Source organism: Castor canadensis, chromosome 5, assembly GCF_047511655.1.
Source record: "Castor canadensis chromosome 5, mCasCan1.hap1v2, whole genome shotgun sequence".
NCBI lineage: Eukaryota > Metazoa > Chordata > Mammalia > Rodentia > Castoridae > Castor > Castor canadensis.
In genome coordinates, this window is record NC_133390.1 from 86,606,547 (window position 1) to 86,728,366 (window position 121,820).

General features: G+C 38.3%; 2 protein-coding genes and 1 long non-coding RNA gene across 11 annotated transcripts; 2 read left to right on the plus strand and 1 right to left on the minus strand.

Moving 5' to 3' along the window:
- Positions 1-428: 428 nt before the first annotated feature.
- Positions 429-1,785, minus strand: LOC141423081 (uncharacterized). The gene is made up of 2 exons (XR_012447737.1): positions 1,603-1,785; positions 429-790 (listed from the first exon to the last, which is right to left on the minus strand). It is a non-coding gene; the product is annotated as an uncharacterized lncRNA (long non-coding RNA).
- A 143-nt stretch (positions 1,786-1,928) lies between these two features.
- On the plus strand, positions 1,929-62,484 carry Mccc1 (methylcrotonyl-CoA carboxylase subunit 1). 6 transcript variants are annotated; one of them, XR_012448011.1, is made up of 20 exons: positions 1,929-2,115; positions 6,798-6,844; positions 8,535-8,671; positions 12,755-12,850; positions 27,711-27,832; positions 28,218-28,365; positions 28,454-28,575; positions 33,678-33,789; positions 35,103-35,184; positions 41,768-41,895; positions 45,155-45,338; positions 47,479-47,588; positions 48,981-49,197; positions 50,658-50,744; positions 54,272-54,321; positions 57,308-57,445; positions 58,928-59,035; positions 59,129-59,169; positions 61,165-61,236; positions 62,137-62,178. XR_012448011.1 is itself a non-coding variant. In XM_020169131.2 (19 exons), exons 1-19 carry the CDS (start codon positions 2,027-2,029, stop codon positions 62,263-62,265), a joined length of 2,178 nt encoding a protein of 725 aa, XP_020024720.2. In that variant the 5' UTR covers positions 1,929-2,026; the 3' UTR covers positions 62,266-62,484. The 6 variants fall into 6 exon arrangements, 5 of the variants coding, with proteins under 5 accessions (XP_020024720.2, XP_073929770.1, XP_073929768.1 ...); XM_020169131.2 differs by lacking the exon at positions 59,129-59,169 and having other exon boundaries at positions 62,137-62,484; XM_074073669.1 differs by lacking the exon at positions 61,165-61,236 and having other exon boundaries at positions 62,137-62,260.
- A 28,158-nt stretch (positions 62,485-90,642) lies between these two features.
- Positions 90,643-121,340, plus strand: Dcun1d1 (defective in cullin neddylation 1 domain containing 1). Of its 4 annotated transcripts, none has more exons than XM_020169142.2 (7): positions 90,643-90,799; positions 102,141-102,357; positions 104,239-104,407; positions 107,291-107,421; positions 117,359-117,441; positions 117,671-117,767; positions 119,229-121,340. In XM_020169142.2, the coding sequence occupies exons 1-7, from the start codon at positions 90,797-90,799 to the stop codon at positions 119,306-119,308; spliced, it is 780 nt and encodes a 259-aa protein (XP_020024731.1). In that variant the 5' UTR covers positions 90,643-90,796; the 3' UTR covers positions 119,309-121,340. The 4 variants fall into 4 exon arrangements, with proteins under 4 accessions (XP_020024731.1, XP_073929774.1, XP_020024746.1 ...); XM_020169157.2 differs by lacking the exon at positions 90,643-90,799 and adding an exon at positions 91,128-91,405; XM_074073672.1 differs by lacking the exon at positions 90,643-90,799 and adding an exon at positions 95,927-101,907.
- The last annotated feature ends 480 nt before the right edge of the window (positions 121,341-121,820 follow it).

The window sequence follows — 121,820 nt, forward strand, 5'->3', positions numbered from 1 at the left end:
AGGTACATTGTGACATTTACAGAAGTGCTTACATTGTATCTTAAATTCACCCTGTCTCATTCTTTTTAATGGTTACATAGTAATTTATTGTACAAATGCATGTGTATTTAACCATCTAATCAGCTTGCTGTTTCCAACAATCTGACAATAAATTTCCTTAATTTCACACATCATTTCAAATATCTGTAAGTATACCTCTAGGTGAAGGTCAAGAAATAGTTTTGCTAGTTAAAGATTTTAGGAATTGGAAATTTTGATTAATATTGCCAAAGGACTATGCATACTGATCCTTTCAATTTTTTACTTGAAAGAGTAATACATGTTAATATTGTAACCAAAGGCCTAGGCCAGAGGCCCAACTCCCAGGGTTCCAATAGCTCAGGTTTGGACACTTGCCCCAATATGCGAAATAAAAAGATGAGTAGCAGTTAAGGTCAGAGAAAGGAGGTTTATTACAAAAGGAGAGCTTGCCACAGGAAGGGGCAAGGTAAGTAACTTCAGCCCATCTTCATGGCACCGACATGAGCTTTAGGTTAAAACAGAGGAACAATCGGGCAGAGGGTAAGCAGTATGTATAATTAAGCAGTCCCGAGTGAAGTGTGGCCAGGGTGGTCCTTGTCTCAGTTCTGATTCTGCATGGGGTTCTAGAGAACTTGTTATCACTCGAAGGGGACAATCTGGTTGCCATGAGATGATTGCTCCTGCTCCAGGGTGCAGCCTCATCCTTATAGGTAATTGTCTTCATTTTGTTAGGTTCTGTTGTTCCTTTCCTTGGGGGCCTTTTCAGTTCCTTTAAATAAAGATGTTATTGATCAGTGCTGTCCTTCCTGAAACCCAAGGTGATTATAGGAGAGAAACTCAGAGCAGAGGAGACAGATGTAAACTGGAGGGAGGGGTACCAAGCTTTTATCTTGCCTTTCGTTAACTTATGAGCCCAGGCAAGAAGTCAGTGATTTTAGCAAAAGCACTTTTGGAGGATTTTATTTTGCCTGGGAGCCACACCATCAGTCCTTTATGCTTTAGTTATTTTCCAAATAGGGTTTTGCATTTGTGTTTTTTGCCCAGGTTGGCCTGGATCACAATCCTCCTGTTTTATGCCTCAGGTGTAGCTGGGATGACAGGCATACACCATCGTGCCCAGCTTATTGGTTGAAATGGGAGTCTCACTAGTTTTCTTCCCCTTGGCAGCTTCAAACTACGCCTCTAATTACAGTGTAGTAAATTTTTTTATATTTGCTAATATGACAGCTGAACTAGAATATATCACAATATTGTACTTTTAATTTATATTTCGTTTAGTTTTGAAGTTAATTTTTTTGCATTTATTTACCTTTCCTATTCTGAGAACGTCTCATATTCTTTGACCTTTAACTTTACTAATTTCTTCCTTTTGTTTTCCTCATGTTTATTTTTGTATTTTTTTCTAACCGTTATTTGACGTTTACTATAATTTTTTCATATGAGCCCTGCTTCAGATATTTTAAGTAAGCATCTTCATGTAGTGTTTACATTTATTTTTCTAGCTAGTCGGCAACTTTGGTTTTGACTTCCTCTTTTTCCCGATAGGCCATTTATTTTTAGTGATGGTTTTTAGTTTTTTACCTTACTTATTTCATTCTTGAGAACACTGCAGAATTTTGAGTATAGCTCTTCTACCCCGTGACTTGCAGCTTTCATGAGAAAGGAGTATTCTGCTCCCTGAAGCGAACCAGCGAGCAAACGAACCCCACGGGCCGCGGGGACAAAGCCGGAGGCTGGGGACTGAGCACTCTCCCGGAAGGCGCAGATTCCAGGGCGGAAGAGGAGGCGGCCACGCTCCCCTGTGGGCGGGGGCCGGCCGACCAATCATCGCCATCCAAACTCTACTCTGCTCTTTGATTGGCTTTCGCGGAGACGCCCCCGCCTACGCCAGATCCTACGGTGGCCAGCCGAGGACAGCAGGCTCACCGGGCGGAGGACAGGGTTTGTGTGTGTGGCGCGAGGGACGACGCAGCGTCTTACCAACCAGCACCGCGACTCTCGGGACATGGCGGTGGCCTCGGCCGTGTCAGCGCTGCTGGTGGCGGCGGAGAGGAACCGGTGGCAGCGTCTCCCGGTCCTGCTGCTGCCGCCGAGGTAACGGTGCGGAGAGGGGTGGTGATGTGCGCCCCAGGGCCAGGGCCGGGGGTGCGCGGACCTCGGGAGCTGTGCGGGTGCGGAGGGGCGCGGGGTGCGTGGCCGCAGAGCGCTGAGTAAAATCCCCAGCCCCATTCCCGCGGCTCTGCAGTCGGGAAGGAGACGGCCGCAGCAGCCTTTCCCACATCCACCCTTCAGTCCCGCTTTGGCTTAGTTTTCCATTTAGGAGGATTGGGGGAGAGGCTGAGCTTGGCCTGCCGTCCTCCTGCGCCCTCCCCTCAACGCTGTCTGGCGCTGCTTTCGCAGCAGTGTTTGTGTGGGAACGTTGTGACAATCCCAGGTCTGATGAAGCTCAAGACGACCAAGATTACACAACTAGTAAGAAGTGGGACCAGGACCCCTCAAAGTCTGTTTCAGTTCGCCTATCCCCCATCATGTGTCTAGCACAGAGAAAGACCCCAAGATTCTCTCCCATTGTTGAAATGAATTAAATTAAGAGCAAATTTAACTTCCAGAGGGCTGGAAGCTAAAAGAGTTTTGTCAAAAGCTCTTTTACGTAAATTTGAACTAAGTTATCACATGACTTAAGTCTAGTAACCTGCCTTCAGATCCATTTCAAATTCTGAGCTCTAAGCTTCAGTAACAGTAACTGGCAGTGAAGACAACTTCAGTCTTGCAGATAGCTTGCTTCTTTATCTTCCTTGGCTTCTTTGTTACCATGGCCCTCCATCATTCTGCAGAGACAGTGTAGTTTAGCACCTAAGGACATAGATTGCAGTCAGAAGGCTGGGGTCTAACTTTAGCTACTCACTAGTTGTAGAGCTGAGTTATTTAATATCTCTTACTTGAATTTCCTCACCTAGGAAGAGATGAGGACACTAGTATCTTGAACTAGTTCCCTTAGTTTTGCAAATTAACACATGGAAAGAAGTTTAAATAGAATATGGCCCATATGAGACAATCCATAAGCACAGATACTGCAGACCTAACCGTTGAAATCAACTTCTTGTTTGCTTTCATTGTAGATACTTTGGATTTTCAGTTATAGGACTAGCCTAAAGCAAAATAAACCTTAGTGAAAGTCATATTAGGGTTCTACTCTTTTTTGTTACTTTTCTTAGGTTCTCAGGGCTCTTCAGGATACTATCTCAGAAACACCTTCTCTCTTCTCTCTCAAAGCTTACCTGTTATCCATAGAATAATTCTCAGGTAACTGTCACCCTGGAGAGTGTTAGATCTGTTAGTGGTTTATAGAAGTAAAAAATTTTATCAGTCTGAGGTCTTCATGTTTCTTTTTATACTATGATTCTAATAGCTCAGAGGAAACAGTCTCTAGTGGAGGGATTATAGGCACAAGAATAGAAACTACCTCGAATCAGAATATAACTACCTTATGGAAGCAACTTCTTATTGCCACTTTTCAAGTTGTAGCTTAGATAATTGTGAAAAATGGGTTAGACCGATCAGACATTATTGAGATAGTGAGTTATAGTTAAGTGGGGTGTATGTGTGTGTGTATTTTTTTCTCGCTCTATCTTTACTAGAAAATGATAGAAGAGAGCTTCATGTTAACAAGGGTCACAGAACTAAATAGGAGTTTTAAGCTAACTTTATCAAGAAGTAGCCATTTAAAGACACATCTGTCCCCATATAGGCCTTAAATCTTACCAGAAACTTACCTGAAGAGTACAAAGGGAAGAAGATGCTACAAGCTAGAAAAAAGATTAGAAAAGATGATTTCCCTCTTTGAAGATTAAAGAAGTTAGATCAGCTGATTTGGGAAGGTTGGGAGAGGAGTAGCCTCCTGCGGAAGCCATCTGTTGGAACTCATGTGCCAAAGCTGTGGTTCTTTCTAGTACACTTCATGGATGGCAGAATCTGATTGAGTATATACATCACAGGGCAATGAGAGTACAAACCACTATAGTCACCCTGTCTCCTACTTGTCAGCCCCCAAAAACTAGTCCTGCTCAGTGCATAGTTATATACTATGTATATATATATATACTGCTATACAGTTACACAGTATCTAATATTCACTGTGTGATTTTTATCTTATGTTTTATGATGGATTAAAATTGTCAGTCTTTATAACCATGGTTTTGCCACATCTTCCAGATGGAAAAGTCTAAGGTGAAATTGATTCTGCAATTTGTTGGTTTCCCATTGACACAGATTAGAAGGACCCACTGTTAATTAACTGTTGATATCAATAGCAGTCCTCATTAGAAGCACTCCTTTTAATGTTTATTCTTCCTTTAGATAGCTAAGATGTTGGGAACCAGGGCAATTTGACTCCCTAAATGACAATTAGACCCTTCCCTGGCTGCTTTAGGTGAATTGTCAATGGAGCAGCTCCTTTACTGGCAACTGGGTGGACTGCCCTCATAGTGACTAGCTGTTTTGGACACTATGCAATCACTATGAGGACTGCTATGACCATGGCTGAAGGCATGCTCCAGACAGCCTACACTGGCCTGGGAAAGCAGCACTCTAAGCAAGATAAGCCTCTGAACTCTAGGTGACCCTGCAGCTGTTACCACTCAGGCCAGAAGGGGAGCACTTCCTCTGATGCCCAGCAGATCTGTGCAAATGCAGTCCTTGATTTACATGAGAGACTGTGCCATGATTGGTGCAAACATCCTTGCCACACCCCTCCCTTTCTAGCTGTGTAAGCAAGCTGTGTGCCTCACTTTTCCAGTTGGGAAACACTCTTCTGTTCTGCCCCCTGGTGTTGTAACATTAGACCTAATAAAAGGCTTTTCTCTCTGGTAGTCTTTTTCTTGCCCACTTTTGATCTTTATCATTAGTAAAGTTCCCTGAGCTGTTAACATGAAGAGAAGATGGCAGGAGCAGGAGCAGAGCAGTGATGGCAGCAGTGACAGAGGCAGTGGTGGGCACCAGCAGCAGTGATAATAGCAATGAGAGAGCAACTGAAGAGTTCCAGAGAATAGCTGGGAAGAAATGACAGGGAAGAAAACCCTGGAGCAATGAGGGCAGTAAAGAGCTAAAGACATGAAACTGTTGGCCCTGGTCCTTGGAAGCATTCCAGGGAGCTTCCAAGTCTTAAGGGCCAAGGGTCTCAGATCCTTTAGAACCAAGAGCTATGCTGCTGTCAAGGACTGAGGATCCTGACACCCTAGGCCTGAGAGCTGTAACACTTGTCTCTGTGGGACTGAGGGTACCAGTACCAGAGGCCTGTTCAAAAGTTATAACACTAGCAGCTGCCTGCTGCTACTTGCCACTCACTGTCGCTAGAAGCCGAGGATTACAATAGCTGCCAAGCGCCACAGCCCCTGGTGGATAAAGCCCAGAGCAATAAGCCACCAATCTGTGTGCTTAGATTCATAGGTCTCTGGCTTCTAAGGCCTGGAGCAATAGGCTCCTAGCTCTTAGTAGTTGGAGCTGTAAGCTGCTGGGTCTGCCAGTCCAGCCCTAGGCCTTGGGCACTAAAGGGCCTGGAATTGCCAGGATTGGAAGGGCTTATCCCACAACACCTATGTGGGTAGAGCAAAAGGACCCCAGCCGCTGATTGGCAACACCAGCAAGTCCTTTTTAGCTGAAACCTAATAGATCTTAGACTTTTTTGTTCCCAGAGTACATCTGGCCTGTTTTTTGTCAGCTCTTGGATGGTGTTTCAGTGTTGACTTATTGTATAAATGGGTATCATGCTACTTAAAATTGTTGTAGACCTTCACTGTCTTCCACCTAGTTAAGACACTTCAAACAAGTCATCTACCTTCCCATTTCTTTTAATACAAGAACTTGGAAAAACTGTATACTTTAAAAACTGAGAAGTATCTTCAGGTTCATGTCAGACAGTCTTCTCTCTTGTGTGAGAACACTGGATCTAAGCTGTATCTCCATATATCCCCAGCTGGGATGATACTGCCCCGTAAGGTTCTTGAGGGAGTGAAAAAAAATACTAGATATTATCATGATTTGTAACACTCTAAAGCTCAACGCTAGCTATGAAATCTCTTTCCTTAGTATTTAAGTTTTTTTTATTGGGAGGGAAATAATGAAAGAGAGATTATGAAAGTGATTGATGTAAAGTGACTTGACCTCAGGCAAGCTCATCAATGCAGGGTCTCAGATAAAAACTCAGGTCTTCTGGCCCCACAGCTGGCATTTTTTCTTGCTGCTGCCCCTCCTTTCAGCTTACTTCCCTTTACTTCTCTGTCTTAATATCAAACCTGTCTTATCAAGGGTTGAATTTGATTGGTAGTTTGACTAGCATATTTTATTTAATGAAATAGAGCAGTATCAAAATGCAAGGTGAGTCATCTTTCATGACACTTGTAATTGTCTGTGTACTGGTTCGTTTTTGCTGTAAGGTGTAGTCAAAAAAGTTTGAAAAAATCAGAACCAGATGATCTTGAAGAACCTTGACTGTTTAATTGCCTGGTCAAATGCCAGCCTCAGGTGTTAAACAGGTTAGGTGACTCATTCAAGGCCTTGTAGTGCAGGGGAAAACAGCCATATCTCTTAACTCTTGATTTCTACATTTATTTTCTTTCCACAAAGAAAATCTTGCTAAATCACTTTGTTAGTGGGCTTAAGGTTTACCTTAGGTCATGTCTAGACTTGGTTTCACATTTTTAAAATTTTAGATTCTTTTGAAAGAACAATGATCATGTGTATTCTAATTAATTATAATTCCATTTGGATTTGTTTTATAGGAAATGGACTTGGAGACAAAGAACTATGAAGTATGCGACAACCACAGGTACAACAGACTTCTTTATGCTCTGGCTTTGCTTCAGGTTGTGAACTGAAATAGAGAAATGTTTAGTCCTTAATTTGCACACAACAGAATTAGTTCTAATAAACCTGTGGTGTTTTTTCATAAAAATTTTCTTACTAATTATTAAGTCATGGTTTTCACCCCTTTTATATCAAATCCCTCTAAAATTTAGAGGATAATAATGAAGGATATTTTATATTTATGTTGTTATTTTCGTATGTTTAACTCTTCTAGTATATTGGATTGGAAAAGCCTAACTATGATAGTCTATATCAGTGCTTTTAAAATAATTCTTTTGGAGCTGGTGGAGTGGCTCAAATGGTAGCACCTGGCAGCAAGCACAAGGCCCTGAGTTTAACCCCCAGTGCCATCAAAAAGTAAAAACTAAAAATAAATGAATAAAAGTTCTTTTAAGTAGCAGAATTTTTTGTTTTTGTCAAATAGAATTTTACATGGAATTCCCAACTATAATACTAGAACATATACTTTCCTTAAAAAAAAAAGTATAACTTCTGATTGAATGTAACTCCCTACTTACCCCACCCCCAGACACACACATAAATACTGGATTCCAGCAGCAGCAGCCCCTGTGATAACTCTTGAGCTATATAGCTCACCACTGAAAAACACTCTTTTCAATTGTAGGAAACCTCATATTTTTAGAATAACTTTATTACAAACTGTCAAAGAACCTTGCTTCATATGTGATGATGGATGTCATTATGGCACCAATGGCAGTAGTCATTTGTATTGCAAGAGAACCACATAGCCATGTGTACATCCGGATACAAGCAGTGGGACAAAGTAACTCAGGGCTCAGATTTGGGAGTGAGGAAGACTTCAAAGTCTCCATCAACCACTTCTTTTAGTTATAAATCTGGGGAAGTGATATCTCTTTCTGCCTGAGTTTCTTCATCTTTAAAAACTAAGATAATAATAGCAGTATCAACCACTGGACCCCCATATGTATGAGTTCCAAATCTGTGTGTTCTACATTTGTGGCATTAACAAACAACTGATTTCAGAAAAATAGCATCTGTACTACATGAACAACTAGTTACATAGCATTTCCATTGTGTTATCTTATTTATTAATCTAGATGTGGTTTAGTTTATTTAGATGTGTTAGCTTATTTAGTAATCTAGATGTGGTTTTAAAGTATAACAGAGGATGTATGTAGGTTACACGCAAATACTATGCCATTTTATATAAAGGATTTGATCCAGAGATTTTTGTATCTACAGAGAGTTCTAGAATTAATCCCCAAGATACCTAGGAACAACTATTTCATTAAGATTAATGTAAGAATTGAAGTCCAGATTTAGTCTTTACCTAAGGCATAGAAGGTGCTTATTAATGATTAGTTAGTATTAAGTATGGTGATTTTTAAGCTATTATAATTTTATCTTTGACATAACAAAGCACCTTTTAATCTTATTTTAAGTTGAAAAGTTTAAGAGTAATTGAAGAGTTTATATCAATAGAGGTATCTTGAACCTCAATGAAGAGATAAGAATGTACTATCTAATATTAAATGGTAATTTTAGGCTCCACTATGCTGATTTTGCAAAAAAAAAAAAAAATCCTTGTCAGCTGGCTAATAATACATTCTCATTTTCATTTCTTGCTCCCCAGTAACATTTGTATATGATCTTCATGGTATTTTAAACAGGAAGAAATATTACCAAGGTCCTCATTGCAAACAGAGGAGAAATTGCCTGCAGGGTGATACGAACAGCAAAAAAAATGGGTGTACAGTCTGTGGCTGTTTTCAGTGAGGCTGACAGGAATTCCATGCATGTAGATATGGTAGGTTGTTAAAAGCTGGAAACCAAGTCTTGTAAGTGATCACGTTTATTTGTTTACTTTGTCAGTTTTTGTTCATTCTTTATGATGACAATTGATGTTTGCTATAGCTAACAGGGTTTAAGTATTTAAGTTCAAACTGCTCACTAATTCCCCTTGGGAAAATTTTATAATACCAGTTGAACTGAATAGCATGTTTAGTGGCATAGCTAATTTACAGGCAAAGTGCTTATCTCATCAAGGGTTGGTTAAAACAGTTCACAGAGCACGACTGATCCTTAGATCTTTGAGTAGCACACGTCCAGATCTTTGATATACAAGGAGAGTGATCAAACCCTATTGTAATAATTACCACTTACTGGCAGTGTGATTTCAGACAAGTCATTTCATGTTTCTGAACCTTGATTTATCTGTAAAATTCTAACTAAAAAGGCCCAACTCCCTTTTGATGCTTTAAGTTATTACTAGCTCTTATCTACCAGATAGAACTCCAACCATGGCTGAATCCAACTGTCAGCCTTCATTATGATTGCAGTAAGACTCCAAGCACCAGCATAAATTCCTGGGGACCAGCTTCATTGGCCTGGGCTTTGCTTACTGCACAGTAGGCCAATGCAGCTCTCTAGCTACTTCTCTTTCCAAGTCTGTGCAGTGGCTCTTTCAAACTTGTTTTGCTTCATTCCAACCTCTCATTCTTCCTCTACCCACCTGTCCCTAGCTGATGATCTTGATTTCACAGAGAAAATAGAGTTGTGCTTCCTGCCACAGAATCTGCTGACCTGTATACATCTGCATCCATCCTCTTCCCAACTTGGACATCCACTGTCCAGGCTCTTCTTGTTTTTTAAAGAATTCTCCTGGGCTGGGGGTGTAGGTCAGTAGCAAAGCATGTGACTAGCAGGCACAAGGCCCTGGGTTCAATCCCCAGCACCACACACAAAAAAGAATTTCCCCAAAATAGCTAAGACCATAAATTTCAAATGTCTCACTGTGTAAAAATGATAGTTAAGCTAGGTAAAGAATATGCTTGTTAATTTGATTAATTCTTCCACATTTTATAATACACCAAAACATCACATTGTACTCTATGCTATATAATTATGATTTGTCAATTTGAAATATTAATAAAGAAACAAATAGAAGGATATATTCCTAGCTCAAAAAAAGTCTTCCATTTTCAGTGATATGTCTTTAGTCACTCTCCACTGAATCCTTCCTAAAAGTATTTAAATACAGTATAGTCTCTCCATCTTCGGAACTACTACTTGCCCCACATTCCCCTCCCCCGTTTATCACTTTTTCCCCCCCGTTATTGCTAATTTAAGAGTCATTTTCCCTGTTCTTTTCTCTTTCTTGCCTCCCATTCTCTTCTCAACCTACATCTGTTGAGTTTAGCATTGCTCCATTGACACAGTCTCTGCTAAGGTCATTAATGATGTCTGTATTCCTAAATCTGAAGAATTCTTTTCAGGCCTGAGTTGACTTGACCTCTCAGCATCATGGCATCATTTAAATTCTTCTTGTGGCTTGCAGACCTCTGACCCTTCTGTCCTCTCTCGGTGTCTTTTTTCTGGACCCCATCCCTCTTAATGAACTTCAACCCTTAATGTTGAAGTTCTTCAGGACTTGATCCTTCACCCTCTTTTCTCACTGTATATTCTCATTCTAGCTCATTTCACCTATTCCCATGACTTTGTGAAAAACTCCCAAATTTCTGTTTCTAGTCTAGACTTTTTTTTGAGCATGACACATGGATACCAGCTGTCCACTCCACATCTCTACTTTGATGTGACACAGGTAGCAAACCAATATATCTGATATTGAACTCTTAATGTCTTATCTAGACTAAACCTGGTTTTCTTGCAGATTTCCCTCCCCAGTAGCTGACAAAACCCTTGCTTATAAAAATAGTAATGGCTAGCAATCTGGGTATCTTTGAACATCTCTCTCTATCTTTCTACTCTATATCCTTCACCTTCCTGATCTAGAAAATCATTAAGTGCTGGTAATTCTACTTCCCCAGCACTTCTTCCCAGTTCTTCCTGCCCTCACTAAAGTAGTCGCCCTACTTCCACTCTTGATTCGTCCTGCAATCTATTTCCTGCATTTTGGTAGACTGGTAGTTAAAATTAAAATTTGGTCATATTATTCCTTTGCTTTAAATCTTTATGTGACCTGCTAGATTAGGAATAATTTAAAAGATAGATAACAATCAGTGTTTATGAGGGTGGGTAGAAATTGATATGCTGATACAGATAAATATTGGTGAAGCCATTTCAAGGGCTCATTAACCAGGTGGCTATATCCTTCAGCCCAGCTCTGCACACATTCCTCTAAATCCATGTCTCAGAGTCATGCTCACACACATATGCAAGTAGAGGTATGCAAATAGAGGTACAGATGACAACGTTTGCTTCAGCCTTGTCCATATCCATTTTTTTGCCACTGCAACCTAAGTGCACATGAAGAGGTTAGTGATTAAATAAACTATGGCACCTCCATACTGTGGAGAGTTATGCAACTTAATACAAAGTGAGGTAGGCATATGTATACTAGCAAGGAAGCTGCTCTCAAAGTAAACCATCAATGAGAAAAGCAACTGCAGAAGATAACTGTGCAGCATGATTCTATTTCTGTACATATGTATGGATAAATAGGAATATGTATATGAAAACATATGTCCCAAATTGGTCATAGTAGAAAGTGTGGAAGGTGTGAAAGGAACAGGCAGTGCCAAAGGCTACTACTTTGTCTTTGTATTATTGTTCACATTCTTTTGAATGAGAATGGACTTGTGTTTTCTTTTGAAATTAAGTTAAAAAGAAATTTTTTTTTCAAATCTCATCCTGATGTTCCCTTAAGAGAAAACCCAAAGTTTTTTAACCTCCCCCCCTGACCCTATGAAGTCAGTATCCTATCCTTCAACCTCATCTCTGGGTACTTGACCCCTTGCTCATGTTCTAATCACATAAGTCTCTGGCTTTTGATTAGATGGTCCACATTTTTCCCACCTCAGGACCTTCATATATGTTGTTTTCTCTGGATGGAAAGCTCACCCAATCTCCATTCCTGTCCTCCATCTGTTTGCTTGGTCAAGTTCTGATCATCCTGGAGGAACTGTTCTCTCCTTGCTTGTTCTGACCACCTTCGTTTTTCCTTCAAGGACTTTATCACAGTTGTCAATGAGTGTGGGAATGCTTAATGTCTGTCCCACCCCCTAGACAGGGGCATGAGTCTTGTTTACTGCTATATAGGCAACTCCTACCTCAAAGCATGACACAAGTAGGCCTTCAGTAAGTCTTTGAATGAGTGAATAAATATTTTCTATCTGGTCTACTTCAGGGGATGCTATGATTATGTGAAAGTTTTAAGGGATAATATAAAATAATTTAAAAATGTCTGGAAGGAGCATTATCATCATCCTCTAATAATTGTATATAATCTTAATGAACTTTGTGATTTTTCTTTGTGCTATTTATATCAGTTGTATATTTTGTGTCTGTTTTGAAATTGCAACTTTTTGGCATTAAATACTTTTAAGATTATTGTTGCTAATAATACCATGAAGAATGACTGTTGCTTTTTTTCCACAAACACTTTCACTCTAGTATGTGGCACCCTGCTCATGCAAAATATTTTAAGACTTGGGCTGGGGGCATGGTTCAAGTGGTAGAGTGCCTGCCTAACAAGCACAAGGCCTTGACTTCAGAAACCCCAGTATTGCCAGCTGTGCTAGCACATACTTGTAATCAACGAGATGCAGAGAATAAGGCAAGAGGATCCTGATTTTGAGACTTGCCTGGGTTGCATTTACCCCAGTCCCACCAGAAGCCCCAACATCACCACCAAAAAAAAAAAAAAATAATAAGATTTTAAGACTTGGCTTATTTTTGTAACATAGACATGAGCTGGTACTTCTGCTTTTCAGCGCCTGCATTGTTCTTGCTCATTGCCATTTTTTATTCTGATGCCTCTTGTGTGTAGCATTTTTATTTTTAATGATAAAATGACCCTGAAGCAGTTTGTGTTGTGTGCAAGTGTATACCAGCTGTGTCATCTTTTAAGCACATCATCTTTCTTAAACAGGCAGATGAGGCATATTCCATTGGCCCGGCTCCCTCACAGCAAAGCTACCTGTCTATGGAGAAAATCATTCAAGTGGCCAAGATCTCTTCTGCACAGGTAAGATGTGCAAAGTATTGCAATGCAAAAGGAACATGTTGTGTGCAGTTTATGCAAAATTACTTATTTGAAGAACTTATTTTCTATTTTTTAGCCAAGATTTTTACATTTGATTATTGAATTGTCTTTGTAAACCAGCTACATCCCTTCTCATTCTTCCAGCACTCTGCCTTCTTATTTAGTTCTGTGTACTTTAATTCTTTTTTTTTTTTTTTCTGGTGGTACTAGGGTTTGAACTCAGGGCCTCCTCATGCTTGCTAGGCAGGAGCTCTACCACTTGAGCCACTCCGCCAGCAGTCATATGTACTTTAGATCTTTGGGGAAATAGATTCAGGGAGGATCTAAAGTATAACTTAAAATTAATAGAGAATTCAGGTTTTCTTTCTTCAGAAGCAAGTGCTGGGAACATCAGATGCTTTGGGAGAAATAGATGGTGCTCAAATTACAGTGTGAAATATAATCTAAAGAAATCCTTTCCTCTTGACTTTCCAGTCTCATTCCAGGGCCCCACTGTTTTCCCAATATGCCAGGCTCAAAACTTGAATGTTATTACATCTCTCATTCATCTTCAGAATGAAATAGGAGCCAAATTGTATTGAATCTCTCTTTGAACTATTTCCAGAAATAGTTCTCTTTGATCACATAGTCATATTTTAGGATTTTTAATCTAGATTTCTGAGTCTGGGCTGATGTCCGTACTTCCAAATTTCTTACCAGTCCAATCAGATCTCTGTATTCCTAGATGAACATTTCTTAAACACATTTCATTATTATTTCCTAAACCCCTTTTGTCTTAATATCCTTTCTCCTTCCCCATTCTGCCCTTCAGTTAGTAAATCTTCAGTGATTGCAAGGTAAAGTTCAGCCTAGCATTTACAAGAGTTTCAGATATGGTCCCCTTCTATTTGTCAAGACTTGGTTCATCACCAGTCCTTTGTTATAATGAACCTTTCTTCTCTCTTTTACACACCATGCTTATTTCTTCTTCTGTTCATTTGCTTCTATTGTTCCACCATCTGAAATAGTTTCTTCTCCCTTCCCTTTCACTTGTGCCTTTATTTTCTGAACAAACACCAGTTGGTCTCCTGCTTTGTGTCAGCTTCTCAGTGTGGATACAGCAGAGAATAAGAAAGACACAGTTGTAGCTGGTGAGATGGATAAGAAACATTTAAATAAATAAATAATGCATCAGCAGAGTTAGATGTGGTGGGAAGAAAGCAAAGCAGGATAAGGAAATAAAGACTGGGTAGGATGCACTTTTAAATGTGGTCCAGAGCCGACAAATGAACTGAGATCTAAATGATGAGAAGGAGCCAAGCATGTGAGGAACTTAAGGGAAAAGGTTCAGATGGGATTGCCAAGGCTCTGAGAAGAAAACAGACTTGCCATTCAAGGAACAAAAATGTTCACTGTGACTGGAGTAAAGGCAGTGAGAGACTGCCCACTCAGTATAATCAGTAAAACTAAAATTCAATTAGATGTTCCAAGAGAGGGAACTGAGTTTGGTCATCAGTACCGTCAGTGTCAGAGAGCTCAATGGGGAATAAGGTATGTTGAAGTTACCTACTGATAACGACAGAAATCGACAACCATCCCTTGATCTGGGGAAGAGGCAAGAGGAGGTACCTTCTGCAGCTGTTACTCAGCTATGTGAGGGGCCCTACCTAGCTGCAAGGGTCTTACTGAGGCTGGTTGTGGCAGTTCCAAGAAGCTGAAGGCTGAAATCAAGTGCTTTTGCCCAAGGTGGAGGAGTAGGAAAGTTGTCCCTGTGTCCAGTTTCCTAGAGTGCCCCCTGATGTCAGAGCCCCCACCTGGAAGAGCAGAGGAGCCTCATCCAAAGCACAGCATGGAAGGTTGGGTTTGGAGCTGAGAAAATCAACCAACACAGGAAGAAAATGATAGGAAGCAGAGAGAAGTAGGGGTAGCATCATTGAGGACATTACAGGCCTTGACAGGGAGTTTGCCTTTCTCTCTAAGTAGTCTTTGGAAGATTTTAAGCAGGAGAGTGATTGATCTGATTCATATTTTAATAAGATCATTATGGCTGCTGAGTAGGAAATAGATGAGTAGGGTAGGGGCAAAGGCAGGGATGGGAACAATGAAAGCAAGTGAAACAATTAGGAGTTGTATTAGTGTTGTCCTTCACCCCCACCTGAATTTCTGCCTCTTATAAATTCTTTCTTGCCACGTCCAGTCACATTGGTTTCCTTCTTTTCCTTTGTAGTTGATTTCTTCTTCCATTCATGTTTATACTTAATACCTCCCAGCAGCCCAAAGAGCTAGTACACAGAAGGTCCTTTGAATTAATGAATGTGCGTAGTTGTTTTGCATTTATGTGTTCCTGCCTCAGTATTCCTCTTTGTACAATAAAATTCCTAAACGGAATAATTTAGGCATTAATGATAGACACAGGTGTTTAGTTTAGTTTTAAAGGTTGTTTTTGTTTTGTCAGTAGTAGTGTTGTAGGCTTGTGTAGTCTCTGATCAGAAGATTCTCAAATTCTTTGTGTCCCACATGGAAGCATCCAAGCAGGACACATGGGTGTAGTAAGGGAGGTAATGGAGTTTATTAAAAGTTATGGAAAAAGTTACAAACAGCCATAGTGGGCCAGGAATGAGGCGGAAGCAGAGAGTTTCTTCCTCTTTCCAAGTGCTTTTAAAACCTATGCTAACCTGGAAAAAACCTGGTGATTCCTGACCACCAATAATGGATGTGCTGGGAGGGGAATGGGTGGTCCCTGGGCTGAGGTCGGGGTGGTTTGGGATGTCCTTGGGAAAGGGTGTGAATAATATGCACATATTTGCAATTGAAAAGAAGGCTCAGAGAAAGAGAAGAATGTTCAACCTGAAATATAATATTAAGTCATACATTTTAAGAGTCCTGAAGTTTTCCTATCTTATCCTGCCTCAGGAGGGCTTGAACTCAGGGCCTCATGCTTGCTAGGCAGGCACTCTACCACTTGAGCCACTCTGCCAGCCCTAAAGATCTCTTCCTATTTGGAATAAAAGGCCATTAGGAGAGTAAGGAGATGACAATAACATTGACTTCATATAATAAAAATCCAGACACTTTAACATAAATATCACTTTATGTGTTTATTATGTGTTTGAGCATACATGACATGGTATTATTACTTCCATTTCACAGATATAAAATTTAATGCACAGAAAAGGCTCCCTGATAGTATCCAAAAATCATCCAGTGTCTTGCCATTCAGTGTGGTCCATAGACAGCATGTTAGCACCACGTGGAGCTTGTTAACAATGCAGAGACCATAATCCATTGTAAATTAAATGTTTGTGCAATGTCTGCATTTTTATCAAGATCCCCAGGTGATTTGAAATCATTGAAGGAGAAAAGATTAAACAAGTCTCCTGACTCACCGTCCTATTCCCTGTTCACTAGACTAGACTGAACAGTAAATTTCTTGCCCTGCATTTTGGAAAAAGAGAAGGTTATTTAATCAAAAATTGTAACTAATTAAAAATTCTTATTTTAGTGTTGCTTTTTCCTCTAAGCTGCCTCCTTTTTAGAGTTGAAACTCCATTCCCTTTTATTGCTCATTCTCTATAATCATTTACTTTGAGTAACAACCCTCTAGCAAATGTATATCCTAATTCCACAGAATTAATCAATTCTGTACCTATTTGGATTAGTGTTATTTTAGAGTATATGATAACATAATGAGAAAATAATGACTACTATTGAAGTATTAGAAAGTATTTTAAATATACTTTTTACCTGAATATTCCAGATTTCACATGGTTTGCAAAAATTAGAGAGTGATGTAAACAAACAATAAATGAACAAAATGCCAATAATGTGGATATGTGGGGATTGGAATTAAGTCAGAAAACTTATGTCAAGGAAAGCTACTTTTAACTCTTCCTGGTAGCCCTGATCCTAAGGGAAATTCATTGGGTTACAATTTATAGAGCTCTCCCCTTTAATAAAAGAATACTTGCAATGTGGACAGGAAATCTTGTACTAACTTTGACTTTGAAGAAGAATTTATTGATCATTCTAATAAAGAATACTAAATAATGTATGTGTAGGGATTTGAATAAGGTTTTTCTAAAACTAGAGGTGTTCTTTTTGTGGCCATTTTGCTATGGGCCCTTTCATAGGACCTGGATTAAAATTTACAAATGATCTCAATTTCTGGCAATGCCTAGTGAACTAGCTCTACGGAGAAACTTTAGAAGATGCAGAAATGTAAGGGCAGGTGTGTTTGTTAGCTTTTCCATTGTTACTGCATAACAAACACCTGAGGTAATCAACTTAGAAAAGATTTACGGCAGCTCACACTTTTAGAAATTTGAGTCCATGGTCAGTTAGCCCTGGTATGTTGGGTGAGGTAGCACATTGTGATAGGAGCAGATAGCGAAGCAAAACTGCTCATCTCGTGGCTGGGGAGCAAAAGGCAAAAAGATCAAAGATCAAAAAGGCCATGATCCCACAGTCCCCTTCAGGGACACACCTCCAATGACCTAAAGACCTGCCACTAGACCCTGTCTCTTAAAGTTTCACCATCTCCTAATAATACCGTGGGCTGGAGATCAAGCCCTTGACACCTATCTAAACCATAGCATCAAGAGGTATCAGTTTTCTGTCTTTACTAATAAAGGCATGTTAGTATTATGAAATGAACAGTATCAATGGGCTTGTAGCCAGGGAAATAGCCCACTGGTAGTAGTAGCATGGTTGTGTGGGGCTAAACATGTGATGGTTAATCTTAATTGGATTGAAAAGTGCCTAGGAGATTAATAAATCACACCTCTGGTGTCTGTGAGGGCATTTTCAAAGAGTATTAACTAAAGGGGGAAGACCCTTCCTGAATGTGGGTGGCACCATCCCATAGGCTAGGGTCCCAGAAGGAATAAAAGAGGGAAAAGGAGGAGTTAGCATGGTGGCACATGTCTGTAATTCCAGTTATGCCGGAAGCAGAGATGGGAGGATCATGGTTTGAGACTAGCCCAGGAAAAAAGTTAGCAAGATCCTATCTCAAAAAAAAAAAAACCCCAATGGGGTATGATGGTATATGCCTGAAATCCCAGCAGTGTAGAAGGCAGAGGTAGGAGGATCATAGTCTGAGGCCAGCCCCAGACAAAAGCACAAGACCCTATCTGAAAAATAAACTAAAGCAAGAAAAAGGAATGGTGGTGTTGTTCAAGTGATGGAGTACTTGTGTAACAAGTGTAAGGCTTTGAGTTCAAACCCCAGTACTGTCTGAAAAAGAGGGATGGGGAAGAAGCCTTAAGTATAATGCATTCTCTCTCTGCTTCCTGGCCTCCATGATGTGAGCTGTTCCCATCCCCCCGCCTGCTCCTGCTATGATGAACTGAAACTTCTGAAACCATGAGCCAAAATAATTCCTCCCGCACATAATTTGTTTTTCTCAGATGTTTTATTAAAACAACAAAAAACTAATATGGTAGGTATTTCTGTTGTATTCAAATATTGTATACCTACAATATTTGATTCCTTTGGGTGCTTATCTAGAAGTGTTATTGTTATTAGGTAAGATAGCAGTTTCCAGTTTTTTGAGGAACCTTCTGATTTCCACAGTGGCTGCACTAATTTACATTCCCCCAATAATGTATAAGGGTTCCTTTTTTCCCCATATCCTTACCAGAATTTGTTATTCTTTTCTTTGTTTTTTTAAGTTTTTTTATTCTTCTTATAATGTCAATGTGACATTGACAAAACTTCTTACAATGTGTCATAGTTGAATTCACCCCTCCATCATTCTCCTTTGTTGTTATTTTTCTTGATGATTGCCGTTCTGCCTCAGGTGAGATGGAATCTCGGTGTAGCGTTAACTTGCAGTATACTGTTGGCTAAAGATGTTGAACATTTCTTCATGTATTGACTGGCCATTCATACTTTGTATTTTGAGAACTCTATGTTCAGTTCATTTGCTCATTTATTGATTGGATAATTTGTTCTTTGGGTGGTTAACTATTTCATTTCTTCATATATTCTGGATAGCAGTTTTCTGCCAGATGAATAGCTGGCGAAGATTTTCTCCCATTCTGTAATCTGTCTCTTCACTCTGGTATTTATTTCCTTTTCTATGCAGAAGCTTTTAATTTGATGCAATCCTATTTGTGAATTCTTGCCATGATTTCCTGAGCTGTTGGGATCATATTAAGAAAGTCATTGCCTATATCTATAACTTGAAGTGTTTCCTTATGTTTCCCTGTAGTAGTTTCAAAGTTTTACACCTTACAGTCTTCTATTTGTGGATGCACTTTTCTCAGCACCAGTTTTTAAAGAGACTGTCCTTTCTTCAATGTATTTTTTTGGCACCTTTATCAAGAATAAAATGACTGCAGCTGTGTGGATTTATTTCTGGGTCTTCTATTCTGTTCCATTGATCTTTGTGTCTGTTTTTGTGCCAGTGCAATGCTGTTTTGTTACTTTGGCTCAGTAATATAATTTAAAGTCAGATATTACTATTTCTGTTCAGAATTTGGCATCTTTTGTGCTTCCAAATGAATGTTTCTGCCAGGTTTGTGAAGTATTTCATTGGTCTTTTGATGGGAATTGCGTTGAATCTGTAGATTGCTTTTGGTAATGTGGCCATTTTCATAATTCTCCCAAGCCATGATAGTGTCTTCTTTAATTTCTTTTATTGTTTTTATTATAGAAGTCTTTCACTTATTTTGTTAGGTTTATTTTTAGATATTTTGCTTATTTATTTATTTATTTTTTTTTTTTTTCATTTTTCTTTTATTATTCATATGTGCATACAAGGCTTGGTTTATTTCTCCCCCCTGCCCCCACCCCCTCCCTTACCACCCACTCCACCCCCTCCCGCTCCTCCCCTCAATACCCAGCAGAAACTATTTTGCCCTTATCTCTAATTTTGTTGTAGAGAGAGTATAAGCAATAATAGGAAGGAACAAGGGGTTTTGCTGGTTGAGATAAAGATAGCTATACAGGGCATTGACTCACATTGATTTCCTGTGCGTGGGTGTTACCTTCTAGGTTAATTCTTTTTGATCTAACCTTTTCTCTAGTACCTGGTCCCCTTTTCCTATTGGCCTCAGTTGCTTTAAGGTATCTGCTTTAGTTTCTCTGCATTAAGGGCAACAAATGCTAGCTAGTTTTTTAGGTGTCTTACCTATCCTCACCCCTCCCTTGTGTGCTCTCGCTTTTATCATGTGCTCATAGTCCAATCCCATTGTTGTGTTTGCCCTTGATCTAATGTCCACATATGAGGGAGAACATACGATTTTTGGTTTTTTGAGCCAGGCTAACCTCACTCAGAATGATGTTCTCCAATTCCATCCATTTACCAGCGAATGATAACATTTCGTTCTTCTTCATGGCTGCATAAAATTCCATTGTGTATAGATACCACATTTTCTTAATCCATTCGTCAGTGCTGGGGCATCTTGGCTGTTTCCATAACTTGGCTATTGTGAATAGTGCCGCAATAAACATGGATGTGCAGGTGCCTCTGGAGTAACAGTCTTTTGGGTATATCCCCAAGAGTGGTATTGCTGGATCAAATGGTAGATCGATGTCCAGCTTTTAAGTATTTATTTTTTTTAAAGCTATTCTGAATGGGATTGTTTTCCTGACTTCTTCCTTAGTCTGTTCATTATTTGTATTTAGAAAAGCTACTGATTTTTGTATGTTGATATTGTATTCTGATATTTTGCTGAAAGTGTTCATCAGATCTAAGAGTTCTGGTGGAATCGGTAGGGTCTTTTAAATACAGGATCTGCAAATAATTTGACTTTTTCCTTTCCTATTTATATCCCTTTCATTTCTTTCTCTTGCCTTATTGTTCTTGCTAAGAATTCAAGCACTATATTGAATAAGAGTGGATACCCTTATCTTATTCATAATGTTATTGAAAATGGTTTCAGTCTTTCCCTATTAAGTATGATGGCAGCTATATGTTTGTCATAAATTGCCTTTATTATGTTGAAGTATGATCACTGTATTCCTAGTTTCTTTGGGGATGTCATAAAGCAGGGATGTTGAATTTTGTAAAAGTTTTTCTGCATCTGTTCAGATAATCACATGTATTTTTTCCTTAATTCTATTTATGTTCTATATTATGTTTATTGATTTGCCTATGTTGCTATCCTTGCATCCCTGGATTGAAACCACCTTGATCTTGGTGGATGTTCTTTAATATGTTGTTGAATTCTGTTACCAAGTATTTTGGGGGGGACTTTTGCATCCATATTCATCAAGGATATTGGTCTACAGTATTCTTTTGTTGTGTGTCCTTACCTGGTTTTGGTGTTAGGGTAATTCTGGCTTTGAAAATGAGTTTGAATGTGTTCCTTTTCCTTCTATTTTATGGTATTAGTTCTATTTTATTGGTATTAGTTCTTTAAAGTCTAGTAGGATTCAGCTGTGAATCTGTCTGATCCTGGACTTTTCTTTGTTGGGAGACTTTTAATTACTGCTTCAATCTCATTGCTTGTTACTGATCTATTTAGGTTGTTTATCTCCTCTTGGCTCAATTTTGAATGTGTCTAGAAAATTATTCGTTTCTTCTCAATTTTGCAGTTTCTTAGAATATGTTTTCATATTCAAATTTCATTTTCAAATCCATAGGGACTAGTCATCCTATGGATTTCAGTGGTACCTGTTGTAGTATTCCTTTTTCTTCATTTCTAACTTTATTAATTTGGATCTTTTCTTTCTTTCTTTTGGTTAGTTTGGGTAAGGGTTTGTCAATGTTGTCTAGCTTTTCAAAGAAACAACTCATTCCATTGATCCTTTGTATTGTTCTCTTGATCTTCATTTCATTAATTTCTACCCTGACCTTTATTATGTCTTTCTTTCTGTTAATTTTGGCTTCAGCTTGTTGTTTTTCTAAGAGCTTGAGTTGCATCATTAGGTTATTTATTTGAGATCTGTGATTTTTAAAATGTATGCACTCATAGCTATAAACTTCTGTCTTATAACTGTGTTTGCTATAAATGAAAGTTGTGCTTTCATTTTTATAGGAATTATAGGAATTTTTAATTTTCCCCTTAATTCTTCAGTGACTCACTGTGTTTTGTTCAGTCTCCATGTGTTTGTATAGCTTCTTTTTCTTCTGTTTCTGATTTCTAGTCTTATTCCATTATTAGCTGATAAGATATAATAAATTATTTCAGTTTTTTATTTATTATTTATTTTATTTTTATTTATTAAGACTTTTGTTATGACCTAAAATGTGGCCTATTTTGGAGAAAATCCCATGGGCCACTGAGAAGAATGTGTGTTCCACAACTGTTGAATGAAATATTCTGTAGATGTCTGTTAAGTCCATTTGATCTATGGTGCAGTTTTACTCTGAAATTTCTTTATTGATTTTGTTCATCTGGATCAGATATCATTTAATAAGGTGGGGTGTTGAAGTCACCCACTATTATTATAGCTGAACCAATGTGTCCCTTTATATCAAGCAGTGTTTGTTTCCTGAAATTGGGTGCACTGACATTCAGTACATATATATTCACAATCATTATATTTTGTTGATGTATGGCTCCCTTTATTAATATGTAGTGACCGTTTGTGTCTCTTCTAATTTTGGCTTAAAGTCTGTTTACTCAGTTTGACTAGACCCACTCCTGTTTACTTTTGGATTATGTTTGCTTGGAATATCATTTTCCATCCTTTGAATTTCATTCAGTGTGTGTCTTTGCCAGTGAGTTGAGTGTCTTGCAGACTGCAAGCAATTGGATCTTGTTTTTTTTATTTTGTTTTTTAATCCACTCAGCCAGTCTGTGCCTTTTAATTGGGGAGTTAAGATGGTTTACATTCAGGGTTATTATTGAGTGGTATATACTGATTTCTCCCTTTTTCATTTTAGAGGTTTGCTGGTTTACCAAGTAGATAATGTTTGATTCTTTCCTAATTCTTATTTATCTCTTCTTCTAGTGAGATTTATTCTTTCCTAAGCTCTTGTGATTACCTATAGCTTTCTTCCTCTTCTTTGTGTAGTATCCCTCTAAGTATTTTTTGTAATGCTGGCTTAGTAGTCATGAGTTACTTTAGCTTATGCTCATTATGGAAGGTCTTTATTTCTCCTTCTGTTTTAAAGGATACATTTGCTAGATATAGAAGTCTTTGATATCAGTTATTTTCTTTCAGGACTTGAACTACATCAGTCCATACTTAAGAAAAAATTGATGAAATGGACTTCATCCATATTTCAAATTTTGCTGTTCCCTGAGACCATTAAGAACAGAGAAATAGAACTAGAGGTATGGCTCAAATGGTGGAGTACCTGCCTAGCAAGGGTAAAAGTGAAGCCCTGAGTTCAAACCCCAGTACTGCCAAAAGAGAGAGAGAGAAAGTTTGAGGCCAGCCCAGGAAAAGTTAACAAGATCCTATCTCAAAAACAAACTAAAAAACAGAAGGAATGGGGATGTGGTTCAAGTAGCAGAGCATAAGCACAAGACCCTGGGTTCAATCTGCAGTGCTAAAAAAAAAAAAAAAGGCAAGCCACAGCCTGGGAGAAAATATATGAAAAACATGTATTCAATAAATGAATTGTAAGCACTGTCCACTTACAACTCAATAAGATAAACAACCCAATTTTTAATAGGAAAAATATTTGAATACTTTAGCAAATGTAACAAGCCCATTAAAAGACACTCAAAAAAAAAAAAAAGATTCTCAACATCATTAGGCATTAGGGGAATAAACCACAATGAGATGTCACTTCACACTCATTAGGATGCTATAAGAAAAAAAGACAGGAAGGCTGGAAACATGACTCTAGCAGTAAAGTGCCTGCCATGTAAGTATGAAGCCATGAGTTTCAACCTCAGTACTGCCCCCAAAAAATAAATAAATAAATGAAAAAAGACAGGAACTAGAGTTATAGCTCAATGCTAGAGTGATTGCCTAGCAGGCACAAGCAAGAATCTGAGTTTGATCAGCATTTTATTTATTTATGTAAATAAGTAAATAAGATGGTAACAGTTGTTGTGAGGATGTACAGAAATTGGCACCTTCATACATTACCTATGGAAATGTAAATTGGCACAGCCAGTTTGGAAAACAGTTTGCTATTCCTCAAAAGGTTAAACATAGAATTAGCATATGAAACAGTAACTCTTCTTCTTAGGTGTATATCCAAAAGAAATAGAAACATGTATAGCAGCATAACTCCTAATAGCCAAGAAGTGGAACCAACCTAAATGTCCATCTGTTAATGGATAAAGTGTGGTATTTCCATACAATGGAATATTATCTGACAATATAAAGAAATAAAGCACTGGTATATGATTTAAAAGATGAAGGAAACTTGAAAATATCATGCTCAGTGAAAGGAGCCCATTGCAAAAGACTGCATGTATTGTATGATTCATTTGTATGAAATGTCCTCAATTTAGCAAAACTATAGAGACAGAAGCACAGGAGTATATTGCAAATAGCTATTAAAGGGCATGGGTAGACTGGGGGCTCAAGTAGTGGAGCACCTGCCTAGCAAGCACAAGGCCCTGAGCTCAATCCCCAATGCCATCAAAAACAAAATAAAATAAACAGCCTGGGTTTTCTTTTTAACTTGATAAAAACTTACATAATTAAAATTTAGTCACTGTCTTAGATTATGGTGATAATTGCTCATCTGTGAATATATTCAAAATCATTGGATTGGGGGAATTTTATGGTATATGAATTATATCTCTATGGTGATGTTTTAAAAAGTGTAATGCTACTGTACATCCACAAGAATAGCTAAAATCAAAAGATGCCAAAACGATGTGTTGGCAGGAATGTGGAAAAAGTCAGAACCATTATATGTTGCTGGTGGCAATGAAAAATAGTCCAGCTGCTTAGAAAACAATTTGGCTGTTTCTTGAAAAACTAACCATGTAATTATTCTGTTATGACCCAACAGGTGCATTCATAGATATTTACCCAAGAGAAATGAAAAATGTATGTTCATACAGATTTGTATATTTATTGCTGTTATTCATAACAACCCAAATTGGAAAAATATCTGAGTGAATGGATAAACAAAATGCAATATAGTCATTCAATGGAATCTATGTTATATAAAGAAACAAGCTACTGACACATTTAACAACATGAGTGAACCTCAAAAAATTATGCTGTGTTAAAGAAGCCAGCCACATAAAACTATGTACTATGTGATCCCATTTACTTATTTATTTATTTATTTTTGTTTATTCATATGAGCATACAATCTTTGGGCCATTTCTCCCCCCTACCCCTCTACCGTCTCCCACTTCCCCCACCCCCTCCCTCTCCTCTCCTACCCCCTCACTTCCAGGCAGAAACTGTTCTGCCCTTATCTCTAATTTTGTTGAAGAGAGAGTATAAACAATAAGAAGAAGGACAAAGCATTTTTGCTAGTTGAGATAAGGGTAGCTATACAGGGAGATTCCTAGCGTTTCTTCCATGCACAAATGTGTTGCATTCTAAGTTGATTCTTCTCAAACTGACCCTTTCTGTAGTTCTTGATCCCCTTCTCCTATTGACCTCTGTCGCTTTAAAGTTTCTGTATTAGTTCCTCTGCATTGAGGACATCATGTTTTTGGGTTTCTTACCTATCTCCAAACTTCCTGTGTGTGCTCTCCCTTATCATGTGACCCAAGACCTATCACATTGCTGTATTTGCCCTAGATCTAAAGTCCGCATATGAGGGAGAACATAGGATTTTTGGTCTTCTGAACCTGGCTAACCTCGCTCAGAATGATATTCTCCAGCTCCATCCATTTACTTGCGAATGATAAGATTTCATTCTTCTTCATGGCTGAGTAGAATTCCATTGTGTATAAATACCACATTTTCTTAATCCATTTGTCAGTAGTGGGGCATCTTGGCTGTTTCCATAACATGGCTATTGTGAATAGTGCTGCAATAAACATGGGTGTGCAAGTGCCTCTGGAGTAACCTGTGTCACATTCCTTTGGGTATATCCCCAGGAATGTTGTGATCCCATTTATATCAGCATTTTTAAAAGGCAGAACTACAGAGACAGAAAGCAGGTCAGTGATTGCTTGGATCCCAGAACAAGGACTGACTGCCTGTGTGAACACGGGAAGATTTTCAAGTGATGGAAGTGTTCTAAAACTGGATTGTACTGTAAGCTGCACAGTTGTATGAATTTACTAAATTCATCAATCTATAAATAGGTGTGTGTTATGTATTGTAAATCATACTTCAAAAAAAAAAACCAAAACAAAACAAAAAAACCACCTGAGGATGTAGACCTGTTTGACTTTGCCTAGCATAAATGTTTTACTAAAATTAAACTGAAACTCCAACCCTAGAGCAAAGTAAATGTGACTACTCAGCATTTTTATCTATAGCTAGCATTTTGGTTTTTGTAGTTACTGGGATGTGGGTTTTTCTATTGATATGAGTTTCTCAGGCATCTGAAGCTTACACCTTTAATTTTAAAATGTTCTTTGAACTTAACTGTTTTGAGTAAGGGTTAGCCAAGCTTTTTTCATTTTGCATTCACAAGAATTCACAAGAGTGAATTACAGTTCACTCTTACTGTTTTAGAGGAACAAATGTTCCCCCAGGGCTACTGATGTGAGTTACTTCTCTCTCACTGAAGCATCCATGTTTATTCTGTCTTTGCTCCTTTCTTCTGTTGCATCCCTGTTTCCTATCAATTATTACTTTTGAAAATCTTGCTGTTCTTTGGTTACTGATTTTTCTTCATTTCTGCTGTAAAGCAGATAAGTAAATTTGTTAAAATTCGGTGTAAATTATAAGTGACTAAAGTCTGAGGTGTTCCTCTTTCACTGTAGTATATACAGGCTTTAGTACATGACCTGTTGTCTGCCTCTCAGCTTTTTTTCTGTACAAATAACATTGGCAGGTAGTGATGTCAAGATGAATGAGCTATCATTGTACCCCTGGGCTCTTTCTGGCTTTTAAATACTATGGGTTCAATTCTAGGCCAGTTTTACAGAGTAAACAGATCCCCTTCCAACCCTAAAGCCTTTTGCTCCGTGATATTCTTGATATTTTAAATTAAAATGCAGATGTTTCTACAGATTGCCATGTGATCATTTGATCCCGTAATTCTACTTCTAGGTATATATGTAAAAGAATTTATAGTAGGGACACAAACAGATACTTGTACACCAATGTTCATAGCAGCTTTATTCACAATGGCTAAAAGGTAGAGGTAACTCACATGTCCATCAACAGATGAATGGATAAACAAAATGGAATATACACACAGTGAAATATTATTCAGCCTTAAGAAAGAATGAAATTCTGATACATGCTATAACATGGATGAAATTTGAAGACATGTTAAGTGAAATAAACCAGACCCAGAGGGACAAATGTTATATAATCCCTTTTATATGAGGTACCTAGACTAGGCAAATTCATAAGCAGAAAGTAATATACAGGTTACCAGGGACTAGGGAGAAGGAGGGAATGGAAATTATACTTGGAATGATAAAAACATTCTGGAGATGGATGGGGTGACAGCTGCCCAGCATTTTGAATGGACTAGTGCCACTGAATGCTTAAATGTGGTTAACATGGTAAGTTTTAAGTTATGTATACATTACCACAATAAGAAGAAATTTAGGGGCCAGTAGATTGCTTGCCTAGTATATGCAAGGCCCTGGGTTTATCCCCAGCACCACAAAAAGAGAGAGAGAAAGAGAGAGAGAAGAGAAGGAGAAGAGGAGAAGTAGTACAGGTTCTTCTGATTCAGGTAAGGCTTCAAAACTTCATTGTGCATGTTCCAGTCATCCCTTTATTAGCAGAACTTGCTAGAGACCATGTGTGCCATGGGCAAGTGCAGGGAGGAAGACAGCTTCACCTGTACCACCCATGACACCTGAGAACTAACCAGTAAGTGTGTCATTTTACTTCTCACCCCTAGGCTATCCATCCAGGATATGGCTTTCTTTCAGAAAACATGGAATTTGCTGAGCTTTGTAAACAAGAAGGGATTATTTTTATAGGTCCTCCTTCATCTGCAATTAGAGACATGGGTATAAAGAGGTAGGAGTTTATATCTTTTTCAGTGTAACCACATGAAGCCCACTTGAAATTGTTCCTTACCTATAATTGACATTTTAATTATATATTATCTGTCATGTAAGAAAACTCCATTGAGTTACAGAAAATATTCAGTTAATTATTGATCCTAATGAGTACACTCATTAGTTTTAGAAATAAAAAGGTGGAATGAGTTACCACATGAAATGACATTTTAGTATATATGTTAATATATACTGTCTCAGATGCAAGCCTTTCTCTGCCCATGGGATGCTTTCCTTAAAGAGTTGCATTGTAATACAGTCTGTAATACAGACTGGGCTGTATTTGTATTTCTCTTGTATGGAAGAAGTCACAGACTTGGGCTGTTTCTGTTTTTATTCTAAAGCATGTCCAAGTCCATCATGGCTGCCGCTGGAGTGCCGGTTGTGGAAGGTTACCACGGCGAGGACCAGTCAGACGATTGCCTGAGAGAGCACGCGGGGAGAATCGGCTACCCGGTCATGATTAAGGCCGTCCGCGGCGGAGGAGGGAAAGTAAGCGTATGGGAACTGGCCTTTGTCACCCAGGCTTGTCACCTTTGTCGTGTTTATGGTGTAGTACTGACCGTCCTTTCTCTCTTAGGGCATGAGGATTGTCACATCAGAGAAGGAATTTCAAGAGCAGTTAGAATCAGCACGGAGAGAAGCAAAGAAGTCTTTCAATGATGATGCTATGCTGATCGAGAAGTTTGTGGACACGCCAAGGTGGACTGGGCGTTTCCCCTGACTCAGACTTTAAAACCTAGATTATGAAAGTAATGCATGCACATTGTCTTAAATATAAAATTCTAATACATCTAAGTCCATTATTGATCATAGGATGGTATGCATTGTGGGAAGAAAAACATATATGCATGTACACACAGGAAACAAAATACATACAAAAGAACAGTGAATAGACTCTTCTATTATCTGCTAATATTGTATTATTGCCATCTTTCCATATCAGAGAGCATAGGTTCACCTCATTCTTTTTATTGGTGGCTTAATGCTTCTATGATATTTATAGACCACTAATTCATCCAATGTTTCTTATTGATGTAGGTTTTTTTTAACAATATAAAAATATTCTTGTAATAAAGTACATTTATAGGGCATCAGTTGAGGTATAGAAAAATATAAATAGCCAGACTAAATTATAAGTGACTTTTGTTGTTTTATGAGTGATATAATAAATACTAATGCTAGTAGCCAACACCTACATTGCACTTCCATGTGCCAGTTCTATGCATTTTCCATATACTGAGTCATCTTATTGTCTTTCTAATTTTAACTGCAATCCAATTAGGAAGGTTCTACTATTCTCATTTTGCAAGTGAGAATACTAAGCAACAGAATGGTCATGTTACTGTCTGTGCTCACCTAGCTATGAAATAGTAAAGCTGGGATTTGAACCCATGGAGTTTGACTCCACAGTCCATACTCTTAAGCATTGCACTAAATTGCTTCTCTAGGTACCACTATAGTAAATACTATGGAGCTTTCTAATTTTTTCCTAGATTTGCCATGCCTATTGTTTAAAACAAGACACTGATTGTAAAGTTTCCTGTATCATAGATTTTTGTGGCAATTTTTAAAAATACGTATGTCCTGTAAGTCAGATGAAAAGAATAATTCATTTGGGAACCATAGCCAGAATGGATTTGCCTTGCAGGTAATGAGCTTGAAGCTTTAGGCCCTTTGCTTACTTGCATGAGCCTCTTCTAAGACTCTCTACCTAATTGCGTATTTGTAATTTTGCATTCTTCTCCTTAAAGAGGATCCCAGGTTGTTTTTGTTCAGGACCTATAAAAATGTGGAATTTCACCTGAGCATGACACAGTAAATGAAATTCACTTATAGTTTCATAGTAAAAAAATTTTTTAAATCTATCTCAAAACAGATGAACTGATTAGGAGAGCACAGCATATGCCACCTGTTAGTGGGAAGTAAGGCAAGAATGCAGCAGGTTCTGAGGTAAATTAAAAGTTTCCTTCTGCAGTAGTTTTCAAAAAAAGAATAGGCTAACCATCCAAATTAGTGTGCTCTTGAGTTAGTACTGTGGAAACATCAGATGGCTATTTCAGTGACTATAACTCAATTCCTGCAACATTATTTTGAAGATATTAATTCTTTATTTATGGAATGTTAGCTATGCATTGTTCACATTGTAATTTATTCTCCCAATAGCTTGGAATTCCTGAGAACGAAGGACCTGATGGAATATGTCTTCTTATGTTCCCATATTACTTTCTGTACTACTTTCCTCATAATAGTCATCAGTATTTATTGAAATACAGAAGCAGTATAAATACATTTTTGCAAACTTTTGGAAAATATAGGCAATGAAAAATAATCTCAGTCTCCTAATATTTTTAGCATTTCTATTCTGTAACTCCGAGTAATAACATTTGAATATCAGAATCATATTGTATATACTTTATGTCCTACTAAATAATTACCTGTTGAATTAATTAAGTGCCAGAGATGGTCATGGTGGTGCTAACAACTGAGAAAAGTAGGTATCAAGATGTTTTACAAATCCAATCAGAACTATTACATTTATCTGAAAGACTGGGATTGGCAACCATCATTCAACTGTACTATTTTAGAGGGAAAAAATAGATTACTTCCTTAATTTGTATTCTATACATATTCTAGGTAGATTATAAATATAAATAGGAAAAATTTCAGTGCTCATAGAAAAATATCTAGGCATAGAATCCAGCAACATCTATCCCCCTAACCAGACTCCAGTATTTGGTGAGTTGGAGCCACTGGGATTTGAGGCACCTCCTGGTTCTTACATACTTCTAGACACTGTTCCAGAGCCTCTAAGTTAGATAAAGCAGCACAGAAAAATGCCAGTGAGAAAAAGGGAAATAAGACTGGATGACCAACAAAAATTGTGACTGAGAACCCAGTTCTTCTTAAATCTTTCCCCATGTATTAAGTAGCCAAAGAAAAGGTGTTTCCAGCTTCTGAGGACTCAGAAAAAGACTGTGTGTCCTTGCTATAGCCCCACAAGTTCCCTCACCACCTGCAGTCCCTGCTGTAATGTTTCTTTCCCTAGAGCACATAAAGATGGGGGTGAGACAATGGAAGTGGTAAAATTTTATAGCTGGAATTTGACAAATAAGACATTTCCACTCTAACATGTAAAGAGCTTAGAAGTCATCAGCACACCTAAAAAGCAAGAAAAAGGCTGAAAAACATGAAAAACAGTGACATTTAGACCCATCAGAGAATCGAAGCCACAGAGCAAATCACCACTGTGAAATCTGTACAAGGCTATGAATTTGGCGAATCACCCTTGAGATCAACTTACCTGAAGCAACAGCTGCTGGAGCCTAACACTTAAGGGAGTTTGGACAAGTAGCTGGAGGCTGGGTCCCAGAGAAACTCCTAGGGGCTCAGTCTTAGGGGAATACCCCACTATCATGAGTTTTACTTCCACGTTCTCACAGTGAAAATCCAGTGGAAGGGAAAAGTAGTTATTTTGAAATAGGCCCAGAGCATTTTATTCTCACTAACAAAAGAATCCCTAACTCCAAGGGAAATGTTGCCAAGTCTTTTCAGTCCTGGGAGAAAAACAGGCAGCTTTAACCCCCTGTAGCATTCCTTTTTCACCCAAGGGGAGAAAACAAAAAAAGGTCAGAAACACTTCTGAAGGTCATAGCTCAAGTACAGGCCCACAAAAAGACTTTGATTTAGTCATAACATTGTAAACTTCTTTCCCTCCCCTGCACACTGCTTTCATTGTTGCTATGTTCTCAAAGTTTGTGGCTCTCCGAAAGTCATATGTTGAAACTTAACCCCCAAAGTGATAAGTGATAATATTAAGCTCTGGGGACTTGAACTGAAGGAGTGGCTCAAGAGATTGAGGGCCTGCTTTGCAAGTGTGAGTTCATACCCCAGGACCATCACAAAAAAAAAAAAAAAAAAAGATCTGGAACCAGGTGAAGGATGTAGTTCAGTGATAGAACACTTGCCACATGTGCTCAATCCCCAGCACTGCAAAAAAATCTTTTTAACGATTTGGAGCCTTTGAGCTCCTGAGTGGAGTTAGTACGAGGCTGTTTGTCCCTTCTTTCTTCTGTCACCTGAGGACACAGCAATAAGTCTCCATCTATGGGGAACAAGTCCTCACTAGACTCTGAATCTGGTCACCTTGATTTTGGACTTCCCAGCCTCTAGAACTCTAAGAAAAACATTTCTGATGTCTATACATTTTGCTATAACAGCCACAATAGATTAAGACACATGTCACTATAGTTGCTATATAAACAAAAGTGGATTACAACCAAAGAAACGTAAAACACAGACTCATTTGAGAAGTTCTTAGGAAACCCAAAGGCAATTAGGGACAAACAAAACTGAAACAAGGACACCAGAGGAAACAAGGACACTAGAGGAAACAGATGTTTCTGGCACGTACAGAATGAGAGAAGGAATAAATGAAGATGAAATAAAATCTCTTATTTTTCTTATTCTAAATTCTGTTAACAAGCAATAGTTTGTTTAAAATAATAATAGTAACAGGGCTGGGGTGTGGCACAGTGGTAGAGTACATGCTTAACATGCACCGGGCCCTGGGTTCTAATTCCAGCACCACAAAAAGAAGTAATAGAGAAGCAGTATACTAGGTGATTATAGCTTCTGGATCTATTAAGTGGAGAGGAAAGGGGAAAGGTCATAGAGCAAGAAAGACAGAAGTCCTCTCCAGGTCTTTTGTCAAGACTGTGTTAGATGTGTTGGAAAATTCAAAAGTGGAACATTCAGAAAAGATGATCTAGGAAAACAGTAAATTCCTTAAAGTGGATAAATGAAGTGCTTCATGAAGTAAACAAAAATGAGTCAAAATGACTAATGCCAACACAGTACGTTTACAAGACTTCCTGGCTTTATTTCTCTTGTGTTTGACAGTTTTTAGTTTTAAAAATCAACAAAAAGGATTGGGAGTGTGGCTCAGATGGTAGAGCACCTGCCTGGCAAGTACAAGGCCCTGAGTTCAATCCCCAGTACTCCAAAAAAAAAATCAGAAAAAAAGATTTGCTGGTCGCTTGTTTCTTATTATGGTGGTGAATATGTAAATTTCAGTGAGAACACAGCAAGGTAAACCTGCAGAGAAGAATGCTTTCATGTGCACCACATGGTCTGTTAGCCTTATTTTCATGAGTGTTATGTATAAAAGTCGTTCTTAATATGATTTCTCATAATTTTGTTATTTTATACTCAATATTAAAATGCCTCTTGGGTTTGCTATGATTTAATGTTAGTATATTCTTAAAATACTAATGACCTATATTTGTTTATTTATTATTTCACTTAATTTATTTCCTAGCCCTTTTGTGGATGAGACATCTTGATTGCAGTGTGCCATTGTTGATAAAATCTGACTAGAGCAGTTTCTTTTAAAGTGCTTATAAAGTTATCATTGACTTTTTGAGGTTATATGAAAATGACTACAGTTTATAACTTTTATGCAGTCACATTTACCAGTCTTTTCCTTGACAATTTGTACTTTTTATGACTCACCTGTTTTGAGTCTTCTATATTCTCAATCTTATTTGCCAATCGTTTCATATCTATAATTTTTTCTCTCTAATGTTGATTGTACAAATGAAAGTATTTTCACTGAGATTTTACAAGATTATAGTTCTGTTTCTAAATCCATAGCTTCTCTTTTGAAGTAAAAATATCAGGTCCTATTTAAAGAAAATGAAAATGGTGGAATTCTGGTCACCAGAACCAACAGTTTGACTTAATGAATGTGATATTAATCGCTCTTAACAAAGTATATTAACACATGTTTGCTTTTTAAATAGGCATGTGGAAGTCCAGGTATTTGGTGATCACCATGGCAATGCCGTGTACTTGTTTGAAAGAGACTGCAGCGTGCAGAGGAGACATCAGAAGATCATTGAGGAGGCCCCAGCGGTAAGGACCTTGAAAGGAAATTTTCTGAGATTCTCTTGAATATAAACTTTGTTCACTCTTATTTTCACATAAGAATCTGTGAAGCTGGTCTCTCCCTCCCCTCCAAGTCCTTTTGTACAACAGCTTCCCCATGGTAATGTAATCATAAAACCTTATTGCAGTGGTGAGGATGAGGATGGTGTTGGTGTTCCAAGGCCAGACAAAACAGGGCTGTGTTCCTTCTGGGAAAACCTACTGTGATCCAAGTATCTGACTAAGAGTCTTTAGTGCCCATTTAAAATTGTAATTAACTAGGATTGATTACAGGAATGGAACAGAATTGTCTGGTTAATTGGACATGCATTTTTTTTTAGAAAGAAGACTTTTGTTTTAACAACTGTTTTCAGATGTTATACTAAAATATATTAGTCATCTTCCTGCCTTATGGTTGTGTTATAGAGGAAACGCAATCACTCTTGTTGGGCAACTTTTGCCCCTTAACCCTAATTGTTTACATCTCTTTGAGCCTTCCTCTTAATTGGGTTAGGTTGTTATCTGGGTCAACACCAGAACTATTTTTGGATTTATATTTCTTTCAGACCTACTACTGCCATGGGTTAGATACATGTTTTTTTCAATCTGTCTCTAAAGCATCAGGGGTCCTGAGGCTTGTAGTTAATCAGTCAGTGTGTTATTCTCCACACTGTGTTCAAAATGTAGCTTCTTTTGCAGAAGTACATGTCAACAATAATTTCAGTGTAGCCTTTCAAACAGTGATTGCCCAAATTGTGTCTCTAGAGCACTGTTTTAAAATGCTGAAAACTGTACTTATGTATATATATTTCTTTTTTATGAACCTGCCTATTAACTTGGAATCTCAAGGTGTCCCTTTGTTCCATTAGGCACATACTTTTTATTTTTTTAATCACTTTTATTTTATTGTTTTTACATTTACTCACATGTATATACATTGTTTGAGCCACCTCTCTCCCCACCCTCACCTCCAGGTACATACTTTAGACTATCATCTTAAAGCAAAATGGGAATCATCAAAAGTTTTCATATTGACACTTACCATTTTTCCAATAGTTATAAAAGTTGTTATATAGATAGAAGGGTTAAAGATATATAATATGGTGAGTAGTATCTATAATTCATAGACACTAAAATTTGGCCTATTAACAGTTAAACTGGCATAAAACAGAATTTCTTGATGAAGTATATAACATTATCTTTTTATCCTAATCTTTTTGATGCAATTATTTGATAAGTAAAAATGTAATGTTGCATTTCGATGGAAATTTCTAGATGTATTACAAATCTTTTTTTCATAGCCTGGTATTAAGCCCGAAGTAAGGAAAAAGCTTGGAGAAGCTGCAGTCAGAGCTGCAAAAGCTGTGAATTATGTTGGAGCAGGTATGTTAAGAGTTCATTCTAACAATACAGAGACTAATTTTTTTTCAGAAGGTAAGAGAAATGTGTATCTTTGAAATAAGTGGTTTTTAAGCTTTTGACTATATCCACAGTAAGAAACACATTTTTTATTAAGACCTATTATGTATACATAAGTGATTGTGCTTGTATATACATATATTTGAAACAAACATTTCACTAATCAGTACTTACCCTAATTGATATGATGATGAGGTGTGATATCTTCTATCCCATTTTAAAATAAAATTACTAAGTTGATGGGTTTTACTCTTTTAAAATAAATACACTTTATTTTTTAAAGCAGTTTCTTGTTAGTTTTATGTTGCTGAGGATTGAAGCCAAGGTCTCATGTATGCCAGCCAAGTGCTGTGTCACTGAGGTACCCGCCCTCCCAGCTCTTCAGAACAGTTTTAACCTCACAGCAAAATTGAACAGAAAGTCAGAGTTCTCATATCCCTCCTGTCACCCCTACTCCTCTCAAAACCTCCAACACTAAGGACAGCCCAAACCAGAGTACTAACCTGTTATAATGGATGAACCTACATGGACAAACCATCAGACCCAAGTCCATAGTTTACATTAAGATTCACTCCTGATGTTGTATGCTGTATGAGTTTTGATAGATGTGTAATGATATGTACCCACCATTGTGGTATTAGAAGAGTTTCAGTGCTCTGCCTATTCATTCCTCCCTCCCTACTAAACACTGGCAACCACTAATCCTCAACTGCCTCCAGATTTTGCCTTTTCAAGAATTTTTTGGAATCTTACAGTATGTAGCCTTTTCAGATTAGTTTCTTCCCTTTAGTATTATGTATTTAACTTTCCTTCAGGTCTTTTCACAGCTTGGTAATTCTTTTTTTTGTCCTAAGTAGTACCGCATTGTCTGCACATACCAGAGTTTAATTATCCATTCTAACTGACATCTACTAAGTGACATCTTAGTTGCTTCCAAGTTTGGACAATTATGGATAAAGCTGCTATAAACATCCATGTGCTGGATTTTGTGGGGAAATAATTTTTTAGTTCATTTGAGTAAATACCAAAAAGCATGATGGTAAAAGTATGTTTATTTTCAAAGAAACTGTCAAACTGTCTTCCCAAATGACTGTGTCATTCTGCATTCCTACTAATAATGAAAGTTCCTATTGCTCCAGATCTTCTCCAGCATTTGTTTGGCAGTTTTGGCCATTTGGCATCTCACTGTTTTTTATTCATTTATTTGTCTGTTGGGTTTTTTTGTTTGTTTAATTTAGCAGTGCTGGGCATAATAACTAAGGACTTCAAGCACACTAGGCAAGCTCTATCACTGAGCTGTATCTTTAGCCTTTGTTGTTGTTCTAGTTTGTACTTCCCTAATAAACGTGATGTTGAAACATCTCATATACTTACTTTCCATCTGTGTATCTTTTATGATGAAGCGTTTGTTTGAATCTCTCACCTATTTTTTAATCCGGTTTTTTGTGGAGTTTTGAATAACAGTTCTCTATCACATGTGCCTTTTGCAAGCACTCCTTCTGTCCAAGGCTTGTCATCTCATTCTCTTGATACTGTTTTTCATAGAGCAAACTTTTTTAAAATTTTAATAAAGTCTAACTTACTGGTTCTTTCATGTATCATGTTTAGTGTTGTATGCTTCAAGTCATTACCATACTCAAGGTTATTTAGGCATTCTCCTATATTATTTTCTAGGAGTTTTGTAGTTTTTGCATTTTATATTTAGGCATATGATCCATTTTGAGTTAATTTTTGAAAAAGGTATAAGTTCTGTACTAAATTCTTTTTTTTTTCCTGTGACTTTCCAGTTGTTCCAGAACCATTTGTTGAAAAGATTTTGTTCATGCCATCACATTGCCTTTGCTCCTTTGTCAAAGATCAGTTCAGTATATTTATATGGCTTTCTTTTCTGGCTGTCTTTTCTGTACTGTTGATCTGTTCATATGTTCTTTTGGCAATACCATACTGTTTTGATTATTGTAGCCTTTATAATAAATCTTGAAGTTGGCCTGTGTTATTCCTCCAGCTTTGTTATTCTCCTTTATTATTGAGTTGGCTATTTGGGGCCTTTTGCCTCTCCATATAAACTTTAGAATCACCTTGTTAGTATTCACAAAAGAACTTGCTGGGATTCTGAATTGGAGTGCACTGAATCTATAGACCAAATTGGAACAAACTGTCATCTTAACACTATTGAGTCCTATCATGAACATGGAGTATTTCTCCATTTATCTTCTTGTATTTCACTCATCAGAATTTTGTAGTTTTGTTTATATAAGTCTTGTATGTATCTTATTAGAACTATTTCATTTTAGGGGTACTAATATAAATGATATTGTGTTTTTAATCTTAAATTCTACTTGGTCAGCTGGTATGGTGGTGCACATCTGTAATTCCAGCACTTGAGACGTTGAGGCAGGAGGATTAGGATTTGGACAGTCTGGGCTACATAGTGAGACCCTATCTCAAAAAAAAAAAAATGCCACTTGTTCATTTATGACTGGATAGGAAATAAATTGATTTTTGTATATTTGTCTTGGATCATGCAACTTTAATTGTTATTTGCTTCTTTTTATCGTATTTGTTTGAATTTTCTACATAGACAATTGTGTCATCTGTAAGCAAAAGCACTTACATTTCTTCCTTTCCAGTCTGTGCTCATTTTGCTTCTGTTCTTGTCTTCTTAGAACGTCCTGTTCAATATCGGAAAGGAGTGGTAAGAGAAAACATCTTGCCTTGCTCCTGTTCTTAGCAGAATAGCTTCTAGTTTTTCACTATTAATTATGGTGTTAGATGCAGGGTTTTATAGATGCTCTTTATCAAGTTGAGGAGCATCCGCTTTATTTCTGGTTTGTTGAGAGTTTTTCTCATGAATGAGTATTGAATTTTTCAAATGCTTTTTCTGGACTTATCAAAATGATCATGTGATGTTTCTTAGCCTGTTGATGTGATGGATTACATTAATTGATTTTCAAATGTTGAGCCAACCTTGCCTACCTAGGATAAATCCCATTTAGTCATCCCATTTAGTTATAAAATTATTCTTATACATTTTTTGATTCAATTTCCTAATTATTTAAAGGATTTTTTTCATCTATGTTTATGATAAGTGTTGGTGTATATTTTTCTTTTGTGTGTCTATGTATTGAACCCAGGGCCTCCCTCATGCATGGTGCTAAAACACACATTCTACCACTGAACTATTCCAAAACCAGCCTCAGTTTTCTTTTTTTATAATGTCTTTGTCTTGTTTGGGTATTAAAGTGATGCTAGCTATAGAGATGAGTTAAGAAATGTTCTGTCTGCTTCTGTCTTCTGGAAGAGATTCTGGACAGTTGGTATAATTCTTTTTCTTTAAACATTTGTTAGAATTCACCAATAAGCTCACCTGGGTCTGATACTTTCTGTTTTGGAAGATTATTTATTGGTTCTATTTCTTTAGTAGATATAGCCTGCTCAGATCGTTTCTTGTCTGAACCTTGGCAGAGTGTGTCTTTTAAAAGCATCAGTTTGAATTCATGGGCATATGGTTGTTGACAATATTCCTATAGATGTGGGAGTGTAGCTTAGTGGTAGAGTGTGTGTTTAGCATTAGCAGGAACCTGGGTTCAATCCTCAGCACCAAAAATAAAAAATAAATTTAAAAAATCCTTATAATAGATAATGTAAACATTATCCTTTTAGTGTTCATGGGATCTGTAGTGCTTTCCTCTTTCATTTCTGACATTAATAATTTGTGTCCTCTTTTTTTCCTTAGTTAGCATGGCTAGATGCTGTTGATTTTATTGCTCTTTTTTGAAGAACCATTTTGGTTTAATTGATTTTCTCTACTAATTTCATATTCTCAGCTTCATTGGTTTCTGCTTTTTTATTTTCATTTGTTTATATTTTGCTTACTTCAGATTTAATTTGCTATTATTTTTCTAGTTTTCTAGAAGGTTGACTTAATGATTTTAAGTCTTTTCTTTTTTCTAATGTGTGAATTTAGTGCTTTAAATTTCCCTCTAAGCAGTGCTTTTGCTTTAAAAATATAAATTTTTGAATTTGCATTTTCATTTAGTTTAAAACATTTAAAATTTTATCTTGAAATTTATTTTATAGCTATCTTACTGTTTTTGGTTTCTAATTTAGTACCCTGTGTTCTAAGACCAGATGTCATATTCTTTTTTAAATTATTATAAATTATTGAAGCATATTACTTGTACAAATTAGAGGCTTTCACAGTGACATAAATAAATAAGAATTAAAAATTTAAAAATAGAAATAGTAAAAAGGAAAATATATATATAATAATTTTCAAAGGAGTTAAATAAGAGAGAAAATAAAAAGGTTGAAGATCACATTAAAGATTAAAAAAGTAGAGAGAGGGCTGGAGATGTAATCCAGTGGCAGTATACTTTCCTAGCATGCACAAGGGTTCTATCCCTAGCACAAGGGTTTTACCATCAAAAAAAAAGCAAAGAAAATTACAATGAGGGAAAAATGAGAAAGAAGAGGAGAAAAAATCCATATAAAAATTTTTTAAAGGAAGGACTGGAGGCATGGTTCAAGTGGTACAGCACATGCCTTGCAAGGATGAAGTCCTGAGTTCAAGCCCCAGTACTGCCAAAATGTATGTAAATTTAAAGAGAGAGGGAGGAACAAGAAAAGAAAATTAAAAATTAATATTAAAAGGATAAAGAAAAAGAAAATTGAGGCTGCACAGGTCCCAACCTGTCTGTGGTTTGGGGTTGTTATCTTCCTCATAAAGCAATGTGGAGGTTTTAACTTCGTTTTAGCTTCAGGGAAGGCAAAGTCATCGTCTTCTCTGCAGTGTTCGCCTACGTAGTTGCTTTGGCATTTCCAGAAATAGAAGGGCAGGGAGAGAGGCCTCATGAGTCTAGGGTTTCAAATGAGGAGTATCAACGCTGACTGTGACCAGAAAATCCAGAGTGGAGCATAGTTAACTTCAAGAGCCTGAATTTCTTAACAGCCATGTAATTGGATTCCTTAATAATAATAAGTATATTAATATTATTAAGTATATAAGTATAGCATCCCCCCAAAAAAGAAAAAGAGAAACAGGTATAACAAAAACATCTTAACAAAAAGCTCAAGAGTTTCTTTTCTGTCAAGTCAAATCTTCCTTCCGTGACTTTTTTGGCTCTGCACCCTCCGCTCTGAAGTCGGCTCTGTGTGAAATCAATATAGCTGTTCCTGCTTTCTTTAGTGTTAACATGGTATATCTTCTTTTACACTTATATTTAAAGTGAGTTTGTTATAGACAATATATAGTTGGGTCTTGTATTTTGATTTCACACAATCTCTTTTATTTGGTGTAAACCATCAATATATAAAATGATTGCTGATATTGTTCAAATAATATCTGTCATATTTGCAACTGTTTTTTGTTCTCCTTGTTCTTATTTCTATCTTCCACTCTTTGTTTGCTTTTCATGGTTTGTCTCCAGCTTCGTTACCTTTCGTGGTTTTAACTGAGCATTTTATATGATCCCATTTTCTTTCCTTCTTAGCATATCAGTTACATTTCTTTTTTTTAGTTTTCTCATTGGTAGCCTTAGAATTTGCAGTGTGCATTTACAACTGAGTACACTTTCAAAAAGCAGCGTATCTTTCACTTCACAAGTGCGAGTACCTATAAGAAAATGCCTCAGACTCCTTGTCCCTTCTGTTATTTGTTTCATTTACACATATGTGTGTGTGTGTGGAAGCACACATAATTAAATTCATTGTTGCTATTATTTTGAATAAACTATTGTCTGCTAATCAGATAAGAATAAGAAAATAAACTAATATTTTCTTTTACCTTCACCCATTCATTTTCCAATGTTCTTCCTTTATTTATGTAGATGCAAATTTCTGACCTATATCATTCTCCTTCTCTCTGAAGACTTTAAGATTTCTTGCAAGGCAGGTACACTGGTTGTATTCAGTTAACAAAATCAACACATGTACACTTAAAATAATTAAAGTTCATTGTTTAAAAAAAAAAAACTTAACAAAGCAAGGGGACATGAGGCCCTCAATTCCACTCCCCAGCAAAGAAAAAGCACGGGGAAATATCACAGGTCTTAATAGACTGCCAATAGACATGACATTAGCATGTGGCTTAGATACTAGTCTTTCAATGTGTCACCAGCAAAAAGACTTTTAAAGAAAACTTCCAAGAGCCACAATCAGGAAAAAACATGTTGTGTCTTTCTCCACTGAGTTCAGATGTGATGGGATGTCATGGTGTGAGGCTGCCTAGGGACCTTGGTGTGCTGGGGCAGTAACGCATGGTCCAACCATGTTCTCACCACTACAGCAGCTGAAACTGATTCATAATTTGGGCTTACCATCTGCTCACAAGTCCAAATATACTTTTCTATTGCTAAATTTCATGCAGCTCTCTATTTTAAACTGAGACTCATTTGCTGCTGCAAATGTGAGATGTTTTCTTAAATGAAATGCAAAATGTTTACCATTAAATGAACTCAGCACTAAAACTCCACGCTCTGCATCATGGAAGAGCTTGATTGGCTACTGATTGAAATTGAAAATGTGGCCATTGTACTTTATCTTTTAGGAACTGTGGAGTTTATTATGGACTCAAAGCACAATTTCTACTTCATGGAGATGAATACAAGGCTACAAGTGGAACATCCTGTTACCGAGATGATCACAGGAACTGACTTGGTGGAGTGGCAGCTTAGGGTGAGAATATTTTTTCTATTAAAGATTAGTCTTAAGAGATGCTGTGACAGCACTGGCATGATAGGGATCCAGATTCCTAGTTTGTCACTTCTTCCATCTCTCCTTAGGCAATGGGCACCCATTTCCAAGGCTTATTGTGAACACATGGTCTCAAGAGCAAAGCCTATGGTCTACCTGAGACTGCAGCACTCTGGACCAGGCCATTATTAGATTTCAGAGGCAGGACAGATGTAGCCAAGATGAAATGAACTAAAGCAGGGTTGGGAATGAAGAGCCAAAGGAATGGTCTATACCAATAGAATGATGCATGTAAAGTGCTCATTTAATTTATAAACTGCTGCAGCCCATGAGTAAATGTTCATTCATGCAGAGTAAATGTTTAGAAATTGTCAAATTTTGACATTGCTATGAAGTGTATACTATCTCTTATAAAAAAATACTTAACTGTTCTTTTACTGTGGATAGTTTGAGAAGCATTGATATAAACCAGCGTTCCATAAAGCATATTCTTTCAAATACTAAAAAATAACAGTCTGTTTTTGTTCTCTTTATTGAAAAACAATTAATTAATTGCTGGGTGCTGGTGGCTCATACCTGTAATCCTAGCTACTTGGGAGGCTGAGATCAGGAGGACCACGGTTTGAGGCCCACCTGGGCAAGTAGTTCTTAAGACCTCATCTCCAAAATAACCACAGCAAAATGAACTGGAGGCATGGCTCAACTGATAGGGCACCTGCTTTGCAAGTACAAAGCCCTGAGTTCAAATCCTAATGCCACAAAAAAAACCCAAACAATTTTACCTCATTCTTTTTTAATATGAAAGAAATGTTAAGTAGTATCAATATTCTTGATTCTTGTAGGATTCCTTGCTCTTCATAATCTAAATTTTTCCCTGGCTATGATGCTGAAGTCTTGACTATTTTGATAGTTTTCTGTTTTCAGAACTTCTGTGGACAATAATATATTGATATTCCTTTGGTGGATGATTGTTGGTTTTAATTGACCCAAAAAATTCTCTGTAGCCTTGTGAGCTAATGAAAACCAGGCACATCAGACTAGGAAGTGTTAGTGAGTATCAGAGAAAGCTGTCATGGATATGGAAACTTCTGACAAGAATGCTTATGTTTCCATTATTCAAGAAAAAGGAGGATGTGTGGTTTTTTTTGAAGCCATAACCAAGAGACTCTAGACCTTTGAAATCATGGGAGATAAAAGATTTCTAAGGACTAAGAAACACAGAAACTTTTGGACATTAAGAAAACCAGCATTTAAACTCAAGAAATTACAATAGCCTATCCAAAAGAAAATCAAGTTTTTATCATCTATGAAGAGATTCTAGAAGTTAAGGAAATTGCTAGAATTAGCTTACAGAGCTCAAGGCACTTTGGAGTCTGGCTTCTAGGCAGTGATAAAACCAGGGACCTTGTCATTTGATGAGTCAAGAGTTTGAGCTCCAGGACCTGCCTCTTAGAGAGAGGGTTCAATGATGTCAGCATCTGGATTCAGGCTGCAGGTACAGATGGTTAGAGTGCTGAGGGGAAGCTGGTGAAAGTGTTCAAGGTTAAGGGTTCCAATGAGCCAATGCCTAACCTAAGAGAACCCAGTGGCATAAAATTCCAAACACCTGGAGACGTGGTTGGGCCAATCTCTTCTGGGCTCAGGTGGAAGCCAATCTCAGAGGAAAATAGGCAATGACAAGTAGTTTGAAATGGGTCTGTATAGTTAGAAATAATATCACATCTTATGTGGATTCATGGTCAGTTTGTAATTTGTTTTTGTGGTAATAGTGTTGAACTCAAAGCCTCGTGCTTGCTAGGTGGATGCTCTACCACTTGAGCTGCACCACCAGCCCTGTACTGCAAGCCTCCTATTTATGCTTCCTGTGTAGCTGGGGATGACAGGAATGCTCCACCATGCCCAGCTTTTATTGGTTGAGATTGGGTCTTGTGAACTTTTGCCTAGGCTGGCAATCTTCCCAATCTCTGCCTCCCAAGTAGCTAGGATTACAGTCTTGAGTTACCATGCTTGGCCTTTTTAAATATTAAAACAAATAGAACTCTTTATTAAAACATCAAAGAGAATTTCATTATGGAAGATAAGAATGAAATGATACTAGCTAACACTTCCATAGTGCTGGTTGTATGCCATACACTTTTCTCTGAAGCATGGAAAGCTCAAGAAGTTTGCCCAGGTCAAAGTAAATATAGAGATAAAATCTGAACCCAGGCAATATGGCTGCAGAGTCAATGGTTTGAAATACCATGCTGTAGACATTTAATTTAGGGCTGAAAATGAGGCTCAAACAGTATAGCACATGCCTAGGAAGAGCAAAGCCCTAAGTTCAAACCCCAGTACCACCTTCCCCACAAAAAAAAAGACATTTATAATTCCTTTTCCTTGTGTTTTTAACTATTGTGGTTTCTGACCTTTCCTATTTACAGGTTCAAAGAGATGTGAGCTTTGTCTTTGTCATAGACTTCCCTGTTTAGTTCAGGATCATGTCAAATTACTTAGAGCCCTTTGTTCTGTGTCTATGTTGCTTTCTCAGGTTGTTATTTTCTGATTGTGGGGAAAAACTTGAAGAGGAGTGACCACATATGCTCCAATAGCCTTTTCCAAGTAATCCTAGTTGAAGAGAGAAATCTAGTTGTATCAATACAGAAAAGCTCAAATAGTAACAATTACAGTAGCTGTGAACAATAATAATTATCCTGTTTGTAATCTGGTATTACACATGAACAGTATGAAATTGAAAAACTATCACATTCCCCTTTCCCTTTTGCTTTATCTCACTGGTGAAGATTATAATGTAGGGTGACTCGACAGACACACTGTTTCCCTGACTGCAAAACTAGTCCTGAACACCAGCTAATAATTTACTATTCAAACAATTGAGATGAGAACTGAGTTCTAATATTTTAAAGGAAAACTGAGACAACCTTGCCAGTAGGAAAGTTTTGTTTCGGTTATAGTAAACAAACACTGATTTTTCTATTTATAAATTAGCTGTCAATTTGCCTTTTCCCACTTAAAAACTCAAGGAACCCATTGTAATTAATAGATTTATTCCCAAACTGCATGTTTTAAAGTCTTGTTTTTCCTGGTACTCAAGTAAATGGATAAAATCAGATTTTATTTGGCATAGAAAATGCCAAATAAATTTTTCTTTGCATAGAAAAATGCAAGACCATTGACTTACCAAGTCTTGTAGCTGCTGTAAGGTGGATTTTCCTAAGAAGCACTGCTCTTCCATTACCAGATTGCAGCAGGAGAGAAGATCCCTTTGAGCCAGGAAGAAATACCTCTAGTGGGCCATGCCTTTGAGGCTCGAATATATGCTGAAGATCCTGACAATAACTTCATGCCAGGGGCCGGGCCACTGGTGCATGTCTCTACTCCTCCAGCAGATCTTTCCACTAGGATTGAAACTGGAGTTCGGCAAGGTGAAGTGAAATAAAACAAAGTCTCACTCTTACTAAACTTTCTGGTCTCACTGTGTTGCTCAGATCAAGCAATTCTCTTACCTCAGCCTCCTGAGTAGCTGGGATTACAGGAATATTTCACCCCACCCACTTTAGTGCATTATCTATTCTGAAGTAGAATCTTATCTTTGAAGCTTATGGAAATGTCTAACAGGTTTTAAAATAAAGGATTTAATTGATTTCTCATCAAGTTTTACCTTTCAGGCGTATTTTTAAAGCATAACTAGTATTTTAAATAATGCACTTTTGTTTTGAAATATAATATACTTGGTCAAAACTTAACAAGAAGTATTTTGTGTATATTTTTGTTGCCTAAGTCTAAAAGTGATTTAAGGTAACTATGGTATTTGGTTTGCTAAAGCTCTCTGCCTTCAAGGGACTTTTAAAGTTATGTTGGAGAATTAAGATATTAAACCAAATAATAATAAGTAATAAATAATAACAAGATAAATAACATTAAAAATAATAGTGCAAGAGCTATCACAGTTCAGCATATGATTAATAGCAGTGATCATAACAGTTACTTAGTGCTTCCTATGAAAAGGTAGCTATTCTAGGTGATTTTTCTGTATAGGCTTCTTTAACCATGAGAACTATGCTGTGAGTAGGGATTATTATCACCTCCACCTTCTGGATGAGGAAATTTGGGCATAGAGGAGTTAAGTGACTTGCCCAAGGTCATCCTTGGAGCCAAGATTCATTCAGACTCTGGCCCCAGAGTGCTCTGAACCATGCTGTTTGCTGCCATCATAATGTCAGGTGCTAGAGTAAGTCACACCGTGAATGAATGTTGCAGTGTTCAGCAGTAAGAGGTAATGTTGGGCTGATACAATCAACGCCAGATTTTCAGAGGAAGTCTGGAGTGGACGTATATAGACAGATTTAACAGCATACAGAAGAGGAAAGGAAAGAGAAGTTGAAGGTGTTTTAAAGAACAGTAAGAAAATGTGTCCTGAAGAAAAGGGTCAGGAAAGTGGGTGGGTAGTTGGAAATGTGGCTGGAGACATAGGTTGGGGGCAAATTCTATAGCTACTTAAAAGCCAAAATGAGGAATTAGGACTTCTTACTAATAAATTGGCAGCATTTTGAGAGCTCTGGCTAAACCACGGCAAAATTTGATAGTTGGCAAAAATTTTAACTTCTTGACAGATCATGTTGGAAACAAAAGAAAATAGAAAGAAACAACCTGTGTGACAAGCAAGGCCTAATAAAGGTACTCAAAGGTTAGCAGAAAGGTCTTTCTGAGGACTGTCAAGTTCTCATCTTAGGACAATCTTCCCTGGACTTCTGTGATCTTTTCCTCCTTGTCTCATTTCCCCCACTAGATTTTAAGGTACGTAAGGGAAGGACTGTGTTTTCCATATTATATTTGCAGCATGTTGATCAATCCTAAACCTAGTTGATATTCAAAGTATTGATGAGTGACTAGGTGCAGATGAAGAAAGAGTGCATTCCAACTCCTTGATGTTAGCAATGAGGATCCTCAAGTTGAGAGCGATTAAGTGACTGCCACAGTTGTGAAAATGTCCTCCAGCAATCTTCTTTAACCATTTCTAAGCAGTAGAATGTGCCATGGTTCAGATTCTTGTCACCAGAGATATAATGCTAGCAATGATGGCTGCCATTTGTTTATCAAATCTGCCTTGTATGGCACTTGGCACTTTGTTGTCAGTCCTCCCAATCAGGATAAAAGAACTGTCATCTTTATTTTTCTGATGAGGAAACTGAAGGAGTGGAAGGAGGGGAATGGGAAGAGCAGACATGAGTAGAATGTGACAGGGTAGAGTTTGCACTGATTTTGAAAGTGAGAAAGTAAAAGAAGGTTCAAGAAAAGAAAGGATGGGAAAAGCCATGGGTGTCATTGAATCACCCTGTTAGGCCCCGGTGCTCTTTGTTAGCCACGACCTTGTTAGATTTTTGGACAAGTTTGTAAACCCCTGAGCCTCAGTTTTCTTTTGAATAATATTGTGACAGCATTATCTGTCATACAGAAGTTTATGAGGACTAAAAGCGAAATGTGCCTAAAGCAGAATGTCTTGCTTGTCGTATTTTATTCCTTAAGTTTTGACTTTGAGAGGTTACAGTTATTTCTCAATTTCAGGAGATGAAGTTTCAGTGCATTATGACCCCATGATTGCAAAGCTTGTTGTGTGGGCTGCAGATCGGCAGGCAGCCTTGGCGAAACTGAAGTACAGCCTTCATCAGTACAATGTGAGTGATTGGAGGCCGTGTTAATGACCCTGATGCATTTGGTCAGCGTCAAGGTTATCGTTTCTCCTTATCAGAGTCTTGGTGTTATTGTCAGCTCGATTGTCTACATGTCACAAACATAATCATTTCGAAATGGGGAATTTTCCATGGGTCAGAGTAGGCTTTGAGGACTTCTTGACTTCCGTGGAAAAGGAAAGATTGCAGAAGTTAAACTATTACTGTTACATTTTAGTGAAATCCTCAGTCATTCTATAAATAAGGCCAACTAGATTAGTGTTGTCTACAGTCTGATACTTTTTTCTCAAAGAAAAATAATTATGTTCATTTTCATCCATTTGACAGAGTTTGCAATTTTTCTATAGCATGTTAATTTCCTTAGTGTAGAGAGTCATATACCACATTGATTTAGCTTCATAGAAGGATTTATTAATTCTTGACTTTAAAATTACTATACATTATTTAGTTGATCAAACCTCTGATTTGGCCTCCTTGCCATTCCTCAAACACACACAACCTAGGAGCATGTTCCTGTCTTCCCTTCCAGAATGTTCTTTCCCCCATATGATCTCTGCCCTGATCACTTCCTCAGAGTTCTTTTCTGGCCTCTGCATTTAAAATAGGACCCTTTGCTGTTCTCTGTCCTCTTAGCCTGTTTCCTTCATAGACGTGCATTATATTAGATGTTTGCTAATAGATATTGTTCGTCCCATCTCTCTAGAATGCAAGTTTTATGAGGGTAGGGACTTCATCTTTTTTTTTTTTTCCCTCACTGTCCCCAGATGCTAGATGAGAGCCTGATGGCTATAAGTGCTCAGGAAATGACAAACAAATGAAAGAACGGATGAGTCAGTTAATGAATGAACCCAAGGCTCAGATAGCTAGTTTTACCTCTGATTCTATTTATTGGGTGAATTTAAATTAACTTTTTTCCTTTTTAAATTTATATCAATGTGTAAAATTTGGATTTTAGTGTTGAAAGAAGTTCCTTTGAAGCCATTTAATCTGTTCCCTCTCCATTACAGCAATCCTGCCTGCCATTTGCAGTTGTCCTATCTTCTGATAGTGTTCTGAGTATATTCATTATCTTGTAAATGAAATTTACTCTCATTTGTTAACACAACTTTCCTAACCTGAGTCAATTAAATGTCTCCACACTACTTACTGTAACACCATTTCCTACATCCTCTGTCTTATTAAAAGGCAGTTTTAAGTCCAGACATACAGTGATGCATGTGGGTGATAGTGAGTGACCTATCAAACGTGGTACCTTAATAGATTTTTCATTTGTCCTAAGGCTTGTGCACAATAGGAAACACTTAGAAAAAAGAGCAGATGCTTTATGAATGTATGTTTTCCCTACTCAGTAGGAACTGGGGCTTTGTTCTCTTCTAGATCGTTGGCCTGCGCACCAACATTGACTTCCTGCTCCGCCTGTCTGGCCACCCAGAGTTTGAAGCTGGGAATGTGCACACTGATTTCATTCCTCAACACCACAAGGAACTACTGTCCAGTCGGAGTGCTGCAGCCAAAGAGTCTTTATGCCAGGCGGCTCTAGGTCTCATCCTCAAGGAGAAAGCTATGACTGATGCTTTCAAACTTCAGACACAAGGTAGGGAATGCTTTTCTTTTTCCTCTGCCTAGCACACTTTATGAATCACCATTAAATAGGCTTTTCTTTCTGGATACCTCACTTGTCTCTCTTTTCTGCTCTCAGCAACTGACGTTCTTGTCAGCAAATGTATTTTATAGTGTGAAGAAGAACTCTTAGCACATCATGGAAGCACCCATGAACACTTTTAATCCATTGTATGTAGCTTAAGTAATCCCCTAACATTATAGAAATGGGTCTTTTTTCAACCAATCCCTGGTTCTTCCTATATCTCAAGCTATTCCTTGTGACTTCCTGTGTATGACATTCCTTGTGGCCTTTGTTTTATCCTCTACCTACAGCACCTTCATTGGTCCCATAGGCTGAAGACAAAACATTGGAGACTTAATGTTCTCCTGGGTTGCCCATGATTTATTGTTGAGTTTCTTGTTCCTCTCTTTTTCTGTCATGTGACTGCATTTTTGTCTACCTAGAGATTTAGTTACATTGAGGTATCATAAAATCGGAGCCCAGGGAAGACCAGGGCAATGATTCATCCTGGCTGCCACACACACACGCACTCCTTCTTCAGCATTCCCACTGGGTTGTTACCCAGCCTCTTCCTAACACATCAGAAACTAGAAATTCCATACCTATCAGACAGCTTATCATAGCTTCAGTCAGCTCTGCATTAGAAAGTTCTCTCTAAATTGACCCAAAATCCGAGTTCTCTCAAACTTGCTCCATATTTATACTCTGACCTGTGGAGTGAACAGAAGTAAAGAAAAATCTAATCCATTTATCTTCTTCTTATTAGGATTATAATATCGTATTTTCCTGTTTTATAAGATCTTATTAATGGCATATTGCATCTCTAGATTCATTCAGGATGAATGAATTTAAAGCTTAAAATGTATAGTTACATCTTTAGATTTGGGCTCTATCCTCGTTTTGTCCTTTTACATTAAATGAAATATTCCTTATGTGGTATTCCTGAGGATGAACTTAAAATTTTTAGAAAGGTGTATGCTTTTGCTTTCACCTTTCTTTTTTAAATGTATAAGTAGCAAAGTTACGAACTTCAGAATACATGGCTTCAATTCAGTTATGCTATTACTCCTGGATTTTGTCTCATAGAAGTTATACGCTAAGCCTATAGGGTTGGACCAGTAACATACAAGAGTGAAAGGGGCTAGATGAAAGAATAATAGGGAGTGGTAGAGGGGGTGACCACTGTGCAGATTATACCACCAGAGGATGAGATTTAAGATAAAAAATGTTCTGATTCTTCTAGAGAAGCTGGGATGTTTCATATGAAAGTTTCTGAGATATAAATGAAAGAGTTGAAATTTAAAACAAGAACAAAGAAAGCACAGTTGAACTGTCAGTTTAGAACCTGTGATTTATGGTTTCTTTTGTAAGGAATAATTTAGAAGGCTTGATACCTGTAAATTTGTTGTTGAATTTTAAATTTTTTCTAGATCAATTCTCTCCATTTTCATTCAGCAATGGAAGAAGACTGAACATCTGTTACACCAGAAACATGACTCTTAGAGATGGTAAAAACAGTAAGTAAAATTTTGTTCAGAGAGCAATGTGAATCACAGAAATCTATCACATTGAACTGAAAAAGACATTTCAGCCTGCTCCTGACCAGTCAATTACATTTTTTTTAATTCCTAAATTTAAACATTTGAAGGGAATATGCCAAAATTAGAATTGATTGGCTCTGGGTAAGAGAATTAATTCTAATTTTTCCCTTATACTTGTTCTATTTTTGTAAGTATTCTAAAGTGCCATAAAACATACACAGCAAACAACTGAAATGAAATACACCCAGATTTAAGTGAGGTTACCTTCATTCTTTGTACATTTTTTGCTTTGCATTTTTTTCTGCCATGAGAATATAAGAAAATAAGAAAAACAATATCCAAAACGATGTCAGGGATGAAGGATCACTCTGTGCTCGGGCAGGATTATGGATGTTTCAGGTGGAGATGGTCACTGAACAGCTGTAGTTGAGTGTGTGTTTTCACTTTCACAACAACTTAATGAGGACGAGTCACTGCTATATCCACCTACGGGTAATGAAACTGAGGCACGAAAAGCGAAGTACTTAAGACCAGTAGTTTCCAGAGCATACAGACAGACGTGATGCCCACTCTTTGACCTTGACTCCCAGGCTGTTTCCGCTGCTTTTCCAGTGAAACATTTATTTTTTATGATTTATCTTTGCTGGGGTCAAAAAAGACTGACACCTAAGCAAGGTAGTTTGCACTATATCAGAAAGACCAGAATCCTGTGACAGCCAGTGACTATACATCCCTTCCGCTGTAGGACAGTTTGCATGGGAAGCCAGATGGGCACAGTGAGAGCTGAGAGTCCTGGATAACCTTGAATGTGAGGTGTCCAGCTGATGACTGCAACCTCTTCTCTGAGCAGAATAGGATGATCTTTACTTCAGCTCTCTAGACATCTCCTCACTTACTAACAGATTCTCCCTTCACAGAAATTGATTGGGTTACACCTGGAATGGTTGAGGCAGGAAGATCATGGAGGATCTCCTCAGAGCTAGACTGTCAGACCTGGGTCAGGGTAAAGCAATAGGAATGGAAAGGAAAAGATACATAGAGGACAAGTTCTCAAGAACCCATTTTGACATCCTGAGTCTAGATGGTCCTTACCTTAAGTGCAGAGGGTGAATCTCCAAGCCTTCATAAAGAAAGTTTGCGTAGTAGTAGCACTCCACAAATGGTTAACCCATCCATTTTATGCTCATGTGTTTACTTTTTTATTCTAAAAAGCAGCCTCCAAGATATGGGAATATTATTACTTGAGACTCCTATACACTGAATGCAGAAGCATAAGGTTCTTGTTGTAGTTGCCTCTTTAAACTTAAACAGAATAATCACATGTGTGATTATAAAAAGGGTTAATTTTTTTTAAATGCAGAATTGAAAAGCAAACATGATTGCTGTTCACTATACACTTTTGGCAGTATTCTATGAAAACAATCCAGTTCTGAAAGTAATGGCTTTGGGAAATATTACCGTGAGTCTCTGAAAAATGCTAATTAGCAAGGACCATGGTTGAATAAGAAAGAATACCAAACAGGAAGCCTTAAGACATGTATGAGTCTAAAGTAGAACCAACTTTGAGTGATCTTATTGAGAATGACCAAGTATTTTAAGTATTGTATTTAAGACTTGAATTTTTTTTACTTTGTTACCATTGGTCATATTTTATAGAACCCTGCATGACCCTCAATAATAATAATAGCTAAGATTTATTGAGTATGTTCAGATACTGTGTTAAATACTTTCTAAAGACTATTTCATTTGCCTTTTCAGAACAGGTCAATGAGATCAGTGTTATTAGTGTCAATTTTATTATCAGTGCAAACTTTATAAATTACTAATCTCTCTGAGCGAAAGTCAAACCTCAGAGAGATTAGTAATTTTTCAAAAGTCCCAGCAAAAGTATTGGTGGAGTGAGTATTTGAACCTATACTCCAGGGAACACATGCATACCTAATACTGCACCATTCTGAATTACCATATTTTATTAAATGTATAAAAGGATGTTTGAGGTTCTCTAGCAGGTAAAAAGAGATATCTCAGGGAGGGAGTAGCAAGCTCAATTGCCCTATAATACTATAAAAGAATTTAGAGTTTTTCTGGCAGTGTGTTTACTCTGAGTCTACCAGCATTGATGTCAGTTAAATACTTTTCATATTTTATAAATTGAAAGAAAATTTATCTGATGTAATTGGGGGCACTTTTCCCCTAAGAAAAGTTAAAGCATGTTGACAAATTAAAGGATGGAGAGTTTTCATACACAGTACAAAGCTTTTGAAACAAGATATGCTGAGTGATGTTCACAGCATGAGCAAGGTGTTGGGTTTCATTGTAGTAGCTAGGGAGAACAAGGTAGGGAAGGAGTAACCATGAGTAGAAGCACATTTGGGGAATATTAATTGTCCCATTTCCCATTTGGTTGGAGCCTAGGGCCATGTGTGTGTGGGAAAGGTAGGAAGTAAGATTGAGAGTTTGGGACCTTCAATACCAGACCAAGTGTTTTTTGAGACAGTAAACAGGAAGATCTGGAGACCCTTCTCAGAGCCAGCCAGACCTGAGGCAATCGAGCCTGGTCCCTGAGAGCAATGGGAATGGAAAGAAGAGACACAGGGAGCATGTTCTCAAAGGGAAGAATCCGGCAGCTGTGCAGTGACCATAGGATGAGAGGGAGAACAGTGGTGCCAGTCCTGGAGATCCCAAGTCAGGAGGAGACAGTGACTTGCTGGACCTAGCATGTGCATTTCAAGGTGCCAATCCTTATCCAGCTGGGAATGACTAATCAGTTCTAAGGAAGGTCAGGAGAGCATCAAAATGATAACTGACAAATCAGAAGCTGATAAAATGACATTGGCCTATATACTCTGTCCCACAAAACTTTTTTTTTTTTTTTTTTTGGTGCTATTGAGTGAACCCAGGGCCTTTGTATATGTGATACCACTGAGTTACACCCCACACTTCCGTAAACACTTGTTCTCCACCTCCTAGGATAGTGTTCAATTCCATATTCATGTATAACATGAGTAACCTCTTAGGTTTGTACTGTGTTACAGTTTATAAAACACTTTCACTTTTATATAATCATTGTTATATTCCGATACCAATTTAATTAGCTCAGAAAATAAAGATCCATAGATTGAGGAACTTAGTCAAGACCATAGAGGTAATCAGATGGTAGATTTGGTTGTTTAAACCAGAACTTCTCTTTACCAGTTCACTGCATTTTCTGATATAATGGTACAGTCTTCTCATTCAGGGATAAACATTTCCAGTGTTCTGCCACCTTAAAGTATCTAAAATTCCATTAAAAGCTTTGAAAAGTTCACCCTTATTGAAATCTCCTGATGCATTTCTAAGAAAGAAAAAAAAGTCTGTATTACCAGGCAGTTGAAAGACCAGTTGATGCTTCTTTAAATAGCTGATTATTAAGTAAGATTCAAAGTAAGAATTTTAGCATCTTGGTTATTGAATAATTGAAGCTCTTCTAACTTTTCTTCAATTTTTTTCCCTCTTCCATAAAGATGTCACCATAGCTGTAACATATAACCACGATGGGTCGTATACCATGCAGGTGAGCTTTATTGGTTTTGTTCTGTAGTTCAGAAGTAAACATGATCACTCTCTTATACTGAATAGGGTCTTTTTTCACTCTCCAGTTTCTCTTAAGCCTTTGACTATTATAACTATAGTTAGGAGAATGTCATGTGCTTCTATTTCAGATTAGTTTGGAGAAAATTACCCCCTGTATAATTTCTAACTCATTGTTGACTCAGTTTGGCTATGGTTCCCTCAAGAATAAAACGTTTGCAAAACACTAAAAACTTGAATCAGACACCTAAGAAGCCATTAAAGAATATGGATGTATTCCCATCGAAGGCAACATTTAATTTGGGGGGCTTAAGAACACTGTATAGTCTTAAAAATTATTTAGGAAATCCTGCCCTTACCAAGCAGCTATTGGTACTTATATCTATTGACAACATTTAGGAAATTTTATTTTTTTAATTATGGTAAAAATACACATATCATAAAATGGAACCATTTTAATAATGTTTAAGTATGAGGCTGTGTGGCATTAAATACATTTACATTGTTATGTAACCATTACCACCGTCCATCTCCAGAGCTTTTTTCATCTTTCAAAACTGAAATTCTTTGCCCATGAAACAGTGTTGACTCCATTCTCCTTTCCTCTCAGCCTGAGAACTACCAATCTGCTTTCTATCACCATGAATTTGGCTGTTCTAGGTACCTGATATAATATTTGTTCTTTCGTGACTGGCATATTTCACTTAAGGTTCTTCCATGTTGTAGCATGTGTCAGAATTTCCTTCCTTTTTTAAGGCAGATAATATTTCATTCTATGCGTGTACCAGATTTTCTTTATCCATTCATCTGTCAGTGCACATGGGTTATTTCCAGCTTTCAGCTCTTGTGAATAATGCTGCTAGACACAAGTATGCTTCAAAGCACTCTTTTAAATTTTGGGGTCTAGGTACAGATCCAGGAGTGGAATTACGAGATCTCTTTTTAATTTTTTGAGAAACTACCATACTGATTTCCATAACAGCACCACCATTTTTCATTCCCGCCAGCAGTGTACAGGGCTTAAGTTTTTCCACATCCTGGACACTACTTATTTTCTGCTTTGTTTTGTTACTGTTTTAATGATAGCTGTTAATGAGTATGAAGTGATATCACATTGTGACACCGACTTGCAAATGACTAAGGATGTTGAGCATCTTATTATATACTTACTGGCCATTTGTGTATCTTCTTGAGTCAAATATCTGTTCAAGTCCTTTGCAGACTGGCCTGGAACTTACTTTGTAGCCCAGGCTGGCCTCAAACTCACAATCTTCCTGACTCAGCCTTCCTGAATGCTGGGATTACAGGCGTGTGTGACCATCTCCAGTTCTCCTTTGCCTGTTCTTTAACCCAGTTATTTTGTTGTTCCTGTTGAGTTAGAGTATAGGCAGAGACAATTTAAACATCTAAGATTATATAAGTACACATTTCATTAGCCATCAGAATGATGGCATTGCCATGTGTGCAGTAGCTCCTGGAAAATTCCACTCATGGGAGAATGAGGGTTTATAAAGGGAAATAGCATCTTAGTCTTACTGTAAAAACAGTTTGACTTCATGGATCTCCTAAATGGCTGGTGAGATCCCAAGGAATCTCACACTTTAAGAACTTCCAGTGTAAAGTTTATAATAGCCCTCAATTAAAAATGTTCATTACATTGGCAAAACAAAATGCTAAAAAGGTTTTAAAATGTAGGAATTTGACTAAATTCCTATAGTAAGAAACAAATTCAAGGAATGGAATATATCATATTTAATATGAGGTAAGGGATTTCAAATCCTACCAATTAGGCTTGTCAGTGATACATGCTAGACTTTCCCAACATTTTGAGACACAATGGTTTTCTTTCTCTGAGATCCAAAAAAACATGGGAAATCTACCTACTTTAGTATATGAGAGCTCTAATTCATCTTGGTGCCTCTGGTTTGTGGACCTTTTCTTGTCCCGTGGTAACTGGTAAAGTAAATTGCCAGCTTGTTCTGATTGGCTAGATTCACAAATTTAGAATGTGCTTGGTGAATCTTTAGACAAAACTATTTCCAGTCTAACTTTATATCTGAGAATTTCATAAACATTCAAATGCTGTTTCAGTAGATTACAAAGCGAGTAAAACACCATATTTAACTTAGGATAGATGAGAACCAAGGTATAAATATTGCAGTATGATCTAGTTCCCCTTACCTTCATCATATATTTGAAAAGAATAGCCACAAAACTCTTATGCTAACATCATAGGAATTGAAATGAAAAAATATAGAGAAAAGATTTAAATGGCTTTGTATGCAAAGGAAAGTTTCTCTTAAAGCAGAAAAGTTTCATGTGTTTTTATCAGCTTCCTTGGCACATTAAATATGAAATCTATTCTTTAGCACACAGCCTCTTGGAGTAAGAAAATGGTGGTCACTCTCCAGCTAACTTATCTTATTAAGTCATAACTGGAACCCATGAATCAGATATACTCGTTGATGAGATAAAAGAAGTGCAAAACATCTAATTGTGTGGTTCTGAGATTTTTTTCATTGCTGACATTGACACAGGAAAACTCAATTTGACTTAGACACTCAGAAAAGTATAAAATTTGGTTTGTGTTTTTATTTAACATTTTATTGCTTTTCTTTCTGTTCTTAGATGATACTTCATCTATCGCTTATGCTGCTATAGATAGATTTTATAGCTAACTTTCCTGTTTTAATTATCTTACTGGTATTTCTAGCTAATGTATCTGGCTAAGAATCTCAGAGGGAAGTTCCTACATGATTCCTTTTAAAAAATATTTTGTATACCTTTCATAGTGAAGATTGAGGACTAGGTTTGTAGCTCAGTGGTTGAGTGTTTGCCTAACATTCATGAGGCCCTGGGTTTGATCCCCAGTATCCCCAAAAAAACAAAAACATAGTAGAGATTGATTTCGGTTTTATTAATTCTGTAGGACTGTTTTTTTCTTATGAAGCTGTTTTCTGCCTTTTCAGATTGAAAATAAAACCTTCAGAGTCCTTGGTGATCTTCACAGTGAGGGAGACTGCACTCACCTGATGTGTTCTGTCAATGGGGTTTCCAGGAAAGCTAAGCTGATTATTCTGGACAACACTATTTACCTGTTTTCCATGGTGATGCCTGTTCTTAAGATATTGCTTTTGGGGTTTGAGAGGGACTTGCCCACCAGAGGCTTTTCTCTGAAAGAGATTAGGAAAGTTCCGCTGTGCTTGTCTTCCTCTCCACTCCACATCTCCGCCACATTCTTGCCTTCTCTAGTTCTTCATTCATTTCTTTCTTCTTTTTGGTGGGACTGGAGTTTGAGCTCAGGACTTTGCACTTGCAAAACAGGAGCTCTACCTCTTGAGCCACACCTCCAGTCCATTTAGCTCTGGTTATTTTGAAGATGGGTCTCTTGAACTATTTGTCCAGATTGGCCTTGAACTGCAAACCTGCCAATCTCAGCCTCCCAAGTAACTAGAATTACAGACGTGAGCCACTGATGCCCAGCTTCTCTGTTCACCTGTTTTGCTCACACAGATTCTGATTGTAAGATACACAGCCATTTTCTTCTTTGAATTCTGAAGCAAGATTTAACCTCTCCTTGTCAGAGTCTGTCCCCACTCAGTGGTGGTGTTCTCTTGGGGCTCTGATGCCTGAACGCTTTCCCCAGCCACCATCCTCCTGACACTTGGAACCCTGGGAATTTGAAAAGAGGCAACCTCTGGGAGAGGAGTCTGTGGACCAAATATTCCTTGTGGAGAAGTGGACAGTATAAAGGCAGATGAGATTACAGGTGGTCTCTTGGCAGTCAAAGCAAGACAGGCTTTGCATAGCTTTGGTTAGGAGCCTGCTGACCAATGAGTCCTTCTGCCCAGGCAGAAGGAGAATGGATTATACTGTGGCCTCTTCAGAGTCTTCTTATATCTGAGAGTCACCTTACAGATCACAGTGCTTTGTGATGAGATGGCTTTAGTATCCTAGTAATTATCCTCCTATATGTGGCGTCAAGGATGATCCCACTTTACCACTTTACCAGAGATTCCTTCCCGTAGTTGACTATGCTATAACAATATGATGGTTGAGGCAGTGTGTAGAGTGGTAAAGAGCATTTGTTCTAGAATGTGAAGCTGCTTTGGTTGAAAATCTGGCCCTGCCACTTAGCAACTGTGTGACTTTGTACAGTTAAACTATCTGAGCTTCATTTCCCCATATAAATAGGAATAATAACTGTACCTTCTTCATAGAGTTGTCTTGATGACTAATGATAATAACATATATAAATGTTAAATTCCTGGCATTGATTATGCACTCATTAGTGGGGATGCTACTAAAAATTGCTTCCAAATAGTGGGTGTTACCTACAGTCATATGCTTTACTTCTTTCTTCCCCTATGAGGTATATATACTGTTACTCTTTTATAATGGGAGATCAACATTGAGAAGAGTTTAGATTTTGTTCAAGGTCACAAAGCAGATTACAACTCTGGTATCAAAGATAATAGTCAACTGACAACTGAGAAGCTATCAATACCTTGGGTACATTAGTAAATGTACCCAAGTATTCCATTAGTAAATGGGATCTTGATTCCATTTTGTTTATTTTCTTTATATAGGACGGCAGTACCGAGATTGACATTCCAGTACCCAAGTACTTGTCTTCTGTGAGCTCAGATGGAACTCAGGGAGGTACCATCGCTCCTATGACTGGCACCATTGAAAAAGTAATCACGTGATTTCTATAGAGTGATGCCCAATAGGCCTAGTAAATATCTGTTGAACTTTGTCATATACATCCTTTTCCTTTGGAATTACAGACATGAACCACCATACCCAGCTGAAGCTGCTGTTTTTGAAGGTGGGAATTCACCATGACATAAAACTGTGTGAGATATGAGGCTTGAGGCTGTGCTCCCAACTACGAGGATCACTTAAGCCCAGGAGTTCAAGACCAGCCTAAGCAACATAAAGAGATCCTGTTTCCCTCCTCCCCAAAAAATGTACAACTAACCCAAGGTTGGAGTTCTAGTTCAGTGGTAGAGCATGTGTTTTGCGTGCGCAGAGACCTGGGTTCAATCCCCAGCACCCCCCACCCCAAAAAAAAGTAATTCAGGTTTTTATTTATTTATTTATTTATTTTATTTCATTTATTTATTTTGGTGTCTTACGAGGTTTCCCAAGCTGGTCTCAAACTCCTCAACTCAAGTGATCCTCCCACCTTAGACCTCGTAAGTGCTGGAACTACAGGTGCATACCACTGTGCCCAGCTCAAACTGTGTTTTTATGGATTAAAATGAATCACTCACCAAGCATTATCTAAAAATGAAGTTTTTAATTTTAACAGCAGACAGTTTTGTCATGAAATAATGATGCTCTAGTAGTCCTCATTGTATCTGTGTTGAAGTAAAATTTGAAAGACTGGTATTGGTGAAAAATAACGTGGCTTAATGTTGAATCCAGGATTTATTCAGAGTTGAGGCCCATTTGGACTGCTATAACAGAATACCATAGACAGGGTAGCTTATAAATGATAGAATTTTACTCTCTCAGTTCTGGTGGCTGGAAAATCCTGGAGTTTGTGTCTCCTTCCTGGTTTCATAAAAGGGCCATCTTCTCACTGTGTGCTTACATGATAGATGAGGCACGGGACTTCTTTGGGGCCTTTTTTATAAAGGCACTAATTCTATTTGAGAGTGCAGAACCTTCATGACCTAACTGACTACCAGAGACCCAAATACTGCAAACTGTTGTGGTGCAGATTTCAACAGGAATGTTGCGGGGCCACAACATTCAAACCTTAGCATAGACTGATATAACTTCAAATGGTAAGGTACTAGCAGTCTCCTTTATAGTCCTGAATACAGGAGAGTCTTTCATACTTAAGTCATAAAAATTCTTCTGTAGGTCACCAGTAGGGCAGTTTCCTAACATATGTAAGGCTCTGGGTTCAATCCCCAGCACAGCAAAAAAACAAGAATAAAAATTCAGCTGTATATTCTTGCAGCCTACAAAAAAAGAAAGTAATTATTTAAATGACCCACTGTCCACCTTTGGGAATATTTGCCCCAAAAGTGTGTCAGCCTAAAACCTCGGTTTTCCTTTATCTTGTCAGTCTTGGTTTCCTCCAGCCTCTCAGTGTGGCTTCCTTTGGTAGGTGTTAGTCTTACCTAGGCCCAGGCAGTGGCTTTACATGGACTGGGTCATTTGAGGGGCTTTCACAGGTGCCACCTACTTTTCAGTGTGGGCTCTACACAGTCACTTTAGAGCCTAATGCCACTGTGTGTGCCAGAAACTCTTTGGTAACTGGATTAACCAAAAAGACAGTGAGACCATATGAGATATATTAGCTATTTCATGCCTGTAAAAAACAAATAGAAGTATTTTTTCTGGGGTTGGTAATAAGTTTCTCTTATGTGGGGATTGCCTATACACTACACAGGGCCCTACAGATTTGCAACACTGTACTAGGCAATCCTAAAACCAGAAAACCAGTCAGGACCCTTGTCTCTCCATCCTATCTATGAGGAGACATTTAGTTATATTAGTCCTTACCTGTTGGTGATGTTTTTGATTGTTTATTCATGAAAAAAAGGATACAATGTATATAAATACAGTCATCTGATTTAAGTAAAACTTGGTTTGGGAGGTAGGAAGGAAGGGGAATAGGCACCCCCAACAAGGGTGCCAGCGATGCCAGATGACCTGGAGGTCTCCAGTTTGCACTAGTATGTTTGTCTTTGGCAGACAACTCAACCACATAGACACACGTGTCTGGCTGTATGTTTACACACCAAATCTGTAGACAAGAAAGACCTCTGTGTTAAAACACTAACCTGCTCCCCTGGATGTCTAGGTGTTTGTGAAAGCTGGAGACACAGTAAAAGCTGGAGATCCCCTGATGGTTATGATCGCCATGAAAATGGAGGTATGGGAAATCAGTTCAGTTACCAGGGAAACCGTGGGATTTATCAGGCCTAATTGCTCTTTTGTCTTATTTCATAAGTTAATACCATTTTAAATATTAAGAGCCATGGATTGGCCAAACATTAATTGCAGGAAATAAAACCAAACCATCCTTCTTGTAAATACATTTTTAATTTTGTGAAATTGTACCTATCGTTTTTGATTCTGAAATGAATGAAATTATCATTATTTTGGAATCAGGCAGTCACCCAGTCAAATGTTAACTGATGGTATTTTTAAGCTGAACCTAGGATGCCAAGCATTAATATCAAAGTCAAAACCTCAATCACATTAAAGTAGCTGTTTAGGGTTTTGGATGGTTAAAAATTGCAGGTAAGCAGTTCTCAACTCTGGCCAAATATTTCATTTATCTGCAGAGCTTTTCAAAATGACTTCCCCAGACAAGTTGAATTGTGATCTCCAGTAGTGGAGTCCAGGATCTGTACCCTTTTTTGTTGCTCTTTCTTAGTGCTGGGGATTGAACCCAGGGCTTCCTGCAAGCTAGACAGGTGTTCTACCACTGAGCTATACTTCCAGCCCTAGTACTTTTTAAAAGCTTCCCAAGTAAGATTCTAGTATGGAGCTGGAGTTGAGGGCTACTGGCTAGACCAGAGCTTCCTGATCATGGCCTTGAATGGGTTACTCATTCCTCTCAGCCATAAAAATGTTACCATTTTCTCTGTGCATTGAAGTGTGTAAAAAAAAAAAAGAAAAGAAAAGAAAGAAAAAGGGAAGCACTGAGAGCTGTAAAACATCAAAGCAATTGGCTGTATTTCTCACTTTTGTCTGACTTTCTGGCTTGGTACATACCCAGTCCTCATTATTATTGCCACCATTGTTTGTCTGGCTTGTGTCTCTGCAGCATACCATAAAGGCTCCAAAGGATGGCACGATAAGGAAAGTGTTCTTCAGAGAAGGTTCTCAGGCCAGCAGACATGCTCCTTTAGTCGAGTTTGAGGAGGAGGAATCTGACAAAAAGGAATCACAGTAAAGTCTTTCAAAGAACCAGCCGACTAAGCAGTATCTTATCTGTACCCAAAAAAGAAAGTGCCTCCTGCTTTTCTCGGGGCCTCATAAAGAACAGTTTTACTAAATAAATGACTCTGTGATTGTGCTAAAACTCTTTCTTATTTGAGATTCATGTACTTGGGTCACAAATACAATGAATTATCTCAAATGTTTCATACTAATAAAGTTCATTCTACTTTTTTACTGGAAGCTAATGTTATTCGTTTCTGCCTTAAATTTTATACATTGTAGTGCCTTTTAGGAAGGGGATGGGTAGCAACTTGATGAAAAGAATCTTTTGAAACAGAAAATGCCATTAATTAAATGAATTACTTCCCAGTTACAATCATGGTGAAAATACAAAGTAGCATATTTCAGAGACAGATGCTACAGAGCTAAACTCAACCAGGTTTTGTTGTGCAAAGAGTAACAGGCAGTTTAAAGACGCGATGTTATTTGTGTCTGGGCTTTCTGATTGGCTCTCTAGATACCTTTGCCTCTATTGTACTGTACTTTCTAAGCTTATAAAAATGTATTATGCTAGAATATATTATTTATTAGTATTTAATTTGGGTAAATTTGAAAAATATAATTTTACACAGAGTTGGTAAGAGTAGAAAGCCTGACTTGCTATATACTTTATGGAAACTGGTTTTTGTACCAAAAAAAAAAAAAAAAACTTTCAATTTTTTTTCCTTCCTTTGGTCTAGATGTTTTTGTTCTCTTTGTTTTGAGTACGGGGGTTGAACTCAGGGTCTTGCACTTGCAAGGCAGGTGCTCTACCGTATTAGCAAACTCTTTCTGTGTTGGTTATTTTGAGATAGGGTCTTGCTTTACGCCCTAGCCAGTCTGGGCTGTGATTTTCCTATTTGTGCTTCCGTGTAGCTAGGGATGACAGGTACATGCCACTGTGCCCAGCACTGGTTGAGATGGATGGAGTCTTTCAAACTTCTTTCCAGGCTGGCCTCCACCCATGATCCTCCCAACCTCTGCCTCCCGAGGAGCTAGGATTACAGGTTTGAGCCACCATGCCCAGTCTCTTTTGTCTAGATTTTGTTATCATTACTAACAGATTTGTGCAGCCCTCTGCATTTTCATGTATTCATTAAAATATTAAATAACTGTTGAATTATGTTCTTGCCAAATACATAAAACTATGTTAAATGCTGTGGAAAATGCAAAGACATATAAAGATAGTCTAGAACTTTAATATGCCAATAATGTTTTTAATTAATCTTGTCATTAAACCTACACACCTTTAACTGTGCAAATGTTTGCACAATATCTGGATAAAGTTTAGCACATAGCTTACATACCTCTTGCCACAGACATATAGAGCACTAATTGTGTTAGAATTACTTAAAACAATAGGTTTTTGTATCACCACACAATTATAAGGTAGTCATTTAAGAGACTTTCATATAAATTCTGATTTAGTTACAGTTTAGTTTTCTAATAGTCAAAAGCTTGACAAGATCAACAGAAAACACAGCAATTATTTTGACAAAAACACAAAATCTTTCCTGTAAGCCAGTTTCTTACAAATGCTTGTAAGAGTAGAAAGTAAGACAGCCTTGTCATTAAAAACCTAGAGAAGTAAGTCCTAGTTTTATAACAGTACACTAAATTTTGACCTTAGAAAATTCTTTAGGTGATTTTTAAATTGTAGCCTACTTAATCACAAACATAAACTTTTGATAAACTTTATCTTTTATGTATTTTTAAGATCTACTCAGATACTTACACAACTTTCTGAGCCTGTTGTTTTTTTATCCTATCCCTCTTTTTCCATTTTGGAAAAATTTTTTAGGACAATTTTTACTTTAAAATCCTTTTTCATTTAAAATCATTTCCTTTTCCCTTTAACTTTTTTTTCCTAAAACATATTCAGTCCTTTCTGTCTCTTTCTTACTTGCTAGTTCTTTTGTTTCTTCTTTTTTTCTAATTTTTGTTTTGAATAATTTTTACAAAGTTTTGAATTTAGACAAAATTGTTTCTTTTTCAACAAAATAAAATACTCTTAGTAGCTTTATATTTAATGAAGACCAGGGAAGAAATCTTAAGCTGTTTCTCTATTCAATAGTATTTACAAAAACACATTTGTTAACAGATCCAATTATAAAAGAGAGTTGAATGTAAATTACACTTCTAACAAAATGAAACAGGTTAAGGTCCATAAAATTCTTTTTCATAAATCCTAAAGTAGAGGATAATTCTTAAATACCTACATTTTAGTTAGACCTGGTTGAGATAAGAACTTTGGAAAGTTGGCTTTCTTAGAAGTGGCAGCAAAAGAGATGATAGGAAGGAGAGAGAACAGAGGCCATAGCTCCTCTACATCAACTCTACAATAGGAATCATCCTAAAGATGTCCACATACACACACACACTCAAAAGGTTTTTAATTAGGCATGTCATAAATGGCAATTCAAGCGCATATAGATGAGCTCATGAAAATGCAAAATTAATTTAGTGATCACAGTATGTTGGTCAACTATTTAGGAATTCCAGGAACAAACTGAGTTGTGCCCAATGGCTGTTCACTGTTCGTTTTGGACTCATTTTGGGAGGCTTATCTTGATAGCTGAAGCAAGAGTCAATGCTCAGGAAGTGTTTTGGGTCAGCTGGCAACAAGACTATTGCCACAGCCATCAGCTTTCACCAAGATAAGCAGTCATCATACACACAAACAATTGCATTAACTCAGAGTACACTCTTAGACACTGCATTTTCTCTCTCTCTCTCTCTCTCTCTCTCTCTCTCTCTCTCCCTCTCTCTCTCTCTCTTCCTCTCTCTCTCTCTCTTCCTCTCTCTCTCTCTCTCTCTCTCTCTCTCTCTCTCTCTCTCTCTCTCTCTCTCTCTCTCTCTCTCTCTTTCTGTCTCTCTCAGTAGACTAGTCAGGTAGAATTCTCCCTAAGAGGCAGGATAGACTTAGTGCTTTTCATTCTTAAGCAGATCACAACAGAAATCTCCAACAAAACACCTTGGTTTCTTCCCTACTAATTGCCAGCACAAAGTTCTCAAATGATTCCAAATGCTGAGAAAACCCTCCAGACAATAAGGAAAAGGAAGGGGAAGGCTTGACGTGCACAGATGGATGGATCTGGGAGAACTCACCAAGGTCAGACTTTAAGGTTCCTACAGTCCAGATTTTCATTTCTCTGCCTCACCAAGTGATGGTAAAAAGCAGTTGGTGCTGGCCAAAGTGGAAAGATAAGAAGTCCCTGGAATAAATGTAGTTCCAGCACCTGCAGAGAGCCAATTCCATCTTTCTTCTCCATACAGAATTGACTAGCTGCAAGTGATTAGCACCTAAAGGTTGCCTTTTCTCCTGGAATACCTCACCAAAGCTGAAACTGGAGTTTTGGGCTCTAGGCTCAAACTCCTGGGATTCCACATGCCAGGTCAGGCCACTTGCTCCTATATGCTAAATAAAGAAACATAGTGAAGGGCAGAGAAAGATTTATTACACAGCTTGGGACATGTCCTGGGAAGAGGCAAAGTAAACATTTCAGCCCATCTTTAGCCATCTTCCAACATGGTTATAATTTACTTGGGAAAATAAAACATAATCATGTCAAAAGTTATGTGGGAAAACATTGAATCTAAGATTAATCTATCTCCCAGCTACCAAAGAAGCTGTTCCCAAAGCAAGGCAGTGGTGAGGAAAGTACCAAATACTAAAATTGGAAATGCTGACTTCCCAATAAAGCAGATCACATGGTTTAGTTGAAACGTCTGTTTCTCCAGTGAGGCAGCAGGAAACTCAGGGTATCCCAGGTGTAAGTAGAGAAAGCTGATGTCTGGTGCAGAAAGTAGGTATTTTAGGAGCTGAGGTAAGTGAGAGAGTTCTATGGGCAGAAGTGATCAGGATAGGATTTGTGAAGGGACAACGACCCAGGGCAGGAGTAGGGTGCAAAGCTGTAGAAATGGTGGGGCAGGGCTCCTCTGTTGAAAATAAGCAAGGTGTGTTCTGTGCTAGAGAGCCAATGAGGTGCGTCAGGGGCGGGGTTGTACAAAAGAAGGTATGGAATTTAGGTTGCGGCCAGTTTGAAATGGCAAGTATGGATTAGTTTTTGTTTTGTATTTTGATAATGATTATGTTGAGTTCTTTTTAAGCAGGGAAAGCAGTGGTATTTGGGGAAATATCTATTAAAACACTGACAGTATTTCACAAAGTTAAACATCTTCATACCCTATAACCTACCGTTCCACTTCTAGAAATGCCCAAGTTACATCTGGGTACCAAGAATGTTCACAGTGGGTCTGAAGATGTAGCTCAGTGGCAGAGTGTTTGCTTAGCATGGTGCAACACCCTGGTTTCCACCCCCAGCACTACCAAAAAAGTTCATAGCTGCATTTTCATAACAGCAAGCATTGAAAACAATCAGAGTTGGTTGGCAAGATAAGAGAAAAGTGTGTGGTGTGGGCACACTTGACACTATGTAACAACAAAATAAGCAGGTTAATAGCATCAACATGGATGAATTTTGGAATTTTGATGCTGAGTGAAATGAGTACATCTTGGGAGATACTCAGTTTAGCACAGACCACTTATTCCCACCACCACAGTCAGCAAACTGACAATGTAATAATTGAGACTATATATACATGTGATAAAATTATATTCTTTTGGGTTGGAGGTTTGGCTCAGTCAGGAGAGCACTTGCCTTGTAAGCATGAAGCCCTGAGTTCAAAACCCAGTACTGAAAAAAAAATCTATATTCTTTTAACAAGTGGAATAAAAAATCAAAGTGGCAGATAGTGATTAGCCCTGGGTGTTAGATAGGGCACCGGGGTAAGCAATGTCTGTGCAGCTAGTGGGTGGCTGGTTTGTTATATATGCTATAGGATGATACTTTGACAAGTCTTCCTTAATTCAAATAATATTTTTGAAATAAAAAAAACCTCTTATCTGGCAGCACACAAGCTGGATAGAAGAAGAAAAAAAATAAAGGTCAGGAAACCAGATAGGAAAGTAGTTCTTACAGATACTTAAGCATGGGGTAATAAGGAACTAGACCATTCAGGGCTTTTTTAAACTATATTTTTAGCAACAGGCTCTTTTCTACTTTCCAAACAGCTTTCTCATTTATTTTTGGTACTGGAGATCAAAAACAGGGTCTTACATATACAAGGCAGGCACTCTACCACTGAGCTGTACCTCCAGACTCCAAACTTTCTCTGTTTAAAAGAGCAAAATTGCTGTGATGAAAATTTCTAGTTGCAATTTGCCCCCTCTCAAAGAATGCTAGGTGTATGCTTCAGGGTACAAGATGGCATGCTCTGTTTCCTATTAAGTGGTTGTGCTGGGGAGAGGTATACAGGAGGAATTTGAAGCCAGCTAGTCTCATTACCTACGTTTTGGCGGAAGTCATTCTTTAGGATCGTCACCAGTTGTGGTACTGTGAGAACAGGAAGCTGAGCCATGGAGACCAAATGTCCTGATGACTCCTTAATTATTTTTAATTTTTGGTGGTACTGGGGGTTGAAGTAAAGGCTTTGTGCTTGCTAGGCAGGCACTGTACCACTTGAGCCATGCCTCCGGCCCTTTTTGCTTTATTTTTGAGATAGTCTCACTTTTTGCCCAGGCCAGCCTGAACCATGACCCTCCTACTTTATACTTTCCCCCATAGCTGGGATGACAGGCATGTGCCACCACTCTCAGGTTTTTTCTTTTATGTTGAGATAGGATCTTGTAAACTTTTTTCTGTAGCCTGGCCTGAAACCGTTATTTTCCCAATCTCTGCCTCCCAGGGAGCTGGGATAGCAGACATACATCACTGTGTCCAGCTGTTGACTGAGATGAAGGGGGTCTCAAACTTTTTGCCCAGGGTGTCCTTGAACCATGGTCCTCCTTATCTCTGCCTCCCAAGTACCTAGGGTTACAGGCTTGAGCTACCCTCATCTGTCTCTATTTATTTAACCTCACTTGACCCTGGTCTCCCAAATTATCATGAAAATATGTATTCTTTCATTTCTATGATATGGCGATCAGCATGGAGACTTCAGGGCCCTTTAGCCTGTCAGTGGTGCATTATGCCAGGAAGTCCACATGGGGGTACCAATCAGTGACAAGAATAACCCAAGGAAATAATCTTTGTTTTTGAGATTTGCAGAACTGAGATTTGCAGAGCATCTTGTGTCTGGATGATTAGGATCAGATGAGCATCATCTGGTCCCGTTAGGAGAAGGTATGCACCAGTCCTGGAAGACCTACCATCCTCCCCTCTGTAAACCACTCCTAAAGCTTCCCAGTAAGATGGACCTTATGACAAGAGTCCCTCATCTTCTGGTTTAGCCAACTTTTTGAGTAAAGTCACCTTCCATGCACTTGTTTTGCAAGTTAATCGGCCTGTCGTGTTGTGAGCAGCTGGACTTGGGTCTGGTTACAAATAGCATTGCTATATATGTGAATGCATGTCTGTTCTACAGGCCCAGAGCACGTGCTATATATCATGGCCTCTGGAAACAAAGATGGTAAGAAATGGCTTGTGCCCTGCTCTCGCTATCTAATGGGAAAGTGAATCCAGCTGGAAAGGAAAATGCAATATATATGATAGTCAGTGGTAGACTCCATCGGTGCACTAGGTGCCTGGGGGATGAAGTAGATAGAGTGATTCTACTTGGAGTCAAGAAGCTGGGAGAGAGATGTTTGAACTGGACTTTGGAAGACAGTTATGTGCCAGATGGAGAAAGAGATACGCACCGGCCACTGTCGGCAGAGGGACTAGCAGAGGCTAATAATAACAGCAAGGCATGAAAGCCACAATGTATTTGGGGCACAGAGTGATCCAGCATGGATTGGACCAGAAGGGGCTTGGCAGAGAGGAGCTGGGGAAGCAGCTGCCCAGCTGGGAAAGGGCTTTTCCTGTCTCAGACTTTGTTTTGGAGGCAGTAGGGGGCCACTGGAGACTTTAAAACAGCTAAAGATTTTCAAGTTGTATAATGTGCACAGTCTGGAGTACAGATTGGAAAGCAGAGAGAATGGAGACAGTAAAAGGCAACACCAAATGTAGGGTGTGGGATGGGTGGTTGGGGTGGAGAAGACAGACCTTGGTGCATAACTCCTTGACTTAGAAGTCATTCTTCGAGGCTATCAGTGTAGCTCAGAGGTACAATGCATGCCTGGCAATGCTGGAGGCCCTGAGTTAAGCCCCAGCACTGCAAAAAAGGAAACTGGCCTAAATTCAACCTAGCTGGTTGTTCTTGCAAATAAAAATGCCAGGTCTTTGGGTGGCAAAAGTTCTGCCTGGACATGTATCAAGCCAGTCCCCTCTCTTGCCTTCTCCCGTTCTAGCCTGTTCCAGTGTCACTCTGGCACCTGTCAACCACAGGCAGATTGTGTCGCTGTCAGGGAAGGCCTCCAGCTGGCTGCCAGCCTGGCATGTCACTAGAGCCTGTATGTTGATAGGACAGCAGTGTGCCCAGGGGCAGCTCACCTCTTGCATGAAAGCTGGGCCTGGGCCTGCTCCATCTGCCCCAATGAGTTGTTGCACACATGTAGTTGGCGCTGGAGGGGAGCCTCAGTGTGTGTGGCCAGCACCACCAACACTGGGCTGTCTCTTAGCTAAACAGAGATACTCTTTTATCCTCACTCTTGTATACTTACTGTTCTTAGTCCTCAAATAGTTCTCTTAGGAATATTAGAAGTTGAAACATCTCCCGTTGTTAAAATATTTACAGTGTTGATAGCAATACTTTGCACTTCTATTGCACCTTTCATCAAAGGATCTCAAAGAACACTCCTAGATATTCACACTAAGCTTCAAGATACCCAGAAAAAGAGGAAAAAGTCATTTAAACTGCATGTGGATGGAGAAGTCTCCCATTCAGGGAGCCTTGGGTCATTACTCTTTCCTGCCAATGGCACACAGTTTACTGAGGCTTTCCCAGGGTGCTGCAGCTGGGTTCTTCCTCAGTTGACACTGAATAGTAAAGGGACTCCCAGGAGGCCCTGTCCACAGCTTTCAAGTTGCAGGCTGGGCAGGAGCATCTTGCCCATCCTCCCCCAAACTCCCTCAATAACCCTAGGACACTGTTCCATCTGGACCACAGGGTGCCTTGGTCTTCAGTAGATTGTAGCCCTGACACACGTGATTGCCTTGTCACTCTGACATTTGTCTCCCATCTGCTGGATCCTGGGGAATCAAATGCTTTGAGGTAGGCTATTGACAGGGAAAAGATGCTGTGAGACTCTTCTCAATGCATTTCACGCTAACCTCCTTGTCTCAGCCCAATGCTGTCCTTTGCAGTTGTAAATTTGTTTTCAACTATAAAATATTAGCAGTTTGTAGAGTCCTCTTCAATTGTAAATCCTTTGTAGTTGTAAGTTTCCCCAAAGACAGGAAACCTTGGGAGAATTCCGCCCTTAATTACCTCTCAGATAAAAGCCCTCTGCCTAAATCATGATTATTTGTCGCACTTTATACACGTAATTAAAATACCTGAGAGTTAGCATAAGTTCATGCATGGTGTCCCATGTTGTATGACAGGATCTTGTCAATCAAACCTGTTAATCACCTTAGCCCATTCTACAAAGACTGCCCAGATTTTTTTCTGCGTTTGACCTTTCAATTTATAAAAGCCTTTGAAACAAATACAGGGGCTTCCATCCCATGTGGCCCGAGCCCACTGCTTCCTCTTGCAGTGCTTCCCCCTCACCTCCAATAAACTTTACTATCAGTTTCAGTACAATTTCACATCTTGCCTGACTTCTTCTCTCACGGGACACAAGCTCCTGAATCAGCCGCCCAGGGCCTCCTTAAGCCAACCCGTCTAATCACACCTCTGTGCCTCTGACTAGTTCAGCCTCCTGCAGTGAGTTCAGTATACAGGGTACACTCACTCTCCCCTTCAACCTCCAAGGCACAGAACTGACAGGTGCTTCTTCCCTCCTACAAATGGCTAACTCCATTCTCTGTACACATCACCCCTCGTTATCATTTTGCTAACCCCTTAGAGTAGGCTAGAAATCACTGTGTTAACAGGTAGCTCAGTGGGGCACAACTTCTTGCCAATAATATCATAAAAGCATAGTGGTTTTTTCCATTATTAAAAAAAGGCTTCATGCTCATTGTAATTCAGACTGGTATCCCTCTGAAGTTTGTTGCCCATCTGCCCCCATTTCCATTTTTCGTGAGCAACACGATACATGGCAGCATTTGCCCTCGACCTTCCTCAGTCCTCCCACAGGTCTGACTTATGGGTACCTTAATCCTAGAATCTCTTCACATTAACACAACAACTAATTATTGAAGATGTATTTTGTGCAAAACAAACCGTGAATAGCTGGCTCCTTATCCATGCCAGTATTATCTGTCTCTTCCTAACTGTTAATTTAATTGTTGAATATGTAATACATTCCCCTGGTTTGAAAGTCTAAAACTACATATAAAAAGGTGTCTAGTGAATAATCTCCCTCCTACTCAGCCAGTCCTCCCACCTCCACCAGTAATTAAGCACTAATATTTGTTTTTTGTGTATCCTCCAGGTGTTTCTTTATGTACTCAAAATGCAAATACAATTGTAGAATCTGATTTTCCCATTCCTAGATAATGTAGCATTGTACACTCATTCCTCTGCCCTTTGCTTTTTAAAAGTTTTACAGAATGTTTTAGAGATCCATAACAATAGAGAATTTTATTTCACAGCTGCATGTTATTCCATTTAATCCACTAAAAGGATATAGTTTCTTCAATCAGAAAAAGGGCAGGAACTAGAGCACGGACCCAGATCAAAGGACCATGGGACATGGCTGGTAGAGGATGTAATTATTTGATGCATCTCTCTCCACAGAGGCAATGCAGACTTGCAACCTCACAGCCCCAAATGGCAGAAGACATGCCACCAGTTCTCACTCCTCAGATTTGTCAGTTTGGGTTTCATTTGCTCATCTCCATTTTCTTAACATATTCTTTCTTTAGATTTGTTGATTCTACCATTTGCCTGTTTTCCCTAGAATTCCCCAGTGACAAGAATCACCTTGAGAGCTTGCCAAACACAGATTTGTCTTAGGGGCAGGGGGTGGGGTGGGGTGGTTCTGGTAATCGAACCCAGGGCCTCAGTACACGCTAGGCAAGTGCTTTACCACTGAGCTACATCCTCTGCCATAAAAGCAGATTTATGAGTTAGAATTTCTTTGGCAGTGCTGGGGTTTGAACTCAGGGTCATTATGCTTACCAGGCAGGTGCTCTACACTTCTGAATTAGAATTCCTAAGGGAGCCATGCACTGGTGCCTCACACCTATAATCCTAGATACTCAGGAGGATTGGGGTTCCAAGTCAGCTCGGGCAAATAGTTCACAAGACCCTCTCAAAAATACCCATCACAAAAAGGGCTGGTGGAATGGCTCAAGGTGAAGGCCCTGAGTTCAAGCCCCATACTACAAAAAAGAAAAGATTTTTGTGTATTTAACAAACACCCCAAGTCATTTTACTTGGAAGGTTTAGGAGTAAGTCCCGTGCATCTCAAAATGCAATGTCCTCACAAACTACAACTCCTAATTCTGTTGGTCCAGACAGGGGCTGAGTGATTCTTCATTTCTAATGAGCTCCCAGGGTGCTGGCCAGGGGACCTGATTTTCAAAAACCTGCATCCATGATTCTCAAAAAGCAGCCCAGGACCAGCAGCAGCAGCAGCCTGGAAACTTGTTAGAAATGCAAATTCACAGCCCCTCCTTTTACACTGAGAATGGGGATCTCGGGGGATGCAGCTCAGCCACCTGTTTTCACAAGGCCTCCAGGTGAGACGTTGATACACACTAAACATCATGAAGGAGGTCTGTAGTTACACTTGGCGGCTACTTCCTGCTTCTGGCTGGGAAGTTATTCCGCTGGAGATGAATGTTTCTAACCTTACTTGTTTCTTTGTATGTGTACATCATTTCGCTCCATTTGGGGAAGTGCCTTGCTAGAACCTTTGTAAACCTTGGCAAGAAAGTCATTTGGAGTATTTGGTGGGGGGAGACCCCATTCCTTGTTAGCTTCAAATTTAATTTTTAAACATCACTACAGAAACCACTTTGTATCATACAAGGTTAGAACTAGATTTGCAAATGCAAGAGCCTAAGGGACCAAGCACACAGACAACACCAGTAACTGAAGTAATGGGGGGGGGTATGATGGGGTGAGCAGGCCCTGGAGCCTGCAGACATCAGAACACAGCTGTTCCTCAGCTCCACCCAGCTAGTGCCAGGCCAGCCAGGCAGGAATGTGAGACCAGAGTGGTTGTATTTTCTAACTTTTTGCTTGGATAATCTCTTAATTTTTAAATTTCAGAAGGATATTTAGATTCATTATAATTATTCTGTGTCTAACCAAGCTGGCCTTTGGTTAGCAGCTCTAGCTTGGAGGACTAGCCAAGGAGATGACTTATGGCCTTGCTGTCCCCTGGGGTCATTGTCTGTCTCACAAAGAAGCAAGCCAAGCTGAGGTATCTCCCCAGCTCTGCTGGCCTGCTGCTGTGAAACCCAAACCCAAACCATTTTCTAGCCCCTGTGATAGGCAATCAACTCTCCTAAGTATAGTGAGCAGCCAAGGGTTAATGCTCACAGAAATAATGATAGCATTTTACATTGGGAAATGGTCAGTTTCACATTGTGTAATCCACTGAAAGCAAAAACTACCTAATAGGAAAGTGGTTTCCAGGGCAGATCCAGGTTTTGTGAGTCCTGAGGCTGATACAATTTGGGGAGTCTCCAAATAAGAAAAAAGATGTCAGGCCTGGGGGTATAGCTTGGTGGTATGGTTAGCATGGGTAAGGCCCTGGGTCTAATCCTCAGCATCAGAAAAAAAGAAAGGAAAAGGAGAAAGAAAAGAAAAAGCATGTGAAATCAAGCCCTGGTGTGATGGTTCACAGCAGTAATCCCAGCACTCAGGAGGTGGAGGCAGGAGGATCTCAAGTTTGAAGCTAGCTTGGGCTACAAAGCAAGCCCTTGTGTGAAGACAAAATATGAAATTATGAATATAAAATTAGCTACAAATGTAAAAAGAGATTTTAATCTCTTTTGAAAAATTTACAAAAAAATTTAAGCATGCTAAGCACATGCTCTGCTAGTAAGCTACACCCCAAATCCCACAGCATGCATGGATTTTAGCATCTATGAGGCTCAAGTTCAATCCCCAGTGTGCACACACACACACAAAATGCTGCAGAACTATACCTTAGCACTTCCCAGCAAGTATATATAATTTATATTATCATCAATATGTTTAAACATTTTTGTTATTATTAAATAATATAGCTGAGCATGGTGAGTCACACCTATAATCCTAGCAATTTAGGAGGCTGGAATCAGGAAGATCAGAGTTCTAGGCCAGCCTGGACAAAAGTTCAGAAGACCTCATCTCAACCAATAACTAGGTGTGGTGCTCCTGCTCCCAGCTATGATAGGAAGTGTAAAATAGGTGGATCATGGTCCAGATCAGCCCTATCTCAAAAATAAGCAAAGCAAAAATGATTAGAGATGTGGCTCCAATAGTAGAGTACCTGCCTCACAAGCATCTAAGCCCTGAATTCAAACCCTAATACCAATAAAAATTTAAAAATAGAGACTTGGCTTTCTTTTTCATATTGGGGTAGTATGTCCAAGGATACATAGCTCTTAAAGTTTTTTTCTACAGACTCATACTTTTCATTGCTCTACTCTAAAAAGAACTAGAGTTGGGGTAGAAATGGGAAGAACAGGTAGAGAGAAACAGGTATAAAAGGAAACATTAATTATACATAGATAGTCAAAATTGTTTATTCTGATTTAATCCAAGACACACCTGCAGTTTTTGTTTGAAATGCATGGCATGTATCTTTCTCTTATTACAGATGTTCTTACTTTTCTTTGGTGTTTGTGGGTAGTTTGGCAAAACTGACCCAGTAGTTTACTCTTTAGAAAGCTCATTTTTCAAGTAGTCAGAAATTTTAACTATCAAGAGAGCTTTTTAATAGCCAAAACTTTCAGATTTGCAATTACATAATTATGCTATGCCATTTTCATTCCGATTTAATTAAAAAAATTTGGACTTTATTATTGTCCCTTACTTCTGTACCAAAAATCTGAGCAGATAGTGTGATGATTTTGTTTCTGATTTGTGAAAATTACTAAAAAGCTATTTTATTATAAACATAATTTCCTTTACTGTGAAAGGAAACATAGTTTCCTTTACTAGACAAAGGAATAGGCAAAATGCTCAGAGGCAGGCATAGCCAACACATAATCCTCTGCTTGAGCAGTTTGTCATTTATTGGGAAATCAAGAACTTAAACTTGTGTCAATCAACTTTCTAAGTAAAGTTTCATGTTCTTAAAAAGATATGACTCTCAAGGAAATGGAAACAGGAACGAGCCGTTGGAAATAATAAGGATTGTGAGTTTTTGTTTGTTTTGCAGTACTGAGGACTTTCACATGCTAGGCAAGTGCTCTACTGCTTGAGCCAAGCCCCCAATGTGCTATTGTTATTTTTTAGATAAGCTAGTGGTGTTGTGTTTTTTCCCCCTACAACTCCCTTGAGATGTATCCTGAAATACTTATAAACGAAACATTATGATAGCTAAATTTGCATCAAAATTACACATGTCATGGAAATGAGTAGGTAAAGGTGATATAAGACTGTCTATGAGTTGACAGTTGGGTGATGGGTATATGGATGAGTTAATTAGACCTTTAGGTCTACTTTTGAATATATTTGAAAACGTTTATGGTAAAAAATTATTGCACTTTTATTTAATCTATTTTCAATTGTGAAATCAAAACACTAAATATTCCTGGAGCCTCAGTGATTCACCACACATCTTTTGACATATTCTCAGCCTTCAGATCTACCGCTGCCCTATCTCTAAGCAGTTTCTATGAGGAGTCAGTACCTGACCATTTCTCAGAAGCATATACCTGGAAGTGGAATGCTGACAATAAAGTTTCCTTATCGAGACTGTGATTGCTTGACTCCTGCTTGAACTTTAAAATCTATGCTTATTTGGGAATAAAACAGAAATGGCTCATGTTATGAGTTTCCTCTGGGCCAGTGGGATCTTGAATTCTCTTGGAAAAGTTTATTCATTCTAAGCTGTAATTGAAACCATAGTGAAGAAACCAGTTGGCCTCTGTGTTCTATACTCTCACTGCTAGAAGCACCAACATCTGCCAGCATCCCAATCCCTGCCTTCCTTGGCACAGAGTTGAATTAATCAGGAACTATATAATTAGCATAACAAAAAAAGCTGAATCAGAAAACTTCCAACAAAACAAAGGGAAAATTACAAAATAAAAAGTTTAATTTCTGCAGCTCTTCAAGAGAGGTGAAAATGATTCCTTAAAAAGGAAAAAAAAAAACCCTTAAATTGGTTTTTATTTTGAAAATTTTGAGCACCGAAATTGATCAAATAAACCTGGAATATGCTGGACTAGGGGTATAGCTCAGCAATGGAGCACTTGCCTACCATTCTGGAGGCCTTGGGTTCAATCCCTAGCATTGCAATAAACAAACAACAATAAAAACAAGACAAAGACCTGGAATACTCCCCAAAGCTTGCTTTTTTATTTATTTATTTATTTATTTATTTATTTATTTATTTATTTGTCAATACTGGGGATCAAACTCAAGACCTAGGGGTTGCTAAGCAGACTCTCTACCTCTTGAATCATACCTCCAGTGCATTTTGTTTTAGCTTATTTTTCAGATAGGGTCTTGCCTTTTGCCAGGTCTGGTCTTGGATAGAATCCTCTCCTGGAATTACAGGAGCACATCTCTATGCCCAGCCTCCAGAAAGCATTTTTTTCATTATATTTCCTCTTTGTTGAAACTGTTCTCCCCAATTCACCTCGTTACATCTCTGTAATTTCTCAAGTCATTGTTACTAAATAGAAAATCTAATTTCCCATTACGTGATTCTGGGCTCACACTATACACAGGGAGAAAAAAGTAAAATTTGAATACTTCGAAGGCTCCCTTTCTAATACCTATTCTTACATATATTAATATCTAGTTTAGAGCTTCCCAACCTCTTCACCCCTGCAGAATAGCTTTAATTATTTCTATCAACAGAGCCTTTTGTGTTAAAAGAATTTCTCCCAACACCCTGCATATATTTACTAAGAAGTCCTCAGCTAAGCGCTCTCCCTCCTGCTCTCCCTCCCACTCTCTCTCTCTCTCTCTCTCTCTCTCTCTCTCTCTCTCACATACATGCACACACACACACCAAAAAATCTATAGAGTTGAAAATGAATTTGGAGTAACGTGTTACCAGCCTGAGCTAATTCCACCTTCAAAGGAAAGAATTTCAGTCTGTTGGCAGTAGAAAGCTTTCTCCTCCTTCAGCTAAATCATTTCTGTAAGACTTTTACACATTGAAAATGGTCTGGGCTCCATATTGCAACATTTGCAAACAGTAGTTGGGGTGATAACTCTACTCATTCAATTATATCATTCATGGTGCCTTTGAAAAAGTCTTGACATCTAAAAAAACGTAGATTTCCCTTTCCCGTTAATAGCGATTGCTACACATAAAATATGTGAAGCAGCAATTAATATCCTTTCTTCCATTTTTTCATTTTCTGTGAAGCAGGTGGTTTGTTTTGAAACACTTCATCTCCTTGCCAGCCCCCCTTTTCTCCTTGGAGGTTGAGTTACTACTCTGGAAGACCTAAAAATGTACAACACAGGATCCCTGCCCTGGGAGAGCCTACAATGTAGTAGTAGAGGAAAAATGACATGGGCACAAATATCTCAAAGCCAAGCTAAATGATTTAGGGATTTCAAACATCCTGGGGCTGCATGGCTGTCTGTGTGTGGGCTCACTTCTAGCTCCAATAGCTGGGCTGCTTCAAGGAGGACCTGGGTGTTGAAAGAGGAGGAGGCCTCTGGAGGGTAGAGGTAGAAAGAGAACATCCTTTCTCTTTCTGACAGAGAAACAGAACCACTAGGAGATTTTATATACATATAAAATTGACCTTGAGCAATCAATTGTAGGAGCTTATTACAGAGTCTTAGGCTGTTATCTCTGTGTCTAATGATAGACTTGAAGCTCACCATGTAGAAAGACAGGAAGGGACAATGTGGGGAAGACCAAAGGCAGACTGGAACTTGCCAGCATGAACTGGAACCCCACACATGTGGACTGAATGCTGCTTCAGCTCTTTTTTGCCTCTGATGGTGGGATCAAGGCTATTCTACAGAACCTAGGGCCCTTTGTCACAGGGTTGAACATGTGTACCTCTCCTGGGAGCAGGAGAAGCTGGAGGAGGACCCAGGGGGAAAGGACAGAAGTCTCAGGCCTTTCCCATTGCTTCACACCAATGAGGTGAGTCTGCAGATGTGTATGAGCTACAAATGGTTGGGGCTTCCACATCTTCCAAAATCTTCCTGGTGACCCACCAGAATAGGAAACATACAAGAAAGGAAATTCAGGGAAATACTGGAATTTTTTGAGCCAGAAGTGGCAAGTGAAGCTAACTTTAAAGACACTAAGACCACAGTGTGGAGCAGGAAAGGTCAGGGGCCTCAGTCAAGCCTATGTGAGTGGTGACAAGCTGATCTGAGAGGTCGGAGTGAAACGAAGTGACAGAGCCCTGACTGAAATTTTGCAGCTATGGGCCAGTGTCCAAAGCTTGCTTTTATGTGTTTGGGAAGAGGGCAAGCCTATATACAGAGCATCCCCTGCTCTGGACATGGGTACCAGTGTCCCATCCATTGTTTTTTGTTTTAGGTGGGAAAGGGGTAGGGTCCCACAGGATCTCATACATGCTAGGCAAATGCTCCACCACTGAGCTACAGTCTAGTCCATTCATCTTTTAAGCCTAGAAAATTTAAATGAGATCAAAGAGTACCAAAAGAGAGAATATCAGTGGGTATTTGTCATGTTTCCTGATATCCAGTAATAGCAATTGAAAACCCACCTTTCATATTACAAGTCCTGCCACTCCAGCTCAAACTCAGTACCTCATTTCCTGGCTTGCTTTCAGCCTAGGGAGACTCCAAATTGTAAGCAAAAGGGAAGGAGCAGGTGCCACCCAGAATCACCTTTTATTGCTGAACAGTATTTCATCATATTAGCTATAACACATTTTCTTTATGCACTCACAATTGCTAAATGTTTGAATCGTTTCTAATTTTTGTCTAATACACAAAATGCTCCTTTCATATTACAAGTCCTGCCACTCCAGCTCAAACTCAGTACCTCATTTCCTGGCTTGCTTTCAGCCTAGGGAGACTCCAAATTGTAAGCAAAAGGGAAGGAGCAGGTGCCACCCAGAATCACCTTTTATTGCTGAACAGTATTTCATCATATTAGCTATAACACATTTTCTTTATGCACTCACAATTGCTAAATGTTTGAATCGTTTCTAATTTTTGTCTAATACACAAAATGCTCCTATGAACATTCTCGCATATATCTTTCACTTCTCTTGAATAAATATCTAGTAGTGGAATTATTGGGTCACACGGTAAGTTTAAGTTTTTAAGAAACTGCCAAACTTTTCCAAAACAGTTTCTATTTTAAGTTTCCACCAGAAATGATTAAGGGTTCTGAATTCTCTGTATGCTCACCAAAGCTTGGAAAGACCCATCTTTTTAACTCTAGCCATTCTGGTGTGTACATGGTGTATCTCATTAGGGTTTTAGTTTGCATTTTCCTAGTGACTAATGATGAGTGTGGTTTCATATGCTTATTAGACATTCATAGTTTTCCCTTGGTGAAATGTCTATTCAAATCTTTTGTCCATTTTAAAGTTAAGGTTCTTATCTTTGAATTTGTAAGAGTTCTTTATATTGTGGATATAACTCCTTTATCAGGTATGTGATTTGTACATATTTTATTGCAGTCTGTGACTTGTCTTTTCATTTTCTTAATAGTATCTTTGGAAGTGCAAAAAACCTTTAATTTTGATAAAATCTACCTTAACAATCTTTTTCTTATATAGACTGCACTTTTGGGGTCATATCTAAGAACTCTTAGACTAACTCCAAGTCATGAATATTTTCTTTTATGCTGTCACCTGAAGTTTTATACTTTTAGCTCTTACCTTTTGGTCTGTGATCCACATTTTAGTTGATTTTTTCTAGTATGGGACAAAGTAAAGTATAAATTCATTCTTTTAAATAAGGTTATCAGTTGTTCCTGCACCATTTGTTGAATAAATTATCCTTTGCCCCACTGAGTTGCCTTGAAAGTTTTTTTGAAAATCATTTAACCACAAATATTAGGGCTTATTTCTAGGTTCTCTTATGTGTGCAACTAATTCATGTCTTTCCTTATGTTACTATCAGTATCTTGATTACTCTAGTGGCTTTCAATACATGAATGTGGGATAGTGTTTGCTTAGCTTGCCTTAATTTCTCTTAGCAATGTTCTATAATTTTTAATGTTCTTTTGTTAAACTTATGCTTAAGTACCTTGTGTTTGATGATGTTGTGAATTATATTGCTTTCTTAATTTCACATTATTTGTTGCTTATGTATAGAAATACATAGTTGATTTTTTCAAATACCGATTTTGTATTCAGTGGCCTTGCTGAACTCACTTTTTTGGTTATTTAGCTCTTATTTTGTTCTTTAGTTCTAGCAGTTTGAGGTGGTAGTAATAGGACTCCTTAGGGTTTTCTACATATAGGACTATGTCATCTGAGAATAGACATAGTTTTATTTCTTCTTTCCTCTGGATGTCTTAATTTTTTTCCTTATTGAATGTTTAGGACCTTTGTATAATGTTGAATAGGAGAGATTCTATATGGTTTAGAAGGTTTGTACCTACAAGGTTTATGTGTTGGAAGTTTGGTTCCTAATGTGGCAACGCTGAGAAGTGGTGGGACCTTTAAAGGCAAGGCCTTGTGAGTTGATCAGATCATTAGAAGGTTATATAGCTGGAAGTTCAGATGGCTGGGATTGCTATCCTTGGAAGGAACTGGTTTAGTTCATGTGGGATCCTGGTTCATTCTTGAGCAAAAGCTGTTACAGAACAGTAATGCTGGCCCCTTCCATGTCCCCCTGGCTTCCTGTCTCACCATGTGGTCTTTTCCTCTCCAGGGTGCTCCCATGGTAATACTGGCTGCCATGATGTGATATACAGCTAAGTGGGGGGGGGGGGCCTGCATCAGAGCAGGTGTCATGCTGTTTGCACTTTCAACCTCCAAAACTGAAAGTCAAATAAACTTCTTTTCTCTGAAGCATTTTGTGACAGCAATGGAAAATGAAGTAATACAAGAGGCAATACCAGAAATCTTTGCCGCCTTCCTACTTTAGTGAGAAGCATTTGGTCTTTTGTCAGTAAGTATGAGGTTTTTGTAGGTGCTCTTTATTAGGTATGGAACTTCCCTTTAGTCCTGATTTGTTGAAAATTGCTACCATGAAGAGATGTTGGACTTTCTTAAATGCCTTTTCTGCATGTATTAAAATTGTGAGGCTTTGTCTTTTATTCTATTAATATGATGCATTACTTTAATTTTCAATTATAAAATCAATCTTGCATTACTGAGTACTTTGTCATGGTATACATGTATTTTTGCACATTATTTAAATCAGTCTATGAATTTTTTTTCTTCTTAGTGCTGGACACTGAATCTAGGACCTGAAAATGCTAAGCATGCTTAAAATCTTTTTTTTTTTTTTTTTTGAGATAGACTCCAACTACATAGCTAGCATCACTATGTGGCCTCAAACTCATGATCTTCCTGCCCCAGCCTCTCAAGTGTTGGGATTATAGATATGTACTACCATACCTGGCATGCTAATATCTTTTAAAGTTTTTCATCTATGTTTAAGATAGATATTAGTTTGTAGTTTTATTTTCTTTGATGTCTTTTTTATTGTTTTTGGTTTTGGAATCAGGAAAATACTGGCTTCATGAAATGACAGCATCTGCCTTGCTTCTAGTCATATGTAAGTAGAATCTGCATTATTGTAATTTCTGCAATTATTCCAAGTTTCCCTTTTCTTTTTGTAATGCAAATTTCCTAAATTATTTTTAGAGAATAAACCAGATCTTACCTATTGGTTTGACCATCGTCTAATTAGTGCATCCTCTGAGAATCTGCCCAGAGTCTTCCACTGACTCTGTCTTTTTCAGACAAGAACAGAGACGGATGGCATGCCAGGACCTCAGTGCCTCAGAGTCACATTACTCCACAGACTATAGCCAGGAGAGGAGGCAGTTGCCTCTTCCTGCTTCTGCTTTTCTTCTGCTTCAGGAGGAGGTTGAAAATGTTTCTTGATGATCATTGACCATCACTGTCATAACTTCTTGTGATAGCCTCTTGAGATGCCAGAGCCACATGGACTGTGTGTGGCGTGGTGTTGGAAGGGATCACATGATCTAGCAAATGTTGCCTTCATCGTACAACTCTAATACTTGTTATGATCATGGCTAGTATGGGTTACCCTTTAGTTTATGAAGTATAATGCTCAGTTGAGTGCAAAACTCTCAGTTAAAGAGACACCTAAATGCATCTGATTGCGTTTCCAAATTGTTAAATTGGTTGTGGCATATAATTCTTTAATTACTTTCCTTTTCTGAAAATCACCTCAGTTTGGGACTCACTGCTGCTCAGTCTCAGAACTCCATTCATGTGAATGGAGCAACTGCTACTTGTCATTTATTCTTCACACAACACGTGAGGTAGGTGTTTCACTGATGAAGACCCAGGGGCTCAGAGAGGTTAGGAAATGTACCATCATTGCCTTCATAATAAATGACACAGTTTGGTTCAAGTACAGCTACAGGTAACTCAAAGCCTACCTCTCCTGCTAAACACAGCCAGCCCTGTGCTAAGAGTCCTCCTCAAATCCCCGGATGCAGCTCTTGTACGACCTTTTCAGAGACCTTTTCCTCATCTCATATAATTTCCAATTGCTTGATCTAGAGTTCCTGGGTTGAGTAGGTTGGACAGGGGTGTTAGGACTGTGTTGTTCTTTATATGTCTAGCACTTCATAACTTTGGTGATACACAGGTGTTCAATGAATGTTGAAATAGATGATCTAATGAAAACAATTATACTTCCTGGCATTCTAAGGAAAGCTAGATTTGAAGTGAGAAGGAAATCAAAAATTTATTGAATCAAACTTCTTTTGCTGCTAGTCAGGGGGATTGAGTTTCAAAGGCAGGGATGATTTGCCTAGTCATCTGGTGAGAGCCAAACTAGAACACAGTATTAGTCTGTGACTCTTTCACATAGCTCATAGTCCCATTTCAAAGGGTGCAAAGCTGATGCCACACCCAGTGTGTAAGTAATATAAAAATAATAAAAATGTAAAAAGAAAATACCAAGGAATCTGAACTTGACATAATGTACAGGTGACATTGGAAATTCCAACTATGGTGACTTCATAACTAATTATCAGTACTATTTATTATTTCTTTGGAAAAATTCTCAATCTGAAGGATTGAAATTAACTCTCAGACCCTTCTTGGGCACAAAATCAACCAACTGAACAGAATACCCAGCTACCCGGCTCACTGGTGGTAGACTAAGAACCTGGGCTCTGAGCCACAGACTTCACCCAAGGTATGTTACCCTGTCACATTTGCACAGACTGAACAAGGTACTCTCTTACACATTTCACAGCTATGCCATTACTCTGTAGGCCTGTAGTCTATCGATCAAGAATGAAAGTAATCCCTTCCTCTCTTTTAACCCCTCCCACTGGCTATTTCCACCCAGACCTGATCTGCCAATTGTGCTGTCATCAACACCCCCCCAGAGCTCACCTGGCCAGCCTGACCCAGGGCCTGGTACTTCCTTCCTCCCCACTCAACACCCATTCCCTACAGGTCCTGTTTATGGTCAAGCTGTCAATGAAACCAAGGGAACTCTTCCACAGCACTGAAAAAACAAACAAAATGCCTCAAATTCTCTAAAATTCATTATTTTGGGTCCTCCTGGTGATCTATGGCCACAACCTGTTCCTTTCTTTTACCTTTGATCATTTAAGAATTGCTGTGTTACATTTTATTTCCAAAGAACTTTGCTCAGTCCTCTCCTTACCCAAATGTCCTGAAGGAATCTCACTGGTCTTTTATAATACATGAAACCATTTGGGCTTCATCTTTTGATTTCTCCATTGATTTCCCTTTTCAGTGTTCTCAGAATGATCCTCTCATAATGTTAGCATTTTGATATTTTTAGTGTTTTTTTCTCATAGTGCTACAGGCTAAACTGACCCTAACAGACTAGAAAATCTTATAATGTTTATGGGGAAATTTTCCCTTTTTTTTCAAACTCTCCTCACTCTCCTAATTTCTGTGAAAAGGAACTTTCAAAATTTTTCCAGTTCTTCCTGGAAATGACATTTACTTATTTACTGCATAGCTCTGAGGTATATGTGAAATGTGTTTCATTGCTTCATATATCTTATTTTGCTTGAAAAATCCCTGTGTAGAAATGACATTTAGCAGGATGACATGGTCAGGGTCAGGTAAATTACTGGTGCTTGGAAGACATTTATAAATTTGTACAGGTCATTTTCCTGGTTTGTTCCACACAATGAAAATGTTTATCCCAGAGAGATTTATCTGTTAAGAATAATTCTTATTGTCCTCCTGCCAAATGTTTTGCTCCAACCGAACTACATTAAATCCCAAGTGTTAAATATTTCTGGGCTTCCTATTGGCCACAATAAATATTTCAGGTTTTCATTTATTTGCTGAAGGTAAGAATACTTAGGATTCCCAATTGTTAAGTCTCTACTTCAGGCCATCCACTACCTAGGACGGTGCTGGCCAAGACAGAAGCAACTGCGCACTTAATGTAGATAGTCCAAATTATGATGCTCTTTAGGTGCAAACCATTGATTACATTTCAAAGGCTTCTTACAGAAAAGGAAGATGAAAATGTCGGTAATACTTTACATTGAATATATGTTGAAATGCTAATATTTTATCTATCTTGGAGTAAAGTGTTAAAAACAAATACGAACTTTTTTCTTTACATATTTAAATGTCACTATGAGGAAATTTAAAATTTCATATTTGCCCCACATTTGTGACTTCCATTGTATTTGGAAGACATTGCTGGCCTGGAGACTTCATGTACTTAACAGTGAATAAGTATGACTGGCTCTACTTTCCTGATGTTTTTGTGGGGCGGGGGACTCTTGCTATATAACCCAGACTGACCTCAAACTTGATATCCTCCTGCTTCAGCCTGTCAACAACTAGGATTACAGATATGCACCACCAGGTCTGGCTATTTTCCTGATCTTTGGGGGCAGCTCGCAATAGTCTAGTAGGAAGGAATCAAACAAACTTAGGGTTTGATGGACAGTTATTATAATTTAACACAATCTTTTCATTTTGCACTTGAGAATACCAAGCCCTAGATTAAAAAAAAAATGTTCATGCCTTCTGCACTATCCATTTAATAAAGACAGGAAAACTGGGGGTGATTCAGGGCCAGCATACCTCTGTCGTCATCAGTGGAAAATGCTTAGGGAAGATATCCCAGGACAAACATCCAGGCTTCTGTGGGGGTCATCTACCTTGCTCTATGGACCTGTTTCAGCCATTCTGGTCTCAGTGAATTCATTCTTTGCAATTGAACAGAGTTATTCTGGACAACCACCTTGGGATGAGCTGTGATCTTTCTAGCAATGATGAAGCTAGGCTGAGCAGGGAGACTCAGGATGGACACTCTGGGAAGTGGCACATTGTGACATCATCAGTGATGGTCCAGCAGTTTCCCATTGCTGGCCCTCCAGTCCCAGCTGTTACTGCAAGTCCATTCCTCTACCATGAGTGTGGAGCAGCTAAAATCAACAGATCTACATGTACCTTGAGGTGACAGACTGGCTCTGGTGAGTATTCTCACTTTTCTACTTAGAAGGTGATCCACTGGAATATTGCTTTTTTAATGAAGTGGTTAATGTGCTTAATTTCCTGGGGACAGTCCCTGAGGTTTTTCCCTTTGTCCTGATTAAGGAGTCCTCTTCGAATGGTTCAGAATGTGGAGGAAAGAGTCCCAGGCAGTCATTCCTTCAGCTTCACTGGTAACGTTTATTGGGGAGGGGGAGAAATGAAGGCTTTTATTTTTAAGCCCCACTCTGGTGAGTTTAGTATGAACTTTGGACTGTGGCTCCCAAATGACACTTTCTGTGGCCCTGAAGCCTAATCCTGTTGGCTTCTTCCTTTAAAAATCGCTGTAATTCTGGGGGTTGAGGGTGAGGCACAGTGGTATAGTGTGTGCTGAGCATGCATGAGGCCCTGGATTCAATCCACACACACACACAAAATTGTTATAATTCTGTATTGATAAGCTCTAAATGCCCTGTTTTGTTCAAACCAAAATAGGTTGCATTGGTCAATGTCATTCACATATTTATAAATAGGCAAGCATGACCCAATAAGCAATTTATGTAAATGTTGGGCAAAACTGAGTCCACTCAAGTTAAATGTGAGAGGCTGGTGGCTATGCATCTCAAACTAGTGCCTTTGAACTGTAACTGTGTATACATAGTTACCCTGCAAGCTTAATTTTAGCTAGAAGAACTATCAGAAATGTTAGCAGTCTGTTTTTGGATTTCTTCTGCTCTTTCTGCTAAATACAGACTTTAGAAGTACAGAATCTTTAGTTTTATATGTTTCTTTAAACACAACTACAACTATTTTATCACTGAATATTCATCTAAATGTGAATTTTTAAGCTTTTGCAGCAACAATTATTCTCAAATTGATTGGTTTATCTTGAAATAACATATCTACAAATACTCTTTATTTGTGAGCTATAGGTAAACAGTGAGTGTGTGTGTGCATGTGTGTGTGATGTGTGGGGAGAGAGAGAGAGAGAGAGAGAGAGAGAGAGAGAGAGAGAGAATAGATTTCAGCTGGATGTTTCTATGTTATTTCTTTTTACTGTATTATTGTCACTATAAAAAGTAATCTTTAGAAATTCCATACTTGAAAAAAAAAGCCTTTGCTCAAATACTTGAAGCCTCATGAACAAAAGTAACAAGAACATGTTAATGAATATCTTTTTGTTAATCATGTATTGTAATTTATGCTTTATCTTCAGGACTCTTCCATTTTTAAAACAAGTAGGACAGTTTTAACAAATATGCCTCACACCATAATGACGATTGGGGAATAATTCTCTATTTCACATTCAGTACTGTAGCTAGGAAGTGCAGTGATGGGAACAAACAGTTGCTACTACATTTACCATCTGACCATGTGGTGTGACATACATCTGCTGGAGAGGACAGCCATTCCATTACCATAACAAACAATAAGGGCTATGTTACTTTTTGCAGTGTTGGGGATCAAACCCATGGCCTGCAGCACATTAGGGAAGTGCTCTACCACAAAATTACACTCATTTCTCCAGGCATAGTCTTAAGACCGGTGGATAGTCACCACTTAGATAGCGTCTTTCAATTTATCCAGCTATTACTGTGTAGCATATACACACATAATATATGTGTATACATACACATATATGCAAATACATGCATATATATACACACACATATGTATATATATAATAGGTAGATAGATATATCCCTCATTTTGAAACTAAAAACTCAAAAGATGTGTGCAATTAGGGTTCTGCCACACAGCAGTGCACAGTCTGGCAGGGGAGGTGGTCATGGAGGCAAATGATTATTAGATGATGTCATAAGTGTAACAAGGATATACAAGGTGTCATAAAAGCGCAGAAGGAGAAATGTGCCTACCTGCTGGAATCCAGGGATGAGTCAGGAGACAATCACAGAGAAGACCATCTTTGAGTTGATCACTGAGGTCTTGGTAGGAAATGAATTGTGATGGTTAAGATCATAGACTATAGTCAGATTGCCTGGATTTAAATCCCAGCTCTACTGCTACTTGCTGTGGAACCTTAGGCATGGTATTTAATCTCTCTGTGCTTCAGTTTTGTCCTCTATAAAATGGGCATAATAACTGGGCATAGTTCAGAGAGTTGGAGTGAGGGCTGCATGAAGGTCGTGGGCTTAGAAAGTCCTCAGTCAAGGTGAGCTAGTATGCCAGGGATAGCAGAATGAGAAAGCAAGGAGGCATGAAGTGTGGCAGGCTTAGCTTGCTAAAACTGAAACATGTGCTCTGATCATGAGGAGAGTGGTAGGCGATGGGGAGGGCAGTGTGGACAGATAAAAGGGAGAGAACCTTCTATGTCACACTGAAGAAGCTCATGCTAAGGCAGACCTTGGGGAATTTTAAAGAAATTCAGATTTGCATTATAGAAAGAGAACTCTGGCACAGTGTAGAGTAGAGGTCAGATGATTAATGAAGGGGCTACTGATAGCTGGGTGTGGTGGGGCACATCTGTTACCCCAACACCCAGGTGCGGAGGTAGGGTGATCATGAACTGGAGGCCAGCTTGGGGCAATATAGAGATACCCTTTCTTAAAAAAAAAAAAGGCTACTGATAAAGATGAGGGGAGATGAAGTCTTGCTTCAGATGAAAGTAGGGTGCAGATTTGAAAGTTATTCAGGTGATAAAACTGATGATACTTAATAACAGCTTAGTTAAGGGAGAATAGGTAAAAAGAATTGTGGATGATTCTGATTTTTAGTTTGTATGATTTGGTGAACAGACAAGAGGAAAAGAGAGTTTGGAATAAGATTTTGGATTTGTTAAACTTGAGGGACCTATGGGATGACCAGAATTAGTGTCTCCACCTACCACTCAGGAGCTGGAAGTCAAGATTTCAGCTTCTTCGGATTTAGACAGTGCTTGCCACTGTGGGAATGTCAGCATCACACAGGTTGTATACAGGAATTGATTCAGGCATGGTTCTGGAAAGCCCAACATTTAAGAGCCAAGGAGAGCCTATCCAGCAAAGGAAGAGTGGTCACAGAGGAAAGAGGAGAAGAGGGAGCCATAGAAAATGATGGAAATTCAAGGAGGAAGTGTTCAATGCAGAAGGCAGGCCAAGCAGAATGAGAACTGTCCCTTGGAGTTTGCAATTAAGAAAAGAGCTTAAGAAATTCCACCAGCTACCACACTCCAATGAAGTAGAATAGAGTGTGACAAGACCCTAGATGTTAGTATTTCAGGTCAACCTAGTATTTTGGGCTACTAGGTGAATTGCTGGAGAATATTCATGGATGTGGTCCAGTTAGAGGCTACGATGCAGATTTTGCCTGTCCTGGTGGAGCTGTTTCCCAGAGCCCAGCAGGAAGCTACTAATGCTAGAGTGTGCACATTTGTATGCACACACTAAATATTGATGGGAAGAATGAATGATCTGTAGCTACCAGATATCTGACTTGATGGACCCCTGACCCTCTTAATATATCTCTGGTTACAGGAAGGATTAGGAGGCCCTCAAGAGTTACCAAAAAGTTCCTTTGAGAGATTCAAAAGTCATTAAGTTTTAGGGCTGATCGGGTAGCGTATGCTTGTGTTGAGGGGAGGACAATGTTGGTGATGATGACAACAGGTGTACTCAGGATAGTATTATTATGTAACATACATAAACTCTTGACCCAGTCTTAGATGTGATTTTCTGAGTAGGGTTTCCATGTTACCCATTTCCTTATTTCGTGTGTGTGTGTGTGTGTGCGCGTGCGCGCGCGATTCCTTCTCTCTCCAGTTGGATAATAAATTTCTCAAGGGCAGGGACCACTCCAAATGCCTCTTATGCATCCCTTACAGCATGTTATTTGTCCACATCATCGGCGTCTCGTAATTTTGGTTATCCTCAGCTTCAGCAAACTTACAACCCAGGGTAGGTCAGACTTGCATTGTTTCCCTGGGGTGACATTAACTCTCAGTATAAAAATGTTCCTTAGGTGTTTCCGAAACCCTATCTTCGGAAGGTTAAACTGAGGGTCAGGCAGGGACTTCAGCAACGGCCTTGAGTGCCCAGTCCTCCTAACCCCCAGAACTGAAGGGCTGCCCCAGGAGTCTGGGAAGAGCCTGAGGTATCCTAAAGGTTAGGGCTCCCCCAGGGCTATGGTCTCCCTGACACGTTCCCTAGAGGAACTGATGCAGTTTAGATTCTGGAACTAGGTGTGTGTGGGGGGGACGGGCGGGGGGGGGAAACTGCAGGGCACACAGGTGTTTTCACCATTTCCTTCTTCCTTTTTTCTTTTTTTTTCGGTACTGATGGGGAGGGGTGGTGCGGAATGGATCGGGTGCCCCAGTCATCCCTGGCCGTCGCTCGCAGCTGCTCGAGTCGCTGGCGGTCTCGTCTCCCGCGGGCTCCGAGGGCTCCACGGCCGCCCGCCCGCCTGCGGAAGGGGCCGAGTAGGAAGCGGAGGTGCGAGTCCCGCCGCGCGGGAGCCTGGCGCGCGGGGAAGATGCGGGCGCGCGGAGGGCGTCCGCCCCGTCCCTCCCCCGCCTGCGCCCCCCGCCCGCCCGGGGACCCCGCGCTCGGGAAAGCCCCGCGCCGGCCGCCGCCCGCGTCCCTCCGCCTCCCGAGGCCCGGGGCTGCCTCCTCGGGCCGCGCCGGGGCCGCCCCGCACTGCGCATGAGCGGGAGCCCGGCGAGCCCGTGAGAGGAGCCGCCGCCGCCGCCGCCGTCCATTCGCTGCGGAGCCGGAGGAGGAGGGGAGAGGCCTGGAGGACACCAACATGGTGAGGCACTGCGGCCGCCTGCCCCGCCGGCTGCGGCCCGGCGCCGCCGCGCACCCGCCCGCCCGCTCCCCGGCCCGCCGCGACCTCGCCGCCCCGAGCCCCGGCCCGCCCCGCTCCGCTCTGCGGTTCTCCGAGCTGCCGCGCCTTCCTCCTTCGCCCCTTCCCGCCCGGGCGCCGCCGCTACGCGAGCGCCGAGGAGGCGGAGCGGAGCCGGGCCTAGTCGGGAGCCCCGGGGACTTTGGGGCGCGGGCGCGGCCCCCGGACCCCTCCCGGCCCGGCGCGGTGGGGGAGGCGTTGGGGCGGGGGAGGGAACGGGAGGGGGGCAACGGCCCTGTCCGGCCCGGTCCCCTGGCCCGGCTCCATTGTGTCTGGCCGGGGCCGGGGTCCCGGTTCCGGGTGAGGGTTCTACTCCCCACTCCGCCCGGCCGGGAGAAGGAAAGACTTTGCGGGCGCTGCTCTGCCCGCTGCGCTCCCGGCGCCTGCACCCCAAGAGACGCCCGGGTAGCTGTGCTCGGAGCGGGGTCTCAGCCCTTTACCGTCCTCCATCACCTCCCATGCGTCCCTTGCTTTTGGGACAGGAGAGTTTTCTCGGGCCACTTGGCGGAGGTCGGATTTACCGCTGCTAAAAACAAGGGAGACCGCGGAGCTGGGGGGAGGGGTGCGGAAGTGCAACCTGTTCTCATTTCATCAAATTAGGGAAAACACACTGGCTGCTTTTGGAGCACCTATTTGATTTGCTTGGGGGGGGGCGGTGGGAGGAGTAATTGCTTTATTATAGTAGTTAAGGACCATTTGTGATTTTTAAAAGACACTTTGTCAAGTTGCTTCTCTTTCCGTTTTTGTTGGGGGAGAAAAAGGCATCCAAGCTTGAAGACCCTTGTAGTCAAGTTGTTTACTTTGGTGATTGCGTGCCTGACCCTGTTGGATACTCTTTGTTTTTCAGAAGCGATGTTTGGCATTATACAGGCTGAACTTGAGTGGAATTCCATGCAGGTTACTGTGTGAATAGTAAGAGTGATATTGTCCTTTTGCTCCTGGGGAGCACAAAGGCCTCTTTGAGGAGGGTGGGTGTGTGCCGGTGCTAGGGAATTGCCCAGTGTCTTTGGTTTTGTGGATTATTTTCGCTGAAGGACACTAACGTAGCCCCAGTCTCCAGCTTGGCATCATTTTGTGTCATGTAGAGTTATGTGGTCTGTTTTGCCTCAGATTCAAAGCTCTCTCTTCTATAATGAGTTCCATAAAACTTTACAATTCGTGTTTGTAAGTAAACTTTCTCAGAAAGTACACATTAATGTTGGAATTGATACTCCAGTGTAAATCCAAAGGTCCACCAAGTGTTTGGACAGGTCATAGACATCACCCCTAAAACTCGCAAGAGTTTCGCAGACTCTTGGCATTTAGATGAGTATAGCCAGCTTGAAGTACCAAAAAGCACTTCAGGTAGACGCTCAGGAGAGCACTGAAATGTGTGTAGTTGAGGATAGTTTGCAGATCAGCCACAGCCCCTAGAATCCTGAGACCTGAGGATGCCCATTGCCTGTTCAGGAATTGTGAATTGATGTTCAGATGAGTGTTCAGCTTGTGTTGGAGCTTAACTTAGGTCCTTTTGGTTCACATCAAATTAGCTAGTTTTGGAACTTACCCTAAGTCATGTAATCATACTCAGTGGTGACAAGATACCAAGTAACACAGTGTTACTCCATTTCCCTTGGTATGCCCTTGTTAGTTTACAAACTCAGTGTGGGCCCTTAGAGTTAAGGTATTTCATTATAAACTTGTTTGTTTCTCAATGCAGTTTTTGGGCTCCTGTTAGTTTTTTTTTCAGAGTGTGCAGCATAGCCAGTTTCTACAGCATGGTGTTGTCAGTTCTAGGGCACACTTAAATGATGGGTTATCTGAAATATTTTCTGTAAGGAAAAAAGCTTATTTAGTTACCTTTCTTACACTCAATAGAGATAAAAAATAACCTCAAAGCAAGACAATATTTTTGAAAATCTTTCAAAAAGTATCTAAAAACTTACGAGTTTTTCTGTTGTTTGTAAGGTGACAGGATTGGATTTGCTGACTTCTAAAGCTCTACCCAGCTTAACAATTTTATGATTGTAATGATTTTTAGTAAATGTATGATAAGTGTGTAGCTTGTGTAACCTCCTAGATTTTTATAAATGCGGTGTCATAATTTTTAGTCCTGAAATGGCCTCAAAGATCATTTAATTTACTACTACCCTGTTTTACAGAGAAGAAATTGAGTATCGGGAGGTGTTGAGGTTCAAGTTTGTAAGATTGTTGCAGAACAACCTATTTTCTCCTGGTCCTACCCCCAGTATTTGTAGTACTGTGCATCTTTTAAATCACATCAAATCTAGAGACACAGTTGAAAATGAAATTTAATAGTATTGCTTAAACAGAGGACAACTTAAGTATTGTAGTGAGTATGCTAAGTAGCAAAATTCAAATTAATGGGTGTTAGTAATGTTAATTAGTATGCTTTTAATGGCTCTTTAAAAATGTATAGACTTTGAAATGTAAGATTGTATTTTCTACAAATACCAGAAATTACAAACACAATGTGTAAGTCTGTTCCAGATCCTCTCTTCAGAACTTGGTGCACATCGTTTTGTATATCCACAAGTAAACTAAAGGAGGGCCTTAATTTATTTAGACAATTATTTATTAAACATCTGCTACATGAGAGGCACTCGTTTAGGCACTGAGGATGTATGTATGTATGTATCACCGAACAGACAGAAACCTTGTTCTGATGAGGATTAGTCTCAATAGGAAAAGACAGATACTAAACAGTTTTTTTCCTTACTAGGTTAGAAGGTGTTCTGTGATATGATGGAAAATCAGTGTTGTTCAGGAAGGGGAGCAGGAGTGCTGGGGCATGATAGAAATGAGGCTGCAGAATGTTGTCTATACTACTGATGATTTTGAGCATACTAGGAGATAAGGAATAATAAGCCATGCAGAAATATGCTGGAGAGTTTGAAGAAGTGTGAGGCCAGTGTGACTGGAGCTGTGTGTGAGTGTACAGAGGGGGTCATTAGAACAATGAAGTGTGAGTGGTAGGGGCGGGGATAGGCGTGGGGGAGCATTGTAAAGATACTGGTTTTCACTTCCAAGGGAGAAGAGAAGCCAGTGAAGGATTCTGAGTGTCACATAGTGTCCTATTATAATATTACAGATAAGTATTTTTTAGGACAGTTTTTAAAAGACAGGACCTTTATTAAAGTTTTGTTTCTATATAGCTAATATTTAAGATGACTTTCTAATATTCAGTAAAAACTAGTTGGCCATCAAGTTTACTTAGTCATACTAGGGTTAATAAAAACAACACAACAAAACCTCTTTCATAGATTGCTGAATATATTCTGGTAATTTGTATAGTTTAATGACTCTGCAGAAAGCTGGGCCTTTAGGGAGAAAAGAAATGGACATTTATTGAGAACATACTGTATGCTTGTCACTTCACAACTATTTAATCTCCATTCCCACGTGTAAAAAAGGCCTTATTACTATCTCCTTTTAGCATATCCAGGAATGTAGATTTAACATTTCTAAATAATTTGACCAATGAAAAGAGCTAGTCTGTGGCAGAGCAGGGATTAGAAGAATGGTCTCTGGTTCCGTATGTGATTCCCCTAGCAGCTCCCATTTTTACTCTTTTCAAAACCCAGCAAGCACCATATCAGCACAGCTGTGGAATTGCTGATTAGTTTCACTCTGGTTTCTTATATTGAATACAACCTAGTTGTTTCCGTATCAAGTCAAATCACCTGATGTAAACATTAAGTACATAAGTGAAAATTAAAATGCTTCGGGCCAGGCGTGGTGATACACACCTGCAATCCCAGCTACTAGGGAGGTGGAGGCTGCTCTGGAGATAAAGCATGAAATTTTATCTGAAAAATAAATAAAACAGAGCTGAGAGTATGGCTCAAATGGTAGGAGGCCCTGAGTTCAAAACACCGGTACTGCCCTCCCAACCCCCCAAAAAAGAAAATTAAAACCCTTGGTACGTGTAGCAGAAAAGTTGGAAGTCAATTAACTGAGTGTGTTGGTGTTTTTTGTTTTTAAGCGGTAAAAGAGCAGAGCTCATATGAGTCAAATGGTTATTTTGATTTTGGTCTTTTCCGTTGGGCCAAACATAAAGAAACTCTGGGAGAAAGTCCCCTTTTTTCTTTCCTCTCCTCTCCTCTTTTCTTCTCAGTTTTTTTTTTCTTGCCTAGGGCCTTGTGCATGTTAGACAGGCTCTCTACCACTGAGCTACATCCCCAGTCTTAGAAAGCTCCCTTTTAAATTTCAGTATGTGGAGAGCCAGTGGCGAGGCATGCCTTTAGTAATTCTAGCACTTGGGAGGCTAAGCAGGAGGATCACAAGTGAGTTCAAGGCCCACCTGAGCTACATAGCAAGACCCTGTCTCAAAACAAACCGAAACATAAATTGTCACCAAAAACATAAATTTTACCGTGTGGTGTTCAAGTTGCAGTGTATTAGCCATGACACTTGATGAAGAGAAATAGCTCCAGATAGGATGGGTTCAGTTGCTTTGTGAAGAGAAACAAGCTCCTAGCCAGCTGACTAGGTAGTTTACCTCACTACGTTAGGTGTATGTTCTTCCCCCAGCCAAGAAAAAGCAATGTGCAGGGTGAAAACATCTTAAGTAGTCGTTCCTCATTTTTTTGAATTTGTTTTCTGGAATACTTAATCACCGAGGATGATGAGGCTGCTTGTCTGCATTGTAAAAATTTAAAAGATTTACTTGTGAATGGTTCTCATGAAATTACACTTTGAACCCCTCAACATTGACCACAGAAATAGGTTGCTGAAGTGTGCAGCGCTTTGATGTGTAGGGTATTTTAATTTTAGTAAACATGTAGAGTCCTAATACTTATAGTCAGGACTCGAGCAAAGTACCAAATCTTAGAGTTAGATTTCGTTTTTCTTTCTTTTTTTTAGATTTCATTTTTCAAGGATCATTTATTCTCTTTATAAAATAAATTTCGCATGCCTGTTGAAAACCAGCCATTTAATAAGGTACTTATGAAACTGTAAAAATTTAATTTAATTCTTTGATTTTATTTCTTTTGGGAATTTCTTTAGGGGAAAAAAAAAATGGTATGGATAGAGGAAAACAGATTTATTTTTTGAGATGGGGTCTGTGCCCAGGCTAGTCACATACTCGTGGGCTCAAGTGATCCTCCCACCTTGCCTTATAGGTGGCTGGGACTACTGGTGTGTACCAACATACCCAGCCTGAAAAGCAAATTTAAATGAGCTACTTTGCTTGTTAGAAGCTCAAGCATAAGTTTGGGAGAATCAGTTGAAATATTCCTATCTCACGTAAAAGTTTAAGTTATTTCTGTCTTGTTTTCATATAGGTAATCAAGAATTAGCAAAAACAACTTTATGCTAGTCAAAGCAATCTCTGTTCCAAAGTTAAGAAATTCCATTTACAATGGTGGCCATCTTTTGAACGATAATTCTGAGCGATGGTGAGGAGAAAATCATTTAAATTTCCCTGAATGGGCTGGTGGAGTGGCTCAACTGGTAGAGTCCCTGCCCTAGCAAGCAGGAGGCCCTGAATTCAAAACCCAGTCCCACCAAAAAAAAAAAAAAAAAAAAAAAATTCATGAGTGGATTACTTTATAAAAACCTTTGAGGAAAAGTCTGCACAACTAGTTTGAATCTTACAGGTGTACTTTCTGAAAACTTTGTAGGTGGATGTCATTATGTATTATTGTGTGCAGTAATTACACAGTATATTCCACATTTGGCTCAGTAGGTGTACAGCACCTCTTAAAGAAGAGGTGATTTTTACTGTTACAGTGCAGGACACTTAAGAATGAGTGATAAGCAGCACAGGCCTACCACAAGTACTTATTCTAAAAAATACATGAAGGTTTTGTTTGTTCCTTATATTTTCTGGCTATAACCGGAATGTGTTTATGTTTTCTCTGTTAAGTTAGACTGACAGGGCTCTAAATATATTTTTCTTCTGTTGTGTTGTCTTAAAAATAACCTGTCCATTTCACCCCCTCAAGACAGTGAATAGGTGTTCCATTCCTACATTGTCTTTCAGTTAGGTTGTGAGGGAATGGTAATTGTTTGTATTTGAACTACCTCCTTTTCTTTTCCATAAATGTAGGTGAAAATACAGCTTCTCCCCTCAGCATACAACTAGTGAGTCAGGGGTTGCACTTCTGCTCTTTTTCTTTTCCCTTTCACTTGAAGACTATAGAGTAAATGGAAAGACTGCATGCCTCGATGAAACTAGATACCAGTGTTCAGTCCTGGCTCTTCTGTTTTTTTGGATGAGTATAAATCCTGCTCTGAGACTTGGCTTCTTGGTAAAATGAGATCAATAAGACCACCTTGCAGGGTTGTTGATAAGTAAATGCCAACTGGGTGTGGTGGTACACATCTGTAGTCCCTGCACTCAGCAGGCTGAGGCAGGAGGATCTGAAGTTGAGGCCAGTCTGGGCCACACAGGGAGAGCTTGTCAGTTAAAAAAAAAAGAAAAAAAGTGCTTAGCACAGTGCCTGGAACACATTAGGAGCTCAGATAAATACTAGCTGCTAGCTTTTTGGTTCTGATTTTATGGTTGTTATTTTTTCTTTTCCATTTAAGTAAGTTTGCCTTTTTTTTTTTGCTCTGGACTGTTCTTCCTTAGTTTATGGACTTACAAGGAGTCCTTACAATGTGCTAGAGTTAAGGTTTCGTGAATTCAAGTTAAATACTTAGAACTGTAACACTTTGTTTACAGATGAAGACATTGAAGCAGAGAGACTTAAGTAATTTTCCCCAAATCACATAGTAATTAAGAGACACAGGTGGAAATAAAATTCTGTCAGGTTTAGGTCTGCAACTAGTCATGTTAGATTGCCTCTGTGCAAGTAAAGGAAAGAAGGAGAAGATGTACTCTCACCAAGATTCTTAGCCTGACTTTCCTGTAGTAGAACTTTGTCCTTAGGTCAAAGTCTTCAGGAGCAGGCAGTCTCCTTAGTTGAGTTGATTTTTTTCCTATACTTTTGACTCAAACCTGTAATCTATGGAGAGGTCTTTATAGATAAGTGGTTTTGGATACTAGTAACATTTGGCTGTATCTGCAGAATGCTATGTATCACATAGGAAAAATACAATTTTCTATATTAAAACTAGCTCTTCTAAATATTGTATGAAGTTAAGCTGTTAACTATGTGATAATCACATGGAAATCAACACACACCTTTTCTTGAGAATTATGGAAGATTATTAGGGTATTTTAATGTTGAATTTTTTTTTTTTTGGACAGTCCTAGGGTTTGAAAATAGGGCCTTGTCATTAGTAGATGGGCTCAAGTAGATAACTTGAGCCACACTTCTAGCCCTTTTTTGCTATGTTTGTTTTTCAGAAGAGTTTCCTTTTTGCCCAGAGAGAGCCAGTATCCTACCTTCTTATGCCTCCCATGTAGTTGGGATTTCAGGTAGTGTTACTAATGTTTGTCTTGTTGAGCTGAGATACAGGGCTTGATAATTTTTGGCCTCAGCTGGTCTCAAATCATGATCCTCCTGATCTCTGCCTTCCTAGTATCTGGTATTATACCACTCCTGGCCCTATTTTGATGTTTAACAATTGGGTTTTGTGAACTAACCTATCATATAACTAGAATTGCATTTGAAAAGCCATTCCTTTAAAACTGTTAAAAGCCTGAGTGTTTCTTTCTGGAGTTTAGAATGAAATTGAAGGTGAGATGAAAATTCAGAATAATAGAAATAACCAAATGGATCTTAGTTTTTTGTTTTTGCAAGTATCACTCATTAAGATTACTTCCATTTCAAAATTATTAGATATTTGTTAGGCAGACACTTTATCCCTTGAGCCACACCTCCAGCCCATATTAGATATTTGTTGACCAAAAAGTTCATTGTTTTTCTGGAGGAAAATACAGTAGGAATACTTTCTTTACTACATTATCTTTTTGCTGTAGAGTCTGAGCCTTCATTCTTCTATTCACAGTACTTTATAGGTTCAGTAAAAAGATACTCGACTATGTGCTTAGCTTCATCTAAAGCTCTCTATTTGTCTGAATTTTTTTCAGATAAAATAATTTTTGGTATTAAGCATGCACTCTATCTCTGAGCTCCATCCCCATTCCCTAAACTATTATTTAAATGGGATTCTTAAATTTCTTGAGTTACAAAAGAAGGGGGAGGGGACATGTAAGGTTAATATAAAACACTATGTGCTGATAATGTAGCCATTTTTATTTTGGAAAGATGAGCAAGTACGTGCATTTTAGTGTCCATATTGTAGTTTTTCTAACTGTGGTAGTCTTTAATGAAACTATAACAAGACAGGGATTTTTCTCCTGCCCTTCCACCAGCCCCTTTTCTTTCTCTCCTCCTTGCGTTCCTTCCCCAATCCTGCCTCTCCCTCTCACCCTCTTTTTGGCTAGAATTTAAAACCACCAAAATATATCCTATATTTTACACATTTTGAATAGTTGTCACTATTGAATTTCCTTGAAAACTTGATAATATCTAGGTAGCTTTAAAAGTTGAGTACTGAAAATTGTATTGCCTGATCTTATTTAATGACTACTCTTGTGTTCCTTTTAAATAAGTATTAAAGTAAAGTGGCATATACTACATTTGAATGCTGATTCATTGTGGCTATCACATGTTTTTGCTCTTGGGAAGGTACCCACTGGGTTTGTAGTAGAAATAGAGAAAATCCATCTGCTTTTTCTTCCACTTCAGTTTTTTATCCGCCTTCTCATCCCCCATAAAATAATTATTCTCTAGTTAGGCACCCCTTCCTCTTCCTTAGATTGATAAAAGACTTAAACCCTTGTTGCCATATTCTCAAAAATCAGAATACCTTGCCTGGTGGCACCCACGTGGCCTGAGCTCTAAATAGGCCTGAGGAGAGGGCAGGTGTATGTACGCTAGCTACTCTTGGACAGCCTTGAGATGACAGAGTAGAGCCCTTCCAAGTAGGGAAGTAAAGTGTTAGAATTTATCACAGGCACAGGCATCTGACAGAGAAATGATGAAAGTATAAGAAGGCTTTGCAGGAATGGTATGGCCTGTAAACCCTTGGCCTAGCTGGAGTCTGTACTGTCAGTTCTTTACCAGGTATCACATTATTTGTTATGGTATTAGAAATGGGTTGCTTAGAATAGATAATGCCCCAGATACCAGAAATTTACACATAAACTGGTTAAAATGGCTTACATTTACATATGTGTTATTTATTGAGTTCTTTTTAAAAAATAAAATATGAGAAATTAATTTATTTGTATAATTTTGTTATTATTTTGTATGGATAAGACAATCTTTTTTCTAAATGTACCCCCAATTTTCTAATATCTTGCTTTCTGATAGGAAATCACTAATAGAGTGAATAGCTCTTTTTGACTTGCAGAAGTGATGTAAACTGCGTTTTTTAGCTTCCTGTTTTCAGTAAAGATGATGAAAACTTAAGGGAACAGAGTACTGGATTTAATGTACTATATGATAAAATCCCAAATAAGCCTGATTATTTTACTGCCTCTAACTTTTAAGCAAGTGGGGGAAATGTTACGCAGAAGTTATACGGTGTTTAATTAAATCATTTCCAGATGTGGCCGGTGGTTGGTTAGTCTCCACTTCTTGTAACATTGCACAGTAGTCACTAATGATCATAGTGAACCTCGAGTACTTCCCTGTTCTTCAAAAGAGGATCAAATCTGTCAGTGTACCCTATGTAATTTAAATTATTCCTTGGTATTTGATTTCATTTTGAGTTTGTTGTCATTGAATAGTAGATCTCAAGGAGGAGGTAGTTTTCAAAAGGGAAGACTCCTAGATCTTCGAGAGAGGTGTCGTATAATGGAATATGACTAATCTGGTGTCCAGAGGAGGTAGAATTATTAGTGAAGCAGCAGAAGGCTAGTGAATGTGTACTTTCTCAGTTTTAATGGAGAAAAGAGGTTGAGATTGTCATCTTTAATTCTAAGTAGTAACATGTTTGGGGAGAGAGAGAGGAGTGTGGCAGACCTATCAGACTACTGAGCTTGAACATCTTTCATATTGCAAAACGTAGGGTTGGTTTTCAGATTTGATTTTGCAATCTTATTTTTACTCCGTGACAGGTGGAAATATTTATAACTTTGGTGGTCTTTTTCCTAAGAATCTCAAAAGCTTTAGAAACATGTGCAGCAAGTAGTGTGGTTTGTGGGAAGATTACTAAGACTTGGATTTGTGAGACCACTTTGTTCTTGTCTCATTTCTACTAAGCAACTGGGTGATTTTTGTGAACAAAATGCTTTAGCCTTCTGAGTCTGTGTTGTCATCTGTCCAGTTGGGGTTGAGGTTTGTGATTTGTCATTTTGGACCAGATCAGAGATTCAGATGTATTGCTTAAACTACAGAATAGTCTATTAATATGTGCCTGCTCAAGTTCTCTTTCTCCATTTACCATAGTAGCATAAGAAGAAACCAGGTGTTTTGCTGAGAGATATATTGGAATTTGAGAGGGAAAGAGTAACAGTGGGGAGGCTGAGGTGGCACAGGAGACCAGCTTGAGCGGTGGGGTGGGTGAAGAACTTGGTCTTTGGTACCAGGAGAGAGTGGAGAGCTTAATTTCCTTACTTCATTTTGTTTTGGGTTCAGGTTAGAGTGGCTCAGGCTGAAGAGAAAGATGATTCCTTCAAGGGAAACAGGAGAAAGTCCTATTACAAAGTATCTCAATAGGAACGATGTTTCTTCTTATTTGAGTGAAAATAGGAAATTTTAGTAATTTTGTGGTTCCTGAATATCACCTGGAGAAATGTAGGATGCTAATATTCTGTTGCCTTTTTCTGTTTGATAAAAATGGCAAGCAAACAAAGGCAGGTGGTGTTGGGGAACATGGCACTCTGTATCTTTTACAGTGGGTGTTAGGACTGCAGCAGAGACCTGTTAACTTTGCTGTTCCCCAGGGTCATTTGACTGACTGGCTAGATAGTGCCACCTTCCCCACATCACTCCTCCTGCACCCCTCTTGGAGGTTGGCCTTTAGAGTTTTGAAAGTAGCTGCACTTAACCTTCTAGAGCCTTTGTCTGTGCCCTCCGGATCCACTTTAGGATAAATGCAGCGAGGTGAGCTTCCTTTGCCTCCATGCTAGTTCCTCTTCCAAAAGTATACCAAAGCGTGTGTTTGGGATTTTAAAAAAATTGTCTTGTTGATTAATGATAGATTAAAAATAAGTATTAAGCTAAAATGTTTTAATGTTTTATGAGAAAAATATTACTAAGAATGATCAGTCAGCCATATAGAAATACTTAGTATATGTGATTTTACATAGTTTCAGTTTATTTTCTGATTTCAATAGAACAAGTTGAAATCATCGCAGAAGGATAAAGTTCGTCAGTTTATGATCTTCACACAATCTAGTGAAAAAACAGCAGTAAGTTGTCTTTCTCAAAATGACTGGAAGTTAGATGTTGCAACAGATAATTTTTTCCAAAATCCTGAACTTTATATACGAGAGAGTGTAAAAGGATCATTGGACAGGAAGAAGTTAGAACAACTATACAATAGATACAAAGGTGAGTGCTTGTGACTTTAAATATTTTGAACCAGGTTTTTCCAGTGTTATGGGCTTGTGAGAAATAAATACTACGTAAATATAAGTTGGGTGGACATGTCTAACAGAGCTCTGTAGATCTTGGATTATTTCAAGAGATCTATTTGAGAGGAAAAATTTTCCTCTTTTCACTAAAATCTCTTCTTTGCCTCTTTATTGTCTTCTTTTTTCTTTCCATTATTCAATTTGAGAATGGGAGGTAGTGGGCCATTTTTTTCCTCCCCTCATTTTTGTAAAACTCAGCTGAACCAGATTTTAAGAAAATATGTGCATTTTAAAAAGAATTATAAAGCAACACATACTTTAAAAAAAGTTAAGTGGGAACCAGGCTCCAGTGGCTTACCCCTGTAATCCTAGCTACTTAGAAGGCTGAGATCCAGAGGATTGCGGCTAGAGGCTGGCGCTGAGGCAAAGTGTTTGCAAGACCCCATCTCAACCAATAGTTAGGTGTGGTGCAGTGGCACATGCCTGGCGGCTGTCATCTCAAGCTCTGCAGGGTGCTGAGATTTGGGAGGATCGAGGTGCCAGTGGGCAAAAAAAAAAAAAGGTTCTCTCGGTGGGGTGGCATATGCCTGTCATCCTATTAAGGGTGGGAAGCTTAAAAAGAAGGATCCTCCAGGCTGGCAGGGGCAAAAAGTGAGATTCTTCTCCATCTCCAAAATAACTAGAGAGTAAAAGGGCTAGATGTGTGGTTCAGGCAGTAGAGCACATGCTTTGCAGGAACAAAGCCCTGAGTTCAAATCCCTGAGTTCAAACCTCAGGACTGCCAAATAAGAGTTAAACAGGGCTGAAGGATGTAGCTCAGTGCTAGAGCACTTACTTGTCTAGTATGTACCCCTTCCCCAGCACTGTAGAAAAAAATTAAAAAGTACATGATAAGTGAAATAAAGACATGGTTAAGGAGGGGTGGCTTAGTGGTAGAGTGCCTGCCTACCATGTGGGTCCTAGGTTCCATCCCCATCATGGGGATAGGAATTAGTAGTTTCTCTGTCTTTTCCTAATTTATTCTCCAGAGGTCACCAATATTTAATATCCTGGAATGTGTCTTTCCATGTCTTTTATGTTTATAAAGAAATATATAGAGTTTTAAATTTTTTCCAAAAAATGGGATTATGTTTTATGCATAAACTCATGCTGCAAAGTCAAAGGATGTGCTTTTTTAAAAATTTTGGAGCACTAGAGCTTAAACCTAGGGACTTGTGCATGCTGGGCAAGTGTCCACCACTGCCATATTTCCACCCTGATGTGCATGCTTTCTATTGCTTAGTGTTACTGCCACATTACTAAGATACTTTTGATAGCAGTATGAGTGCCTCTTTCTCTTTGTGTTTATCAATAGTTTAAAATTTTCTTGTGTGATAAGTAAATATTAATATTTTCTTTTAACAACATATTTATATTGTTGATATTAAGATTGAATTTACATAATATAGTTTATCTGATACTCAAAAATGATTATTGTTTTAAGAGAAAAAGAATTTAATACTGTTAATTTAGGATGCCTACTTAAACAACATATGGATATGTTGAAGTAGAATCCTTGTCCCTAGATAGCAGTTTCTCATTTTCTGAATATGTATCAGTATGGGACACTTTTCACATGGATGAGATTTTAAAAAATAAGTGTCCATCTCTGTATACACCGTCCTGCTTGCTTTAATAATGCTATTTAGGGCCAAATGGCCTAAACTATTGTTCGGGAAACGTCTGTTACAGCAGTAGTGCTTCACGTCTCTGGTGTATCGTGATGTTGTGAGAATGGAAAATAAAACGTTACTTTTCAGTTTTCGAAGTGTCTCATAGAGTATGGCACTAATTTAATACCGCATTATTATTTTTAAAGATCCTCAAGATGAAAATAAGATTGGAATAGATGGTATTCAGCAGTTCTGTGATGACCTGGCACTTGACCCGGCCAGCATCAGTGTGTTGATCATTGCGTGGAAATTCAGAGCAGCGACGCAGTGCGAGTTCTCCAGACAGGAGTTCATGGACGGCATGACAGAGTTAGGGTGAGTCTATGAAACGAAATTATGTCATCAGCTTATAAATGTAAGCTCAAATTTTTACTGGGCCACAAACAGTATGAATAGAAATGGGCTAACATGCTGGCTTCCATATTAAATGGTTTTATGGGTTTGTCATGTATCTGTATGATTATTACAGTGTACTTGTATTTGCATTTGTTTCTAAGAGGGGATTACTAGTACTGAAGTTATTATGCATTAATATTTAGTGTGCAAAAGTGAAAAGAGCAAGTTTGTGATTTATTTCCTAATGTGTGGCTGTATACTCTGAATTGATAAAAATCCTAGAATTTAAAAGCTGGAATTTACCTTTGAAATTAGAATTGCTCATTGTACTACTTATGCCTCGATAGATGATTTAGCTGAATGTCTTTGGATACATAGATTGGAAAGTCATGGGTGGAGGTTTTACTTATGACTTCTAGTTGTCTGTGCTGACTGCAAAAGTATTCACTCTGTGGGGAGATAGCAGGCTGCACTTTCTGTTTTTAGTAAGCCTCTGTTAACCATTTTATTTCAGTAACTGTTAAGTGCTTCACCTATTTCTTCAGGTGCTTCACCTATTTCTTCACAAGTTTGTGAGAGAAGTAGTGTACTAAGATACAAAGAAATTATAAAATTAGGTAATATTAGAGTCAGAATTAAAGCCAGGATTCTGCTTTTTGAGCTTGAGGGACGTTGTAATTAGTTAGCAAAGACACAAAAACCAGGGAAGTTTTTGTTTACTTAATTTTGCAGTGTTGGGGATTGAACCCAGGTTCTCACACACATGCTAAACAAGTGCTCTGACATTGAGCCTAACCCCATCCCTGACCAGGGAGATTTAAAGAAGTATCTTATTATATAAAAGAAAACTTAAGGTACAACAGGGGTAGCAGTAGCTATTACCATTCCAGGGGCTGAGTGAAGTGAATAAACCAGGAAAGAATTTAGAAACTGAAGGGATCCCAGCAAGGCTGAGATTCATACCCTAGGGGTGGGCGGGGATAGAGGGCATGGCCACTGTAGGAATTGGATGTCTGTGATGAAGCCTCCACTGTGGTGGGTCAGAAACGGTTATAGGCCATGTGTTGGGAAGACAGGAGAGCTGTCACCATTGGTGGACATTGCTGGAACCTCTCAGTACACTGAAACCATCGTTCTCTATAGAAAACCACCTGGTGTAAAAGATTCTTGTTTCTTTCTCTTTTGGCCTTTCAGTACTCTCTTGATAGAGTCTGACATTGAGGAAGTAAGCTTGCAAGAAGAATAAAGTCTTAAGGTTTTGTAGCCCACTATTACAAAGCAGGGCAAAGAAGGGTGGCCTTAAAGCTGAGAGGCAGTGCGAAGGCCTGAATTCAAACACCAGTCCCACCAAAAAAAAAAAAAAAAAAAAAAGCTGAGAGGCAATAAATTAATAATTGTCTATCCTGACCTTGCTGGAATTTTCTATGCCAAGGACAACTTTCATTAGAACTTAAAAAACATTTTTGTTTTTCATTTGATTCTGAATTCATGTAAAATGCTATGAATTTCAAAATCAGATGTTTAATTTACAAAGTTACCTATAAGGTATTACAAAGAATATAGAAGGAAAATAAAAGCAAAAATCATTAGAAGATAAAGTAAATTGATTTCTTTGTGAAATTTTAAAGAAATAGAATATTTTTATCATAAGGCTATTAGGAGGAAAGGAAGACTGGTACTTGTACCTTTTTAACTCTCTGAAAGTTGAATGTTTTGCAAATGTAGGAAAAATTTAATATTGGGATAATTCAGAGGTGGTAGGTGTTCAGTTGATATTTATTATTGCATTTTGTATATAACAAGCAAGTTTTCAAGAGGAATACTTCCTCACTTAAGCAAGGGTCCATGCTTCTCCTTAGTTTGGAAGCTATACATGTGATTAATTTCCATGTAAGCAGTGTCATATACAATTTAAACTGATGATTGTAATTGTGATTACTTTACATTCATTGAAGCAGACTTCTGTAAGTTAATGTGTTGATAGTTCAATGGATTATGTTTTTAAAAGTAATAGCCCATTTTAAAAATAAATTGTTTCTAACATTTCATTACTCCAGACTCTTTCCTCATCTGACTCCATACAAGAGTCCCCCTTACCCAGGGTTTTGCTCTTTTGAGGCTTCAGTGACTTGTGGTCAACTGTGGTCCCAAATTATTAGTTGGAAAATTCCAGGAAAACCCCAATTCATAAGTTTTAAGTTATGCATTGTTGTGAGTAGTGTGGTGAAATCCTGCACCATCCTGCTTTGTCCTGCCTGGGATGTGAGCCTTCCTTTGTCTAGCTTATCCATACTACATGTTACATGCCAGTAAGTCACTTATTAGCTGTCTTGATTATCATATCAACTCTATCAATATTGTATCCAGTGCTTCTGTTCAAGTAACCCTTAATCTTACCAAATTATGGTCCAAGGTACAAGAGTAGTTATGCTGATAATTTGGATATACTAAAGAAAAGCTATAAAGTGCTTTCTTTAAGTGAAAAAGTATATTTTGAGAGAGACCACATTCATTATAACTTTTATTGTAGTGTATTGTTACAATTATTTTATTATTAGTTATTAATCTTTTACTGTGCCTCATAAGTTTAGGTATCATGGATATATATGTATAGGAAAAAACATAGCATATTTAGGGTTTGGTGTTTCAGGCATTCACTGTAGGTCTTAGAACGTATCCCCTGTGGATAAGGGGACTACTGTATTTGTTTATATTTATGTAGTGTGAAAAGATGAAATTGCAATTATATGATTTTTAAAAAAGTTGAAGGAAATAAATATAAGACCTTATAAGGATAAATAAGTTAAGTTTTTAATTTATAGTGAAAAGTTAACATTTTATAAACTTAATTTCATAATGTAGATGTGACAGCATAGAAAAACTAAAGGCCCAGATACCCAAGATGGAACAAGAATTGAAAGAACCAGGACGATTTAAGGATTTTTACCAGTTTACTTTTAATTTTGCAAAGAATCCAGGACAAAAAGGATTAGGTAAGAATATTTTAAACTTATATTTGGTGTTTCAAATATATGTAAGTACATTGACAGTAGCACTTCTGCAATAGAAATGTTTGTTGAGCATAAAGTCATCATGAAAATGCTAGTTACTGGAAAACAATGGGAAACAGTGAATTTTCAGTCAGAAAATACTGGGCATATTGGATAATAGGGTTACTCTGGATTCCAAGTGTAAACTACTGATTTTTTTTAAAAAAAATAAAGACTATTAATACAGAAAATAAATAAATAAATGGTTGTTAGTATTCCTCTTACATTTACTTATTTATCCATTCTTTCGTTCATACATGATCCAGAAGATATTTCAGGATATTAGGATCTATAAAAGTAGCATTATAAGATTTTTGAGTCATAGGATGGCCAATAACTTTATTTTTTTTATTTGAAAACTATAAGAAAGAATGAAAAAGAACATGATTATCATTCATAAACTTATTTTTCTGAAAAAAACTCTTGACAATAATGTAGATGACTTTAGCTACTGGACCACTTTGTCTACTGGTTAATTAGATCAATCAGTTTATTCTGAATGAAACATATATACACACACATTTGCTTTTGAGGCAGCTAGGGGAATATATAAAAGATGCAGTCCAATTTACACATTTCCTTAAAAGATGACATAGTTGTAGACAGTACAAAGTAAATGAACCTAGGGGTTTTAGAGAAAAAGGGAAGAATGAACGAAAGCAGAAGTGATTGGGAAATGCCTTCTGGGCAAGGTACAGTATGAGCTGTAGCTGGACAAGGGAAGGTAAAAGATGTTCCAATCTGAGGATAGTTATGAATGAGGATCTGAAACCTCAAAAGTAAGCTTGGATTTCTTGTAGAAGAGAGAAGGCATTGGTTTGATTTTAATGGGAATACTTCTTTAAACATTAAATTGGTGAGACACAGTAAAGCTAAATAAATAACCAGGTTGTTTTTGAAAACAGGACAGAAAGGTATAAGTAGGAATTTGTGGGAAATGGGGACCCACTGAAAGTTTTGATGAGGGCAGTAACTTTCTTTAATGTGAACTTTCAGTGTGCCTGACAGTGTGCTAAGTATTTCATATATTCTGCTTTAGTAATTGAAGAGTTTCATGAGCTAATCTTTCGTTCAGTAATTTACCACCTGCTGAGTGACAGATATGAAGTAATAGGTGCTAGTCATATTTTATCCTTAATTCGCAGATGTGAAAACAGTCATAGCAAAGTTAAAGAACTTGATCAATGATGAAAATGAGTTTCTGTTCTTGTTTTGTGGGCCTTCCCTCCCTCCTCTCATTGTCCTCCCTCCCTGTTCTCATTTTCCTCCTTCCCTCATTGCTTCATGCATGTTAGGCAAACTCTGTACAGCTGAGCTGCACCCTCAGTCATTGCTTTTGTTTTTGAAGGTAAAGTAGATGGACAGGCTAATGGAGCCTCTTGTGCTAATCCTTTGTTATATTTTAGATGGAGGGGGGAAGTGTTAAGAAAAGGATTATATGACTAGGGGTTAGACCAAGAAGTGATTGAAAGCTAGAAAAGAAGAAATAAATGTAATGGAGAATTAGCCTGAAGAGAGTGTAAACATGACTTGATCAAAGATTCAAATTTCCTTAAAGCATAATTCTAACACAAACTCCTTTTGAACTGATGGTTCAAAATAGGTTGAATTTTTTTTTGGTGGTCCTGGAGTTTGAACTTGGCCTCACACTTGCTAGGCATGCGCTCTATGACTTGAGCTATACCCCCAGCCCTAAATATATGCTTATTACTCATCAGCACAAAGTGATTGTGCTTGTTTGTGGGATGCATGTGACATTTCAATATATGAACACAATGTGTGGTGGTCAGATCATGGTAGATCCTAATTTTGCAGGCAGAGTAAACCAGGGCATCTGAGATCAGCTTCTCTTTCTGTAGCTACCAGTTAAGTAGGATGGTTTTTCTAGTTTCCTCTTTCCTTCCCACAAATTAAAATCTGTTAAAAGCTTTTTGAGTTTACATTAAAAGAACTGTTTTGATATTAGAAATGTAGTACAATATTTTGTTAAAGATGTTGTGAATGTCACATTGATTTAAGGGTATTGAACCTATTTCTTAGTTATATCCCTATCCCTTATAGGATCATAGTTTTGGGTGAATATATAGTTTTGATAGTGTATCTGGGTTTTTATTATGTAGTGAAAGTAAAAACCAAGATTAAATTTTTGTAGCTGTTGGATATATTAAGGATGTTAAATTGGAATTTTAGATTACAGAAAAAATTTGAGGAAAAATACCATGTGAAACCATTAGATTTAAAAATTGTGTTTACTGTCTGATAATTACTGTGCTTAAGAAAAAAAATGTAACATTGTTTAATGGTTATAGAGTTTCTGCTTTGTAAGATGAAGAGAATTCTGGAGATTGGTTGTATAACAACAAGTGTGTCTAGCACTGCTGAACTGTACACTTAGGAAGGAAGATGCAAAATTTTTAAATATATGTATTTAATCACAGTGAAAAAGTTATTTTAAAATCCCCTAAACTATCAAATGTTCAATACAAAGAACACTAATGTAGAATATGGACTTAATTAATAATAATGTATACATATCGATTCATCAATTACAAAATATATACCACACTAAAACAAGATGTTAAAAACAGTGGAAACTGGGGGTGGGGGATAAGAAGAAAGTCTTGGGGGGATGGGGAAGAAGTACTAAAAGGCAAATCATAGTTTCTCTTTTTGTTATGCATGGGTATTAGGTGTCAGGAAATGTAATGATTCACTTAGTTGAAGAACTTAATTAAAAAGAAAACTGTTTTCTTGACAACCTTTCCTAAAGTTCTCCCAAGTCTAAATTACTAGATTTGGCAGAAAGGACTTAGAAGATAAAAGAAGAGATGAGGTCCAAAACAAGTAGGCAAGAAGTGATAGTGACAACACTGGTTTGTTTATAAGTAGCTTTGCTAGTTATAATGAGCTCTGAGTTTTCCTATTTTTTCACTTTCTACGTCCTCTTTCCTCCCCCGCACCCAGGATTTCCTGCATGTAAGGCAGAAGATCACTGCACTATACCCACAGGCCTGTAGTCTTACTTTTTGTGACACCAGGATAGGGTGCTTCCTCTACCACTTTCTGCTTCAGTAATCTGATATTCCTCATAGTTCTTTGAATCTTTAAAATTTGAAAGGGATTTCTTAAGTACTCTATAAAATCTAACTTACCCAAAGCAGCAGCCCTAATAAATAATGCTCATTTAACTTCTACTGTTGAACACTCAGGGATTGTGTACACACATTGTATCAGGAAGTTTACTACTTGTTACATAGTTCTCTCTTACTAAGTTAACATCTTTGTCTTTATAACTTCTACAATTGCTGTTATTTGTCCTCTAGTGCAACATAGAGGAAGCCCAGCTATTTAAAGGTCACTGTTCCCTCTTGTCTTTTTTTGTAGGCCAGCATTTCAATTCATTTTAACTATTCTTCACTTGAGGATATGTTTGGTATTCCTGTTACTGTTCCCCAAATATATTTCGAAAAGTTTGTTGGTTTCTCTCAAAATAGAACACTAAAAGCTGAACATGATATTCCAGAAGGAGGCTCTTTAATGTAGAACATTGTAAATCTGTTATTTTTTGTGGGACTCTTCATTCTATTAGTGTGGTCAAAGATTATATAGTTCTTTAGCAGTCATTTTAAGGACTATAGTGGACCCTTGCTAGAATAAAATCTTTGAATTGTGGTTCAGCTTGAATTTTATACCTGTGCAGTTGATTTAAAACATTTTAACATTATTTGTTAAGCATTTACTCTGAAGTCAGGAGAGGTGATGCACATCTGAAAGTCTAGCAATCAGGAGGTTGAGGCAGGAGGATTATGAGCTCTGGGCCAGCCTGGGCAATATAGCAAGTTCTAGACCAGCCTGGGCTACATAGTGAGACACTGTCTTAGAGGAAAAAAATAATAATGCTTAGAAATAATTTATACTGTTTTAAAGAGCATTTGTATGTAGGTAATATCATTTGATTCTCATAACAACCCTTTGAGCTAAGTGAAAAAGATATCCTCTCCATCATATAGATTAAGAAACTCATAGCTAGAGTCTGATTTTCTAGCTATGTGACTTTATAGCTGGTGGAACTGGGATTAGACCTCAGTCTTACGACTTCATTCTGCGTGTTTTTTATTACATTAGGTTGTGCTAACTAAAGGTATTTCTAAATAAATTAAGACATTGTGAATAGCATTTTAAATTGCTATTCCCTCTGCCTTAGTGAGTTGATAACATTTTGTTTCCCTTAGGAACTATCAGTTCATTTCCATGGTCATCCTGCACGCAACTGATCATTTTTATGATGTCTGACATTGCCTTTGTTAATTTTGTTTGAAAGAGTGACAGTGGCAAGAAATAAAATCACAAAAATTAAAAAAGTAAAATGAGTGATACTGGGAGTATGTCTGTTGGCATTTTAAATTAGTATAAGGGTTTAAGGATTCATTCTATAAGTATCTCAATTTTAGGCAATACTGTGATGAGGACTTATCATTGAATTTGCTCTTTTCCAGCACTGCTGCAGAATCTGTAAAAATAATTTTTAAATTGTTAAAAATAATAGTAGTAATAAAGACTCATATATTATTTACTAGGCACTGTTGTGAATCTTTATGTGTATTAACTCAGTTCTTATAACAACCCAGCGAGAGGGTAGGTACTATTGTTACCTTCATTTTAAATTGAATCATAGGTCAGCTCTGTTGCCCAAGGTCACATAACTCGGGGAAGAGTAGGAGTTTAACAGACAAAAATTCATGTTCTAAACTACCATACCCAACCATCTCTCACTAGCAAGCCTGTTTCTGTCACTCTGACATTTCTGACAATTTTTCCTATAGCGTTTGTCAGTTGACATTTTATCCTTGTTCAGTTTAATCGTATGTATGTTAGCTCTTATTTATAACTTACTACGTTTTTGAGCCTTTTTCATTCAAAAATATTCATCAGTTGCTTACCGTGTGAAGTCTGGCACATCTTACGTCAGTCGAGGGGAGTTTGTGATATCTTCAAAAAGGTTATAATTTTGAGCCTTGAAGGATGCACATTTTCAAGGGCAAAAGAAAAAAGAATTCATTCCAGGTGGTGGGATTGGTATGTTCTTTTGCTCAGAGGTGAAGGAATATTGCAAGTAAGTACATTTAACTAGAAGTATAGACACTATCTGAACAGGAAACATTAATAAATTTTAACATGGATGTTAACACTAGATTCATGCCCGAACAGTCTATCTCAAAGTACTGTTGTCCTGCCAGGCACTGGTGACTCAAACTTGTAATCCTAGCTACTTGAGAGGCTTAGGATCAGGAGGATCCTGGTTCAAGGCCAGCCTGGGCAAATAGTTCACAAGACTGCATCTCCCAAAATAACCAGAGCAAAATGGGCTGGAGGTGTGGATCAAGCAGTAGAGCACCTGCTTGGTAAGTGTGAAGCCCTGAGTTCAAAACCCGCCCCCCCCCCAAAAAAAAAAAAAAAAAAACACTGTAGTCCTTTAGAAGAAAGGTTAGAAGAAAGAGATACTGGTTAAGGAGCGAACTAGAAATGAAGAGTGCCCTAGCATAGGCCTGCCATTGGGGTTAGAGAAAAGGTGGATTTAAAATGTACTTAGAAGATACAATGAGAGAGCTTTGGATAAATGTGTGTCATGAGGGGACATTTAGAAATCTGATTTGTTTTTTAGTAGTTATTATGGCCAAGGGTTTGTCCTGCCATAAAGGTGCTCAGTGTCCTACCATGCATAGGGTATCCATGTTCAATGGGAACATGGTTCTTATTGAGAAGTATTGTAATGGGATCGTGGCATTTATTGAGAAAGGAAAAACTTCCATGAAGGCAAGATAATGAGTTCATTTTGAGCCCTTCTGAGTTTGAGTTGTTGTGGATACCCAGTTGAAGATGACCTTAGGCAGTTTAGCAATGTGAGTCTACAGTACAGAGACAAATTTCATATTTAGGGGTTATTAGAGGTGATTGAATGTACAACATAAAAAAAGGTTTAAAAATCTACTGAGGGAAGTAAGTAGTAGAAGTGGTGGTTAAAGAAGACTAGTATTTAACAGGTAAATGGGGAGGAAGAGGAGCCTGTAAAAGAGAATGAGTAGGCCAAAGAGGACAGAGGAAAATCAACAGACTACTGTTGTTGAAGCTCAAGGAGGTGACAGTTCTTAGAAGGTGTGCTCAGTTCTGCCAAATATGGCAGGGACACAAATATTAAGACACTAAAGTAATGATTTGGCAACTAGGAGAGACTGATGATTCTTCTGGGATTAATTCAGTGGGGTGGGTGATGGAGTTAGACATTGGTTAATAGGATTACCAAGTATTTTGTCATTGTCTAAAACAAAGAAGAGAGAGGGTAGCTAGTAAAAGGGATAAGAGAGCCGTGAGAAATTTTTAAAAGATAGATGGATAGATCTGTGTCTTTGTGGAATGTGAGAAGCCAAAGAGTAGTAGAAAATTTGCTATGTAGCTCAGGTGGGTCTTGTACTCAAGATCATTTTGCCTTCTAAGTGCTGGGATCAGAAGTGTGTGCCTCCAGGCTTGCCTCTTGCTTAGGTTTTTTTTGGTGGTACTGGGGTTTAAACCTGACCTCCCGTTTACTAAGCAGACACTGTACCACTCTGCCAGCCCCATAGTTTGAGTTTTTCAAGGAGCTTTTATACTGCTCTCCGTAATGACTATGCTAATTTACATCCTGTCAGTGGTGTATGACAATTCCTTTTTCTCCACATGCTTGCCAGCATTTGTGGGTTTTTGGCATTTTGATATAGCCATTCAGACTTAGATGAGATACTATCTTACTGTGATTTTGGTTTGCATTTCCCTGGTGGCTAATGAGATTTAGTGTTTTTTTTCATATTATTTTGCCATTGTAATTCTTTTGAGAAATAACTTCAGATCATTTGCCCATTTTTTTAAAAACTTGGATTGTTTGGGTTTTTTTTTTTAAAGCTCATTATTCTATAGGATGAGAAAGGGGTCAAATTTCAATCTGCATACGTATATCTAGTTTTTCTAGCATCATTTAATTGAAGAGACTGTCCTTCATTGTATGTTTTTGGTGCCTTTTTGAGAACTACTGGCTATAGATGGATGGTTTTATTTCTGGAATCTATTCTGTCCAGTGGTCTTTGTGTCTATTTTAAGCCAGTGCCATGCTATTTTGTTTACTCTAGTTTTGTATGTGTTGAAATCAGGTATTATGATTCCTTTATTTTTTTCTTTTTGTTCAAGATTCCTTTGGCTATTAGGATTTTCTTTTCTTTTTTTTTTGGTGTTGGGTATTGAATCCAGTCCTTACCACATGCTAGACAAGTGGTCTACATTGAGCTACATCCCCAGCCCTTTTGTACTTCCATATTGAATTTTAGCATTGATTTTTTTTTTCTAGCTTTGTGACTAGTGATTGCATTGAGTCTGTAAATTGTTTAGGCATTTATGAACATTCTTAACTATTATAATGCATGAACATGGGAGAGCTCATTTGTGTGTGTGTGAGAGTTTCTTTCATCAGTGTTTTGTAGATTTTCATGGTAGAGGGCTTTCACTTCCTTTGTTAAATTTATTCCTAGGTATTTTCTTTTATGGCTATTGTGAATGGAATTGCTTTCATGATTTCTTTCTTAGAAAGCTTATTATATAAAAAAGCTGCCTTTTTTTCATGTTGATTTTTGTATCCTGCAACTTTACTGAATGTCCTTATCAGTTTTAGTTGTCTTTTGGTGGGGTCTCTTTCAGAGAATATGGCTGGTTTGGATTAGAGTAGAGGCAGGTACAATCTGAATAGAGTTCTGTGGTTATATTACTTTTTATATATGGACATTGAAGCTGTTCAGGATGATGGCAGAACGTGGGATCAAGAAGGACTGTGAACCATTTATGACGTCAGTGAGTGTGGCAGACTTGAACAGGAGCTTGATAGAGATAAGAAGGGAAGTGTTGTTATGTGTTTTCTAGAGCAAATGTGTTTCCGTGAAGGTAGAAGAATAATGATTTGGAGGTGGTGGTGGTGATCTAAGAAAGTGACTATGCCCCTTTGAGAGGGGTAATTGGCAGCTGCCACTTGAAAGTAGTGCTGTAAATTAGTATCTTTTGGGCTGATCCAGGTTTCAGGTAGCACAAGGAGATTGAGGGTGTATTCTCTGAAAAAAAATTCAAGATACAGGGAGATTAGTTTTGTTGTAAAGGACATTCTAGGGATTCACAGTAGGCTTGGAAATGAGGGAAAAAAGGGAGAACAAAATTGGAGGGTAGGAGGAAAATCCTAGTATGGGGATTGAGATGAGAATGCAAAAAATAATCAGGTCTACATTCTGGGTAATAGGGATGGTGAATGGGATTTATTTGCCTCCAAGTTTAAATGGAATTCTGATGAAAGTTGTTTAATATCTTCTTAGCTGACTTCCTATGAGGACACTGTCCTCATTAGCAAAGATGGTAAGTCTGCTTTGTTTTGCTAGTAATTGATTATATTGGCCATCCTCCCAGCTTAGTGTTTTCTGTAGATATAATCATGCAAGGTACAGATGAGATTATCGAATGGATGGGATTATTAACAGACTAGTGATGTTTCTGGAGAGATTTTCCTCCAGTTTGGCCTTATCCTAGATTCAGATTCTCTTTATATGATAGAAAGTTTCTATATCATTAAAGAGATATGAAGTGTCGTCTTTCATTCTATGAATTCTCATAAAAGAAAATGAGATTGGTTTTATATGATTTATTCTTAATGGACCCTTTCAAATTTGTAGCCCTTGCAATTTTTAATTGATTTCTTACAAATCATGTTTTTTCAATGCATAAACATCAAGCTTACTTTTTATTTTTTAGAGCTGGAAGTCTGGGATGTAGCTCAGTAGTGGAGCATTTGCCTAGCATGTGTGAGGCCCAGGGTTTGATCCATAGCACTGAAAAGGAAAAGACAAAAATTAAAAGGTGGAGTGACTTGCCCATCTTTGTCTTTCCCAGTCTCATGCTTCTTCAGATTATCGAGTAGTTTTGAGATCATTTGTGGTTGGATTTTTGTTTCCTGAGATGTAATTTTTTTTTTTTTTACCCTGGGGATGTTATAAAAGCTAGACAACTTTCTTACGTACCTTGAAAAAACATATGATATGTTTAGTTCTTTGTCATATTGGTAGCGTTGCTTCTTTACCCTTTTATGCTCTGTGCTTAGTTAAAAAGCCACTCATTTTTTTTTTTGGTAAATTTTAAAGAAAAATCTTAGATTATTATTAATTTTAATTTTTAAATCTCTTTTTTCCACTGTTGGGGACTGACAGGACCTTCTGAATTTTCAATTAATTTTCTTACAGCCTCTTTGTGGTCAGGACCAGTTAGTCATCAAAATGGAGTGTAAGTAACATTGTTAAGGTTGTAAATTACAGTTTTTTATGTTACAACCTATAGGTGTATATTCTCAACTGGGGGTAAATGTGCCCACTAAAATGTCTTTGCAAATATTGGGAGTCAGTTTCGGTTGTCACTGCTGTGGATGGAGTGAAGGTGCTACTGGCATCTGATGAATGGGTACTGCTAAAACCTTGCATAGATGCCCCTCAATTAAGAAGTATCTGGCTCAGAGAGTTCAAAGTGCCCAGGTTGAGACTGTGGTACACATTAACATGTAAATAGTTACCAGTTTACATTGTGCTAAACTACATTATCTGACTTAAACTTTAGAGCACCCTGTGAGGTAAGTGGTATCATTTCTGTCTCAAAGGCCCTGAAGTTCATTTGTGAGGAAGGAGAATACAAGCCTTGCACTTAACTCTATAGGAAAGTTTTAATATGTAAGTATTCAGGATGCAAGGGTTTTTTTACCTTTGGTTTTACCTGTTCTTTTGCAGGGACAAGGGCTTAGAGCATTGGAGTACATAATTTATTTTTAATATTTCAGATCTAGAAATGGCCATTGCTTACTGGAACTTAGTGCTTAATGGAAGATTTAAATTCTTAGACTTATGGAATAAATTTTTGTTGGTAAGTTCACATCTTCTCTTTTATGTACTTTTTCTAAGGTTATGCTGTGCTTAAAGATGAATAGATGAAGTAACATTTTGGAAGTGTGATGAACTACTCTCAGCGAGTATTGGGCACAGAATGAGAAATTTGATTGTCAGAATTTCAGTATACCATGTTTTACATTTTTATATTTAGCATCATCTACTCTTAGTGATTTTTTTTTCTGATTTTGATTATGTTTTTAAAGGAACATCATAAACGATCAATACCAAAAGATACTTGGAATCTTCTTTTAGACTTCAGTACAATGATTGCTGATGACATGTCTAATTATGATGAAGAAGGTAAGAAAATTTTTTGATGTATTTTTTTTATTTTTTAAACCTTATCTCTTTATCACACCCTTCTGAACTTCCTATCCACTTCTTTTTTCTTCGGAGTTGTATCTTCCTCTTCTGAGCTTTTATTTATGCTTTTTGTTGTATCCACTTTTTTGGTGCTGGGACTCAAAGCTGGGGCCTGTGCGTACTAAGCACATGAGACCTGTATTTACATTCTTTTGAATGTATAGATGCCTTCATCTTCATCTTCATCTTCATCTTCTTTATCAGTGTTATCCATTACTTTCTTTAGTACATGTAGTTCAGTGGTAGGGTGCTTGCCTAACATGCATAGGGCCCTGGGTCCAGCTATAGCACTTCATAGCAAAAGGCATAAAGAATTTTTATCCGTATTTAAGATTTTCAGTTGACTGTAACTGTGCATTGTTTTAAGTATTTATTCTTGTTTGTATATTTTTTATTGTTTCCTGTTAGTGTTGTGCGTAAACTTGATTGTAAAGTCCTTAAGTCTACTGATTGGTCTAATTTAAAATGCACCTCACCTGCCTAGTGTGGTTCTATTGGCATCCAGTAAATAAATATTCACCCGTTAAATACTTATCTGCCATTTCTTCATGTATGTATAAAGATGATCCTACCATCTACTACCACCAGCACATGTGCTTTACGTTGATTTCTTCACACATACCTACCTATAGTCCTTTTTCAGAACAGTGGATGACTTTGAGACTGTAAAATATGGAAATATCGTGTGAAGTTTCCAGTGGCTTTTTCGTCATGATAAAAAGTGTCACAGAACCAATTAAGCTAACCAGGGATGATGTGTTTTTCTTTCCATTTTCATCATCATGTCTAGTCTTCACTAAAAAGTGAGAAATGTTTAATCCTACATATGATGGATAATTGTGCTTTCGGTTAGGTTTTATGTAAAACAAGAACCTTATTTTGAGATTGGCATGTGGATGTCTAGAGACATGCATACATGCAATTTAAAAACTTTAGTAATTTATTATCATGGAATGACATTGAGCTTGACATTTGCTGCTAATTTCTTTGTAAGGGTGGAAGTTTGTCCTGTCTGCTATACTTGCAGCAATGGCAGCATGGCATCATATTGTGGCCACCTGTTAACTTGCCAGCTTTGACCAGATTCCCTCCGTTGCCTGACTTCGGTGGCCTTGAGAAAGCATAATGCTGTATTATTGATTGATTGCCAGGAGTTATTTTTATCATTCAAGGAATAACTGTGTGTTGGAATAATAGATAAGAGAGAAAACAAGGAACATTTTGAGTAGAAACTATAAAGATTGAATTTCAAAAGACCTCATCAGTGGGAATAGATAAAGCTGATATGCTGTAATTTATAAAGACAGTATAAAAAAACCAAAGGATTCTATTAAAATATTAGCCTTATTTTTGCTTTTGTTTCTGCTGTTTCTCCCATATTTTTTTCTTTTTTTTCAGGAGCATGGCCTGTTCTTATTGATGACTTTGTGGAATTTGCACGCCCTCAAATTGCTGGGACAAAAAGTACAACAGTGTAGCACTAAAGGAACCTTCTAGAATGTACATAGTCTGTACAATAAATACAACGGAAAATTGCACAGTCAATTTCTGCTGGCTGGACTGAACTGAAGATCAATCCTCACAAGTCAAACAGAGGGTTGAGACAAAACTTTAAGGATACATCTTGGACCATATCGTATTTCATTCTCCTGATGGTGGTTTGGGCTTGTCTTCTAGTCTGGGCCGCTCTAAACGTTTATAATTCCAACATTGTGGATTTCATCTAATCTGTGGACCATCCTAGTTTGTTCTCCCATAAGTCTTAGAAGCTTTATGGTGATTATTTTGAGGTTTCCATTCTCGCATAAAGCACAATGCTGTCTTCATCAGAAAACAGTTTGGCATAAGAATTAAACATAATGAACATCACAAACAATTTATAAAAACTTCTTAAATATATGCTTTGGGCTAGTTGCAAAGACTATGCTGATAGCACTTCCAATGAGAGTGATATATTTAAGTATACCGAATCTGGAATGGTGTTTTGGTTTGGGGGGATTTTATTTTTTCTCGGCAAATCACATGTGTTGTTGATGTGACTAGAATATCTGATGAAAGAAATGTCAAAATAACCAACATGAAAAATTTTTTAGATTACTTGGTGCCTATCCGAAAAATGTATTGTGTTTCAGACTCTCGATTTCAAAAAAGTTCCACAGAACTAGTCTGCACTTACCTTCCCCATGTTTCTTCATAGTGGTCCTGCAGGGAGCTGTTATCTAGAAAGTCTGCATAATGTTTGACTCCACTCCTGTCTACGTTATGCACTCTTGTCATTGGATTTCATTATGCTTTTTAAATGCTTTTATGCCTATCAAATAAGTTAAACTATTTAATTTGTTTTGAATGTTACTATACAATACAATATTCTAAATTTAGGCATGAGGGTTTATTTTTTGTTTTTTTTGCATTTTTTTTTTCTTTTTGGTCATCGCAGTATGGAACACAGATGAAATTCTCTTAATTTATAAGAAGAAAGTAGGAATTAAATTTTGGAAATGGTTGTGATGAGCCATGAAGTTCAATAATAGAGGTACTGCTCCTTCAGACAAGTAGTCCATTTTTGATGACTTCTCATTTTGTTGAAATTGCTTTAACTGCTAAATCACTGTGGTTGCCAAATATTTAGTTCAGGAGCAAAGATTTTCAAACAACCATACACTTGATGCAAAAAACAGTCTGGCTTCTGTTTTCGTAAATTATTTAGTCTCTTTACCATTTTTGTTCCATTCAAATTAGCTGAGTTTTCCCATCAAAGCAGACTGCTATCTTGTATGTATGTTTTTTTTTTTTTTTTTTCCATCACAAGGCCCATGGACTGCTTTCCTGCTGAAAATACTCATTTCTCTGTTTACTTACTGACAGGTGAGGGAGTGTGTATTGCTTTCTTAAACGTTTCCATAAGGCATGTTAAAAATGATGAAGTTCAAATATTGGATGACTGTGGTCACTGATAGGAACAGATGTTGCTTGGTTTATCCAGGTACCAAAGTTTAGTGTTGGTGTTAACAGAGGCCTGTCCTTCAGAATAGCAGCACACTCTATGCAGAGTGCAGTGGAAATGATTTTAAGAAACGACACATTAAAACTGCTTTTTATTTACATGATTTTGAAATTGACTGGAAATCTTATCCCATAGATAATATTATGTTAATATTCCAATCATAATTTTAATTCAAGAATACAGTTCTACCAGAAGAAAAATTTGAAAATTTCTATTCAGGTTATAGGAATTGGTTATTAAAAGAAAATAAGAAGAATCCTGCTGTTTTCAGTATTTCCTGATTTCATTTTTATAAATATGAAGAGGAACTTCAATTATGAAAAAAAATTTAATCTATATGTACTGTTTTATTTTTCTGTCTTAAAGATTTTGAGTTATGGTACTGTTTTCAGATTGATTAATTCAAGTATGCTGTGTTTTGAAATGAGATCCTATCAGCTTCCCCCTGCCCCCTCTCCCCCTATGCATATAAATTTTTTTCATAAAAATATGATACTGGTTGTGGCCTAGTGCCTTGGGTTTTACAGATTTTTCCTTTTAAATTCAAGACCTTTTCAACAAGATAGTGTTTGTCATCAGTATGGTACTAAACATTTATAATTACTGTGTAATTACAAAAATACATAAAGCTTTGAATATAATTATGTAGCATAAAAGTTAAGGTTGTTCACTATGATGGCATCTTAGAATTAAAACTATTACTAGGGCTGAAAGAGAAAACTGATTTAATGTGGTGTGATTATTCTGAGGATTATTCTGGTTATAGGGAACGTTTCGTATTTAAAAATTCTTACACATGGCTGTGTGTGCGTGTGCGCGCGTGTGCGTGTGTGTGTGACACAGAGAGAGAGAGAGAGAAAACATATCTGTGAATCTGCCAGAGAGAGAGTTAACGCGCACACACATACGTATACAAGACTTGAATGCTTTAATTCACAAGTCTTAATTTTGGTCAATTCCCCATGCTGATTCTTTGTTTCAAACTG

What these genes read in the sequence shown, in the direction of transcription:
- Mccc1 (XM_020169131.2), top strand. Translation starts at nt 2,027, where the DNA reads ATGGCGGTGGCCTCGGCCGTGTCAGCGCTGCTGGTGGCGGCGGAGAGG. An exon ending in TGAAACTGGAGTTCGGCAAG is followed by an intron (nt 45,339 to 47,478) that starts GTGAAGTGAAAT and finishes TCTCAATTTCAG; the next exon opens with GAGATGAAGTTTCAGTGCAT. An exon ending in ATGGGTCGTATACCATGCAG is followed by an intron (nt 54,322 to 57,307) that starts GTGAGCTTTATT and finishes CTGCCTTTTCAG; the next exon opens with ATTGAAAATAAAACCTTCAG.
- Dcun1d1 (XM_020169142.2), top strand. An exon ending in GACGGCATGACAGAGTTAGG is followed by an intron (nt 104,408 to 107,290) that starts GTGAGTCTATGA and finishes TTCATAATGTAG; the next exon opens with ATGTGACAGCATAGAAAAAC. An exon ending in TCCAGGACAAAAAGGATTAG is followed by an intron (nt 107,422 to 117,358) that starts GTAAGAATATTT and finishes TTAATATTTCAG; the next exon opens with ATCTAGAAATGGCCATTGCT.